At 36.9% G+C, this 144,179-nt stretch overlaps 8 protein-coding genes, 2 non-coding genes and 2 pseudogenes across 10 annotated transcripts; 5 read left to right on the plus strand and 7 right to left on the minus strand.

Annotated features, from left to right (window-relative positions):
• Positions 1 to 29,935: 29,935 nt before the first annotated feature.
• LOC102951235 (olfactory receptor 13C7-like) lies at positions 29,936 to 30,889 on the plus strand. The gene has a single exon (XM_015543000.2). The coding sequence runs from the start codon at positions 29,951 to 29,953 to the stop codon at positions 30,887 to 30,889; it is 939 nt and encodes a 312-aa protein (XP_015398486.2). The 5' UTR covers positions 29,936 to 29,950.
• A 5,501-nt stretch (positions 30,890 to 36,390) lies between these two features.
• LOC102951537 lies at positions 36,391 to 37,350 on the minus strand (annotated as a pseudogene).
• A 2,886-nt stretch (positions 37,351 to 40,236) lies between these two features.
• On the plus strand, positions 40,237 to 40,424 carry LOC122233351. The gene has a single exon (XR_006210904.1). It is a non-coding gene; the product is annotated as a U2 spliceosomal RNA (small nuclear RNA).
• Positions 40,425 to 48,515: 8,091 nt separating this feature from the next.
• On the minus strand, positions 48,516 to 63,444 carry LOC102959059 (olfactory receptor 13C2-like). Its single transcript, XM_007094256.2, has 2 exons — positions 63,376 to 63,444; positions 48,516 to 49,554 (listed from the first exon to the last, which is right to left on the minus strand). The coding sequence occupies exon 2, from the start codon at positions 49,533 to 49,535 to the stop codon at positions 48,579 to 48,581; it is 957 nt and encodes a 318-aa protein (XP_007094318.1). The 5' UTR covers positions 49,536 to 49,554; positions 63,376 to 63,444; the 3' UTR covers positions 48,516 to 48,578.
• Positions 58,190 to 63,457, minus strand: LOC102951819 (olfactory receptor 13C9). Its single transcript, XM_007094474.2, has 2 exons — positions 63,376 to 63,457; positions 58,190 to 59,350 (listed from the first exon to the last, which is right to left on the minus strand). Exon 2 carries the CDS (start codon positions 59,333 to 59,335, stop codon positions 58,379 to 58,381), a length of 957 nt encoding a protein of 318 aa, XP_007094536.1. The 5' UTR covers positions 59,336 to 59,350; positions 63,376 to 63,457; the 3' UTR covers positions 58,190 to 58,378.
• A 13,047-nt stretch (positions 63,458 to 76,504) lies between these two features.
• On the plus strand, positions 76,505 to 77,458 carry LOC102959332 (olfactory receptor 13C7-like). Its single transcript, XM_007094257.2, has one exon. It carries the CDS (start codon positions 76,520 to 76,522, stop codon positions 77,456 to 77,458), a length of 939 nt encoding a protein of 312 aa, XP_007094319.2. The 5' UTR covers positions 76,505 to 76,519.
• A 5,280-nt stretch (positions 77,459 to 82,738) lies between these two features.
• Positions 82,739 to 83,701, minus strand: LOC102952121 (olfactory receptor 13F1-like). Its single transcript, XM_015543001.2, has one exon. The coding sequence runs from the start codon at positions 83,699 to 83,701 to the stop codon at positions 82,739 to 82,741; it is 963 nt and encodes a 320-aa protein (XP_015398487.2).
• Positions 83,702 to 86,593: 2,892 nt separating this feature from the next.
• On the plus strand, positions 86,594 to 86,781 carry LOC122233352. Its single transcript, XR_006210905.1, has one exon. It is a non-coding gene; the product is annotated as a U2 spliceosomal RNA (small nuclear RNA).
• A 6,927-nt stretch (positions 86,782 to 93,708) lies between these two features.
• On the minus strand, positions 93,709 to 94,566 carry LOC102959627 (olfactory receptor 13C2). Its single transcript, XM_007094258.2, has one exon. It carries the CDS (start codon positions 94,564 to 94,566, stop codon positions 93,709 to 93,711), a length of 858 nt encoding a protein of 285 aa, XP_007094320.2.
• Positions 94,567 to 102,815: 8,249 nt separating this feature from the next.
• LOC107180754 lies at positions 102,816 to 117,175 on the minus strand (annotated as a pseudogene).
• A 13,028-nt stretch (positions 117,176 to 130,203) lies between these two features.
• LOC102972897 (olfactory receptor 13C3-like) lies at positions 130,204 to 131,157 on the plus strand. The gene has a single exon (XM_007094467.2). It carries the CDS (start codon positions 130,219 to 130,221, stop codon positions 131,155 to 131,157), a length of 939 nt encoding a protein of 312 aa, XP_007094529.1. The 5' UTR covers positions 130,204 to 130,218.
• Positions 131,158 to 131,516: 359 nt separating this feature from the next.
• On the minus strand, positions 131,517 to 137,679 carry LOC102959907 (olfactory receptor 13F1-like). The gene is made up of 2 exons (XM_015543002.1): positions 136,764 to 137,679; positions 131,517 to 131,560 (listed from the first exon to the last, which is right to left on the minus strand). Exons 1-2 carry the CDS (start codon positions 137,677 to 137,679, stop codon positions 131,517 to 131,519), a joined length of 960 nt encoding a protein of 319 aa, XP_015398488.1.
• Between the last annotated feature and the right edge of the window lie 6,500 nt (positions 137,680 to 144,179).

Genomic DNA, 144,179 nt, shown 5'->3' on the forward strand with positions numbered 1-144,179 from the left:
CCAATTTGGATGCCATTTATTTCATTTTGTTATCTGATTGCTGAGGCTATGACATCCAACACCATGTTAAACAACAGTGGTGAGAGTGGGCATCCCTGTTATGTTCCTAATCTCAGGGGAAATCTCTTAGTTTTTCACCACTGAGGATGATTTTAGCTATGGGCTTTTCATATATATCTTATATGATGCTAAGGTATGTTCCTTCTATCCCAACTTTCTTGAGGGTTTTTATTAAGAAAGGATATGTATTTTGTCAAATACTTTTTCTGCACATGGTTCTTATCCTTTCTTCTTTTAATGTGATGTATCACACTGATTAATTTGCAAGTACTGAGCCAGCCTTGCAGCCCAGGAATGAATCCCACTTGATCATGGTGAATAATTATTTTAATATACTGTTGAATTCGATTTGCTAGTATCTTATTGAGAATTTCTGGGGGCGCCTGGGTGGCGCAGTCGGTTAAGCGTCCGACTTCAGCCAGGTCACGATCTCGCGGTCCGTGAGTTCGAGCCCCGCGTCAGGCTCTGGGCTGATGGCTCGGAGCCTGGAGCCTGTTTCCGATTCTGTGTCTCCCTCTCTCTCTGACCCTCCCCCGTTCATGCTCTGTCTCTCTCTGTCCCAAAAATAAATAAAAAAAAAAAAAAAATAAAAAATAAAAAAAAATAAAAAAAAAAAAAAAAAAAAAAAAAAAAAAAAAAAGAGAATTTCTGCATCCATGTTCATCAGGGATATTGGCCTGTAATTCTCCTTTTACTGCGGTCTCTGTCTGGTTTGGTAATCAAGGTAATTCTGGCTTTATAGAATGAGTCTGGAAGCTTTCCTTCTGTTTATATTTTTTGGAACAGCTTGAGAAGAATAGGTATGGCCAACTAAACTTTTACAAAGCAGGAAAGAGTGTCCAATGGAAAAAAGATAGTCTCTTTAGCAAATGGGGCTGGGAGAACTGGACAGTAACATGTAGAAGAAGGAAACTAGACCACTTTCTTACACCATACACAAAAATAAACACAAAATGGATGAAAGACCTAAAAGTGAGACAGGAAACCATCAAAACCCTAGAGGAGAAAACAGGCAACAACCTCTTTGACTTCAGCCGTGGCAACTTCTTACTCGACATGTCTCCAAAGGCAAGGGAAATAAAAGCAAAAATGAACTACTGGGACTTCATCAAGATAAAAAGCTTCTGCATGTCAAAGGAAACAATCAAAAAATGAATAAGACAACTGACAGAAAGGGAAAAGATATTTGCAAATGACATATCCAATAAAGGGTTAGAGTCCAAAATCTATAAAGAACTTATCAAACTTAACATCTGAAAAACAAATAATCCAGTGAAGAAATGGGCAGAAGATATGAATAGACACTTTTCCAGGGAAGATATCCAGATGGCCAACAGGCACATGAAAAGATGTTCAACATTACTCATCATCAGGGAAATACAAATCAAAACCACACTGAGATACCACCTCACACCAGTCAGAGTGGCTAAAATAAACAACTCAGGGAACAACAGATGTTGGCAAGGATATGGAGAAACTGTTACACTGTTGGTGGGAATGCAAACTGGTGCAGCTACTCTGGAGAACACCAGAGTAGCTTTGTGGAGGTTCCTCAAAAAATTAAAAACAGGTTTACCCTATGACCCAGCAATAGAATTACTAGGAATTTATCCAAAGGATATAGAAATATTGATTCGTAGGAGAACATGTACTCCAGTGTTTATAGCAGTGCTTTCAACAATAGCCAAATTATGGAATAAGCCAAAATGTCCATCAATTGATGAATGGATAAAGAAGATGTGGGAGGAGCCAAGATGTCGGAACAGCATGGAAGCTTTTTGTATGTCTCACATCGATGAAATACAGCCAGAGCAACACTAAACTATCCCACACACTTAGAAAACTGATTGGAAGATTAACACAACAACCTGCACAACCTGAACCACAGAATTCAGCAGGTACATGACACGAAGAACTGAACTTGGGGAGCAAGAAGCCCCAAAAGGTAGGGAACCCCTTTTGCGGGTGGAGAGAGGATGGAGACTGGGGAGCGGGGAGCATATGGGAAAAGCACCCCTCCCCAAAAGCAGCTGGAGAGAAAGTGGAAAATTGGAAACAGCCTCAGGGACTATACTAAAAAGGGAGAAAGGATAAAGGAGAGATAAATTCCATTAAGACTAAACAAGGGGAGTGCAAAGGCTGCAGTTCTGCAGCTTGATACCTGGCAGTGCTCTGGTGGGCAAGGATAATCCCCAGGAACAGAGTGGGGTCCAGAAGATTCTCAGTCCACATGGGGAAAAGTGGTTCCACTGCTGAAAGGACATTTGGTAGAGAATATTGAAGCCACCTGGTCCCAGCAGACCCCAGAAGTCAGCCATATTCGCTGGTGCTGGGGCAAGGTTGTTGAGGGTGAAGACTGGTGCCAGATGTGTGTTATGATTTTCCATGGTCTCTGAAACACTGAGGCTACACTGTCTTGCGATCTTTTGTGGGGGAGGGCTAGCACCTGGCTGCAGTCTTGGGGCACTGGCAACAGCAGGGTCCAGCAGGCGTTCCTGGGTACAGCCGACATTCGGCCATTGCTCATTTGGCTATTGCTCAGTGAGACCCTCCCACAGAGGGGCGGGGCAGGTCAAAGCAGAGTCCTTCGGAAGTAGGGGGCCAGGGAAAACAGCCGCATCTGAGACAAAACTTGGGAGAGAGGTACTGCCTAGGGCCTGGTCACGGAGAGTGGAAAGGCAGGGAGTGCATGAGAGCTGAAGACAGAGGACTGGTGCGCAATTGCTGATCCAGGAGAATAGACTGGGTGGCTGGTGGCACCATTTTTCACAGCTCCCTTGCATGCACATGCTCACCGACAAGCACCTCAACAATCCACCCCAGTAGGCTAGCAGCACCATCTAGTGGAGAGAGAAGCTGTTACACCGAGCCCTGCCCAACTGGGCCAACTTTGCTCTTCAAACACAAACCTCACCACCGGCTTAATTCAAGGACTATAAAGAGCTACAAGGAGTGACCTCTAGGGGAAAACAAAGCAATTTCAGTCCTACTTCAATATGTTGGCAGGTTCATCTGTTCATTTTTTTTCTCTCTCTTTTTCCTTTTTCTCTTTTACAATTCTTTTCTTTTTCTCGAATACAGAAAGAGAAAAACCTCATTTTTATTTTCAATTTTTATTAAAAATATTTTTCTTTAATTTTTACTACTATATTTTTTACTTTTGTGTAAATTTTTCAAATTCTACTTTACTTCCATCATTTTATTTGTCTACTTCAGTGTACAAACCTTTTCAAATTTTCAAACAATTTCCATTTTTATGTTTTTCCTTTTTCTCTTTTTCATTTCTTTTCTTTTTCTTGAATGCAGAAAGAAAAACCTCATTTTTACTTTCAATTTCTTTTAAAAATATTTTTATTTAATTTTTATTACTATATTTTTTACTTTTATGTAAATTTTTTCAAATTCTATCTTACTCCCATCATTTTATTTGTCAACTATAGTGTATTCACTTTTTCAAATTTTTAAAAGATTTCTTTTTTTGTCTTTTCTTTTCTTTTTTCTTTTTTTATCATTTTTCTCATTTTCTGTCTTTTTCTTAAATACATAAAGGAAATTAATATTTCCTTTTTAATTATTATTAAAAATATTTTTCTATAATTTTTTTCTACTATATTCTCTATTTTGTGTATTTTAGTCTACTTTAGTGTATTCATTTTTTCAAATTCTCAAACAATTTCCTTTTTTTTCTCTTCCCACCTTTATTTTTTGTTTCTCTAATCTGTCAAACCACTTTCTACACCCAGACCAAAACACACCTAGGATCTAGCATCATCTATTCAATTTGTGTGTGTGTGTGTGTGTGTGTTCAAATTTTAATTTTAATATTTTTTAATTTTAATTTTTTTAATTTCAATTTTTCGACCTCATTAATTCCTTTTCTCCCTTCAAAATGACAAAACGAAGGAATTCACCCCAAAAGAAAGAGCGCGAAGAAACGACAACCAAGGATTTAACCAACACAGACACAAGCAAGATGTCTGAACCAGAATTATAATCACGATAATAAGGATACTAGCTGGAGTCGAAAATAGATTAGAAACACTCTCTGTGGAGAAAAAAGAAGTAAAAGCTAGTCAGGATGAAATAAAAAATGCTAAAAGTGAGCTGCAATCTTGAATGGTTGCCATAGTGGCAAGAATAGATGAGGCAGAGCAGCGAATCAGCAATATGAAGGACAAACTTATGGAGAATAATGAAGTAGAAAAAAAGAGGGGGATTAAGGCAAAAGAGCACAACTTAAGAATTAGGGAAATCAGTGACTCACTAAAAAGGAACAACATCAGAATCATAGGGGGAGAGAGAAATAGGGGTAGAAGGATACGTAAGCTAATCATAGCGGAAAACTTTGCTAACCTGGGGAAAGATACAGACATCAAAATCCACGAAGCACAGAGGACCCCCATTAGATTCAACAAAAACCAGCCATCAACAGGGCATATTATAGTCAAATTCACATAATACTCAAGCAAGGAAAGAATCATGAAAGCAGCAAGGGAAAAAAAGTCCCTAACCTACAAGAGAAGACAGATCAGGTTTGCAGCAGACCTATCCACAGAAACTTGGCAGGCAAGAAAGGAGTGGCAGGATATATTCAGTGTGCTGAATCAGAAAAACATGTAGCCAAGAATTCTTTATCCAGCAAGGCTGTCATTCAAAATAGAAGGAGAGATTAAAAACTTTCCCAGACAAACAAGAATTAAGGAGTTTGTGACCACTAAACCAGCCCTGCAAGAAATTTTAAGGGCAACTCTCTGAGGGGAGAAAAGATGAAAATATATATATACCAAAAGCAACAAAAGATTAGAAAGGACCAGAGAACACCACCAGAAACTCCAACCCTACAAGCATCATAATGGCAATAAATTCATATCTTTCAGTACTCACTCTAAAAGTCAATGGACTCAATGCACCAATCAAAAGACATAGGGTAACATAATGGATAAGAAAACAAGACCCATGTATATGCTGTTTACAAGAGACCCACTTTAGACCGAAAGACACTTACAGGTTGAAAATAAGGGGATGGAGAACCATCTGTCATGCTAATGGTCAACAAAAGAAAGCCAGAATACCCATACTTATATCAGACAATCTAGACTTTAAAATAAAGACCATATCAAGAGATGCAGAAGGGCATTATATCATAATCAAGGGGTCTATAGACCAAGAAGACATAACAATTGTAAATATTTAGGCGCCAAATGTGGAAGCACCCAAATATATAGATCAATTAATCACAGACATAAAGAAACTCATCAATAGTAATACCATAATAGTAGGAGACTTCAACACCCCACTCACGGTAATGGACAGATCATCTAATCAAAAAATCAACAAGGAAACAATGGCTTTGAATGACACACTGGACCAGATGGACTTAACAGATATACTCAGAACATTTCACCCTAAAACAGCAGAATATATATTCTTCTCCAGTGTACACGGAACATTCTCCAGAATAGACCATATACTCAGACACAAAGGAGCCCTAAGTGAGTACAAAAGGATTGAGATCATACTGTGCGTATTTTCAGACCACAACGCTATGAAACTCGAAATCAACCTCAAGAAAAAATTTGGAAAGGTAACAAATACTTGAAGACTGAAGAACATCCTACTAAAGAATGAATGGGCTAACCAAGAAGTTAAAGAGGAAATTGAAAAGTATATGGAAGTCAATGAAAATGATAACACCACAACCCAAAACCTCTGGGATGCAGCAAAAGCAGTCATAAGAGGAAAGTATATAGCAACTCAGGCCTTCCTAAAGAAGGAAGAAGGATCTCAGACACACAACCTAACGTTACGCCTTAAGGAGCTGGAAAAAGAACAGCAAATAAAACCCAAAACCAGCAGAAGACAGGAAATAATAAAGATTAGAGCAGAAATTAATGCTATCGAAACAACAACAACAAAAAAAAACAGTAGAACAGATCAATTAAACTAGAAGCTGTTTCTTTGAAAGAATTAACAAAATATAAGCCACTAGCCAGTTTGATCAAGAAGAAAAAGGAAAGGACCCAAATAAGTAAAATCAAGAATGAAAGAGGAGAAATCACAACCAACACAACAGAAATAAAAACAATAATAAGAGAATATTTAGAGCAATTATATGCCAATAAAATGGGCAATCTGGAAGAAATGGACAAATTCCTAGAAACATATACACTACCAAAACTGAAACAGGAAGAAATAGAAAATTTGAACAGACCCATAACCAGTAAGGAAATCGAATTAGTAATCAAAAAGCTGCCAAAAAACAAGAGTCCAGGGCCAGATGGCTTTCCAGGGGAATTCTACCAAACATTTAAGGAAGAGTTAACGAAGATGGTGGCGTAGGAGGACGCTGGGCTCACCACATCCTGCTGATCACTTAGATTCCACCTACACCTGCCTAAATAACCCAGAAAACCACCAGAAGACTAGCAGAACGGAGTCTCCGGAGCCAAGCGCAGATGAGAGACCCACGGAAGAGGGTAGGAAGGGCGAGGAGGTGGTGTGCGCTCCACAGACTGGTGGGAGGGGGCTGGGGTGGAGGGGCGGCCCACCGGCAAAGCAGAGCCCCCGAGTATGGCTGGCAAAAGCAGAGGGGCCGGACAGAGTGTGTTCTCACAGCAAGCGGGACTTAAAATCTGGAAGGTTATAAGCTAACAGCACTGCATGGAGAAGGGGAGGTCTGGAGGATGATGGGAGGGAGAGTTGTTGAGCCCCGGAAGACAGAGCGCAGCTTGGCGGGGAACAAAGGCGCTCGCCAGTGCCATCTCCCTCGCCCATGCCCCAACCAAAATCCCAAAGGGAACGAGTTGCTGCCAAGGAACTTGCTTGCACCGTGCAAACACCCAAAGCTATGCTTCTGCAGATCCATCCTCCAGCGGGTATGACTCCCTCCCGGTGCTGCAGGGCCCCTCCCGAAGCGGATCTCCGAAGGAAAAGCAAGCTGAGCCTGCACCTCCCACCCCTGTGCACCTTGCCGATCCACCCCAGCTAATACGCCAGATGCCCTGTACCACAAGCCTGGCAGTGTGCAAGTAGCCCAGATGGGCCATGCCACCCCAGAGTGAATCCTGCTCCTAGGAGAGGGGAAGAGAAGATACACACCAGTCTGACTGTGGCCCCAGCGGTGGGATGGGGGCAGACACCAGGTCTGACTGTGGCCCCGCCCACCAACACAAGTTATTCAAGACAGCACAGTGGAAGTGCCCCACAGTCCCGCACCACTCCAGGGACTATCCAAAATGACGAAACGGGAGAATTCCCCTCAGAAAAACGTCCAGGAAATAACAACAGCTAACAAACTGATCAAAAACGATTTAAACAATATAACAGAAAGTGAATTTAGAATAATAGTCATAAAATTAATCGCTGGGCTTGAACACAGTATAAAGGACAGCAGAGAATCTACTGCTACAGAGATCAAGGGACTAAGGAACAGCCAGGAGGAGCTAACAAATGCTATTAATGAGCTGCAAAATAAAATGGAGACAACCACGGCTCGGATTGAAGAGGCAGAGGAGAAAGGTGAACTAGAAGATAAAATTATGGAAAAAGAAGAAGCTGAGAAAAAGAGAGATAAAAAAATCCAGGAGTATGAGGGGAAAATTAGAGAACTAAGTGATGCACTAAAGAGAAATAATCTACGCATAATTGGTATTCCAGATGAGGAAGACAGAGGGAAAGGTGCTGAAGGTGTACTGGAAGAAATCATAGCTGAGAATTCCCTGATCTGGGGAAGGAAAAAGACATTGAAATCCAAGAGGCACAGAGAACTCCCTTCAGATGTAACTTGAATCGATCTTCTGCACAACATATCATAGTGAAACTGGCAAAATACAAGGATAAAGAGAAAATACTGAAAGCGGCTAGAGATAAACGTGCTCTAACATATAAAGGGAGACTTATAAGGCTCATGACCAATCTCTCTACTGAAACTTGGCAGGCCAGAAAGGGATGGCAGGAGATCTTCAATGTGATGACCAGAAAAAATATGCAGCTGAGAATCCTTTATCCAGCAAGTGTGTCATTTAGAATAGAAGGAGAGATAAAGGTCTTCCCAAACAAACAAAAACTGAAGGAATTTGTCACCACCAAACCAGCCCTACAAGAGATCCTAAGGGGGATCCTGTGAGACAAAGTACCAGAGACATCGCTACAAGCATGAAACCTACATACGTCACAAACTCTAAACCTGTATCTTTCTATAATAACACTGAATGTAAATGGACTAAATGTGCCAACCAAAAGACATAGGGTATCAGAATGGATAAAAAAACAAGACCCATCTATTTGCTGTCTACAAGAGACTCATTTTAGACCTGAGGACACCTTCAGATTGAGAGTGAGGGGATGGAGAACTATTTATCATGCTACTGGAAGCCAAAAGAAAGCTGGAGTAGCCATACTTACATCAGACAAACTAGACTTTAAATTAAAGGCTGTAACAAGAGATGAAGAAGGGCATTATATAATAATTACAGGGTCTATCCATCAGGAAGAGCTACAATTATAAATGTCTATGCGCCGAATACCGGAGCCGCCAAATATATAAAACAATCACAAACATAAGCAACCTTTTTTTTTTTTCATTTTTTATTTTATTTATTTATTTTTTAATATATGAAATTTATTGTCACATTGGTTTCCATACTACACCCAGTGCTCATCCCAAAAGGTGCCCTCCTCAATACCCATCACCCACCCTCCCCTCCCTCCCACCCCCCATCAACCCTCAGTTTGTTCTCAGTTTTTAACAGTCTCTTATGCTTTGGCTCTCTCCCACTCTAACCTCTTTTTTTTTTCTTTCCTTCCCCTCCCCCATGGGAGATTTCTATTAAGTTTCTCAGGATCCACATAAGAGTGAAACCATATGGTATCTGTCTTTCTCTGTATGGCTTATTTCACTTAGCATCACACTCTCCAGTTCCATCCACGTTGCTACAAAGGGCCATATTTCATTCTTTCTAATTGCCACGTAGTATTCCATTGTGTATATAAACCACAATTTCTTTATCCATTCATCAGTTGATGGACATTTAGGCTCTTTCCACAATTTGGCTATTGTTGAGAGTGCTGCTATAAACATTGGGGTACAAGTGCCCCTATACATCAGTACTCCTGTATCCCTTGGATAAATTCCTAGCAGTGCTATTGCTGGGTCATAGGGTAGGTCTATTTTTAATTTTCTGAGGAACCTCCACACTATAAGCAACCTTATTGATAAGAATGTGGTAATTGCAGGGGACTTTAACACCCCACTTACAGAAATGGATAGATCATCTAGACACACGGTCAATAAAGAAACAAGGGCCCTGAATGATACATTGGATCAGATGGACTTGACAGATATATTTAGAACTCTGCATCCCAAAGCAACAGAATATACTTTCTTCTTGAGTGCACATGGAACATTCTCCAAGATAGATCACATACTGGGTCACAAAACAGCCCTTCATAAGTATACAAGAATTGAAATCACACCATGCATACTTTCAGACCACAATGCTATGAAGCTTGAAATCAACCACAAGAAAAAGTCTGGAAAACCTCCAAAAGCATGGAGGTTAAAGAACACCCTACTAAAGAATGAATGGGTCAACCAGGCAATTAGAGAAGAAATTTAAAAATATATGGAAACAAACGAAAATGAAAATACAACAATCCAAACGCTTTGGGATGCAGCGGAAGCAGTCCTGAGAGGAAAATACATTGTAATCCAGGCCTATCTCAAGAAACAAGAAAAATCCCAAATACAAAATCTAACGGCACACCTGAAGGAAATAGAAGCAGAACAGCAAAGACAGCCTAAACCTAGCAAAAGAAGAGAAATAATAAAGATCAGAGCAGAAATAAACAATATAGAATCTAAAAAAACTGTAGAGCAGATCAATGAAACCAAGAGGTGGTTTTTTGAAAAAATAAACAAAATTCATAAACCTCTAGTTAAGCTTCTCAAAAAGAAAAGGGAGATGACCCAAATAGATAAAAACATGAATGAAAATGGAATTATTACAACCAATCCCTCACAGATACAAGCAATTATCAGGGAATACTATGAAAAATTATATGCCAACAAATTGGACAACCTGGAACAAATGGACAAATTCCTAAACACCCACACACTTCCAAAACTCAATCAGGAGGAAATAGAAAGCTTGAACAGACCCATAACCAGCAAAGAAATTGAATCAGTCATCAAAAATATCCCAAGAAATAAGAGTCCAGGACCAGATGGCTTCCCAGGGGAGTTCTACCAGACGTTTAAAGCAGAGATAATACCTATCCTTCTCAAGCTATTCCAAGAAATAGAAAGGGAAGGAAAACTTCCAGACTCATTCTATGAAGCCAGTATTACTTTGATTCCTAAACCAGACAGAGACCCAGTAAAAAAAAAGAGAACTACAGACCAATATCCCTGATGAATATGGATGCAAAAATTCTCAATAAGATACTAGCAAATCAAATTCAACGGCATATAAAAAGAATTATTCACCATGATCAAGTGGAATTCATTCCTGGGATGCAGGGCTGGTTCAACATTCGCAAATCAATCAACGTGATACATCACATTAATTAAAGAAAATATAAGAACCATATGATCCTATCAATCTATGCAGAAAAGGCATTTGACAAAATTCAGCAATGTTTCTTAATAAAAACCCTGGAGAAAGTCGGGATAGAAGGAACATACTTAAAGATCATAAAAGCCATTTATAAAAAGTCCACAGCTAATATCATCCTCAATGGGGAAAAACTGAGAGCTTTTTCCCTGAGATCAGGAATACGACAGGGATGTCCACTCTCACCGCTGTTGTTTAACATAGTGTTGGAAGTTCTAGAATCAGCAATCAGACAACGAAAGGAAATCAAAGGCATCAAAATTGGCAAAGATGAAGTTAATCTTTCACTTTTTGCAGATGACATGATATTATACATGGAAAATCCAATAGACTCCACCAAAAGCTTGCTAGAACTGATACATGAATTCAGCAAAGTGGCAGGATACAAAATCAATGTACAGAAATCAGTTGCATTCTTATACACTAATAATGAAGCAACAGAAAGACAAATAAAGAAACTGATCCCATTCACAATTGCACCAAGAAGCATAAAATACCTAGGAATAAATCTAACCAAAGATGTAAAAGATCTGTATGCTGAAAACTATAGAAAGCTTATGAAGGAAATTGAAGAAGATACAAAGAAATGGAAAAACATTCCGTGCTCATGGATTGGAAGAATAAATATTGTTACAATGTCAATACTACCCAAAGCTATCTACACATTCAATGCAATCCCAATCAAAATTGCACCAGAATTCTTCTTGAAACTAGAACAAGCAATCCTAAAATCCATATGGAACCACAAAAGGCCCCAAATAGCCAAAGTAATTTTGAAGAAGAAGACCAAAGCTGGAGGCATCACAATCCCAGACTTTAGCCTCTACTACAAAGCTGTCATCATCAAGACAGCATGGTATTGGCACAAAAACAGACACATAGAGCAATGGAATAGAATAGAAACCCCAGAACTAGACCCATAAACGTATGGCCAACTAATCTGTGACAAAGCAGGAAAGAATATCCAATGGAAAAAAGACAGTCTCTTTAACAAATGGTGCTGGGAGAACTGGACAGCAACATGCAGAAGATGAAACTAGACCACTTTCTCACACCATTCACAAAAATAAACTCAAAATGGATAAAGGACCTGAATGTGAGACAGGAAACCATCAAAACCCTAGAGGAGAAAGCAGGAAAAGACCTCTGTCACCTCAGCTGTAGCAATTTCTTACTTGACACATCCCCAAAGGGAAGGGAATTAAAAGCAAAAAATGAACTACTGGGACCTTATGAAGATAAAAAGCTTCTGCACAGCAAAGGAAACAACCAACAAAACTAAAAGGCAACCAACGGAATGGGAAAAGATATTTGCAAATGATATATCGGACAAAGGGCTAGTATCCAAAATCTATAAAGAGCTCACCAAACTCCACACCTGAAAAACAAATAACCCAGTGAAGAAATGGGCAGAAAACATGAATAGACACTTCTCTAAAGAAGACATCCGGATGGCCAACAGGCACATGAAAAGATGCTCAATGTCACTCCTCATCAGGGAAATACAAATCAAAACCACACTCAGATATCACCTCACACCAGTCAGAGTGGCCAAAATGAAGAAATCAGGAGACTATAGATGCTGGAGAGGATGTGGAGAAACGGGAACCCTCTTGCACTGTTGGTGGGAATGCAAATTGGTGCATCCTCTCTGGAAAACAGTGTGGAGATTCCTCAGAAAATTAAAAATAGACCTACCCTATGACCCAGCAATAGCACTGCTAGGAATTTACCCAAGGGATACAGGAGTACTGATGTATAGGGGCACTTGTACCCCAATGTTTATAGCAGCACTCTCAACAATAGCCAAATTATGGAAAGAACCTAAATGTCCATCAACTGATGAATGGATAAAGAAATTGTGGTTTATATACACGACGGAGTACTACGTGGCAATGAGAAAGAATGAAATATGGCCCTTTGTAGCAATATGGATGGAACTGGAGAGTGTGATGCTAAGTGAAATAAGCCATACAGAGAAAGACAGATACCATATGGTTTCACTCTTATGTGGATCCTGAGAAACTTAACAGAAACCCATGGGGGAGGGGAAGGAAAGAAAAAAAAAAGAGGTTAGAGTGGGAGAGAGCCAAAGCATAAGAGACTGTTAAAAACTGAGAACAAACTGAGGGTTGATGGGGGGTGGGAGGGAGGGGAGGGTGGGTGATGGGTATTGAGGAGGGCACCTTTTGGGATGAGCACTGGGTGTTGTATGGAAACCAATTTGACAATAAATTTCATATATTGAATAAAATAAAATAAAATAAAATGCAAAAAAAAATAATAAGGAAGAGTTAACACCTATTCTCTTGAAACTGTTCCAAAAAATAGAAATGGAAGGAAAACTTCCAAACTCTTTCTATGAAGCCAGCATTACCCTGATTCCAAAACCAAACAGAGACCCCACTAAAAAGGAGAACTATAGACCAATTTCCCTGATGAACATGGATGCAAAAATCCTCAACAAGATATTAGCCACCAGACCCAACAATACATTAAAAAAATTATTCACCACGACCAAGTGGGACTTATACCTAGGATGCAGGGCTGGTTCAATATCTGCAAAACAATTAATGTGATTCATCACATCAAAAAAGAAAGGACAAGAACCATATGATCCTCTCAATAGATGCAGAGAAAGCATTTGACAAAATACAGCATCCTTTCTTGATAAAAACTCTCAAGAGGGTAGAGAGAGAAGGATCATACCTCAAGATAATAAAAGCCATAACGATGGGGAAAAACTGAGAGCTTTCCGCTAAGGTCAGGAACAAGACAGGGATGTCCACTCTTACCACTGTTATTCAACAGAGTATTGGAAGTCTTAGCCTCTGCAATCAGACAACACAAAGAAATAAAAGGCATCCTAATTGTCCAGGAGGAGGTCAAACTTTCACTCTTCACAGATGACATGATACTCTGTATGGAAAACCCAAAAGATTCCACCAAAAAACTGCTAGAAGTGATTCATGAATTCAGCAAAGTTGCAGGATATAAAATCAATGCACAGAAATCGGTTGCATTCCTATACACCAACAATGAAGCAACAGAAAGAGAAATCAAGGAATCAATACCATTTACAGTTGCACAAAAAAACATAAAATACCTAGGAATAAATCTAACCAAAGAGATGAAAAAATCTATACACTGAAAACTATAGAGAGCTTGAAAGAAACTGAAGAAGACAGAAAGAAATGGAAAAAGATTCCATGCTCCTGGATAGGAATAACAGATATTGTTAAAATGTTGATACTACCCAAAGCAGTCTACATATTCAATGAAATCGCTATCAAAGTAACACCAGCATTCTTCACAGAGCTAGAACAAATAATCCTAAAATTTGTATGGAACCAGAAAAGACCCCGAATAGCCAAAGCGATCTTGAAAAAGAAAACCAAAGCAGGAGGCATAACAATTCCAGACTTCAAGCTATACTACAAAGGTGTAATCATCAAGACAGTATGGTACTGGCACAAAAACAGACACTCAGATCAATGGAACAGAATAGAGAACCCAGAAATGGACCCACAAATGTATGGTGAACTAATCTTTCACAAAGCAGGAAAGAATATCCAATGGAATAAAGACAGTCGCTTCAGCAAGTAGTGCTGGGAAAACTGGACAGCAACATGCAGAAGAATGAACCTGGACCACTTTCTTACACCATGCACAAAAATAAACTCAAAATGGATGAAAGACCTCAATGTAAGACAGGAAGCCATCAAAATCCTTGAGGAGAAAGAAGGCAAAAACCTCTTTGATCTTGGCCACAGCAACTTCTTACTCAACACGTCTCTGGAGGCAAGGGAAACAAAAGCAAAAATGAACTACTGGGACCTCATCAAAATAAAGAGCTTCTGCACAGCAAAGGAAACAATCAGCAAAACTAAAAGGCAACCGACAGAATGGGAGAAGATATTTGCAAATGACATATCAGATAAAGGGTTAGTATCCAAGATCTATAAAGAACTTATCAAACTCAACACCCAAAAAACAAATAATCCAGTGAAGAAATGGGCAAAAGACATGAATAGACACTTCTCCAAAGAAGACATCCAGATGGTGAAAAGACACATTAAAAAAATGCTCCACATCACTCATCATCAGGGAAATACAAATCAAAACCACACTGAGATACCACCTTACACCTGTCAGAATGGCTAACATTAGCAACTCAAGCAACAACAGATGTTGGCGAGGATGCGGAGAAAGAGGATCTCTTTTGCATTGTTGGTGGGAATGCAAGATGGTGCAGCCACTCTGGAAAACAGCGTGGAGGTTTCTCAAAAAACTAAAAACAGAACTACCCTACAACCCAGCAATTGCACTACTAGTCATTTATCCAAGGGATACAGATATGCTGTTTCGAAGGGACACATGCACCCCCATGTTTATAGCAGCACTATCAACAATAGCCAAAGTATGTAAAGAGCCCAAATGTCCATCAATGGATAAATGGATAAAGAAGATGTGGTATATATATACAATGGAGTATTACTCGGCAATCAAAAAGAATGAAATCTTTCCATGTGCAACTACATGGATGGAACTGGAGGGTATTATGCTAAGTGAAAGTAGTCAGTCAGAGAAAGACAAAACTCAAATGACTTCACTCATATGAGCACTTTAAGAGACAAAACAGATGAACATAAATGAATGGAAACAAAAATAATATAAAAACAGGGAGGAGGACAAAACAGAAGAGACTCATAAATATGGAGAACAAACTGAGGGTTGCTGGAGGAGTTGTGGGAGGGGGGATGGGCTAAATGGGTAAGGAGCATTAAGGAATCTACTCCAGAAATCATTGCTTCACTATATACTAACTAATTTGGATGTAAATTTTAAAAAATAAAAAATAAAAAAAGATGTGGTTTATATACACACAATGGAATACTACTTGGCAATGAGAAAGAATGAAATCTTACTATGTGCACCAATGTGGATGAAACTGGTGGGTATGATGCTACGTGAAATAAGTTAGAGAAAGACAGATATCCCATGTTTTCAGTCATATGTGGAACTTGAGAAACTTAACAGAAGACCGTGGGGGAAAGGAAGGGGAAAAAATAGTTCCAAACAGAGAGGGAGCCAAATCATAAGAGACTCTTAAATACAGAGAACAAACTGAGGGTTGATGGGGGAGGAGGGGAGAAAAATGGGTGATGGACATTGAGGAGGAGGAGGGCACTTGGGATGAGCACTGGGTGTTATATGCAAGCGATGAATCATGGGAATCTACTCCCAAAATTAAAAGCACACTGTATACACTGTATGTTAGGTAACTTGATGAGAAATTATATTTTTAAAAAATGATACAATTCTAAAAAGAGACACAATGAACCCTATTAAAATACCAGGAGACCAGAGACTAAGGAGAGAGTTAGATGATAAGGAATCTTTTTTTTTTTTTTCCAACATTTTTTATTTTATTTTTATTTTTGGGACAGAGAGAGACAGAGCATGAACGGGGGAGGGGCAGAGAGAGAGGGAGACACAGAATCGGAAACAGGCTCCAGGCTCCGAGCCATCAGCCCAGAGCCTGACGCAGGGCTCGAACCCACGGACTGTGAGATCGTGACCTGGCTGAAGTCGGACGCTTAACCGACTGCGCCACCCAGGCGCCCCGATGATAAGGAATCTTTATGAAAGCTCATGGTGGAAGTTAGGAAGAGTGAGATCTGAAATCTAATCAGGGTTTTTCTTTTTTCCTTTGCTACATTATCATTCCTTTATTTCTTCCTCAAATCTTCAGTTAATAGAGGCCCAGAGGCTAGGTATAGTTCAAGGAATGAAGGGAATGTTAATCCATGCAAAAGATGAAATAAACTGGACCAGGAACTGCATCAGCATTGATGATATTGAAGAACAGGCAGAAATAACTGGCCTGAAGCCTAAATAGTGGTATGGAACAAGAGATCAGCCACAACCAGTAGTCTCTAAACACTCTCATTCATTCACCCCTCAGTTATTCTATCTTTTTCTGAAAGGCACATTATTCTCTCCCAAGAAATCCAATTAAAGTTCAAAAATTGCTAGACTCAGGGTGCCTTGGTGACTCAGTGGGTTAAGTGTCCAACTTCGGCTCAGGTCATCATCTTGCTCGAACTTTGTGAGTTCGAGCCCCATGTCGGGCTCTGTGCTTATAGCTCAGAGCCTGGTGCCTGCCTCGGATTCTGTCTCCCTCTCTCTCTCTCTCAAAAATAAATATTAAAAAAAAAATTGGTAGACTCGCTGTTCCCTAAGTATTTTTCAAAGAAGGGCCAATCTGTAACGTCGTGGTTCCACTTTTCTGGACAACCGCAGAATGAACAAGTCTAAACTCAAATCATGAAACCATGAATCAGTGAAACAACTCTGATCCCATTTTTTTTAATCTTAGTTTAGATAAATGGGGTTCTAGCCAGCTTCTCACTGACCATCATGATGAAAGAAAGTAATGCAAAAGAGTGACACAAAAAATATTTCCGGAAGACATTCCTAACCATCTTGGGAATAAATATATTTGATGTAAATCAGGCTGTGAACCTGTTATACAAAACCTCTACTGTGGTTTGTCAATCAAATCTTCATGACCTCCTTGAGTATGCTGACAGCTTGTGGTTTGAGACAAATGTTGGCTCAGTATATCCTAACAGCTTTATGTATTTGAGAAATTTAAAGATTTTATCCCCCATTTAGTTTCAGAAAGTACACCATTCCAAGAATAAGTCACTTAGGTCTTACTTAGGTCTTTTTGTTGGTGGTGGTGGTGGTTAGTTAGATATAGGATCTTGGAAGGATCTAGAACTTGTGGTTCTCTAAAATTTCTTGATGGAAATTCTCAAAAAATAATTATTTTCCACTATTATTACTAAGAAAGCTAAAAGATTTACAGAGACAGAGATAGAAGTAGAATGACAATGAAATAAAGGAGCCATTTCTTTTTGTGTTGTGGTGTCCTATTTAATGCTCACTGCTGCCTCTTTCTGAACTGTAAGGGGGAAATGAATCTCTATAATTAAAAATAAACACAAGATTTTAAAAAATTAGAAGGATAAAATAGATAACCAAGAATATTTTAAAATCTAAAAAATTAACAGTTAAATAATGTAGGATTTTAAGCAGTGTTTAAAAAGCTAAAGCAATCAAAATAATAAAACCAAATAACTTTTATCTTAAAGTTCCTTTAAATTTTAAAAGAAGCATAAGCTATTCTTTCAAAACACCAGCTCAGGGGCACCTGGGTGGCTCAGTCGGTTGGGCGTTCGACTTCGGCTCAGGTCATGATCTTGAGTTTTGTGAGTTCGAGCCCTGCATTGGGCTCTGTGCTGACAGCTCAGAGCCTGGAGCCTCCTTCGGATTCTGTGTCTCCCCCTCTCTCTGCCCCTCCCCTGTTTTTGCTTTCTCTCTGTCTCTCAAAAAAAAATCAATAAATGTTAAAAAAAATTTTTTTAAATAGCTCAATTTCATTGATCTGTTCTACTGTTGTTTGGATTCTAAATTGTTTATTGTCTCTAATCTTTATTATTTCACTTCTTCTGTTGACTTTGGGCTTTATTTGCTGCTCCTTTTCTTTCCCCTTCGGGTAAAATGTTAGGTTGTTCGTTTGGAACCTTTCTTGCTTCTTGAGATAGGAACAACAGATGTTGGCAAGGATGCAGGGAAAGGGAAATTCTTTTCCACTGTTGATGGGAATGCATACTGGTGTAGCCACTCTGGAAAACAGTATGGAGGTTCCTCAAAAATTAAAAATAGAACTAACCTATGGCCCAGCAATTGCACTACTAGGAATTTAACCCAAGAATACAAAAATGCCAATTTGAAGGGGCACATGTACCCCAACGTTTATAGCAGCACTAACAACAATAGTCAAATTTTGGAAAGAGCCCAAATGTCCATTGACTGCAGAATGGATAAAGAAAATGTGGTATATATGTGCAATGGAATACTACTGAGTGATTAAAATCAACTACTGCCATTTGCAACATCCATGTTGTTGGATGGGACAACAGAGAGGGACAGAAACCATAAAAGACTCTAAATACAGAGAACAAACTGAGGGTTGCTGGAGGGGAGGTGGGTAGGGAGATGGGCTAAATGGGTGATGGGCATTAAGGAGGGTCCTTGTTGGAATGAGCACTGGGTGTCATATGTAAGAAATGAATCACTAGGTTCTACTCCTGAAGGCAAGACTACACTGTTTGTTAACTGACGAATGGATAAAGAAGATGTGGTTTAAATATACAATGGCATACTACTTGGCAATGAGAAAGAATGAAATCTGACCATTTGCAGCAACATGGATGGAACTGAAGGGTATTATGCTAAGTGAAATAAGTCAGGCAGAGAAAGACAGATACCATATATTTTCACTCATATGTGGATCCTGAGAAACTTAACAGAAGACCACGGGGGAGGGAAGGGGGAAAAAAGTTACAGAGATGGAGGGAGGCAAACCATAAGAGACTCTTAAATAATGAGAACAAACTGAGGGTTTATGGTGGGGTGGGGGAAAGGTTAAAGTGGATGATGGGCAGTGAGGAAAGCACCTGTTGGGATGAGCACTGGGTGTTGTATGGAAACCAATATGACAATAAATTATATTTAATATAAAAAAATTTTAAAAATATATAGGATATTATTTTTAAAAAAAGAAACATAAGATAGATAATTTAATTTTTTAAATAAAAAATCTGAGAATAATATGATAGGAGAGAAGAAAAAAGAGATATAATATTAATCATTAAAATCTCATATGAATGATAAACTGTGAAATTCAGATCAAGAATAAATAAAATGATTAAATGTTTTTAAAGCCGAAGGTTACCTTAACAGAGGAAAGAAATATAAATCCTAGAAAAAAATCAAATGTAAAAACCATCTAAAGGTAGATCCACCATTCCATAATAACAGATTCCTTCTGGATGAGCAATGTACTTCACGGATAGAAAGCCAGGAGGACAAAGGAAAAGATATAGCTCTACTTTTATCCATGGATGTTTCACTCAGTAGTTATTTACTTTTAATTTCCAAATGGCTTTAAAAATCAGTTAGTTAATTCCAAGTCCGAAGCAGGATGATACCATGTATCAGAAGGTCTTTGGGGAAAAAAAGACTGTCAAAATAGGTATGCTGAAAGTAGAAAAGAATGATACTTTAATACCTCATAGGTAGAGATGAGCAAACAGTTATAAAAATAATATTATACTAGAACCAAAAAGTTTATTATGCGGCTACCTAGAGGACAATCGCCATTACATATTTAAATAGACTCCAAGTAAACTATTCTTAAGTAATATTTTTTCTTATTCATCTCACAAGGCGTTTTCCTATATTACAGATCTCTCAAAAACTGAAAGAAGGCTTTTGGATAGACTTATCCTTTCCACTTTTTTTCCCTGTTTTATGAACTTTAGTTTTGCTGGTAAATTTTTTCAAGCTCATTTGGGTTTTCTAATTTCATGAAATAAGACTTAATTCCTTAATATTTCACCTTTTTCTCTATTGCTAGCTCTAATTAATGCTCTTAAAATACTTTGTTTCCTAAAAACTTAGATTTTGATATGAAATGTTCTTTTCATTGCCTTCTAAGTAATTATTTTGCCTTTTCCCCTTTAAACCATGAGTTTCCCAGGTGTATACTTCTTGAGTAACTAATCATTAGATATATGTAGTAGAATGCTGTTATTTCCAATTTTATTTTATTATGATACAAGAACATACCTATAATTCTCTAGTTATGGAGACTTTGGCAGCCAATTACTTGATCCATCTTGTAAATGTTAACAAAAAAAAACCCATAAAATCTCTTTGAGAGAGACATATAGATTTATACAGATATAATTATATAGTTTTATATAAATACACAATACATGCACACATGTATACATATAATCAAGTTTATTTAATATATTATTCAAACCTTTGAAATAATTATATCCTGTCATCCATAATTAATTCTATATAAATAATTGTAAGCATGTTCTGCCTATATATGTAAGATTTTTATATACTTAACTTTTGAGGGAGAGAGTAGGGAAGGAGTGAAGGGAAAGGGAGATAGAGAAGCTCAAGCAGGTCCCATGCCCAGCACAGAGCCACCAAGCACCCCTAAACTACCTAGGTTACGATGCATGGCAGATTGTTTTGCCTAATCTTCTGTTTGCAGCCAATTGTACAAAATTTTCCATGAGGTTGATGAGTATCTGAAGGTATCACCACTGAGGAGCAATAATGTCACAGGCCTTGTGGTCTGGAAAACATTGATGGCAAAGGTACTATTTCAAATGGTTTCAAAAACTTCTATACAGTACAGACAAATATGACTGATTACCAAGGGAATGTATTTTGTATGTGCTAGTTCAAAAGAAAGATAAAAATAAATATTTGAGACCATGGAAGATTTCATTTGCCCTTCAAGCCAAGGTGAAAACACTGCCCTAAGATGAAGACCCAGGAAATTATCTAAAGAATTTTCGCCAGGCTCAGGAAGGCAATTTAAATATTTCTTGCTCTAAGGGACTTATACACTTTTCTAAGCCATAGCTTTAAATTGCTTCAGGGGAAAGACATTCAAAACTTTTGAAAACTTCAAGAATAATCCCCTAAAGGCTTAATTATATTACATTTATACTGTATTACAAATAGCCAATCCAGAGTCTTGAGGATGTGTCTTATCCCATTCTTTTTATCATATACTGATGAAATGCTTAATCCAAATATACCCCAGGGGCCTTGTCCATACCTCTGTTCAACCTACCATATCTTACTGATAATATAGTAGAAAGACCTCTTGGTAATGTATAGCTACATTACCTCTTGGTTATTAACAGTAAGAGTAAAAACTTATAAATTTCTAGGCACTGTTAAAAGAATTGTGTATGTATTAATTCGCATTTATTAAATCAGTGAGAGAAGAGAAAAAGTGTTTATTGTACAAAATAATCTAAAACTTACTGAAGCTGAAAATCAGAATTTACTCATACATATGTGAATATGAATGGCATTTTGAAATTCACATGAAATGCAGAAATTCTGCAAGCATACAGTGAAACCTGGAAGCCATCAACCTATTCAGTTTTCTTACTGTAACCCTACCATCTAATTTGTAACTCAATCCCACTCTGTACTGTAAGCATCTCCAAAGAATTCACCTGAACAGATATACCTATTCCCCAACTAATTGGCATAAAACCACCACCTATCTAACTTAAACAATTAGGAGGTAATGGTGAAAATATGTATAGAATTCCAGGTGCTCTCAGCCAACTTCTACTTCTGAAGACACTGCTCTCCTTTCCTCGAACTGCTTCACCCAAACAATGAATACAATTTGTTCACCACAAAACCACTAGCCCAGGTAAAACAGACTTTGACTACAGTTGTAATCACAAGGGGGAAAATCACAGAACTGAACAGTAAAAAAGTTAAAACTGAGAATCCAACATCATTGTTTCTGAAGTTCATTGACCTGACCACAAGGAATTCTTGGACGTATCTTCATATTTGTCTGCCACCGTGTGACTGAGCTTCCTTCCCTAAAAGCTGAGCTCTTGACCCATTTTTTCCTTTCTTCTCAAATCATAATGGATCCTCACAATCCCATATCCAACATTACTTAATTGAAGCACCAAAGTAAGTCATCTCAGAACAATGTTTCAAGCAAACAGTGTTGTTCTTTTACATTTTGTAACAGAAAGGGTTATTTACTATCTTTTTAATCTATCTCATTAAAGCTAGGACATGGGTCATAATTTTATAAACCCAAATGGCTCAATAAAGTGCCACCCACAAAAAATATTTAAAAAAATAAAACTATACTTATCTTTTCTGTCATCACCTAGAAGGTACAAAACTTCCTAATGAGTGGGCTTGCAGGGCAACTCAGCCTCAATGTGTAATCTCCATTCCTAAAGAAATTGCTTTAATTATTTAAATAGAGATTTTATTTTTTACTATCCATTAAATTTTCTAACATAATTTTAAGCATACCTCAATTTTTTCCTCTTTTTAAAATTATATTTTCAGTTTTACATATGTATCCATAGTTATTTGAGAAACTAGAACAATTAGGAAAAAGTACCTTGGTTAATTTTTCAAATATATCTTTCCAGAGTCTATCACACATAAGTTTTCCTAGTTAGGTTTTGGCTTTGCAATGAAAAAAACTAGTTTTTGTTTTTCTTTCATGTAACAATGTTAACATAACGATTTTTGCACTAATACAAATTCTTCAAAAATATTATTTAATGGTTGTACAATAGTCCATCAAATGATGTACTATGATGACTTCATAATTCCCCCTCATCAAAATAGAAAAGTATGGAAAACTACTACAAAAGGTAGCAGGCAGGAAGATGGCAGTATAGTAGGAGGACACTAGACCCATCTCATCCCACAAACACAACTAGATAACTATCAAATCATCCTAAATAACCCAGAATCAACCTAAACACTGCCAGAACAATCTCCACAACTAAAAGGAGAGAAGAGGCCACCTCAAAGAAGGTAGCAAGTAGAGAGAGTTTGAAGGTCAGCAGGCTTGGCTAGGATAGAGCCCAGAGGGTACTGCAATGCTCCTGGAGAGAAGGCAGGAAAACAATCCAGGAACAGATGGCATGGAAACAGCAATCTGAACAAAGTCTGGCACACACAGTGAGGAGATTATTCACTCTTCTAGGAGTGTGTCCCTGAGTGGCTGTGTTCATGATAATACCTGCTTTTCAGAAGAAGGAAAAGCAGATTAGTTAGCCTAATACATAGATACCAATGGTCATTATACCAAAATCTCATGAATTTGAGACAAATTAAACTATCCAATACTATTAAAATTATAGGCTAGATTACACTAATTCCACTTGATTAAAGACTCTTCAAATGTTAAAAAGGAATATTATAAAGACTAAAAAAATCACAAAAACATTGCTATAAAGTGGCAAATACTAATTAAACATATACTATGATTATACTGGTATAAAGAAAAAATGTGTAGTGCATGGTCTAGAACTAACAAAAATATGAAAGAGGTGGAATGACTATTTAGGAGTATTTTAGGATTGACCTGGTATTATCTGTGGAATAAAAAAAATTTTTTTGGTGAAAGGTTAACTCTTCTGAGACCTTTTGGACATATTCTGATTCCAACCCCAGCTTCTGTAGAAGCCATCAAATACAGTCATATTCAATGAATACTCCAAGAAATGTATGGCTGGGGAAGATTCTCTTTAAGTGAAGATAATTGGGTCTTTAGAATGTGCGGGAGTCAGGGATTTTGATCTCTAGAGAATCCTGTTTCTGATTCACAACCATAGGGATTGAAGAAGTTTGTAAAAATAAGTGCTAAATTAACTTCCAAGTGAAACTGAATCTCTCGAGTAAGCATCAACTTTAGCACAAATACTGGGAAACCAGAGTTGCATCATGGGTCCTTATTTTTAATATGTTTTCTTTCCTTGACACGTTCTTGGGAAAATTCATGTGCAGACCAATTGCCTGCTTGTAGCAATTCTTTCTCACATTTCTTTTTAGGAAGGAGAACAAACATCTTTTAAAGTGTGAATACTCTGCTCTCATCTGAAATGCAAATGGAATTCAAATCCCTGGAAATGTTTTCTATTACTTAATAGAATGGAATGGTGAGAATGACTTTTAAACACAGTCAGAAGGTAAGATAAAGAGAAAAGCTTTACTAAAATCATTTCCAAATGAAAACATCGATAAATGTGAGGATTTTTTTTGTTATTGAGGTGATCATTGCTGTTGGGATTTTGAAAATATTTTAAGAGCAGGATATTATTTAAATTTCTCTAAAAATCCCAAAATAACACACAGAAGAGATGGGTGAGGAAGAAAAAGTTTCCTGTAATACAATAGACCCTCATAAATAATGGGTGAAAAGCTACTGTATTCAGGTATATAGTTCACTAAAATCTTAAGTAAAAATTATATGGAGAAAGAGCCCACAATAATTTATATATTAATCATAAACTATGCTCAATAACGGTTTGAAGAAACTGGTAATTAAAGGTGTTTATAGTAAAAACAGGTTTACAAACAAAACATGTATAACAGGGGGCTGAAGTAATTATAGGTGTTAATTTGGCTATAGGGGTCCAAGGCAAAAGAAGAAATATTAATTCTTTTTATTTCCCATTTATGTAACAAATCAATTCTACCACCCTACATCTTAATTGTCCACACTAGACCATTAGAAAGGATTTTTGGCTATTTTTTTTTAAATTTTAATTCATTTTTGTGGATAGTGTCTTCATAAGTGGAAGACAATAAATTCCTTCAATGCTTTCCAAGGATTTCGATATATTTTATGTGTATTTTTATCATTTGGATGCTTGAAAGTTAAGTATGTCATATTAAACAGTGATTTTATAAGAAGAAATTTTATCAATAAGTAAATGTACTATAGTGCTAAAAATGGGCTTGGGAATCATGAAGATAAGGATTTAAATCATACTTCTGGTATTTAACAACTATAAGATATTGAAAACAGGGTGCTGTATGGAAGTATTGAATACCTAAATTGCACAGCCAAAACTAGTATTATACTATATGTTAACTCACTAGAATTTAAATAAGAACTTTATTTTTTTTTTTAATTTTTTTTTTTCAATGTTTTTTTTTTATTTATTTTTGGGACAGAGAGAGACAGAGCATGAACGGGGGAGGGGCAGAGAGAGAGGGAGACACAGAATCGGAAACAGGCTCCAGGCTCCGAGCCATCAGCCCAGAGCCTGAAGCGGGGCTCGAACTCACGGACCGTGAGATCGTGACCTGGGTGAAGTTGGACGCTTAACCGACTGCGCCACCCAGGCGCCCCTAAATAAGAACTTTAAAAGAAGACAATGATCATGGTACTTAACCTTTGAAATTTCAAACTAATTTCCTCATTGGTAAAATCCATAATAACATTTGGCTTATTTTGAAGATTAAATGATAAAAATTATATGAAGGGCCTCATACTAGGACATCACAGGCAACTTCTCTTCTCTTTGTAAGCTAAAATAATATATCTTTCATGTGGCATATTAGTTGAATATTAGAGTTTATAAAATCTATATTGAGAGTTAGCAGGTCCATTCATTTTTGCACAGTATCAGTTGTCTTAGTTGATATCTTTAGAAGAGCTGGAGAGGATGATGGGATTGTTTCCTCTAATGAGAATTTAGAGTACAGATAGTATGTGTTTTTCATTGAAAAATCTTAGTACTTTAACTATTAGGTCTTCAAGTAGCTAAGTCAATAAAACAAAATGAAAAAAAATTATAGAAAGTTAAAAAGTTTCCTTCTAGAAAGTTAGAGGGCTTGACTCTGGCTTGGATAAAAAGTCACAGACTTTCCTTAGGTCTCTTACAACACTAAAATAGTGCCCAGATGAAGTCCAAGGGCATTGAACCACAGAGTGGTTAATTCTTATAAAACACCAGGAGCTGGGAGAGGGGGATTAGAGGTTGGCTAGGATCCAGGCCAGTTCAGATCCTTTTCAAATAGGAATGTCATCTTCTAAACAGTAATTCTGTGCTAGGCATCAACAGCCTGCACTCTCCTTTGATAACACATGATTAAGTCAAGAACTCAAGTCCCTTATCTTGGTGTAGCTCCTAAAAACACAAAACACTCTTCTTTGGAAGCTTTTGAGAGTAGGGATTATAAATGCTCTCTGTCTACCAGTAACAGTGGGTTCCTTCTAATAATCTGATAGGACACACCAGTACAGCTCAGCCTCAATGTGTAGTTTCTAGGCACTTGAGGCAATAATTGTACTACTTAAATTATTTTAACATTCTTTATTCTGAGTTAGTCTTCCTAAAATAACTGGACACTTGCTTTAGTGTTTTTCTCTTTTTTAATAATATGCCTTCTTTATCTTTATCTATTTTAAAAACTGGGGTAATTCAGAAGAATATGAGAAAGGTCTCTAAGGTAACCATTAATGTTTTTGGTATTCCTTTCCAATCTTTCTATGCTGTCTAGGCTATCTTGGTTTAGGTTTTAGTTTTACAAAAAAGAAGAAAAATGCTGTAGTTTTGTTTCTGTTTCCAACTTAAACATTTGCACATAATTTAAACATCCTTTTTGTTGTAATACAAAGTTGTCACATTGTCATATTAATAAGTGCATAATGGACCATCAAATTAGTGCGCCATGATTATTTAACAATTCCCCTGCCATGAGCTAAGAATGAAAAACTGTTTCAAAAATAATATACAGTAATGGCAAAGATTTAGTAAAAAAGGAATTATTTATTATACATTTAGCATGGAAAGTGATTTATTAAAAACTATCCAGAATCTGGGGCACCTGGGTGGCTCAGTCGGTTAAGCGGCCGACTTCAGCTCAGGTCATGATCTCGCGGTCTGTGAGTTCGAGCCCCGCATCGGGCTCTGGGCTGATGGCTCAGAGCCTGCAGCCTGCTTCCAATTCTGTGTCTCCCTCTCTCTCTGCCCCTCCCCCGTTCATGCTCTGTCTCACTCTGTCTCAAAAATAAAAATAAAACGTTAAAAAAATTAAAAAAAAAAACTATCCAGAATCTTAAAAGTTTTCATTCACTTATTCCCAGGAAACTATTTTAGTGAAGTAAGCTAAAATGAAGAAAAGATTTGTCACAATGCTATTAAACAAGAGTGTTTGTCGATTGCTTCCTAAAAGTTACACTAGCATTACAAGAGTAATGAAAGTAATTCCTCTATACAGTCCATTATCCTCCTCCCCCGACCATTTGAAAGCATTAAAGCACAGTGTTGGTTTCTCTTATGTTTGTAAGTGAAAATTTTTTTACAGCAACCATCTCTGAACTGTCAGGATACCAGATGTATACCATCATTATTTGCTACAAGTAATTTCCAAATAGAAATCAACTTTTAGGAGATGTTCCTAGAAAAGAAAGGAGAGGGTATTTGATGTGATTCACATGTCCCCTGAAGTAACAGATCCCAGACAACTGATACTCCTTCAAAGCCTCTATCAAAATTTTATTTTCAGATTAAGAGTAGGGTGATATATGCATCTACAATCATATTCCAGTCTTAATACCAAATAGAAGTATATCCTATCTTACCCAACCCTTCCTACCCTCTTTGTAATGTATGCCTGCAAAGCCTGGTCAGCTTGAAATGGATGAGAACCCTCTTTTCCATAGCTAATAGATGTATAAACATCGTATTATGCTGATGAATATGTTTCACCATTGTATACTGGAGTTGTCATAGAAAGCAACATAACCTGTTGTCAAATGACTATCACAGAGAGAAATGCCAAAACCAATATCAGAAACAAAACCTTGTTTAATTTTTTAATGTTTATTTATTTTGAGAGAGAAAGAATGGGGGGGGGGAAGGGAAGAGAGAGAGGAGAGAGAGAATCCCAAACAGGCTCTCTGCTAACAGTGCAGATGGACGCAGGGCTCAATCCCAGGAACTGTAAGATCATGACCAGAGCCAAAAGCAAGAGGAAGGCGCTTGACCAACCGAGACACTCAGGTGCCCCATACAGGCTTGTTTAAAGATATTAACTAGAAGAGCACCTAGGTGGCTCAGCTGGTTGAGCCTCCAACTCTTGATTTCGGCTCATTATCTCACAGGTCATGAGATCGAGCCCCTGATCATGCACTGCGCTCTCTCTCTCTCACCCAAAATAAATAAAAAAAACATTAAAAAAAAAAAACTAACTACAAACTCATCCATTGGATCAGTCTTTTTCTTTTCCTCAGGGTGTTTTTAAGTTAGGTAAAACCCTTGAGAATGAAAAGGTGTTTTCAAAATTATGTTCTTTGATTTAATAACTATAAAAAGGTCAGCTACTAATATCTACTCTTTAAATTTTTTCAAATTAAAGTTATTTGCCCCATGCTCTATGATGCACAACTCAGATGCTTGAGCTGATCTCAAATTCCTTTTTTGGAAAATATTGGCCCTAATCGTAAATTCCACAAATGGAAGAGAAAGGACTTTAATATGGACAGAAACAAACAACAGGCTCTTCTGTATGTAGTTTGACTGCTTGTATATCTAAAATCTAAAGAACACAAAACTGAGTGCAATACACTCACACAGATGTCTCAACTCCAAGTGTCACAGAATGTTCAGTTTTGCATTGTCTACTATTCGATTACAGTCCTACATACAAGGGAAGCAGTAGTGGCATTCTGCAATAGCATTGGAGAGAAATGGTCTAAAAGGCCTTGCTATTCATGTGAGTTCTACAGACAGCAACAGCAGCAGCATCTGAGAACAAGTTAATAAATTCAGATCTTAGAATCAATTCAGACCCACTGAGTTAGAATCCTTTACAAATTTCCCCCATGTGATTTGTCTGTATACTAAAATTTGGAGGTACTCCACTAGACAGGCGGTTTTCTTCCACATTGAACATAAGCATCATCTGGAGAACATTATTTAAAAAGATGTCTGATCACCACTCCTTAGACAATTTACATAATTCTGAGAGGGCAAGAGCATGTTGTTTAAAAAGGGCAGGTGAGTGGTGCCATGGTGACTCAGTCTTTAAGCATCTGACTTCGGCTCTGGTCATCATCTCCTGGTTCCTGGATTCAAGACCCACATCTGACTCTCTGCTGTCAGCACAGAGCTGCTTTGGATCCTCCAAATCCCTCTCTCTCTCTGCCCCTCCCCACAAGTGCTGTCTCTCAAAAATAAATAAAATTTTAAGAAATTAAAAATAAACAAAAAGGGCGGGTGAAATACAGTCAGTAAATGCAGACTGAATAGTGGCTCACCACTGTGTTTTTGTATACATTTTACCTCTATGAATTTCACTTTCCTCAGAGAATTATAGTGATGATAAAATGAGTAATATGTGTAAATATATGTAAATTATAAAACCATAAACCAATGGGATTGTTAATGACTGCCATGAAATAAAATCAAATAGACAGTTATTTTTAACAGATTAAGCATAAGCTTTCCAAAATGATGATATGCCAAGTGGGTCCAAAGAACAGGAAATAATAGATGTTTGTTAAAGATGCAAATAGTTCTTCCCTGCCTCAGAACTGTGTATCACAAATTCAGGAAATGGAATACAAAAGCCTATATTTTTAAAGAGCTGTCAATGTAATTATTACACATCTTCAATCCCTTCCCTTATGAGCCAGAAGAGAAATTCAAACAGCTAACCTCAGAGCTCTTAGCACCACTCCAGCTATTGTGGGCACACACTTGGTGCCCCTCCTCCAGTGATATCTGCACATGGTAATATGCACTGACGCATAATGCTCACATGGAGTTTTCTCTTCTGGATTACTCCAGGTATAAAAAAGTAAAATGGACAGGACGAACTGGACAGAGATTGAATTCATTCTGCAGGGACTTTCTGAGTACCCCAAAGTGGAAAAACTCCTTTTCGTCATGTGCTTGATGATGTACCTGGTGATCCTGCTGGGGAACAGCCCTTTGATCATACTAACTCTCCTGGACTCCCACCTCCATACGCCCATGTACTTCTTCCTTGGTAATCTTTCCTTCCTAGATATTTGTTACACATCCTCCTTTATCCCCTCAATGTTGATTCACTTCCTATCACAGAAAAAAACCATCTCCTTCCTTAGATGTGTTGTTCAGATGTCTGTCTCCTACACTATGGGGTCCACTGAGTGCGTGCTTCTAGCAGTGATGGCATATGACCGTTACGTGGCCATCTGTAACCCTCTGAGATACCCCATCATCATGAGCAAGGCACTTTGCATTCAGATGGCAGCCCTCTCCTGGGGACTGGGCTTTCTCAATTCACTGACAGAAACTATACTTGCAATACAGTTGCCCTTCTGTGGAAAAAATGTCATTAACCACTTTGTTTGTGAAATATTGGCCTTTGTCAAACTGGCTTGCGCAGATATTTCCTTGAATGAGATTGCTATAATGTTGGGCAATGTAATATTTTTGTTTTCTCCATTATTGTTAATTTGTATCTCCTACATTTTCATCCTTTCTACTGTACTAAGAATCAATTCAGCAGAAGGAAGAAAAAAGGCCTTTTCTACCTGTTCAGCCCACTTAACAGTAGTGACTGTGTTTTATGGGACAATCCTCTTCATGTATATGAAGCCAAAGTCCAAAGACTCTGCTGTTGACAAACTGATTGCTCTGTTCTATGGAGTAGTCACTCCCATGCTCAATCCTATCATCTATAGCCTGAGGAATACAGAGGTGCTTGGAGCTATGAGAAAATTGATGAGGAGACACTGGTTCTGGAGAAAAGGATGAAAAACTTATACCTTTGAGTTCATGCACAAAATAAGCTCAAAGATTTGAGACAAAAGTTTTTCATATAAAGAGAACAATAAAGATTGTATGTCAAATTACAGAATTTAGGAGTTGGAAGAAATTTGAAGACAATAACTTCACCTTTTATGAAAATGACTGTTATAAAAATGTAGACACTACTGGCATAAGAAGTGAGTAAACTTTAAGAAATAAGAAAAAAATGAAATTAAGCTTTTCCAAGAAAATCCAGTATGTCTTCTTCAACTGATGGGGTTATATCCAGATAAACCCATTGAAAGTTGAAAATATCATAAGTCAAAAATGCCTGTAGGGGTGCCTGGGTGTTTCCATTAATTGAGCGTCTGATTCGGCTCAGGTCATGATCTCATGGCTCGTGAGTCTGAGCCTTGCATCGGATTCCATGCTGATAGCTCAGACCCAGAAGCCTGCTTCAGATTCTTTGTCTCCCTCTCTCTCTGCCCCTTCCCCACTCATGTTCTCTCTCTCTCTCTGTGTCTCTCTCTGTGGCTTTCTCTCCTCTTCCTTCTCTCTCTCTCTCAAAAACATTTAAAAAATTAGAAAAAGAAATGCATTTAATTTACTAATCTACTGGACATCAGAGCTTATCCTAGCTTAACTTGAACATGCTCAGAACACTTACATTACCCTATAATTGGTCAAAACTATCTCATACAAATCCTGTTTACAATAAAACGTTGAATGTTTCATTTAATTTATTGAGTACTGTACTGTATGCAACTGAGAAACAGAACTCTTAACGATCATGTTGCTCAGACGGGAAGCTGAGCCACTGCTTACCACAGAAGAATATCATACCACATCTTACTAGCCCAGGAAAAGATCACAATTCAAATTTTAAAGTATGGTTTCTACTAATGCATATCATTTTCACATCATTGCAAAGTCAACATATCCTAAGTCAAACCATTTTAATGTATGACCATCTGTATGTATGTCTATTGAACAAGTAAAACACGTATTTTTCAGTTCCCTTTCAAGAGAACTACTTGAGTTTTTCTGTTTGTCTGTTTGTTTATTCCTGATTTTTGTTTTACCCAAGGACTTGACCTGGCCCCAACCTAACCTGGCCCCTACGTATTTCCCCTTCTTCCCTCCCTCCTCATATTTCTCCCATGTTTGAACAAGCTGTGCTACATTCACTGTTACTTCTTCAATTATATATCATGTTGTTTACACCTAAAGACAACAGCATATGCCACTTCATCTCCAGCATCACATTTCTCTTTCTATGGTAACAGCTTGCAATCTCATTAAACACAATTCAAGTGTTAGATCTTCTACAAATCCTTTGAAACTTTACTGGGTTAGTTATTCCCTCCTGTATGCTGTCCTGAATTTTATCTCTGTTACGGCTATTTTCCTTTTATACTATAATCATTTGTTCGTTTCTGAAATTTACCCAATGGCAGAACTCACTGTTCTCTGTATGAAGTCTAATGTAAAATAAATTCTAATAGTAGGCAGTAATTAATTACTGAATTAACATTTTTAAAGAATAGTAAAATGTAGTCCAAGTAGTTGATATAATACAGGGAGATAAGAGAACTTGAATTTATGTATTATTTCATTGAACTAAACAACATATCCAAAAGCTTTGGGTAAAATAGCAGCTAATATTAAATGTATGGACATACAAGGGCAGATAAAAGAATGATAAATATACTGAAGAGGTCATTTTGGCTGGGTAAGGCAGAAATAATATCAGTGTATAATTATTCTGTAATAAGCAATTGCTGGGAAAAATATATCAATTGGATAAACCCTTCTTAAGGAATACTGACAATTTCACTCTTTCAGAAGCAATAGTCATTTTAAATATTTCCTTTCAAAGAAATCCCCTTGAAATTGCTAGCAAATAATAATTGTACTTTTATTTTTTATGTGATTACCTAACATCTATTTGTACGTAATACAGGTGAGCTGCCTGGTACAGTCCCACAGCCTGAGATGGATGAGGAGAGTGGCTCTGCTCAAGGGCCACCCACTTCAACAACCCAAAAGAGTTCAGAAAGGAATCCCTGCTTGCTCTGCCCAGCAGGATGTTTGGGGGTCTGATGGAATAAGTAAAAGGTCAACATGAAAGGGAGGCCCAGTTCAGGTAGTCAGAACCCAGTAGAATCAAGAGGACACCCATACAGGGAATGATTCAGCTCAGACTGTCAGAGAAAAAGTGAAAGGCAGAAAAAGAGATAACTTGGGGTATTTTATGCTTATATCCCTAGATATAATGATATATATGGTTATAGCCCTAGATATCCCTAGATACCACCAAAGTGATAGGCTAGACTTGTAACAACTCATAGATGTTTCTCAAACATTGAAATCACAGAAAAATTCAAAAAAATTTTAATGTTTACTTATCTCATACAAAGAGAGAGAGAGAGAAGAAAGAGAAGAGAGGGAGCAAGTAGGGGAGGAGCAGAGAGAAAGAGGGAGACACAGAATCCAAAGCAGGCTCAAGGCTCTGAGCTGTCAGCACAAAGCCTGACACAGGGCTCGAACTCACAAACCAGAGATCATGACCTGAGCCAAAGTTGGGTGTTTCACTGTCTGAGTCACCCAGGTACACCAAAATCACAGCAAATTCAAACTACCTGGAGCTAGAATCTACCCAGAAAAAAAAAAAAAAGATCAAAAACTGACTCTATCAAAGGATAGAGTCCATCATCCTAGCTGATTGACAAGTGGTCTTTTGGAATTAGCCAATATGAACTTTTAAATAATTATTATAAGTATATCAAATAAACTATTCCCATTTCATAGACAAGGAAATTAGATTCGATGTTTAAGAAATTGCCTAAATTCAGGATGCCTGGATGGCTCCATTGGCTAAACGTCCAACTTCTGATTTCAGCTCAGGTTCATGGGTCAATCCCCACACATCCTGGCCTGGGCGGGGTGGCGGGGGCGGGGAGACTGTCAGTACAAAGTCTGCTTGTGATTCTCTCTCTCTCCCTGGCTCTTTGCTCCTCACCTGATCACGCGGTGTTCACACACACTCTCAAAATAAATAAACATTAAACAAAAATGAAATTGGCTAAGATCACTAAGTTTATATACAAACCAAAAAAAAATGTAATTCTTTTTTTTAATTTAAATTAAGTTAGTTAACATATAGTATAGTATTGGTTTCATGGATAGAATTTAGTGATTCATCACTTACATATAACATCCTGTGCTCATCCCAACAAGTGCCCTCCTTAATGCCCATCACCCATTGAGCCCATCCCCTTACCTACCTCCCTGCTAGCAACCCTCAGTTTGTTCTCTGTGTTTAAGAGTCTTTTATGATTTGTGTCCCTCTCTGTTTTTATCTTATTTTGCCTTCCTTCCCCTCTGTTCATCTGTTCGGTTTCTTAAATTCCACATGAATGAAATCATATATCTGCCTTTCTTCCCCTGACTTATTTTGCTTTTAACACACACCAGTTCCATCCATGTTGTTGCAAATGGTAAGATTTCATTCTTTCTGATCGAGTAATATTTCATTATATGTATTGTGTGTGTGTGTGTGTGTGTGTGTGTATATATATATACATGCCACATCTTCTTTATCCATTCAATTCATCAGTTGGTGGACATTTGGGATCTTTTCATAATTTATTGTTGATAGTGCTGCTATAAACATTGGGGTGCATGTGCCCCCTTGAATCAGCATTTCTGTATACTTTGGATAATTTACTCTATATCCCAAGTGTACTATTCTTTCACCTTTACCACAGCTCTGACCAATAACAGGAAAATATAACCAACCATTTTATACACAGTTGTCCTAAATTATTCCCTAGAGAGTCCAACCATCAGTGCACAGTCAATTAGTCAACCAACTTACGTCCCTATCTTTGTGAAGTCATCATTCTTAGGCTTCTCCTCTCATCCAATCAATGGCTGCATCAGAGTTCTTTACTTAGACCAATGGACCAATTATCCTGATGAATGTTTATTCATATCTGAGATCAAATCCAGCCCTACAACCCTGTAATTCCCATATTCATCCTATCTTCTTCATCCCATTGCTCTCTGGATTAAAGGGATCACAACAATTTCATTGACTTTGGTGAGAGCTTCATGATAAAGAGCAAATGAGTTTTGCACACTGACCTCACATTTAGTCATCTGGTCCAGAAAGGACATACAAATGTCACAAATACGGATGAGTGTACATTTTTTAATTCCTTGTATATTGTGGTTTATATAATAAGATATATTCATGTATTTCCAAATTGCACATGATTTTAGTGGGTTTGGAGTACTGTATACTTTATAATATAAATATAAATATTTATAATATAAATATAATATAATCATGTATAAAATAAATATAAATTATGTCATGTATTTTGTTTCTAAATGCTTATGGCTTCATTTATACCCATGGATTTATGCATCAAGGTGTCAGCAGAAACACAATCAAAAAGGGAAGGTCCTTGTAGTTTCACTGAAACATCCTGCAGCTTCTTTGAATTTACAAAATAATGTCAACACTCGAAGACCAACAACAAACTGCTAAACTGTCTGTTATTTTTTCCAGACAGGCACTCCTCTACCCCATTTCTATTCAGTATGTATTTGTGCAGACCTTCTCCATTTGTATATAGACATTCAAATCACACACATCTATCTGCATGCACAAATATTTCCACACACACATGTAAAACATAGTCACACTTTGTAGAATATGCAATCACTTCCAAAAAATTTAGCAATGCTGAAAAAGAGGTTGTACTAGTTTCCTAACGCTACCATAACAAAATAGCAGAGACTTGATTGCCTCAACAACAGAAATTGACTTGCTCATAGTTCTGGAGGATAGAAGACCAAGATTAAAGTGTTGGCAGATTTTATTTCTTCTGAGGCCACTCCCTGGCTTTCAGATAGCCGCTTTCTTGCTATGTCCTTGCTTCTGTGTGTGAGCAACCCTCTGTACCCATGTGTGTCTAAATTTCTTATTTTCTCAAAATGACACAACTCCAATTGTATGAGGGCCCACACTGACAGCCCTCATTTTAACTTAATCACCTCTATAAAGGCCATATCTCCAAATGTAGATACATTCTGAGGTACTGGGGATTAGAGCTTCAACATAAGTTTTGCAGAGACACAACTCAGCCTAAAACAGAGGTTAATAATAAACTATCTAAAAAGTCTACTATAGTTTTTACATTTGTATATTACATGCACATAATTTTGAATACTAACAATACACCAACTTAATGTTTAAAGCTATACTTACATTCTATCACCCAAAACAAAATATTGAAATTTGTCACCATGAGCCCTTTTTATGTAAGATTTCAGATATGCTTATGTAACATATGTCTATATTATCTTAGAGCTTCAGCAGTCAGTCAAGGAGGAAACTTAGGAAATCACACATCTTATTTAAAATGAGTGTCTTCCCCTCTTAGTCCAATGTTCTGGTGCGTATTGAACACATCAATACATCCCTTAGATTAATGTTATGATTTTCTATGGGGGATTAAAAAAGCACACAGAGGGTTCCTAATCAGCAATTTTTTCACAGCTGCTTTTACCTCTTTGTTCCGTAAACTATAAATGATAGGATTCAACATGGGGGTTAATCCAGCATATACTGAAGCCATAAATTTGTCTATTTCCTGTGAATCTACAGCGGAGGGCTTCAGGTACATGGAGAGAGCTGTCCCATAGAACAAAACCACCACAGTCAGGTGGGCTGCGCATGTTGAAAAGGCTTTGCTTCCACCATCCACTGAGCTGATTCTCAGAATGTTGGAGAGAATGAATGCGTAAGAGACACAAATGAGGAGCATCGGCATAGGAAGAAGAAGTACGCTGATCACCAGCATGATTAACTGCACCCTGGGAGTATCCACACAAACTAGTTTCAAGACAGCCAGAATTTCACAAGTGAAGTGATTGATGATGCTACTTCCACAGAGAGACAGCTGCAGCACAGATACTGTTTCCACCAGGGCGGTGAGGCAGCCTGTCATCCAGGAGCCAGCGGCAATCTGCACACAAGCCCTCTTGTTCATGATGATGGGGTATCTCAGAGGGTTGCAGATGGCCACATACCGGTCATACGCCATCGTGGACAGGAGCACACACTCAGTGGAGCCCATGGCAAGAGAAAAGTACATCTAAGTGGCACATCCTGAGAATGAGATGGTGTTTTTCCCTGAAACAAAGTTTGTCAGCATTGGAGTGAGAGCAGAAGAGGTATACCAGATGTCTAAAAGGAGAGGTTGCTGAGGAAGAATACATGGGTTTGTGTAGGTGGGAATCCAGGATGGTGATGGAGATCAGAATGATATTACCCAGCAAGGTGATCAGGTACATCAGCAAACACAGCACAAATGTGATGACTTACCTTTGGGGTAAGGAGTAAACCCCAGGAAAATAAAATTGGAAATGACTGTCAAGTTTGCCTTGACCATTTTATGCCTCTTTGTTTATCTGTAGTAGTGAATAAAAATATACATTGTACATATATGAAAATTAAATTCTACCATCTTTCAAGGGGATTAGTACTTTAAAAGGATCATTATTCTGGCAATACCATGCTAATTATTCACTCATTCACTCATTTGTTGAATATACTACAAGTCACTGAAGATCTCTTTGAATTACCTAAAAAGCTACTCTTGGGCAACTCAGAATAAAATATCACACAGTCAAGTAAAGAAATAAATACAATTAACATCATATAAATACACCCTCGGGTACCATGAGAACACAGAGGGTAAGAATCTGAGCTCTGTGTTAGGAACACTGGTCAGTGAGACATTGTGACACTTAGTTTAATCAAAAAAGGCATTAGACCTGGGGCGCATGGGTGGCTCAGTGGTTGAGCATCAAACCTGGATTTGGCTCAGGTCATGATCCCATGGTCAAGCCCCGCACAGGTTCAGTTCAAGCCCCATGTCAGGTTCCACACTGGCAGTGTGGAGACTGCTTGGGATTCTCTCTCATTCCCTCACTCTCTCATCTCTCATCTGCTCACATTCTCTCTCTCTCAAAATGAATAAACAAACTTTAGAAAAAATGTGTTATACCTAATCGAGTTAAGGACCACTGGAGGCTTGCTGGGGAAAGAAAAAAAAATTTTGTAAAATGTTACATGGAGAAAGGATTTAGTTGCATTTCATAAACCTGCTAATTATGTGTTGTAACACATGGATATGCTGTACACTATAAATAGGAGATAAACCTGTGTCCAATCACTATCGCACTACCTGATTTCCACTTCCAAGAAGGCATTTTTGAATATGGAATCACCCTGAGCCCACGCTTTCTTAGAAACAAACTGATTTTCAAAGTTCAGGATTTTATAATGCAATTCTAATTACTTGTGATGTATCTCACAATTAGTCGCATATGGGAACATGTTTAAAAATCACTGTCCTATAAGTAGAGCTCAAATGCAATCAATCACACACACTCAAGCCTCCCATCCTCATCATTGCCTACTTCTCCAACCTCATCTTCCAACACTCCAGCTCCAGACTCTGGTCTGAAACAACAACCAGCTTGTAATTTCTCATACTTATCATGCCATTTTATATTTTTACGTCTATAACCAACAGTTCATCTACATGCTGTTACCTTTCTCACCAACTCCAATCTTGTTTTTCATGAATATTTATCCAGTCATCAAAACTGTAGGCCACTGTCTCAAGTACAGCTTCGTTCTTTATGTGTACCCGCATTACTCAAGTATATTACACTGAACAATAGCCATATGTGCACATCCCATTGGCTCCCACCCCTGGTACAACTGAGCTTCTCCAGATCTTGTTCCCCATAATACTAGCAAAGAATAACTTACATTCAAGATTTTTAATAACACACCACTCCCTTGAACATGGACAATGTTTGGTACATATTCAAATAAGAACATTTTCACTATTGGTCTCTGTACCAACATAAAAGCCTAAGATTTCTCAACTGCTCATTTAGATCTGCACCCTTATCTGTAACATTAAAGAAACTAGTTCATTTAAGAAACAAAGACGATGAGCTCTTAGCTTTAAATATTTGACATAGAGTGAGGTGGGGAAGGCAATGACCATTTGTACTCTTAGGAGAGGTTGAGGTATTCCCCAATCATCTTCTGTAGGGTTTTAGACCACTGTCCTCTGAGTGTAAGAATTGGACTCTAAATCCAACCATGCTACTTACTGGTGTGCATAATCAGGCAAATCACTTGGCCTCTTTGAAATCAGTTTGTTTGGGGTTTTTTTTTTTTTTTTTTTTTTTTTGTAATCTATACAGGAAGATGACAACTCCTAGATTAACTTATTTTAAAATTATTTTTCCACCACCCAATTCCATGGCCTCTCTAATATTTCAGAACATCACAAAACGTTTATGATTTCATCATCTCCCTGCTTTTCTTTCAGAGCTATACCTGCCTATGCTAACCCAGTGCTGGTTCACACTGGCTCAGATAAACTTAGTACTTCTTCATAATCTATTAAAATTTCAACCTCCAATCCATAGGTGAATAGGAAACACCTGACTGATTATTTCCAGAAAGGTGACTGTTAAAGGTTTCTGCTCTTTAAAGTTCATTTGGGTCAGCACACACCATGCTTCTACTGAGGGCTTCTCTAGTGGTCTTTCCCCACTCAGCACCCAGTTTTCCTACTCTAGCTCTTGCTCTTCTTGCTTTCTCTTCTTTCTTCACTACTGTCTGGTCTTTTCTTATAAACAAAATAATGATGTCTTTTTCTCATGCAGATTGGGTCCCTAGTCTTTCCCTTATCCTTCCTTTACAATGCTTGTAAGAGTCTCACCTATCCTAAGTCATTTTATTGAGATACTTTCCCTAAAATGACTTCAGATGCCAGGGCTAAGACAACCAAATGTTTTCCAACAATCTCTTCCCTTTTCCTTCCCAAATGTCAGAGCCAGAACAAATCAGAGTTCTACCCCAACATTTGTATTTTAAAGTTGATGGATGCTTGAAGGAGTTTAATGACTTGTCTGAGATAAATGAGAAAATCAAAAGCAAATCGAAAACTTCCGTCCCACATTTTGGGCTCATTTCAACTCAATATTTTCCTTATCAACAAGTACTTCTTTTAAAAGTAAATATCTGGTCTCCTTTTCTGGTCTCCTGGCCTGGCTGAGACCCGTGAATCAGTTTTATAAATCGGAGGATACAGAAAGAGATGGATAAGGTCTGCTCTCATTTACCTCAGCACATGTGATCAGTATCTTCCTCTTTGACTAATGTATGCTTCACTATTTAAAGTTGATCTCCAGCATGGTCTTGCTTGTGAATCTTTGTGCAGTGCTCAGAAAAGTAAAAGAATCTAATCGCTTCTCGGCCTTTTGGCTAAGATCAAGTGTAGAAAAGTAAAAGAATCTGACTTTGTAATTATGGTAATTCTCCATGAAAACTGTATTAGAGTGGGTTATGCAGAGGTATTTTTATTCAGAAATTGCAATGAAAAAGGATATGGATGCTCTTGGTTTGCAAAAAATCAAGCCAGATCTTTCCTCATTCACAAATTCTCAACATACAGAGCTTTTGGTAAAAATATAAAAATAACTGCCTAAGAAAAATAATGACAAAGATTTTTTTCTGCCAAAATCACCACCTATGCTCTGCTCTCTAAAACTTCCAAAGGGTTATCCCTGGATCTAAGACTACTAAAGTCTCTTGTTGCTATTAGGGACTTTCCAACTCCCTTAACAATTTAATGCTGTGATTCTGGAACATAAAGAAGTTAAACTTTCTAGTTCTCCAGGGTTTGATTCTCCAAGTTCCATGTACTAATTGGGAACCAAAAAAATGAGGTGAAAAAACTTTTAATTAATTCAAGTTATCTGGGCCAATAAGAGACCTGATTGCTGAGCAGCCTTTGTGCAAGTAGAATTGTAGGAGACTATTTGTGTATTGGAAAGTATCCTGATAAGTGCAAGTATGTGGCAAGGTCAAGATTTATTTTTTACTATGTGCACACTATTTGACTCAACATGAGTACTGCAAAGCTCCCTTCCCCACTGGATTGCATTGTTACTTTTGACATAAACTAATTGATATCTTGTTCTGTTCCACTAGTCTATTCTTCTTATCCTTGAACCAATACTACATTGTCTTTTTAGCTATAGCTCTATACATCTTGATTTTGGTCCTCTAAATTATTTCTTCTTTATGGGTGGTTGGTTGGTGTTGGTATTTGTATATATATTTGGCTTATCAATTTTCACAATATACCTGCTGGAATTTTGATTGAGATAGCCTTGAACCTTCTAAATTTCAATTTAGAGAGAACTGACATCTTTATACTATTGTATCTTCTAATTCATTAACTAGGTATTTTTAAATTTCTCTCAATGTTGGGGCACCTGGGTGGCTCAGTCAGTTGAGCGTCCAACTTTGGCTTAGGTCATTATCTCGGTCTGTGAGTTCGAGCCCCGCGTCCGGCGCTGTGCTGACAGCTCAGAGCCTGGAGCCTGCTTGGGATTCTGTGTCTCCCTTTCTCTCTGCCCCTCCTCCGCTCATGCTCTGTCTCTCTCTCTCTCTGTCAAAAATAAATAAGTTAAATTTTTTTTTAATTCCTCTTAATGTTTTATTGATTTTTCTTGCACAAATGTCTTGTACATATTATACATTTATTCATATATTTTTTGTTTTTTGATGCTATTATAAATTGTGCTTTAATTCTATTTTCTACTTTCTTGTTATTGTTATGTAATGATTTTTCTATGCTAAAGTTATATTTAGCAATCTTGGTAAATTCACTTTTTTTGTAATAATTTCTTAAATTTTTAATAAAAATATAGTTGACATTAAATTCACTTATTAATTCCAATATTTTTAAACCATTTTAGTGTTCTACATACATATAGTATCATTCATAAATAGTGACAGATTTGTGTTCATTATTTATATCATTTATCATTATTTTTAGTACTGATTATTAATTCTGGTACTATTATAGTAGTATATTCGGGAGCTGAAACAAATAAGGTAAAATGAAACAATTCTGATTGAAAATGTACTGGTGCTTTAAAATGGCTATGAACTATTTAAAACTAGATTTTAGATATCTTAAAAATTAATATTCCTCTTGTATCACAAACGAGCAGATTGTAGAAGAAAAAACATTTCTATTTCCAAAATACTATAGCAAATATAAAGTCCATTTTCTTAGTCAGGTACAAATGAGCTTGCAGGAATCCTGTAAAATGTATTTCTAATGATTTCAGTAAACAGAACTGAAGAGAATAAAAATAAATTAAAAAGGGGCACCTTGGTGGCTCACTTGGTTAAGTGTCCAACTTCAGCTCAGGTCATGATCTCACAAGTTCATGAGTTGAGCCCTGCGTCAGGCTCTATGCTGACAGCTCAGAGCTTGAAGCCTACTTTGGTTTCTGTGTGTCCCTCTCTCTGCCCCTCCCTCGTTTATGCTTTGTCTCTGTCTCTCAAAAAGTGAATAAATGTTAGAAAATATTTAAAAATAAATAAATTAATTAATTAATTAAAATAAAAAACATCTGTCACTCTCTGATGTCTAATAAATGTAAATCAAATTAAGAAACTTCAGAGTAGATTGTAGAAAACATCATTATAATAGAATATCTGGATAGATCTTATCTGGCCACTAGATCTGCAATATGGGCAAATTCTCAGACAGAATTACTTATGACTAGGTGATGGAGGCCCAAGACCTCAGTAGAAAGCTTCACATATTTTAGCTCAGACCAAGGTCAATTGTCCTGATGATTTTATATCCCAAGTTACTTTCTGCCTGAGGTCCAATTAATGGGCCTTCACATGTCATATTCCTTATTTAAAAACTTAAAAGTGGAAAAAAAGGCACTTGAGGATAAAACTATTTCCAGAAAAGATGAGAAACTGCTCTGAACTATATTGAATCAGTGTTGTTTATGATAGGATGGCATGCCTTCTAACTAGATCTAAACATTTAAAACTAAGCATACCTATACTTCTCAATAAGTATGGGTATTAATTTATTAAACATTCTACCAAAATTTCAATGGCAATTTTCAATTGCAATTGGCAACTGCAATAGCAGCTAAATGCTTGACATATTTTATATTTCAGACCAATATTTTCTATGAGTATCAGGCAAGATATAGATACAAATCTGTCTAGAGTAATCCTTTTATTGACACATAGGGAAATTTGGCCAAAAAAAATTATTTACTTGTAGCCTTAGCTGATCTTTCCTCAGGATTCATTTCATGTGGAGGACATAGTTTCCACAGAGTTTCCCCAGAGTCACAAGGTAACCTAAAAAAGGCAGTTAACAGCCCATTCATAGGCCTTTACAAACTTCTGAAGTCAAGATATTTCATGGATGTGATAACACAAGATTATATTAAATAAGTACATTTTTCCCTGGCTTATTAAATCCCAGAAATTAAATTTCCCCAATCTAGTGGAGAGTAGAAAGTATGGCTTTAATGTCAGTCTTTTCAGTCATGGTAAACACATCCTGACATTTTCAAGCTACCTCAGAATTCATGGAATCACAAATGATATCTCGTTTTTGAAGATTTCTAATATTTATCCTTTAAAATAATAGGAAAGTCTATCATGGCCTTAAAATGTCATTAGCAAGGAGAATATCAAGGATGTTTTATAAAAGAATGTCTCTAAGCAATGAAAGGTACAAATAGAACAAATGAAAATCTATGTGCAAATTTATCTTAAGAGAACTGTTGAATCTGTAAGCAATGATAGTGAATAGGAAAGAATTTGAAATTGTTCCTATTTGCCTGTAGATATTACTTCATTATATTTTAATATTTAATGTTAAAGGCAAGTACGAGACTAAAGTTTCCAAGGTTTGGAAGAATTCTCTTTACATCTTCCTCATCTCATTCGAGGCAAAGCCAATAAAAGTGATCTTCTGATGAAAAAGCTAGTATTCCAATGGGAAAACCAGAATTGCTTTGTTTTGGACCCTCATTCCTTTGTTATTCAAAGATCACATATCATTTTACATAAATTGCTTGCTAGTCCCTCCATAATAAAAAAGGACAATTTTTATAAACAGATTATACAGTTTTACTATCCTAACAAGGAACTATCAGAAATAAGAAAAACTCTAGTGAATTTTTGCCTGATAGGAAGTCCACAGATCCATATAAAGTTACCATTATGGGTGTATATTAAGCAATTTTTCAGTGACAACTGAAATCTAATGGAGTGTCTCCAAACTCGATGGAAGAACCACCCATTTAATTTGATGACTACTTGAAAGCATTTCACTTGCACTGATAGGATGTGTCCATGCTGTCCACCTCAGGACACTGCCATCACAATGCTATGATCTGCTATTCCCATCACTTCCCTGAAATCTGATGCTCTTCCTGCTTCTAATAGGTGCTGCTATTTAAGGTGCCTATACAGTAGGTCATCCACGCTAGGACACTTGACATTGAAAGAGTAAACTGTTACTAATTACACCAGGGAAACTGATGTTAAGTAGACTAGTTCTGAGCAAAGGACACATATGGTCACCATTCCAAGGTTGGTTCTATTAGGGCCAACATGTTCCAAAGACATAAGATGTTTCACTAAAAAAAAACCCAACCAACCAAACAAAAAAACAAAACAAAAAACAGGCATTGTTTTCTTTGTTTCCTGGCTGACAGCAAGTACTTAAGCTTTGGTCTGAACCTGAAGTCTCCCAAGGTCCAGATATAAATTCATGGGGTCAGGCTGGGGAAATAATCTCTGGGAAGATACCATGCTACTCTGGGACTCAGGGTGGTAACAAATTTAAGATATAATGCTTTTTTTAATTTTTTTTATGTTTCTTTATTTTTGAGAGAGACGGAGACAGAATGCGAGTGGGTTAGGGGCAGAGAGAGAGGGAGACACAGAATCCAAAACAGGCTTCAGGCTCCAAGCTGTCAGCACAGAGCCCCATACTGGGCTCGAATGACCTGAGCTGAAGTTGGACGCTCAACCGACTGAGCCACCCAGGCGGCACCCCTTAAAATATAATTCTTAAATAAGAAACAGTGAACCCTATTAACATAACAGGTGACCAGAGCCTAGGGGAGAGACGGATGATAAGGAATCTTTATGAAAGCTCATGGTGGAGGTTAGGAAGTGTGAGATCTGAAGTCTAATTAGGGTTATTCTTTTTTCCTTTTCTGCATTGTCATTCCTTTGTATCTTCCTCAAATCTTCAGTTAGTAAATAGAAGCCCAGAGCTAGCTATAGTTCAGAGAATGAAGGGAATGTAAATCCATGCATGGGATGACACAAACTGGATCAAAATGACATCAGCATTGATGACATTGAAGAACAGGCAGAAATGACTGGTCCTGAAGCCTAAATAGTGGTATGAAACAAGAGATCAGCCACAACCAGTAGTCTCTAAACACTTTCATTTAGTCACCCTTCCGTTATTCTGTCCCCCCTCTGAATAGCACATCATTCTCTCCTAAGAAAGCCAACTAAAGTTTACAAATTGCTAGTCTGTCTGCCCCCTAAGCATTTTCCAAAGAAGGGCCAATCTGCAATATGGTCATTCCACTTTCTGGGCAGCTGCACAATGACCAAGTCTAAATCCAACAAAGTCAGGAAACCATGAATCAGTGAAACGACTCTGGTGCCATTTTTTAAAATCTTACTTTGTATAAACTGGGTTCTAGCCAGCTTCTCACTGATCATGATGATGAAAGAAAGTAATGCAAAGGAGTGACAAACAGTGTGTGTGTGTGTGTGTGTGTGTGTGTGTGTGTGTGTGTGTATATACACAAACAGTATATATATGATATACATATATGACTGTTCTGGAAAGAAATTCCCAAGAACTCCATCTTGGGAATAAATATATTTGATGTAAATCAGGATGTGAACGTGTTATACAAAACCTCTATTGTGGTTTGTCAATCAAATATTTCATGACCTCCTTGAGTATGCTGACAGCTTGTGGTCTTAGACAAATGTTGGCTCAGTATATCCTAACAGCTTTGCATATTGGAGAAATTTAAAATATTTTATTCCCAATGTAGTTTCAGAAAATACACCATTCCAAGAAGTCACTTAGGTCTTAGGTCTTTTTGTTGTTGTTGTCATTAGTTACTTAGTTAGTTAGTTAGTTAGTTAGTTAGTTAGATATAGGATCTTGGAAGGATATAGAACTTGTGGTTCTCTCAAATTTCTTGAGGGATATTCACAGAAAATAATTACTTCCTACTATCATTACTAAGAAAGCTAAAAGATTCAAGAAGACAGAGAGAAGTAGAATGACAATGAAATAAAGGAGCCATTTCTTTTTGTGATGTGGTGTGCTATAAAATGCTCACTGCTGCCTCTTTCTGAACTGTAAGGGGAAAATGAATCTCTATTTTACAATTAAAAGTAAACATAAGATTAAAAAAATTAAAAGATTAAAATAGAAAAACAATAATATTTTAAAATCTAAATAAAAAGTAACAAGTAATGTAGGATTTTAAGGCAGTGTTTAAAAAGATAAAGCAATCAAACAAAAGAATAAAACCAAGTAACTTAATGTCTTAAAATTTTTTTTAATTCTAAAGAAAACATAAGCTAAATTACTTAAATTTAAATAAAAAATTCTGGGAATAATATGTCAGGTTAAGAAAAAAAGAGATGTAATATTAAACATTAAAATCTAATATTAATATTTAAAGTGTGAAATTTAGATAAGAAGAAATAAAATGATAAAAGTAAATGTTTTTAAAGCTTAACATTCCCATAACAGAGGAATGAAATATAAATCCCAGATAAGGATCAAATGTAAAAACCATCTAAAGGTATATCCACCATTCCATAATAACAGATTCCTCCTGGATCAGCAACATATCATGGATAGAGAGTCAGTGGTACAAAGGAAAAGATACAGTTCTACCTTTATCCGTGGTTATTTACTTTTAATTTTCAAACAGCTTCAAAAGTCAGTTATTTAACTCCAAGTCTAAAGCAGTTAGATCCCATATATCATAAGGTGTTTGGAAAAAAAGACTGTCAAAGTAGATATGTTGAAATTAAAAATATTAATAATTTAATGCCTCATAGGTGGAGATGAACAAAAAGTTAAAAAAACAATTATTATACTAGAACCAAAAGGTTTAATATTATACAGCTACCCAGACAGAGGATAATCAGCATTACATATTTAAATAGATTCCAAGTAAATCAGATTCTTTTAGTAATTACAGTATTGTAAATTCATAATTTTAGCTGAGTTTAAAAATCTGATGCCAGTTTTAATTGTGCCTTGTAGGGATACAGGAGTACTGATGCAAAGGGGCACTTGTACCCCAATGTTTATAGCAGCACTTTCAACAACAGCCAAATTATGGACAGAGCCTAAATGTCCATCAACTGATGAATGGATAAAGAAATTGTGGTTTATATACACAATGGAGTACTACGTGACAATGAGAAAGAATGAAATATGGTCCCTTGTAGCAACATGGATGGAACTGGAGAGTGTGATGCTAAGTGAAATAAGCCATACAGAGAAAGACAGATACCATATGTTTTCACTCTTATGTGGATCCTGAGAAACTTAACAGAAACCCATGGGGGAGGGGAAGAAAAAAAAAAAAGAGGTTAGAGTGGGAGAGAGCCAAAGCATAAGAGACTCTTAAAAACTGAGAACAAACTGAGGGTTGATGGGGGGTGGACGGAGGGGAGGGTGGGTGATGGGTATTGAAGAGGGCATCTTTTGGAATGAGCACTGGGTGTTGTATGGAAACCAATTTGACAATAAATTTCATTAAAAAATTAAAAAAAAATAAAATAAAATAAATTTTGCCTTGTAAAGAAAGTAAGAAAATATGAAATTGGTTTTGAAAATAATCTTATCAAAAAACATTTTATTTTTTTAATATGAAATTTATTGTTGGAGTACTGATGCATAGGGGCACTTGTACCCCAATGTTTATAGCAGCACTTTCAACAATAGCTAAATTATGGAAAGAGCCTAAATGTCCACCAACAGATGAATGGATAAAGAAATTGTGGTTTAGGGGCGCCTGGGTGGCTCAGTCGGTTAAGCGACCGACTTCGGCTCAGGTCATGATCTCGCGGTCTGTGGGTTCAAGCCCCGCATCGGGCTCTGTGCTGACAGCTCAGAACCTGGAGTCTGTTTCAGATTCTATGTCTCCCTCTTCCTCTGACCCTCCCCTGTTCATGCTCTGTCTCTCCTTGTCTCAAAAATAAATAAATGTTAAAAAAAAAAAGAAATTGTGGTTTATATAACAATGTAATACTGCGTGGCAATGAGAAAGAATGAAATATGGCCTTTTGCAGCAGCATGGATGGAACTGGAGAGTGTTACGCTAAGTGAAATAAGTAATACAGAGAAAGATAGATACCATATGTTTTCAAAAAACATTTTAAAGGTTTTAATACAAGTGTAACATTCTCCTGTCTGGAAATCTCTCTCACTATTACACTACCCCTCTACTTGCCCTCTTAATCAAGCTCTTCAACAATAAAAACAATCGCTGACTCCTAAAACATAGGCATTTATTTACTTATTTTCATTATACACTGCACCAAAAAATATTAGAGCTTGAGAGATTTGAGAGATGAATTTGACACAGCAGTAAGAACCTATCTGTTTAGCCCTTTAGTTTGTCTAATTGATTTCCACAATGTGATTACAAAAATTATGTGTCCCTTTCCCATTTACTTGTTAAACATACTTCTTCTCAGTAAGTGTTTTACTGCCTCCTTAACATCTTTGTTCCTAAGACTGTATATTAAAGGATTCATCATAGGAGTTACAATCCCATAGAACAGGGATATAAGTTTGTCAGTAGCATCCAAGTCCTCTGAATTAAGTGTCTCTTTAGACTTGGGCTTCATGTACATAAAGAGAATGGTTCCATAGAATATTATCACCACAGTCAGATGGGCTGAGCACGTGGAGAAAACTTTGCTTCTCCCCTCAGAAGAGCGAATTTTGAGGATGCTGACAATGATTAATGTGTAAGAGATAATGATTAATAACAGTGGTGTCAATATAAACAGTGTTGTGGCCACGAGCATGATGAACTCGTTGCCTGAGATGTCAGCACAGGCCAGTTTCATGATAGCCAGAATTTCACAGGAGAGATGATTGATGACATTATTCCCACAGAAAGGCAACTGTACTACAAATGCGGTTTGTACTGCAGAGTTGATGACTCCTATGATCCAGGACCCAGCTGCCATGGGCACATAGGAATCCTTGCTCATGATGACAGGATATCTTAGAGGGTTGCAGATAGCCACATACCGGTCAAAGGCCATCATGCCCAGGAGCACACACTCTGTTGTCCCCATGGCCAAGCCGAGGAACATCTGTATTGCACAGCCAGAGAAGGATATGGTCTTTCTTTCTGAGAGGAAGCTCACCAGAATGGAGGGAATGGAGGTAGTGGTGTAGCAGATGTCCAAGAAGGAGAGGTTCCCCAGGAAGAAGTACATAGGGGTGTGAAGGTGGGAGTCCCAGATGCTGATTAAAATAAGGGTGCCATTGCCCAGAAGGATGACAACATACATTATTAAGATTAGTGCAAAAAAGAGTAGCTCAAGCCTTGGGTAATCAGAAAGCCCCTTTAGAAAGAATTCCACCAGAATGGTTTGATTTTCCCATTCCATTCTACTGTTTCTCTTTTACCTGTAAGACATTAAAATTTGTTAAAACAAAATGTGTATCTTATTATGATTACTTTCAAATGTGTACCGATTTACAAGTACCCCTCTTCTCAGAGGGGAAAAATTTTTTTAAGGAAAAGACTAAAGAAAAAAAGAAGTAAACCATGTGAACCAAAGCATGGCAAGTTATGAAGAAAGAGGGGGAAGGGAAGAGGAAACTAACATGTTTTATGTTACATGAAATATGTCATATAATTTACTTAATTTCATCACAGTGCTAAGTGACAGAGATATTATTATCCACAATTTAGATAAAGTGTAAATATTAAGTGAACTTGACCAAAGGTAAATATATATCAGAGCTAAGTAAGATTCAAACCTAAGTCTTCTTTCCTGAAGCCTGGGATTTTTGTTGTATTTATCATCACATATGTAAACTTGAGGTTATAATAAAAACTTAGCATTGTATTTCATGTGTAACTGAACAATAAACCATTTTTATTGGCTACACACCACCACACAATAAATCAATGATCTTGTCACTCCTTGAAATTATAATGTTATGTTTACTATCTGTTTTAACCATAGCATGTAAACTTTATAAAGATAGATACTTTTCTTATTTACTTCCACAGTCCAGTATCTATAGTGAAGTGGACACAGAGATAGATGTTCAAAAATATTTGTTTAGTTAAGGAATAAAATGAAAGACAAAATATTTCTCACTCTGTGTCAATCCTCTACTAATTGCTTGCTTTATGCATTACCTAATTCAGTCTGAATAACAACCCTATTAGTCAGTTACTGTTACTAGCATCATCATCTTTATTTATAAACAGAGGAGGAAAATAAAGCACAGAAAAATTAAGTAATTTGCTTAAGATCAAAGTCATGTAGCTAAAAAAATGGTAGAACGAAGAGTTAATCCCAAGCCATATGGTTGCAGAGTATAAATTCTTAATTATTCAATTTCTAGAGAACTTGGCTTATAGACTAGAATACTAATTGACAATACTAATGTTTCAAGAGAACTATCAGACCAAAACAGGGATTATTCAGAAAGAAGCAATATTTCAAAATGGAGATTTGAGAGTTCATTTGATACTTTATGTTTCACTACAAATGTGTTGTCATACAACATTTAACCCTTCCAATCTGTGATTTCCCTTGTGAGAAATTCTTTCTCCTTTCTCCTTTTTCCTTACTATTCTTACGTAATATTTTTTCTTATTCATCTCACAAGGCATTTTCCTATAATACAGGTATTCTCAAAAAAGCTGGGGGGTGGGGGCTTTTGGATAGATTTATCCTTCTCACTTTTTTTCCCCTGTTTTATTAACTTAAGTTTTGTTTGTAAATATTTTAAACTTACTTGGAATTTTCTATTTCCAGGATATAAGAACTAAATTCATTGAAGTTTCCTCTTTCTTCTCTATTGCTACCTCTAATTAATGTCCTTAAAATACTTTCATGAGATTGTTCATGAGATGTTCTCTTCATTGGCTTCTAGGTAATTTTTCCCTTTCCTTCTTTAAACCAAGAGTTACCCAAATGTGTGTTTCTTGCATAACTAGTCATTAGATATTTGTGTTTGACTTTGTTATTTATTTCCAACTTTATTTAATTATGAAAAGAGAACATGACCTATGGAGACTTGGGCAGCCAATTACTTGATCCATGTTGTAAATTGTATGAATTCTCTTGGAGAAAGACATATGGTTTTATATGGATACACAATACATGCATACATCTATACATATAATCAAGTTTACTTAATATATTATTCAAATATTTCAAATAATTATTTTCTGACATCTATATTTAATAAATTCTATTCAAAAATTTTAAGTACATGTATTTTAAGTATATGTATCCTATATATGTAGGATTTTTATATGTTTAGCTTCTGTATTGGTTATGGCTGATAATCTTTACAAATTGTGAATGTTATTAATTGACCGTTCTCATGTTTTGTGCTTTAAATTCCACTTTTAGCATATTGCTATTACACTCCTGCTTTCTTTTAGTTTGCTTTTGCCTGCTCTTTGTGCATTCCTTTATTTTCAATTCTTCCATTTCGTTTTGTTAAGTACACTACTTATAAGTAACGCATATCTGGGTTTAAATTTTAATCTCTTTTTATAGTGTCTTTTATGAGAATATCAAGTCCAATCACTTTAAAATATAAATATTAATGTATTTTATTTTTTTCTTTCCATATACTTTATTTTTGTTACTTACTTATTTTGCATTTTTGCATTTTCTTTTTTTCCCACTTCCTTATTTTGCTGGCTAGTTGTCATTCACTATTTATCTTCATTAACTTGAACACTCTACTCAATTTTACCAATCCATAAGTGGATATGTTCTCAAGTCTTTTGCCCATCTAACGTTATGAATTACTTTGCTCTGAGGCTAGGGTCCATCTTCTCATTTTCAGGCCATAATTAGTCTCCTTGGGATCACCCAAAACCCAACTTGATTTTCCTATTCTAAACTCCTCTTTGCCCTAGCTTTTAAAATTATTTAATTTTTTAGAAGATTTCCATCTTATAGAATTTGTCATACTTTTCTGGGTTAGGTCTCAAACCACTTGAGACCCCCAAGGGTATTATGCACACAGGGGTCCTTTGAATAGTGAAGATTATATGCACACCTGTAAAAAAATCATCTGTCAAAGTCATTGTTCCATTAGCTATCCCCATGCTACATGATATTCTAACAAACACTTTCCATACCACTGTCAAGCACACAGACTTTGGAGGCAAACTTAGGTCAAACACTATCTCTGCCTCTTAACTAGATGGCCTGGGCAGGTTTTTGATCATCACCATCCCTCACTACAGGATGAAGATAAAAACACCTATATCATATTATTTGTTGATATGACTACATGAGCTGGTGCATATAACCAATTAGCACAACAGTGGTTCCCATTGTCAGTGGTTTCCTTCATGCTTCTCCGTTCATTTCTTCCTTCTGTTAGAGTCATCTGCATCTCTTTATCTCTTTATCATTTCTTTATCAAGTACATGTAGCTTAAAAGCAAATCAGATCACACACAATGTTCTGACAAATGGTATTATTTCATCCTACATACAGATCCTAATACACTTTATCACAGTCAGCCCAATCTTCTGGACACCAGAAAACTAGGTGCCAAAATGGCAAAAATCATCTCAAGTTCTGCCTTATATCAAATTCAATTCCCTCTATAAAAAGATAGGGTTGTAGTAAGGTACCAGTGTGTTCCTTGTCTTAAAACACATGACTAACTTTTTTGACTAAGACTATTTTAACATTTTTAGCAAGCCTCTTGACATAAAAAGGAAAAGGAAAAGGAAAAGCTACTCACTTTTACAATTATAACCTAATGATCGAAAAGCAGATGTTCAAAATAGTCCCCAATACTGCATGCAAACATACTAGAATAATGCCCAAGCAGGTGTCTTTCTGGCTATGCATTGCTTTGGTAAATTTTCTTTTTCAGTTCACAAAATGATAATGTTCAGTTTCTTTAAAAAAATCCAAATTGGTCATAGGATCCTCTTCGTATGTTATCTCTGTATAAAGAGGCCCTGGAACACAGTTCACCTGGTTCTTAAGTGACTGAACCAAATGGAACTGAGCTGTTGCTAGAGGACCAGCGATGACTTGTTTCCCAAAGAACACATAGTCTACTGTACACCCTATAGTAAGCCTCAATTCGCTCAAGTAAATAACAGTGTCCAAATACTATGTAACACACTAAAAAGCTGAACGTTAATAAAAAGTAACTCATCCTGCTGGGCAAATTCCTTCCAGTTGGTTGTGCAGTGGTCTCTGCATACAGAACTGCTCTTTTGGTCTCATAGCTCTTTTCTCCCCACCACATCGCAGTCACTAGACCCTTAAATTCCCTTTCTAACACTCAATCTCTCAATGAGAAAAACATCTCATGTTCAAAATTGACACTTTTAAACCATCAGTCCAACTCCTACTTATCGATGATAAGTTTGTTTCCTGTCTTTGCAGTAACTTACCTTCAAACCAGAGACTGCCTGTCTCTCTAGGTTGCAGCAACAGATGATTTTGTCCTGCTTTTCTACTTGCAGCCAATCTTCATGACTCCACATTAGTAGCTGAGCCTCCAAAGACGCAGCTACTAGTGAGTAATCATTTGGCCATAGAAACTCACTGAGTGTTTGACATTTATAGACACGTGACTGTTACAGGTGTGAATACAAAGATAAATTCTGCTAGTTCAGACAAAGCACCATTAGATTCCTCTAGTTCGAAATAGGAAGGAAATTGATACTTAACCATACATTTTAGGAATGGGGCAATTTCCCCATAAAGCCCAGGCTAAAACACTGCCCCATTGTGGACCCACAAATATCTAAAGAATCTGCTCCATGCTTTAGGACACAATTTAAGTGTTCTTAAAGACCTCTCTAAACCTCTATGGACAACTTTAAATTGCCTCATAAATGAAATATGTATAAAACATGAGACTTCAGAAATAAAGCCCTAAAGACCTAATTACAAGAGGCCCATTACTCTGTTTCACACAAAAATCATAAAGAGGCTCATGTACAGTCATCAAAATTTCCCCAACTGAATTCTCTCTCAATCTTTCAATCTCTTTTTCTCTCTCTCACACACATACAAACATACACACATGAAACCATTTGGGAAGTATAGATTATTAACCATACAATTTTATGTTTACTTTATGATTTAGTTTATAATAAAAGTTGACTTTCTGAATGAACATATTACATTGTAAATATTCAAAAAGTAATACACAGGTTTTGTATACAGGAAATTTTTTTTGGAAGTAGGAAGAAGGTAAAAAGAAGGTTAGACAAGGAAAGAAAAGATATATTCAGGTAATATATAAAGGCTTAAAAAACAAAGCTGAAAATAAATTATAATTAAACAACCTAGTGATAACCATAGTTCAGAAAGGAGCCTGATCTTCATTATAAAACAATAAAATAACTCAAGACAAAATCATTTCCTCCTGTGAGGAGCCAATGAGGCACCTTAAGGCTGGATACTTTCGAATGATCTTTTTCCTTTTTATTTTTTAATTTATTTTTAACAAAATAAGTTCAAATTCCTATGTTAAGGTAGAATTCTAGAAGTGAACTGATGGGTCAAAATCAATGAGTATTTTTATGAAGCTAAAAGATAATATTAATTTATGCTCCCACTATTAATACAGCGATTTTCTCTTATTCTTATCATCACTGGATGTTGTCAATAGTTTAGAGGTTTTTTCATCATCTAAATGGCTTAAAATAGTATCTCATCATGGCTTTAAATGGAATCTTTAACTACTAGAAATATTTAACTTTTGTGTGTGTGTCTTAAATAGGTGCATTTTCTTTTATATGTGTTAAGTACTCATAGCTTCTACCCTTATTTCTATTGGTGTTTTATATTTTCTAATAACCTCTGTTTACATGGCATTTGTTGCATACCTACTCAATGAAGTTGGTTGTAAGAATCTCTGTGAATATAAAAATGTTCAAGGTGCAGTCTCTACCTGTCCTACAGGTAATGAGAAAATATCCATGTAATCAGATGATTTCAATAAGAGGGGGTAATGCTGCAATTAAAATGATAGTTAGGCGTGCCTCAGTGGCTCAGTCAGTTAAGTGTCCAACTCTTGATTTGTACTCAAGTCATGCATGATCTCACAGTCATGAGCCCCAGGGGCTGAGCCCCAGGTAGGGCTTTGCACTGGGAGCGGGGCCTGCTTGAGATTCTCTATCTCTCTCTCCCTTCACTCCTTCCCTACTCTTTCCCTCAAAATAAATATTAATTAATTAATTAATTAAAATGATTGTTTAGTGTGCTATGGAGGTGTAAGTGACAAGTAACTCAGGATCAAGTCATACTTGCCAGGAGAGGTGATACATGAACTGATTCTTAATTTGTGAGTGAGATTTTGAGAGGTAAAAAATACGAGGAAGGACATCCGGGAAGAAGAAACAATAACACCACGGTATAAGACAAGAAATGCATGATGAAGGCAGGAAAATAAAAATAACACAGCATCATAAGAATATAAATAGAGAGGCATATGGGGGCTGGTGGAAGATGAAACCAAACAGACCAAAGCAAAGAGAACCTCATATACCATATGTAGCAATCAGGGATTTAGTTACAAATGGTAGAATACACACTGGATGGAAAGAAATTATTTCATTTACTATTATTAAATAATAGTATGGGAGTGTTTCCATACAGTAATTTCTTCACAGAATTGTTAGGAAATTTATGTTTTCCAAGTCACAAAATTCTGATTAACTGAGAATTGGAAAAATGGGAATATCTTTCAAAATAAATTTCCTAAATGGAAAACCCTGCAGAAGCTCAAGTATTAAGGAAAGAATTATCAGTATTATAGTGATAAGGTATGTAACCAGCAAATGTGAGCATATGGGTACATCAAGAAAGGTGACTGACCTTTCTTTTCTTCAGAAATTTATTCTACAACCCTAAGAAGGGAAAAACCATCTTCCTCTTCTCGTATGAGGACAAAATGCATATTAAAATTTCTACTTTCAGGCACCTGGGTGGCTCAGTCAGTTAAGCCTCTGACTTCGGCTCAGGTCATGATCTCACGGTCAGTGAGTTCGAGTCCCACATCAGGTTCTGTGCTGACAGCTCAGAGCCTGGAGCCTGCTTCAGATTCTGTGTCTCCCTCTCTCTGCCCCTCCCCTGTTTGCACTCTCTCTCTCTCAAAAATAAAATAAAAACATAAAAAAAATTGTTTTAATTAAAAAAAGTTTCTACTTTCGGGGCACCTGGGTGGCTCAGTTGGTTGAGCATCCAATTCAACTCACGTCATGATCCCACAGTTCATGAATTTGAGCCTTACACCGGGCACACTGCTGTCAGCACAGAGCCCACTTCAAATCCTCTGTCCCCTTCTCTCTCTCTGCTCCTCCCCCACTTGTGCTCATTCTTTCTCTCTCTCAAAATTTAATAAAATATTTGAAAAAAATAAAATAAAATGTCTGCTTCTTTAATTAAGTTTCTATCAAACATTTGTAAGTCTAATATAAGACTAGGCCCTAGGTTAGTCATCCTCCAGAGCTTGTGGAAACAGCTGGATTTAAGCTTTGAGAAAAAAACGAAAGTAGAGTTGGATATCGAACACGGCCTGTGAGGCAAACACAAAATCTTTAACTCTAAAGGTTTTCCACCTACCTGGAATTCTTCAGGAAATAAAAGTCCTTTGAGTCTGTGTATGGAAACTAATAAGTTTTTAAGTTTGTTTGTTTATTTATTTTGAGAGAGAGAGAGAGTACCCAAGCTGGGGAGGGGCAGAGAGAGAGGGAGAGAGAGAATTGCAAGCACACTTTGTGCTGTCAGCACACAGCCCATTGCAGGGCTCCAGCTCAGGAAGTAGGAGAGGAGACCTGAGCTGAAATCAAGAGTCTGATGCTTAACCAAGTGAGCCACCCAAACACCCCACTAATAGGTTTTTACAGCCTATTTCACTAGGGTGTGATTCTAATACATCAATAGTCTCAACCTTTGCTATCAGATTTAATCTGTGAATATCTATGATGGAAGCTAAAGGGACTTAAATAGAGTTCATGACTGTTTGATATTCCTGCCATTAAAATTAAAAACTGAACTTGGAAAAGTGACATTAATACACCCCAAAATACCACAAGCATTTAACTCTTATTTGCCTATGTAAAATATGTTAATCCCCAACATCCTCTAACTTTACTGTTCCATCAATATAAAATTTATCCAGCCTAATGGATTTCCTAGAATGTGGCTTACTCGTGAACATACTTTCTCATTCCTGTTGGCTTGTAAATTAGAAATGTTCTTCAGATAGAGTAAAAATTTGAGGAGGAAGCCAAGCAAAATCAAGATAATATCATATCCTGTGTGACATCCCCCCAAATCTACTTAGATCACTAAGGTGATAAAGCTATTAGTAACAGAGACAAGACATCAATGCAGGTCCACACTAAAAATCAAGAACTTAGATATTCTTCTAAGTTTTGGAAAAGCATTGGAATGATCTCAGGGTATCAAAGAAATCAGCTTTCTTCTAAATGGGCATGGATATGATGCCATCTCACCCAACACTTGTCCACATTACTTTCTAGACCAGTGGACTGATTTTCCAACCCAGTTTTAATTTTGCAAAATTTTCTTTATGCTAGAGCTAACATGTAAGCTGAAACAAAAAAAGAAGATAAAATAAGGACTTTCTGATTGATTGCATAGGCTCCATCCTTAAGGCATTTACCCGTTTCCCTCAATAGTCCCAAATGCTCGCATGCTTAGTTCCACAGGAAACATTCTAAATACTGAACAAGAAAATAGTATCCAAAAGTCTTCGGAGGATTTTGAGATTAATGTGAAACTATGTCACAAGGCTCTCCACTGGAGAACGTGGGTGCAGTTTGGGGGATTTTCTGTTTTGTTTTTCTCACAACAGAGAACTTACTTATTTTGAAAGATTTGATGAAATAATGTGTATGAAATAGGACTATGTATAAAGGTGAACATAAAAAGACATATAATACCCAATTCCAATATTGAGGTATGTACAGAACACAAAATATATTGTTAAATACTTGAAAGCCATCTCCTAGAGTTAGAGTAATAAGTGATGTCTTTATTTTCTTCATCCTATGTCCTGTATCTTGCAAATTCTCTATAGTGAGCATGACATAATATTGAAATGCTGTATGTCATCATAAAAATTGTTGAGTAATATGTGAAAGTTCAAAACAAGAAAAAGTAACCAAAATTCCAACATAATTCTAAACCTTTAACAATGCCCAATGTATTCACAATTCAATCATCTTTTCCATTCACTAAAGAATGCTAAAGAAACTTCTGTTAAATAGATGTTTCACTGTCTCCTTTACATCCTTGTTTCTGAGACTGTAGATTAAAGGATTCATCATGGGAGTCATCACTCCATAGAACATGGATATCAATTTGTCAGTGGCATCCAAGTCCTCTGAATTAAGTGTCTCTTTAGACTTGGGCTTCATGTACATGAAGAGAATGGTTCCATAGAATATTATCACCACAATCAGGTGGGCTGAGCAGGTGGAGAAAGCTTTGCTTCTCCCCTCAGAAGTACGGATCTTCAGGATGCTAGAGATGATTAATGAGTAAGATATGACAATCAAAAGCAGGGGCATCAGTGTGAACAATGTCGTGGCCACAACCATGATGAACTCGTTGCCTGAGATGTCAGCACAGGCCAGTTTCATGACAGCCAGAATTTCACAAGAGAAATGATTGATGTTATTCCTACAGAAGTTCAATTGTATCACAAATGCAGTTTGCACTGCAGAGTTGATAACCCCAGCAAACCAGGACCCAGCTGCCATGGACACATAGGAATCCTTGCTCATGATGACAGGGTATCTTAGAGGGTTGCAGATAGCCACATACCGGTCAAAGGCCATCATGCCCAGGAGCACACACTCTGTTGTCCCCATGGCCAAGCCGAGGAACATCTGTATTGCACAGCCAGAGAAGGATATGGTCTTTCTTTCTGAGAGGAAGCTCACCAGTGTGGAGGGAATGGAGGTAGTGGTGTAGCAGATGTCCAAGAAGGAGAGGTTCCCCAGGAAGAAGTACATAGGGGTGTGAAGGTGGGGGTCCCAGATGCTGATTAAAATAAGGGTGCCATTGCCCAGAAGGATGACAACATACATTATTAAGATCAGTGCAAAAAAGAGTAGCTCAAGCCTTGGGTAGCCAGAAAGTCCCTTTAAAAAGAATTCCACCAGAATGGTTTGATTTTCCCATTCCATTGTACTTTTTCTTACCTGTAAGAATTCAAAGAATTTTTTTAACATAATGATTTATTTATTATGGTAAGTCCAAGTTCACCAATGCACATATATAAAAATTTGCCATGAACCCAATGAGAAGAAGGAAGAAAGAAAACAGAGAAGGGGAAGAAGGGAGAAAAGGTAAAGAAGTGAAATAAACAACATCAGAAGAGAAGTATGAAGGAGAATCTGTTGTATCGACCACTCTGGGCCAGGAATTTGTGAGGTTTATTCACACATTACCTCACTGAAACTCCACAATATGACCATTTCAGAAATAAGAAATTTAAGTTAACCAAACAGAATTTAAGCCTAAAGTCATATAATTAATATGTACCAAATCCTAGGCCCAAATTCAACTCTGCTTGTGGTCCCTAATTATCTGAAATATTTTATGAACTCTAAAAGCAGTATGGAATGCATTATATCAGAGATTTGATTAGTTAACTTGCAAAGGCAGTCTAGCTCCTTGTCGGGAATATTTAATAATAACCCACTTCATACCAAAACATTGAATGAAGTGTGCTAATGTGATGGGACAAAAGTCAACAATAAACCCAATCAGTGTTTCTTGACTGCCTGATTGCCCAAAAAACAAGTACAACTCATGCAAAACCCAATTATCTGAAGTCTTCTTGTTCCAATGCAAATATCTTTTTTTATGGGAGATAGAACAAAATTTTAGTAATTATCAATAGTAAAATATATAGTAAAAGTGATTTTCTCTCTTTTAGTGTATAGTTCTATGAATTTTAAAATATGTATGGATTCATGTAACTATCCCTATAATAAGAACACAGAACTTGTCTTTCACCCTAAAAATTCCCTTGTGTCCCTTTTTAGTCACCCCTTTTACCACTCATATCCTGCAAAGATTAATATGCTTTTCATCCTATAGTTTTATCTCTTCCAGAAAGTCATACAAAAAAGGAATCATAAGAGCCATTGGTCTCTGGCTTCTTTCTCTTAGCATAAAGCCTCTGAGCTTGAAGCTTCATCCAACTTGTTATTTCTGAGTATTCCATGGTATGGATACACTAGAGTTTGTTTAATTATATGCTGAAAGACATTTGAGTTGTTTCCAGTTCTTGACAATTATGAATAGAGCTGTTAAAAAAATTATACCCAGATTTTTATGTGAACATAAGTTTTCATTTTCCTAGGGTAAATATCAGATTGGCATAGTGGATAATGAATCATGCATTTTTAAGTTTATAAGAAACTGCCAGCTCTCCAGAGTAGCTGTATCATTTTTGCATTCCCACCAGAAATGTATGTGAGTTATAGTTGCTTCTCATCCTCATCAACACTTAGTAGTGTGTGTGTGTGTGTGTGTGTGTGTGTGTGTGTGTGTTGTTTTACACATTCTAATAGGTATGTAGTGATATTTCATCATGCTTTTAATTTGCATTCCCTAATGACTAATATTTGGGGGTTTTTTTGGCCATCCTTACATTCTCTTTAGTAAAGTGTCATTCACATCTTTTGCCCATTTTTAATTGGATTGTTCATTTTCACATTATTGAGTTTTGAGAGTTCTTTGTACACTTTGGCTACAAATAATTTATTGGATAGATGACTTGCATATATTGTCAACAAGTCTGTGACTTGTCTTCTCATTTTATTAATGCAAAAAACTCTTCATTGCCACCTTAACCAGGTGATTTCTCAGGGAAATATTCCCTGCCATTCAGCCAGGGATCAGACACAGTCTTTGTATCCAAAGAGCTGGTGTCATAAAGTCTCAGGCTATTTCCTTTCATTTTTCTTCATAAATAGCACCCCCCCCACACACACACACACAAATTTTCTTTTTCATGGAAACAGAATCCATTGAAAAGGCTCTAATTCACTCAAACAAAAAGTACCTAACATGTAGAACATTGCTCCTTATTCAGGAATCTTGGCATGAGTTTTGGGTCTGAATCCTCTGAATCTATTTCAACTGGCATCTAATTACATGTATTTGCTTTTGGTCATCATTGGGGTACGACTTTCTTCCTATTTTTGCCCTGTCCTCAATCAACTTCATCTTTTATGGATTCTTTTATACCTGAAAGATGCATGTGTCTTTTATTTAGTCCCAGATTCACCTTTTTATTGCTAGCCAGCAAAATCCCAATTCCTTGGTAAATGATTACTAAGAAGCAATTTCACTCTGAAAGGTCACTTTGTCTATTGAAATAAACATGTCTTTTTTTAATGAAACTGAGATTTTTACTGACATGCAGATGTGCATTAGAGTTAGTGTTTCTACAAAAAAGTTCCATGAACAATAGAAAACTTCCAATATGAAGTCACAGGATGTTAAAAATATTACAACACAAGAAAAACAACTACACCCTCGAAGCCCCAACCACAGAACAGAGTAAGCAGCTACCAAGTTTGAAGGGAAACATGCTCTGAGATGGCATTCACCATAGACAGGAAGGGGCTCAAAACACCACCTAAGAAGAGGGTGAGGGACAAGGCTGTGCTGCAGAAATACCTACAGGGAATCCGTCTACGGCTTCCCCAGATTTGCCTCTTCCCAACCCTACCCTACTTTGGTAAAAGCTGTAGATTCAGTCCACATTACTCCACTCAGTCCTCACTGAAAAGTTCTTGTCAGTGCCCTGGATCAGTAAGAGGCCTGAGTCTTTGTGCAGAACACATAGACAGAGATTTTATATGTTTTCTGTATGCATTAAGCCTGTCTATGGCCAGCAATGACCTCAGGGCTAGCATCCCACATCTATGTCCCTTCTGCTTACAAGGTCAGTTACTAGCTATCTGACCTTGGGCAATTAACTTCTGTGTCTCGATATCCTCACCTTTAATTAATAGTCTCATTGTGGTGTTCTTGGGAGAATAAATAAAATAGCGCATATAAGGCACCTCGCATATAGTAAACACTATTTTGGTTTTCTTCATATTTCTTGACTTACTCTTTTTTCCAATTCTTTTACATGCCAATCCCAAGTTTCATGCTCCTACAAGAGTCACTTCAAATTTTTATCAATGAGACCTATTCAGGTATCTGGTCTCTCAACCTAACAACATACTAATTTTCATCACATACATGAAAATTTTCATGACATGGATGCATGTTACACCAATCTCTAGTCACTTTGTAACAGAGTGTTATGCCACTATAGCAAAGGCCAGCACCATTTAGAACCAGACACTCAGGTTGACATTTTTAAAGAAAGCCTATTTTAGTTCATTCATATGAAAGTTAAATGTGTGTGTGTGTGTGTGTGTGTGTGTGTGTGTGTGTCAAGTATCATGTATAAAGTTACCATAGGAATATACCATCAACAATAACAAAAACTTACAACTATTTAAAACGATTCCCAAGATATTCATATAAACATAACAATGAAATTCAAAATGCTTTCCCCTTAGCTAAGGGCTCATTGCTCCTTTTCATTTACTTTTTACACAAATTTAATATGTATTTAGAACGAATAATAAGATTTTCCAAATAACACCTCCAGTGAGAGACTTCAGGAAAGGAATTGTCAGTCTTTTCATGATTAGCACCGGATAAACATTTGCTAAACAGAATCAAATTGGTGCTATGAGAAAAAAAGGAAAACTGTTACATAATCAGAACTTCGGTGACACAAGCTTAGTTTATATTCTATATCAAGAATGCAAATCTGCTTCCTGTTGTATAGTACCTCACTGGACCAGTGGGAAATGATACCATTAGACAGGTAAGCACTACTAAAACCATGAACCCAGAAACTATATTCTGGCTAAATGAATTTTTATTCCCAGTAAGATAAATTCTACATCTAAATATCCATCTTTTTTATGGATATTCAAATTGTTATTTGAACATGTGTTTTAATTTTGTCTCCATTTTTCCATTATATCAAAGAAAATCCTCTTGGAACTTTTTCATTCCTATTCTGTAAAGACTCTTTATAGTAAGAAATATTCTGTCCCCCAAACACATGGCTTATTTCAACTCAGTTCATTCGACAGACATCCCCTTAGATTTGTGTTATTAGTATGTTTTCAGCAATTACCTCTAAATGGAAGATTGATTCACCTCCTAGGTTGCAATGCACAGCAGATTATTTTGCTTGATCTTCTATTTGCAGCCAATTGTACAAAATTTTCCATGAGGTTGATGAATATCTGAAGGTATCACCACTGAGGAACCATAATGTCACAGGCCTTGTGGTCTGGAAAACATTGATGGCAAAGGTACTATTTCAAATGGTTGTAAAAACTTCTATACATTACAGCCAAATATGATTGATTACAAAGGGAATGTATTTTGGATGTGCTAGTTCAAAAGTAAGATAAAAATAAATATTTGAGACATGGAAGATTTCATTTGCCCTTCAAGCCAAGGTGAAAACACTGCCCTAAGATGAAGACTCAGGAAATTATCTAAAGAATTTTCTCCAGGCTCAGGAAGGCAACTTAAATATTTCTTGCTCTAAGGGACTTATACACTTTTCTAAGCCATAGCTTTAAATTGCTTCAGGGGAAAGACATTCAAAACTTTTGAAAACTTCAAGAATAATCCCCTAAAGGCTTAATTATATTACATTTATACTGTATTACAAATAGCCAATCCAGAGTCTTGAGGATGTGTCTTATCCCATTCTTTTTATCATATACTGCTGAAATGCTTAATCCAAATATACCCCAGGGTTCTTGTCCATACCGCTGTTCAACCTACCATATCTTACTGATAATATAGTAGAAAGACCTCTTGGTAATGTATAGCTACATTACCTCTTGGTTATTAACAGTAAGAGTAAAAACTTATAAATTTCTAGGCACTGTTAAAAGAATTGTGTATGTATTAATTCGCATTTATTAAATCAGTGAGAGAAGAGAAAAAGTGTTTATTGTACAAAATAATCTAAAACTTACTGAAGCTGAAAATCAGAATTTACTCATACATATGTGAATATGAATGGCATTTTGAAATTCACAAGAAATGCAGAAATTCTGCAAGCATACAATGAAACCTGGAAGCCATCAAGCTATTCAGGTTTCTTATTGTAAGTCTACCAACTAATTTATAACTTAATCCCACTCTGTACTGTAACCATCTCCAAAGAATTCGCCTAAATATATATATACCTATCCCCCACGCTAATTGGCATAAAATCACCACCTATCTAAATTAAACAATTAGGAGGTAATGGTGAAAATATGTATAGAATCCCAGGTACTCTCAGCCATCTTCTACTTCTGAGGACAGTGCTCTCCTTTCCTTGAACGGCTTCACCAAAAAAATGAATACAATTTGTTCACCACAAAACCACTAGCCCAGGTAAAACAGACTTTGACTACAGGTGTAATGACAGGGGGGGAAATCACAGAACTGAACATTAAATGAATTAAAACAGTACCCAACATCATTGCTTCCAAAGTTCACTGAGCTGACTACACGAAATTGCTTCCTGGACTTATCTTCTTAGGTCCTGGTCTACCACCATGTGAGTAAGCTTCTTTCCTAAGAGCAGAGCTCTTGACCCATTATTTTTCCTTTCTTCTCCTCAAATCATAATGGATCCTCAAAATCCCATATCCAACATTACTTAATTGAAGTATCCAAGTAAGTCATCTCAGAACAATGTTTCAAGCAAAGAGAATTGTTCTTTTACATTTTGTAACAGAAAAGGGTTAGTTACTATTTTTTTAACCTATCTCATTAAAGCTAGGACATGGGAACTAGCCAAAATGATGAAATGGAAGAATTCTCCTCAAAAGAAATTCCAGGAAGAAATGAAAGCTAAAGAATTGATCAAAACAGATATAAATAATATAACTGAACAATAATTTAGAATAATAGTCATAAGATTATTTGCTGGGCTTGAAAAAAGCACAGAAGACAGCTGAGAATCTACTGCTCCAGAGATCAAGGAACTAAAAAATAGTCATGATGAAATTTAAAAATGTTGTAAATGAGGCACAAAATAAACTACAGTCAGTGAGAGCGAGGATTGAAGAGGCAGAGGGGTGAATAAGTGAAATAGAAGATAAAATTATGGAAAAAGATGAAGCTAATAAAAAGAGAGAGAAAAAAATTTTGGACCACAAGGGAGAATTAAAGAACTAAGTGATTCAATGAAATGTAATAATATCTGTATCATAGGAGTTCCAGAAAAAGAAGAGAGAGAAACAAATCATAGCTGAGAACTCCCCCAATCTGGGGAAGGAAACAGACATTGAAATCCAGGAGGCACAGAGAACTCCCTTCAGACATAATCTCAATTGATCTTCTGCATGACATATCATAGTAAAACTGGCAAAATACAAAGATAAAGAGAGAATTCTGAAAGCAGCTAGGGATAAACAGGTCTTAAACCACAAGGGTAGACACATAAGGGTAGCAACATAATTTTCTACTGAAACTTGGAAGGCCAGAAAGGAGTATCAGGAAGTTTTCAATGTGCTGAATAGGAAAAATATGCAGCCAAGAATCCTTTACCCAGCAAGGAAGGATACAGAAAAGTTTTCACAGACAAACAAAAACTGAAGGAGTTCATCACTACTAAACCAGCCCTATAAGAGATCCTAAGGGGGACTCTGTGAGTGGAATGTTGCAAAGACCACAAAGGACCGGAGACATTACTACAAGCATGAAACCTACAGATAACACAATGACTCTAAATTCACATCTTTCAATAATAACACTGAATGTAAATGGACTAAATGCTCCAATCAAAAGACATAGGGTAACAGAATGGATTAAAAAAAACAAGACCCATCTATTTGTTGTCTACAAGAGACCCATTTTAGACCTGAGGACACATTCAGAATGAAAGTGAGGGGATGGAAAACTGTCTATCATGCTACTGGAAATCAAAAGAAAGCTAGAGTAGCAATACTTAGACATACAATAGACATACTTAGACAAACAATACTTTAAGCTAAAGGCAATAACAAAAGATGAAGAAGGGCATTATATGATAATTATGGGATCTATCCACCAAGAAGAACTAACAATTATAAATGTCTATGCACCCAGCCACTCTGGAAAACAGTATGGAGGTTCCTCAAAAAATTAAAAATAGAACTACCCTATGACCCAGAAATTGCACTACTAGGTATTTATCCAAAGGATACAGGTACGCTGTTTCAAAGGGGCACATGTGCCCCAATGTTTATAGCAGCACTATCAACAAAGCCAAAGAATGGAAAGAGCCCAAATGTCCATCATTGGATGAATGTTAAAAGAAGATGTGGTTTCTTATTACTTGGCAATCAAAAAGAATGAAACCTTGCCATTTGCAACTACATGGATGGAACTAGAGGGTATTATGCTAAGCAGTGTTAGTGACAGAAAGGCCAATATCATATGACTTCACTTATATGACGACTTTAAGACACAGAACAGATGAACACAAGGAAAAGGAAGCAAAAATAATATAAAAACAGGAGGGGGACAAAAAATAAGACACTCTTAAATATAGAGAATAGAGGGTTACTGGGGGGCTGTGGGAGGGGCATGGGCTAAATGGGTAAATCATTGTTGAACTATATGCTAACTAACTTGGATGTAAATTAAAAAACAAATACATAATAAATAAATAAATAAATAAATAAATAAATAAATAAATGTCTATGCACCGATTTGAGGGCACTCAAATATATAAGACAATTGCAAACATAAGCAATTTTATTGGTAAGAATGTGATAATTGCAGGGGACTTTAATACTCCACTGACAACAATGGACAGATCATGTAGACAGAAAACCAATAAAGAAACAATGGCCCTGAATGATACACTGGACCAGATAGATCTGACAGATATATTCGGAACTTTTTATCCTCAAGCAACAGAATATGCATTCTTCTCGAGTGCACATGGAACATACCCCAAGATAGACCACATACTGGGTCACAAAACAGCCCTCAATAAATACAAAAGAATTGAGATCATACCATGCACATTTTCAGACCACGATGCTATGAAACTTGAAATCAACCACTGGAAAAAGTTTGGAAAACCTCCAAATGCATGGAAGTTAAAGAACATCCTACTAAACAATGAATGGGTCAATCAGGAAATTAAAGAAGGAATTTAAAAATATATGGAAACAAATGAAAAGGAAAACACAAGAGTCCAAACACTTTGGGAGGCAGCAAAGGCAGTCCTAAGAGGAAAATACATTGAAATCCAGGCCTACCTCAAGAAACAAGAAAAATCCCAAATACAAAATCTAAGAGCATACCTAAAGGAACTAGAATCAGAACAACAAAGAAACCCCAACGCCAGCAGAAGAAGAGAAATAATAAAGATCGGAGCAGAAATAAACAATACAGAATCCCCCCCCCAAAAAAAAACAAAAAAACAAAACACTAAAACAGATTAACGAAACTAAGAGCTTATTTTTTGAAAAAATAAACAAAATTGGTAAACACCTAGCTGGACTTCTCAAAAAAAAAGAAAAAAAAAAAAAAGAAAAAGAGAGAGGACCCAAATAGATAAAATCACAAATGAAAATGGATTTATCATAACCAATCACTCAGAAATACAAGCAATTATCAGAGAATACTACGAAAAATTATTTGCCAACAAATGGGACAACCTGGAAGAAATGGACAAACTCCTAGACACACACACACTACCAAAACTCAAATGGGAAGAAACAGAAAATTTGAACAGACCCATAACTAGTGAAGAAATTGAATCAGTTATCAAAAATCTCCCAACAAATAAGAGTCCTGGAACAGATGGCTTCCTGGGGGAATTCTACCAGACTTTTAAAGCAGAGTTAATACCTACCCTTCTCAAGCTGTCCCAAAAAATATAAACGGAAGGAAAACTTCCAGACTCATTCTATGAAGCCAGCATTGCCTTGATTCCCAAACCAGGCAGAGACCCCCACAAAAAAAGAGAATTACAGGCCAATATCCCTAATGAACATGGATGCAAAAATTCTCAATAAGATACTAGCAAATCGAACAAAACAGCATATAAAAAGAATTATTCACCATGATCAAGTGGGATTCATTCCTGGCCTGTGGGGCTGGTATAATATTCCCAAATCAATCAATGCTATACATAACATCAACAAAGAAAGGATAAGAACCATATGATCCCGTCAATAGATGCAGAAAAAGCATTTGACAAATACAGCACCCTTTCTTAATAAAAACTCTCAAAATTTGGGATAGAAGGAACATAACTAAAGATCATAAAAGCCATATATGAAAAGCCCACAGCTAATATAATCCTCAATGGGGAAAAACTGAGAGCTTTCCCTCTGAGATCAGGAACACAGCAGGGATGTCCACTCTCACCACTGTTGTTTAACATTGTGCTGGAAGTCCTAGCATCAGCAATCAGACAACAAAATGAAATAAGAGGCATCAAAATTGGCAAAGAAGAATTTAAACATTAACTTTTCACAGATAAGATGATACTCTACATGGAAAACCTGAAAGACTCCACCAAAAAGCTGCTAGAACCAATATATGAATTCAGCAAAGTCACAGGGTACAAAATCAATGTACAGAAATCAGTTGCATTTCTATACACCGATAATGAATCAACAGAAAGAGAAATCAAGAAACTGATCCCATTTACAATTGCACAAAGAACCATAAAATACCTAGGAATAAATCTAACCAAGGAGGTAAAAAATCTATACACTGAAAACTATAGAAAGCTTATGAAAGAAATTGAAGAAGACACAAAAAAATGAAAAACATTCCATGTTCATGGATTGGAAGAACAAATATTGTTACAATGTCAATACTACCCAAAGCTATCTACACATTCAATGCTATCCCAATCAAAATTGCACTGGCATTCTTCTCAAAGCTAGAACAAACAATCCTAAAAATTGTATGGAATCACAAGACCCCAAAGAGCCAAAGTATTATTGAAAAATAAAACCAAAGCAGGAGGCATTACAAATCCCAGACTGTGGCCTCTACTACAAGGCTGTAAAACCATCAAGACAGTATGGTATTGGCACAAAAACAGACACATAGACCAGTGGACTAAAATAGAGAACCCAGAATTGGACCCACAAATGTATGGCCAACTAATCTTTGACAAAGCAGGAAAGAGTATCCAATGGAAAAAAGTCTCTTTAGTAAATGGTGCTAGGAGAACTGGACAGGAACATGCAGAAGAATGAAACCAGACCACTTTCTTACACCATACACAAAAATAAACACAAGATGGATGAAAGACCTAAAAGTGAGCAGGAAACCATCAAAACCCTAGAGGAGAAAACAGGCAACAACCTCTGTGACCTCAGCTGCAGCAACTTCTTGCTCAACACATCTCCAAAGGCAAGGGAACTAAAAGCAAAGATGAATTATTGGGACCTCATCAAGATAAAAAGCTTCTGCACTGCAAAGGAAGTAATCAACAAAACTAAAAGGCAAACCTACAGAATGGGGAAAGATGACATATTGGATAAAGGGTTAGTATCCAAAATCTATAAAGAACTTACCAAACTCAACACCCATAAAACAAATACTCCAGAAAATAAATGGGCAGAAGATGTGAATAGACACACTTTTCCAAAGAAGACATCCATATGGCCAACAGACTAATGAAAAGATGATCGACATCACTCATCATCAGGGAAATACAAATCAAAACCACACTGAGATACCACCTCACACCGGTCAGAGTGGCTAAAAATAACAACTCAGGAAACAATAGATGCTGACGAGGATGTGGAGAAAGAGGAACCCTCTTGCACTGTTGGTAGGAATGCAAAATGGTGCAGCCGCTCTGGAAAAGTGTGGAGTTTCCTCAAAAAATTAAAAATAGAACTACCCCATGACCCGGCCATAGCCCTACTAGGAATTTATGCAAAGGATACAGAAGTGCTGATTCATAGGGGCACATGTACCCCCCAATGTTTATAGCAGTGCTTTTAACAATAGCCAAATTATGGAATGAGCCTAAATGTTCATCAACTGATGAATGAATAAAGAAGATGTGGTTTATATATACACTGGAATACTACTTGTCAATGAGAAAGAATGAAATCATGCCATTTGCAGCAATGTAGATGGAACTGGAAGGTATTATGCTAAGTGAAATAAGTCAGTCAGAGAAAGACAGATATCATATGTTTTCACTCATATGTGGATGTTAAGATACTTAACAGAAGACCATGGGGGAAGGAAGGGGGAAAAATAATTACAGAGAGGGAGGGAGGCAAACCATAAGAGACCCTCAAATATAAAGTACTAACTGAGGGTTGATGGGGGGTGGGGGAGAGGGGAAAATGGGTGATGGGCATTGAAGACAGCACTTGTGATGAGCACTGGGTGTTGTGTGTAATGATGAACCATTGGAATCTAGCCCAAAAACCAAGAGCACACTTTACACACTGTATGTTAGCCAATTTGACAATAAATTGTATTAAAAAATAACAATAAATAAAAATAAATAAAGCTAGGATATGGGTCATAATTTTATAAAACCTAATGGCTCAATAAAGTGGCACCCATCAAAAATATTGTTTAAAAAAACTATACTTAGCTTTTCTGTCATCACCTAGAAGGTACAAAATGTCCTAATGCGCATGCAGGGCAACTCAGCCTCAGTGTGTAATCTCCAGACTTAAAGAAATTGCTTTAATTATTTAAATAGAGATTTTACTTTTTTACTGTCAATTAAACTTTCTAACACAATAAGGCACATACCTCAATTTTTACCTCTCTTTTAAAATTACATTTTCTGTTTTTCATATGTATCCATATTTATTTGAGAAACTAAAACAATTAGGAAAAAGTACCCTGGTTAATTTTTCAAATAGATCTTTCCAGCGTCTATCACACATAAGTTTTCCTAGTTAGGTTTTGGCTTTGCAAACAATGAAAAAACTAGTTTTTGTTTTTTCTTCATGTAACAATGTTAACATAAGTATTAACATTATTTTTATTTTTATAACATTATTTATTATTTTTACACAAATTCTTCAAAAATATTATTTAATGGTTGTACAATAGTCTATCAAATGATGTACTATGATGACTTCATAATTCCCCCTCATCAAAATAGAAAAGTATGGAAAACTACTACAAAAGGTAGCAGGCAGGAAGATGGCAGTATAGTAGGAGGACACTAGACCCATCTCATCCCACAAACACAATTAGATAACTATCAAATCATCCTAAATAACCCAGAATCAACCTAAACACTGCCAGAACAATCTCCACAACTAAAAGGAGAGAAGAGGCCACCTCAAAGAAGGTAGCAAGTAGAGAGACCTGGTTTGGGGGAGAAAAGGATCCAGGGTGTTGCAGAGGGGAGGGAGCCATCCTCATGGAGAAAGGCTAGAGAGAGAAAAGCACACAGGGAAACACATAAGGAGAAAGTTTCCCCAAAGACATTGGCTGGGAAAACTAGAGGGGCCGAATTTCATGAGTTCTTACATCCAATGGGCCTTAAAGCCTAGAGTTTTGAAGGTCAGCAGGCTTGGCTAGGATAGAGCCCAGAGGGTACTGCAATGCTCCTGGAGAGAAGGCAGGAAAACAATCCAGGAACAGATGGCATGGAAACAGCAATCTGAACAAAGTCTGGCGCACACAGTGAGGAGATTATTCACTCTTCTAGGAATGTGTCCCTGAGTGGCTGTGTTCATGATGATACCTGCTTTTCAGAAGAAGGAAAAGCAGATTAGTTAGCCTAATACATAGATACCAATGGTCATTATACCAAAATCTCATGAATTTGAGACAAATTAAACTATCCAATACTATTAAAATTATAGGCTAGATTACACTAATTCCACTTGATTAAAGACTCTTCAAATGTTAAAAAGGAATATTATAAAGACTAAAAAAATCACAAAAACATTGCTATAAAGTGGCAAATACTAATTAAACATATACTATGATTATACTGGTATAAAGAAAAAATGTGTAGTGCATGGTCTAGAACTAACAAAAATATGAAAGATAAAAAGACTTTAAAGAGGTGGAATGACTATTTAGGAGTATTTTAGGATTGACCTGGTATTATCTGTGGAATAAAAAAAATTTTTTTGGTGAAAGGTTAACTCTTCTGAGACCTTTTGGACATATTCTGATTCCAACCCCAGCTTCTGTAGAAGCCATCAAATACAGTCATATTCAATGAATACTCCAAGAAATGTATGGCTGGGGAAGATTCTCTTTAAGTGAAGATAATTGGGTCTTTAGAATGTGCGGGAGTCAGGGATTTTGATCTCTAGAGAATCCTGTTTCTGATTCACAACCATAGGGATTGAAGAAGTTTGTAAAAATAAGTGCTAAATTAATTTCCAAGTGAAACTGAATCTCTCGAGTAAGCATCAACTTTAGCACAAATACTGGGAAACCAGAGTTGCATCATGGGTCCTTATTTTTAATATGTTTTCTTTCCTTGACACGTTCTTGGGAAAATTCATGTGCAGACCAATTGCCTGCTTGTAGCAATTCTTTCTCACATTTCTTTTTGGGAAGGAGAACAAACATCTTTCAAAGTGAGAATCTTCTGGTTTCATCTGAAAAATGCAAAAGGAATTCAAATCCCTGGAAATGTTTTCTATTACTTAATAGAATGGAATGGTGAGAATGACTTTAAAACATAGTCAGGAGGTAAGATAAAGAGAAAAGTTTTACTAATATCATTTCCAATGGAAAACATCCTGTCAATAAATATAACGAATTTATTTTGTTGAGGTGATCATTGCTGGTGGGACAACATCAAGAGTAGGATATTATTTAAATTTCTTTAAAAATCCCAAAATAGCACAAAGAGGGTAGTTAAGAAGAGAAAGCTGCCTGTAATACAACAGACCCTTATAAATAATAGGTGAAAAGCTACTGTATTCAAGTATATAGTTCACTAAAATCTTAAATAAAAATTATCTCGAGAAAGAGCCCACAATAATTTATATATTAATCACACATAAATATGCTCAGTAAGGGTTTGAGGAAACTTGTAATTAAAAGTGTTTATGGTAAAAACAGGATTACAAACAAAACATGTGTAACAGGGGGCTAAAGTAATTATAGGTGTTAATTTGGCTATAGGGATCCAAGGCAAAAGAAGAAATATTAATTCTTTTACTTCTCATTTATGTAACAAATCAATTCTACCACCCTAATCTTAACTGTCCACACTAGACCATTAGAAAGGATCTTTGGCTATTTTTTTAATTTTAATTCATTTTTGTGGATAGTGTCTTCATAAGTGGAAGACAATAAATGCCTTCAATGCTTTCCAGAGATTTCGATATATTTTATGTGTATTTTTATCATTTGGATGCTTGAAAGTTAAGTATGTCATATTAAACAGTGGTTTTATAAGAAGAAATTTTATCAATAAGTAAATGTACTATAGTGCTAAAAATGGGCTTGGGAATCATAAAGATAAGGATTTAAATCATACTTCTGGTATTTAACAACTATAAGATATTGAAAACAGGGTGTTGTATGGAAGTATTGAATTCCTAAATTGCACAGCCAAAACTAGTATTACACTATATGTTAACTCACTAGAATTTAAATAAGAACTTTAAAAGAAGACAGTGATCATGGTACTTAACCCTTGAAATTTCAAACTAATTTCCTCATTGGTAAAATCCATAATAACATTTGGCTTATTTTGAAGATTAAATGATAAAAATTATATGAAGCGCCTCATACTAGGACATCACAGGCAACTTTCTCTTCTCTTTGTAAGCTAAAATATCTTTCATGTGGCATATTAGTTGAATATTAGAGTTTATAAAATCTATATTGAGAGTTAGCAGGTCCATTCATTTTTGTACAGTAACAGTTGTCTTAATTGATATCTTTAGAAGACCTGGAGAGGATGATAGGACTGTTTCCTCTAATGATTTAGAGTACAGATAGTATGTGTTTTACATTGAAAAATCTTAGTACTTTAACTATTAGGTCTTCAAGTAGCTAAGTCAATAAAACAAAATGAAAAAATTATAGAAATTTAAAAAGTTTCCTTCTAGAAAGTTAGAGGGCTTGACTTCTGGCTTGGATAAAAAGTCACAGACTTTCCTTAGGTCTCTTACAACACTAAAATAGTGCCCAGATGAAGTCCAAGGGCATTGAACCACAGAGTGGTTAATTCTTATAAAACACCAGGAGTTGGGAGAAGGGGATTAGAGGTTGGCTAGGATCCAGGCCAGTTCAGATCCTTTTCAAATAGGAATGTCATCTTCTAAACAATAATTCTGTGCTAGGCATTAACAGCCCCAGCTCATGCTCTGCACTAACAGCGCAGATGGTGCCTTGAATTCTCTATCTCCCTCTCTCATTCCCTGTCTCTCCCTCTCTCTCACTCAAAATAAATAAATAAACATTAAAAAAAAAAAAACACTAACTAGAAACTCATCTATAGGATCAGTCTTTTTTTTCCCCCTCAGGGTGTTTTTTAGTTAGGTAGAAAACCTTGAGAATGAAAAGGTGTTTTCAAAATTATGTTCTTTGATTTATTTACTGTCAGCTACTAACATCTACTCTTCAAATTTTTTCAAATTAAAGTTATTTGCTCCATGCTCTATGATGCACAACTCAGATGCTTGAGCTGATCTCAAATTCCTTTTTTGGAAACTATTGGCCCTAATCGCAAATTCAACAAATGGAAGAGAAAGGACTTTAATATGGACAGAAACAAACAACAGGCTCTTCTGTATGTAGTTTGACTGCTTGTATATCTAAAATCTAAAGAATACAAAACTGAGTGCAATACACTCACACAGATGTCTCAACTCCAAGTGTCACAGAATGTTCAGTTTTGCATTGTCTACTATTCAATTACAGTCCTACATACAAGGGAAGCAGTAGTGGCATTTTCTGCAATAGCATTGGGGAGAAATGGTCTAAAAGGCCTTGCTATTCATGTGAGTTCTGCAGACAGCAACAGCAGCAGCATCTGAGAACATGTTAACAAATCAATTAGATTTGAATCAGTTAGAATCAATTAGAATCAATTCAGACCTACTAATTTAGAATCCTTTAGAGGGGTGCCTGGGTGGCTCAGTCAGTTAAGTGTCCAACTTCAGCTCAGGTCATGATCTCATGGCTTGTGGGTTTGAGCCCCGCGTCCGGCTCTGTGCTCACATCTCAGCCTGGAGCCTGCTTCAGATTCTGTGTCTCCCTCTCTCTATGCCCCTCCCCTGCTTGTGTTCTGTCTCTCTCTCTCTCAAAAATAAATAAACATTAAAAGAAATTTTAGAACCCTTCACAAATTTCCCTCATGTGATTAGTCTGTATACTAAAATTTGGAGGCACTCCACTAGACAGGTGGATTTTTTCCACATTGAACTTTAGGATCATCTGGAGAACATTATTTAAAAGATGTCTGATTCCCACTCCTTAGACAATTCACATAATTTGGAGAGGGCAATAGCATGTTGGTCAAAAGAGCAGGTGCTTATGTGGCTCAGGCTCTTAAGCATCCGACTTTGGCTCAAGTCATGATTTCCTCATTCCTGGGTTCAAGCCCCGCATCTGGTTCTCTGCTGTCAGCATAGGGCCCGGTGTGCAAGCTCCAACTCCCTCTCTCTCTGCCATTCCTCCATTAGCAATCTCTCTAAACACTGAATAAACTAAAAATAAATAAAAGGGCAGGTGATATAAAGTCAGAAAATGCAGACTGGAAGAGTGGATCACTCACTGTGTTTTTATATACATTTTACCTCTGTGAATTTCACTCGCCTCAGAGAATTATAGTGATGATAAAATGAGTAATATGTGTGAATATATTAGTAAGTTATAAAACCCTGAACTAATAATATTGTTAATGACTTCCATGAAATAAAATCAAATACATAGTTATTTTTAACAGATTAAGCATAAGCTTTCCAAAATGATGATATTCAAAGTGGAGTCTGTGGGTCCAAAGAACAGGAAATAATAGATGTTTGTTCAGATGCAAATAGTTCTTCCCTGCCTCAGAACTGTGTATCACAAATTCAGGAAATGGAATACAAGAGCCTATATTTTTAAAGAGCTGGTCAATGTAATTATTACACGTCTTCAATCCCTTCCTATATGTACCAGAAGAGAAATTCAAAACGCTAAACTCAGAGCTCTTAGCACCACTCCAGCTAGTGTGGACACACTTGGTGCCCCTCCCCCAGTGATCTCTCACTGCACATGGTAATATGCACTGACGCGCGTTATGCTCACATGCAGTTTTCTCTTCTGGATTACTCCAGGTATAGAAAAATAAAATGGACAGGACGAACTGGACAGAGATTGAGTTCATTCTGCAGGGACTTTCTGAGTACCCCAAAGTGGAAAAACTCCTTTTCGTCATGTGCTTGATGATGTACCTGGTGATCCTGCTGGGGAACAGCACCTTGATCATACTAATTCTCCTGGATTCCCGCCTCCATACGCCCATGTACTTCTTCCTTGGTAATCTTTCCCTCCTAGACATTTGTTACACGTCCTCCTTTACCCCCTCAGTGTTGATTCACTTCCTATCACAGAAAAAAACCATCTCCTTCACTAGGTGTGTTGTTCAGATGTCTGTCTCCTACACTATGGGGTCCACCGAGTGCGTGCTTCTAGCAGTGATGGCATATGACCGTTACGTGGCCATCTGTAACCCTCTGAGATACCCCATCATCATGAGCAAGGCACTTTGCATTCAGATGGCAGCCCTCTCCTGGGGACTGGGCTTTCTCAATTCACTGACAGAAACTATACTTGCAATACGGTTGCCCTTTTGTGGAAAAAATGTCATTAACCAATTTGTTTGTGAAATATTGGCCTTTGTCAAGCTGGCTTGCGCAGATATTTCCTTGAATGAGATTGCTATAATGTTGGGCAATGTAATATTTTTGTTTTCTCCATTATTGTTAATTTGTATCTCCTACATTTTCATCCTTTCTACTGTACTAAGAATCAATTCAGCAGAAGGAAGAAAAAAGGCCTTTTCTACCTGTTCAGCCCACTTAACAGTAGTGACTGTGTTTTATGGGACAATCCTCTTCACATATATGAAGCCAAAGTCCAAAGACTCTGCTTTTGACAAACTGATTACTCTATTCTATGGAGTAGTCACTCCCATGCTCAATCCTATCATCTATAGCCTGAGGAACATAGAGGTGCTTGGAGCTATGAGAAAATTGATGAGGAGACACTGGTTCTGGAGAAAAGGATGAAAAACTTACACCTTTGAGTTCATGCACAAAATAAGCTCATAGATTTGAGACAAAAGCTTTTCATATAAAGAGAACAATAAAGATTGTATGTCAAATTACAGAATTTAGGAGTTGGAAGAAATTTGAAGACAATAACTTCACCTTTTATGAAAATGACTGTTATAAAAATGGAGACACTACTGGTATAAGAAGTGAGCAAACCTTAAGAAATAAGAAAAAATGAAATTAAGCTTTTCCAAGAAAATCCAGTACAGATCTTCAACTGATAGGGTTATATTCTGATAAACCCATTGAAAGTTGAAAATATCATTAAGTCAAAAATGTCTTCAATATACCTAATTCACTGAACATCAGAGTTTAGCCTAGCCTACACTGAACATGCTCAGAACACTTACATTAGCCTATAATTGGTCAAAACCATCTCATACAAAGAATGTTGCAATAAAGTGTTGAATATTTCATATAACTTATTTGAGTACTGTACTGAAACTTAAAAACAGAATGGTTGTATGGGTATGGGACGGTTGTGAGTGAATCAGCTGTTTACTCTCATGATCATGTGGCTCAGACTAGAAGTTGGGACCACTGCCACTGCTTAGCGCAACAAGAAATTATCATACCACATGTTACTAGCCCAGGAAAAGACCACATTTCAAATTTTAAAGTATGGTTTCTACTGAATGCATATCATTTTCATATCATCATGAAGACAAAATATCGTAATTCAAACCATTTTAACGTATGACCATCTGTATGTAGGTCTACTGAACAAGTAATCAGTTCCCTTTCGAGAGAACTACTTGAGTTTTTCTGCTTGTTTGTCTGTTTGTTTATTACTGGTTTTTGTTTTACCCAAGGATTTGACCTGACTCCAACCTAATTTTTCAGGTACATATTTCCCCTTCTTCTTCCCTTCCTCATGTTTCTCCCATGTTTGCACATGCTGTGCTACATTCACTATTACTTCTCCAATTACATCATGTTCTTTACACCTAAAGACAATAGCATATGCCACTTCATCCCCATCATCACATTTCTCTTTCGATGGTAACAGCCTAGCAATCTCATTAAACACAATTCAAGTGTGAGATCTTCTACAAATCCTTTGAAACTCTACTGGGTTAGTTATTCCCTCCTCTATGCTGCCCTGAACTTTATCTCTGTTATGGCTATTTTCCTTTTATACTATAATCATTTGTTTATTTCTGAAATCTACCCAATGGCAGAACTCAATGTTCTCTGTATGAAGTCTAATGTAAAATAAATTTATTTTAGGCAGTAGGCAGTAATTAACTATTGAATAAACATTTTTAAAGAATAGTAAAATATAATCCAAGTGCAATATAATACAGGGAAATATGAGAACTTGAATTTATGTATTATTTCACTGACTAAAGAACATATCCAAAAGCTTTGGGTAAAATACCAGCTAATTTTAAATGCAGACTGATACATTTGATTGATAAATATACTGAAGAGGTCATTTGGGCTGGGTAAACCAAAAATCGTACCAGTGTATAATTGTTCTGTAATAAGCAATTGCTGGGAAAAATACATCAGTTGGATAAATCCTTAGGAATACTGACAATTTTACTCCTTCAGAAGCAATAGTCTCATTTTAAATATTTCCTTTCAAAAAAATCCCCTTGAAATTGCTAGTAAGTAGTAATTGTTTTATTTTTTATGTGATATCATAACATGTATTTATACATAATACAGGTGAGCTGCCTGGTACAGTGCCACAACCTGAGCTGGATAGGGGAGAGCGGCTCTGCTCAAGAGCCACCCAGCAAAGGTTTCAACAACCCAACAGAGTTCAGGAGGGAATCCCTGCTTGTTTTGTTCAGCAGGATGTTTGGACCTGATGGAATAAGTAAAATGTCAACATGAAAGGGAGGCCCAGTGCAGGTTGTCAGAACCCAGTAGAATCAAGAGGACACCACACAGGGAATGATTCAGCTCAGACAATCAGAGAAAGGGTGAAAGAGAGAGAAAGAGATAGCTTGAGGTATTTATGCTTATATCCCTAAAAACTACCAGAATGTCAGTTCTAGGTGTATAACACATTCATAGATATTGCTCAATACATGTGAAATCATAGGTAAATTGAAACTAACTGGAGCTAGAGTCTAGTCCAAAAAAAATATCAAAAAATTGACTCTCAAAGTGATAAGGCTATCATCATAGCTAATTGTCAGGTGGTCTTTGGGAATTAGCAAATACGAATTTTTAAATAATTATTATAAATATATTAAATTATTCCCAGAGCACCTGGGTGGCTTGAGCGCCCGGCTTCAGTTCAGGTCATGATCTCACGGTTCATGGATACCAGTCCCGTCAGGCTCTGTGCTGACAGCTCAGAGCCTGGAGCCTGCTTCAGATTCCGTGTCTCCCTCTCTATCTGCCCTTCTCCCACTCACACTCTGTTTCTCTCTTTCTCTCAAAAATAAATATTAAAATTTTTTAAATAAATTATTCCCATTTCATAAACAAGGAAATTAGATTCGGATATTCAAAAAATTGCCTAAGATCAGGGAGCCTGTGTAATTCATTGATTTAAAGGTCCAGCTCTTGATTTTGGCTCAGGACATGATCTCACGGTTTATGGGATCAAGTCCCACAGTGTGTGTGTGTGTGTGTGTGTGTGTGTGTGTGTGTGTGTGTGTGTGTACTGGGGGAGGGGGAGGTGATCAGGGCAAAGCCTGTTTGGGATTCTCTCTTTCCCTGTCTCTCTGCCCCTCCCCTGCTTGAGGGCATGTGCACACATTCTCCCTCTCTCAAAATAAATGAACATTAAAAAAAAAAAGAAATCTCCTAAAATCACTAATATTATACAGAAACAAAAAAATGTAAATTTTTAAAATTTAAATTCTAGTTAACTAACATATAGTGTAGTATTGGTTTCAGGAGTAGAATTTAGTGATTCTACTAATTATATACAACACCTGGTGCTCATTCCAACAAGAGCCCTCCTTAATACCCATCACCCATTGAGTCCATCCCCCATCCACCTCCCTTCCAGCAACCCTCAATTTCTTCTATGTATTTCAGAGTCTCTTATGGTTTGTCTCTCTCTCTGTTTTATCTCATTTTTTTTTCTTCTCTTCCCCTATGTTCATCTGTTTTGTTTCTTAAATTCCACATATAGGTGAAATCATATGATATTTATGTTTCTCAGTCTGACTTATTTCCCTTATAATAACATACTTTAGTTCCAAACACATTGTTGCAAAAGGCAAGAATTCATACTTTCTGATCACCGAGTAGTATTCCATTGTGTGTGTGTGTGTGTGTGTGTGTGTGTGTACCATTCTCTTCTTTATCCATTCATCAGTCAGTGGACATTTGGGATTTTCCATAATTTGGCTATTGTTGATAGTGTTGGTAAAAACATTGGGATGCATGTGTTCATCAAATCAGCATTTTGTATCCTTTGGAAAACTTACTCTAGATCCCAAGTGTACTATACTTTCATTTTTACCACAGCTGTGATCAATAACAGGAAAATATAGCCAACTATTTTATAGGCAATTGTCCTAAATTTCTCACTAGACAACATCATCCACACCAAGGGCTCAATTTCCATCTCTGTGCAAAAGATTTCCCAACATATGTATAGCTTTAGACCTGATTTCTTGCCCAGATTTCACAAATCTGTCTTCACCTGTATGTCTAACCATCAATGCACAGCCAACCAGTCAACCAATTTACATCCCTAACTTTGTGAAGTCATCATCCTTAGGCATCTCCTCTCATCCAATCAATGGCTGCATCAGAGTTCTTAACTTACACCAATGGACCAATCATCTTTGATGACTGTTCATTCATATCTGAGAAATCAAATCCAGCCCTGCAGCCCTGTAATCCCATATTCATCCTATCTTCTTCATCCGACTGCTTTCAGGATCCAAGGCATCACATCAATTTTATAGACTCTGGTGACAGCTTCATGATAAAAAGCAGTTTTGCACACTGTCCTCACATTTAGTCATCTGGTCCAGAAAGGACATACAAATGTTACAAATACGGATGAGTGTACATTTTTTAATTCCTTGTATATTGTGGTTTATATTATAAGATATATTCATGTATTTCACTACTTCACACCATTTTAGTGGGTTTGGGGTACTGTATATTTTATAATACAAATATATTATGTACTTTGTTTCTAAATGCTTATGGATTCATTTACATCCTTGAATTAAAGGATACAGGTCTTAGCAGATATCACAATAAAAAAGGGAAGGGCCTTCATAGTTTCACTGAAACATCCTGCAGCTTCTTTGAATTTACTAAATAACATCAACACTCGAAGACCAACAACAAACTGCTAAACTCTCTCATATTTTTTCCAGACTAGCATTCCTCTACCCCATTTCTATTCAGTATACATTTGTGCAGACCTTATCCATTTGTACATAGACATTCACATCACACATCCATCTGCATGCACAAATATTTCCACACATGTAAAACATAGTCACACTTTATAGAATATGCAATTACTCCCATTAAATTTAGCAATGCTGAAAAAGAGGTTGTACTAGTTTCCTAACGCTACCATAACAAAATAGCAGAGACTTGATTGCCTCAACAACAGAAATTGACTTGCTCATAGTTCTAGAGGATAGAAGACCAAGATTAAAGTGTTGGCAGATTTGATTTCTTCTGAGGCCTCTCCCTGGCTTTCAGATAGCCGCTTTCTTGCTATGTCCTTGCTTCTGTGTGTGAGCAACACTCATGTACTCATGTGTGTCTAAATTTCTTAAATATTTTCTCATAATGACACAACTCGAATTGTATGAGGGCCCACACTGATAGCCTCGCTTTAACTTAATCACCACTTTAAGGCCTTATCTCCAAAAGTAGATACATACTGAGGTACTGGGGATTAGAGCTTCAACATAAGTTTTGCAGGGACACAACTCAGCCTAAAACAGAGGTTAATAATAAACTATCTAAAAAGTCTACTATAGTTTTTACATTTGTATATTACATGCACATAATTTTGAATACTAACAATACACCAACTTAATGTTTAAAGCTATACTTACATTCTATCACCCAAAACAAAATATTGAAATTTGTCACCATGAGCCCTTTTTATGTAAGATTTCAGATATGCTTATGTAACATATGTCTATATTATCTTAGAGCTTCAGCAGTCAGTCAAGGAGGAAACTTAGGAAATCACACATCTTATTTAAAATGAGTGTCTTCCCCTCTTAGTCCAATGTTCTGGTGCGTATTGAACACATCAATACATCCCTTAGATTAATGTTATGATTTGCTATGGGGGATTAACAAAGCACACAGAGGGTTCCTAATCAGCAATTTTTTCACAGCTGCTTTTACCTCTTTGTTCCGTAAACTATAAATGATAGGATTCAACATGGGGGTTAATCCAGCATATACCAAAGCCATAAATTTGTCTATTTCCTGTGAATCTACAGCGGAGGGCTTCAGGTACATGGAGAGAGCTGTCCCATAGAACAAAACCACCACAGTCAGGTGGGCTGCGCATGTTGAAAAGGCTTTGCTTCCACCATCCACTGAGCTGATTCTCAGGATGTTGGAGAGAATGAATGCGTAAGAGACACAAATGAGGAGCATCGGCATAGGAAGAAGAAGTACGCTGATCACCAGCATGATTAACTGCACCCTGGAAGTATCCACACAAACTAGTTTCAAGACAGCCAGAATTTCACAAGTGAAGTGATTGATGATGCTACTTCCACAGAGAGACAGCTGCAGCACAGATACTGTTTCCACCAGGGCGGTGAGGCAGCCTGTCATCCAGGAGCCAGCGGCAATCTGCACACAAACCCTCTTGTTCATGATGATGGGGTATCTCAGAGGGTTGCAGATGGCCACATACCGGTCATACGCCATCGTGGACAGGAGCACACACTCAGTGGAGCCCATGGCAAGAGAAAAGTACATCTGAGTGGCACATCCTGAGAATGAGATGGTGTTTTTCCCTGAAACAAAGTTTGTCAGCATTGGAGTGAGAGCAGAAGAGGTGTACCAGATGTCTAAAAAGGAGAGGTTGCTGAGGAAGAAGTACATGGGTTTGTGTAGGTGGGAATCCAGGATGGTGATGGAGATCAGAATGATATTACCCAGCAGGGTGATCAGGTACATCAGCAAACACAGCACAAATATGATGACCTCAACTTTGGGGTAAGGAGTAAACCCCAGGAAAATAAAATTGGAAATGACTGTCAAGTTTGCCTTGACCATTTTATGCCTCTTTGTTTATCTGTAGTAGTGAATAAAAATATACATTGTACATATATGAAAATTAAATTCTACCATCTTTCAAGGGGATTAGTTAGGGGTACTTTAAAAGGATCATTATTCTGGCAATACCATGCTAATTATTCACTCATTCACTCATTTGTTGAATATACTACAAGTCACTGAAGATCTCTTTGAATTACCTAAAAAGCTACTCTTGGGCAGCTCAGAATAAAATATCACACAGTCAAGTAAAGAAATAAATACAATTAACATCATATAAATACACCCTCGGGTACCATGAGAACACAGAGGGTAAGAATCTGAGCTCTGTGTTAGGAACACTGGTCAGTGAGACATTGTGACACTTAGTTTAATCAAAAAAGGCATTAGACCTGGGGCACATGGGTGGCTCAGTGGTTGAGCATCAAACCTGGATTTGGCTCAGGTCATGATCCCATGGTCAAGCCCCGCACAGGTTCAGTTCAAGCCCCATGTCAGGCTCCACACTGGCAGTGTGGAAACTGCTTGGGATTCTCTCTCATTCCCTCACTCTCTCATCTCTCATCTGCTCACATTCTCTCTCTCTCAAAATGAATAAACAAACTTTAGAAAAAATGCGTTATACCTAATCGAGTTAAGGACGACAGGAGGTTTGCTGGGGAAAGAAAAAAAAATTGTAAAACGTTACAGGGAGAAAGGATTTAGTTGCATTTCATAAACCTGCTAATTATGTGTTGTAACACGTGGATATGCAGTACACTATAAATAGAAGATAAACCTGTGTCCAATCACTATCGCACTACCTGATTTCCATTTCCAAGAAGGCATTTTTGAATATGGAATCACCCTGAGCCCACGCTTTCTTAGAAACAAACCGATTTTCAAAGTTCAGGATTTTATAATGCAATTCTAATTACTTGTGATGTATCTCACAATTAGTCGCATATGGGAACATGTTTAAAAACCACTGTCCTATAAGTAGAGCTCAAATGCAATCAATCACACACACTCAAGCCTCCCATCCTCATCATTGCCTACTTCTCCAACCTCATCTTCCAACACTCCAGCTCCAGACTCTGGTCTGAAACAACAACCAGCTTGTAATTTCTCATACTTATCATGCCATTTTATATTTTTACGTCTATAACCAACAGTTCATCTACATGCTGTTACCTTTCTCACCAACTCTAATCTTGTTTTTCATGAATATTTATCCAGTCATCAAAACTGTAGGCCACTGTCTCAAGTACAGCTTCGTTCTTTATATACCTACATTACTCAAGTATATTACACTGAACAATAGCCATATGTGCACATCCCATTGGCTCCCACCCCTGGTACAACTGAGCTTCTCCAGATCTTGTTCCCCATAATACTAGCAAAGAATAACTTACATTCAAGATTTTTAATAACACACCACTCCCTTGAACATGGGCAATGTTTGGTACATATTCAAATAAGAACATTTTCACTATTGGTCTCTGTACCAACATAAAAGCCTAAGATTTCTCAACTGCTCATTTAGATCTGCACCCTTATCTGTAACATTAAAGAAACTAGTTCATTTAAGAAACAAAGACGATGAGCTCTTAGCTTTAAATATTTGACATAGAGTGAGGTGGGGAAGGCAATGACCATTTGTACTCTTAGGAGAGGTTGAGGTATTCCCCAATCATCTTCTGTAGGGTTTTAGACCACTGTCCTCTGAGTGTAAGAATTGGACTCTAAATCCAACCATGCTACTTACTGGTGTGCATAATCAGGCAAATCACTTGGCCTCTTTGAAATCAGTTTGTTTGGGGTTTTTTTTTTTTTTTTTTTTTTTTTGTAATCTATACAGGAAGATGACAACTCCTAGATTAACTTATTTTAAAATTATTTTTCCACCACCCAATTCCATGGCCTCTCTAATATTTCAGAACATCACAAAACGTTTATGATTTCATCATCTCCCTGCTTTTCTTTCAGAGCTATACCTGCCTATGCTAACCCAGTGCTGGTTCACACTGGCTCAGATAAAAAACTTAGTACTTCTTCATAATCTATTAAAATTTCAACCTCCAATCCATAGGTGAATAGGAAACACCTGACTGATTATTTCCAGAAAGGTGACTGTTAAAGGTTTCTGCTCTTTAAAGTTCACTTGGGTCAGCACACACCATGCTTCTACTGAGGGCTTCTCTAGTGGTCTTTCCCCACTCAGCACCCAGTTTTCCTACTCTAGCTCTTGCTCTTCTTGCTTTCTCTTCTTTCTTCACTACTGTCTGGTCTTTTCTTATAAACAAAATAATGATGTCTTTTTCTCATGCAGATTGGGTCCCTAGTCTTTCCCTTATCCTTCCTTTACAATGCTTGTAAGAGTCTCACCTATCCTAAGTCATTTTATTGAGATACTTTCCCTAAAATGACTTCAGATGCCAGGGCTAAGACAACCAAATGTTTTCCAACAATCTCTTCCCTTTTCCTTCCCAAATGTCAGAGCCAGAACAAATCAGAGTTCTACCCCAACATTTGTATTTTAAAGTTGATGGATGCTTGAAGGAGTTTAATGACTTGTCTGAGATAAATGAGAAAATCAAAAGCAAATCGAAAACTTCCGTCCCACATTTTGGGCTCATTTCAACTCAATATTTTCCTTATCAACAAGTACTTCTTTTAAAAGTAAATATCTGGTCTCCTATTCTGGTCTCCTGGCCTAGCTGAGACCCGTGAATCAGTTTTATAAATCGGAGGATACAGAAAGAGATGGATAAGGTCTGCTCTCATTTACCTCAGCACATGTGATCAGTATCTTCCTCTTTGACTAATGTATGCTTCACTATTTAAAGTTGATCTCCAGCATGGTCTTGCTTGTGAATCTTTGTGCAGTGCTCAGAAAAGTAAAAGAATCTAATCGCTTCTCGGCCTTTTGGCTAAGATCAAGTGTAGAAAAGTAAAAGAATCTGACTTTGTAATTATGGTAATTCTCCATGAAAACTGTATTAGAGTGGGTTATGCAGAGGTATTTTTATTCAGAAATTGCAATGAAAAAGGATATGGATGCTCTTGGTTTGCAAAAAATCAAGCCAGATCTTTCCTCATTCACAAATGCTCAACATACAGAGCTTTTGGTAAAAATATAAAAATAACTGCCTAAGAAAAATAATGACAAAGATTTTTTTTCTGCCAAAATCACCACCTATGCTCTGCTCTCTAAAACTTCCAAAGGGTTATCCCTGGATCTAAGACTACTAAAGTCTCTTGTTGCTATTAGGGACTTTCCAACTCCCTTAACAATTTAATGCTGTGATTCTGGAACATAAAGAAGTTAAGAAACTTTCTAGTTCTCCAGGGTTTGATTCTCCAATTCCATGTACTAATTGGGAACCAAAAAATGAGGTGAAAAAAACTTTTAATTAATTCAAGTTATCTGGGCCCATAAAACACTTGATTGCTGAGCAGCCTTTGTGCAAGTAGAATTGTAGGAGACTATTTGCCTCCTTCATTCCTTCTGCAGATTGCCCTCGAATTACATAGCAAACACTGCAATTAAAAACTATAGAAATGCCTTCCTACAGGGCCTCTGAGCTTGTAAAGTAACTGAATTATTTTCAGAAATCTCTCCAAATATTTCAGTTATATTAGAAACAGAAGACAAAACATCCCTACTGAGCTTTTAAATGGCCACAGAGTAAAGGGAGAACATTGATCAATCAGATAACTGACTACTATCAAATGTCCCTTGAAGACCCTGAGTTTTTAGCACAATGATTGTGATTTTATAAAGATTATATAACAGTCTTTGAAGGAATAGTGCATTGGAATGAGTACCAGACGTAAAGAGTTGTGAATTAAACCTCAGCTCGACTATTGGTGAGCTAAGTGATCTTATACAATTGTGGTATATTAATTATATTAATGACCCCAATTCTTCACTCTTTCCTAGGCTTGCCTACTCTGATTTGGTCCTACACATGTGGCTTGATTTGATCACTGGAGCATTAAGAAATATAATGCAAGAACAGACTAGTAAAGCACTTTCACTTAGGTTAGTCCTCTCTTTTCCATCTCTGCTATTATCATGAAAATATGTCCAAGTTATCCAACTGGAGGATAAAATGCACATTAAGCAGAACTGAGGTGCCTCAGTTGCCTACAGCCAAGGACACTTTACATGGGTCAGTCAATCCCCAACAAATGAGTGAGTCCACAATCAGCAAGCCAACTCACAGCTGATTTGAGATATAAAAATAATATAGTTGAGGTCACATGGATCCAGGTGTCTCATAGACTTGAATAAATGTTTATTTTGGTGTACCACTGAGATTTTATGATTGTTTATTATGCTGTTTCATTGTAACAATGTAACACTGATGTAGCAATAAATGGTTTCATCGCCTATCCAACACTGACTCACCTGGTCTTTATCCCTCTTAAAAGAGTCATAATTTTATTCATTTGTCTCTCCTATTTTTATCCATAGGGAAAATATCCTGATGAGTTCAAGCTTCCTACCTTACTTTCTAGAACTTTTACATTTTTGCCTTTCATACTGAGATATACAATCCATCTGGAATTAATTTTTGTGTATGGTACCAGGCAAGGTCAAGATTTATTTTTTACTATGTGTACACTATTTGACTCAATATGATTTTATTGAAAGCTCTCTTCCCCACTGCAGTACAGTATCACTTTTGATATAAACTAATTGACCATATATGTTTGGATCTCTTTTTGGCCTCTTGTTCTGTTCCATTAGTCTATTATTCTTATCCTTGCACAAATACTACATTGTCTTTTTAGCTATAGCTCTATATAATAAGATTTGATTTTGGCCCTCTAAATTATTTATTCTTTATGGGTGGGTTAGCTAGTGTTGGCCTTTGTATATTTTGGTATCTGTGTATAAATTTTCACAATAATCTGCTGGAATTTTGATTGAGATAGCCTTGAACCTATATTTCAATTTAGAGAGAATGACATCTTTATACTATTGAATCTTCTAATCCATTAATTTAGGTATTTTTCAATTTCTCTCAATAATGTTTTATTGATTTTTCTTATATAAATGTCTTGTCATATATTTTTATATTTTTGATGCTATTATAAATTTTGCTTTAAATGCTATTTTCTACTTTCTTGTTATTGGTATGTAATGATTTTTCTATGCTAAACTGATATTTAGCAATCTTGGTAAATTCACTTTTTTGCAATTTTTTAAAATTTTTAATTGAAGTATAGTTGACATTAATTCACTTTTTAAGTAGATCATTTGAGTATCCTACATCATAGAGCATTATTCATAAATAGTGACAGATTTGTTTTCATTATTTATATCATTTATCATTACTTTTAGTACTGGTTACGAATTCTGGTACTTAGAGTAACATATTCAGGAGTTGAGACATATAAGGTAAAATGAGAGAATTTTATTTGAAAAATGTATTGGTGCCTGAAAATGGCTAAGGACTATTTAAAACTAGGTTTTAGGTTCCTTAAAAATTAAGATTCCTCTTATAATACAAACAAGCAGATTGTAGACGACACAAAATATTTCTAGTTCCAAAATAAAATTACAAATATAAAGTCCATTTTCTTAGTACTGGATGTAAATGAGCTCCCAGAAATCCTATAAAATGTATTTCTAATGATTTTAGTGAGACAAAACAGAAGAGAATAAAAATAAGTAAAAATATATTACTCTGATGTCTAATAAATGTAAAGCAAATTAACAAATTTCCAAGTAAATTGTGGAAAACAATTTAGGACACCCTAAACAGCATGGCATGATCTGCCCAGAGGTTGTTAATTAATCAATTCCAGATGGGTTGTGTATCTCAGTATGAAAGGTAAAAATATAAAGCTTCTAGAAAGTAAGGTAAGGAGGCTTGGACTACCAGGATATTTTGTTACTTTCTTTACAAGACAGAATGAAAACTGGTTTCAGATTTTTAAAACTCAGTTAAAATCATGAATTTATAATATTGTAATTACTAAAAGAATCTGATTTATTTGGAGTCTATTCAAATATGAAATGCTGATTATCCTTGCTGTATGTAGCTATATAATATTAAACTTTTTCATTCTAGTATAGTATTATTTTTATAACTTTTTGTTCATCTCCACTTATAAGGCACTACATAATTTTTCTTCTCATCCATGCTAGGACACTTGACAATGAAAGTGAACTATTACTAATTACACCAGGGAAACTCTGCTAAGTAGACTCGTTCTGAGCAAATAAGACATATGGTCACCATTCCAAGGTTGATTCTACTAGGGCCATCATGTTCCAAAGACACAAGATGTTTGACTAGAAAAACAAAAACCAAAACAAAACAAACAAAACAAACAAAACAAACAAAAACTGGCATTATGCGTTGTTTGTACCCCAGCTGACAGCAACTACTTAAGTTTTGGTCTGAACCTGATGTCTTCCAAGGTCCAGAAGCAAGTACATGGAGTCATGCTTCTCTGGGACTAAGGATGATAACAAATGTAAGATGTAATTCTTAAATGAGAAACAGTGAACCCTATTAACATTAACAGGTGACCAGAGCCTAGGGGAGAGATGGATGATAAGGAATCTTTATGAAAGCTCATGGTGGAGGTTAGATAGAGTGAGATCTGAAGTCTAATTAGGGTTATTCTTTTTTCCTTTTCTGCATTGTCATTCCTTTGTATCTTCCTCAAATCTTCAGTTAGTAAATAGAAGCCCAGAGCTAGCTATAGTTCAGAGAATGAAGGGAATGTAAATCCATGCATGGGATGACACAAACTGGATCAAAATGACATCAGCATTGATGACATTGAAGAACAGGCAGAAATGACTGGTCCTGAAGCCTAAATAGTGGTATGAAACAAGAGATCAGCCACAACCAGTAGTCTCTAAACACTTTCATTTAGTCACCCTTCCGTTATTCTGTCCCCCTCTGAATAGCACATCATTCTCTCCTAAGAAAGCCAACTAAAGTTTACAAATTGCTAGTCTATCTGCCCCCTAAGCATTTTCCAAAGAAGGGCCAATCTGCAATATGGTCATTCCACTTTCTGGGCAGCTGCACAATGACCAAGTCTAAATCCAACAAAGTCAGGAAACCATGAATCAGTGAAACGACTCTGGTGCCATTTTTTAAAATCTTACTTTGTATAAACTGGGTTCTAGCCAGCTTCTCACTGATCATGATGATGAAAGAAAGTAATGCAAAGGAGTGACAAACAGTATATATATATATATATATATATATATATATATATATATATATATATGAACAGTATATATATGATATACTGATATACATATATGACTGTTCTGGAAAGAAATTCCCAAGAACTCCATCTTGGGAATAAATATGTTTGATGTAAATCAGGCTGTGAACCTGTTATACAAAACCTCTATTGTGGTTTGTCAGTCAAATCTTTCACTACCTCCTTGAGTATGCTGACAGCTCGTGGTTTTAGACAAATGTTGGCTCAGTATATCCTAACAGCTTTGCATATTGGAGAAATTTAAAACATTTTATCCCCCTTATAGTTTCAGAAAGTACACCAATACAAGAAGTCACTCAGGTCTTAGGTCTTTTTGTTGTTACTGTCGTTCGTTCGTTCGTTCGTTAGATAGATATAGGATCTTGGAAGGATCATGAACTTGTGGTTCTCTCAAATTTCTTGAAGGACATTCCCAGAAAATAATTATTTACTACTATTATTACTAAGAAAAATAAAAGATTCAAGGAGACAGAGATGGAAGTAGAATGACAATGGAATAAAGGAGGCCTTTCTTTTGTGATGTAGTATCCTATAAAATGCTCACTGCTGCCTCTTTCTGAACTATAAGGGGAAAATGAATCTCTATTTTACAATTAAAAGTAAACACAAGATTTTTAAAAAATTAAAAGGTTAAAAAAATAAAAATTTAAAATCTAAATAAAAATTAGCAATTAAATAATGTAGAATTTTAAGCAGTGTTTAAAAAGCTGAAGCAATCAAACAAGAGTAAAACCAAGTAACGTAATATCTTAAAGTTTTCTAAAATTCTAAAAGAATCATAAGCTATTATTTCAAAAAAACAGCTCTTAGTTTCATTTATCTGTTTTGGTTTCTTTGGATTCTATATCATTTAGTTCCTCTAATGTTTATTATTTCCCTTATGCTGGCTTTGGGCTTTATTTCCTGTTCCTTTTCTAGCTTCTTTCTTTCTAGTTATAAGATTAGGTTATGTACTGGGGACATTTCTTGCTTCTCAAGATAGGAACAACAGATGATGGCAAGGATGTGGAGACAGGGAAGACCTTTTGCACTGTTGGCGGGAATGCAAACTGATACAGCCACTCTGGAAAACAGTATGGAATTTCCTCAAAAAATTAATAATAAAACTAGTAATCGCACTACTACACATTTAACCAAAGGACACAAAAATGCTGATTCGAAGGGGCATATGCACCCCAATGTTCATAGCAGCACTATCAACTATAGCCAAATTATGGAAAGAGCCCAAATGTCCACCCAACTGACAAACTGATAAAGAAGATGTGGTATACATGTACAATGGAATACTACTTGGCGATTAAAAAGAATGAAGTCCTGCCATTTGCAACAAAATGGATAGAACTACAGGGTATTATAAATTAGTCAGAGAAAGATATCATATGATTTCACTCACATGTGGAATTTGAGAAACTCAACAAATGAACATAGGGGCTCAGAAGGAAAAATAAGATAAGAACAGAGCAGGAGGCAAGCCATAAGAGACTCTTAAAGACAGAAAATAAACTGAGGGTTGTTGGAGTGGAGGTGAGTGGAGGAATGGATTAAATGGGTGATGGGCATTAAGGAGAGCACTTTTCAGGATGAGCACTGGGTGTCATATATAAGTGATGCATCACTGGGTTCTACTCCTGAAGCCAAGACTACACTGTTTGTTAATTAACTTCAATTTAATTTTTTTAAAAATATAGGATATTATTTTAAAAAAGAAACATAACCTAAATTACTTAAATTTTTAAATAAAAAACTCTGATAATAATATGATAGAGGAAGAAAAAATATATAATATTAATCATTCAAATCTAATATGAATATTTAAAGTATGAAATTCAGATGAAGAAATAAAATGATAAAAGTAAATGTTTTTAAAGCTGAACATTACCATAACATAGAAAAGAAATGGAAATCCCAGATAAAAACCAAATGTAAAAACCATCTAAAGGTAGATCCACCATTCCATAATAACAGATTCCTCCTGGATTAGCAACATACTTCATGGATAGAAAGTCAGTGGTACAAAGGAAAAGATATAGCTCTACTTTTATCCATGGATATTTCACTAAGTAGTTATTTTCTTTTAATTTTCAAAAGGCTTTAAAAATCAGTCATTTAATTCCACATCCAAAGCAGTTAGATCTCATGTATCAGAAGGCCTTCAGAAAAAAAGACTGTCAAAGTAGATATGTTGAAAGTAGAAAAGAATAATAACTTAATACCTCATAGGTGGATATGAACAAAAAGTTATAAAAAATTATTATACTAGAACCAAAAAGTTTAATATTGTACAGCTACCTAGACAGAGGACAATCAACATTACATATATGAACAGGCTCCAAGTAAATTATATTTTTTAGTAAATACAATATTGTAAGTTCATGATTTTAACAGTTTTAAAAATCTGAAACAAGTTTTTATTCTGTCTTATAAAGTAAGAAAATATTAAATTGGTTTTGAAAATAATCTTATCAAAAAGCATTTAAAGGGTAACATTGTCCTGTCTGGAATCTCTCTCACTATTACATTACCCCTCTACTTGCCCTCACGTTCAAGCTCTTGAACAATAAGAAAAAAACATAATCGCTGACTCCTAAAACATAGGCATTTACTTATTTTCATTATGCACTGCACCAAAAAAATTTTTAAAGCTTGAGAGATTTGAGAGATGAATTTGACACAGCAACAAGAACTGACCTATTAGGCTCTTTGGTTTCCCTAATTGATTTTCATATTGTGATTATAAAAATAACCTGTCCCTTTCCCATTTACTTATTAAAAACATTTCTTCTCAATAGGTGTTTTACTGCCTCCTTAACATCTTTGTTCCTAAGACTGTAGATTAAAGGATTAATCATAGGAGTAATAACCCCATAAAACAAGGATATAAGTTTGTCAGTAGCATCCAAGTCCTCTGAATTAAGTGTGTCTTTAGACTTGGGCTTCATGTACATGAAGAGAATGGTTCCATAGAATATTATCACCACAGTCAGATGGGCTGAGCACGTGGAGAAAACTTTGCTTCTCCCCTCAGAAGAGCGAATTTTGAGGATGCTGACAATGATTAATGTGTAAGAGATAATGATTAATAACAGTGGTGTCAATATAAACAGTGTTGTGGCCACGAGCATGATGAACTCGTTGCCTGAGATGTCAGCACAGGCCAGTTTCATGATAGCCAGAATTTCACAGGAGAAATGATTGATGACGTTATTCCCACAGAAAGGCAATTGTACTACAAATGCGGTTTGTACTGCAGAGTTGATGACTCCTATGATCCAGGACCCAGCTGCCATGGGCACATAGGAATCCTTGCTCATGATGACAGGATATCTTAGAGGGTTGCAGATAGCCACATACCGGTCAAAGGCCATCATGCCCAGGAGCACACACTCTGTTGTCCCCATGGCCAAGCCGAGGAACATCTGTATTGCACAGCCAGAGAAGGATATGGTCTTTCTTTCTGAGAGGAAGCTCACCAGTGTGGAGGGAATGGAGGTAGTGGTGTAGCAGATGTCCAAGAAGGAGAGGTTCCCCAGGAAGAAGTACATAGGGGTGTGAAGGTGGGGGTCCCAGATGCTGATTAAAATAAGGGTGCCATTGCCCAGAAGGATGACAACATACATTATTAAGATCAGTGCAAAAAAGAGTAGCTCAAGCCTTGGGTAGCCAGAAAGTCCCTTTAAAAAGAATTCCACCAGAATGGTTTGATTTTCCCATTCCATTCTACTGTTTCTCTTTTACCTGTAAAACATGAAAATTTGTTAAAACAAAATGTGTATCTTACGATTACTTTCAAATGTGTACTAGTTTACAAGTACCATATTCTTCCAGAAGGGAAAAATATTTCTAAAGGAGAAGACTAAAGAAAAAAAAGAAGTATACAAAAACGAACCAAAGCAAGGAAGAGGAAACTAACATGTTTTATGCTACATGCAATGTGTCATGTAATTTAGTTAATCTCATCATAGTGCTAAAATAGAGGTATTGTAATCCACATTTTACAGATAAACTAAAGTATAAATATTAAGTAAACTTGACTAAAGGTAAATATATATCAGAGCTAAGTCAGATTCAAACCTAAGTCTTCCTTGCTGAAGCCTGGCCTTTTTATCATATTTATCATCACATATGTAAACTAGAGGTTATAATAAAAACGTAGCATTGTATTTTATGTGTAACTGAACAATAAACCATTTTTACTGGCTACACACCACCACACAATAAATCAATGATCTTGTCACTCCTTGAAATTATAATGTTATGTTTACTATCTGTCTTGACCAGAAGCATGTAAACTTTACAAAGGTAGGTACTTTTGTTGTTTACTTCCACAGTCCAGTACCTATAGTGAAGTGGACACAGAAATAGATGTTCAAAAATATATGTTGAATAAAGGAATAAAATGAAAGACAAAATAATGGCTACTATTTGTCACTCTGTGTCAATCCACTACTAATTGCTTACTTTATGCATTACCTCATTTAGTCTGAATGGCATCCCTATTAGGCAATTACTGTTGTTAGCATCATCATCTTTATTAACAGAGGAAGAAAATAAAGCACATAAAAGTGAAGTAATTTGCCTAAGGTCAAGATCATATAGCTAAATAATGGTATAACTAAGATTAACCCCAAGCCATATGGCTGCAGAGTATAAATTCTTAATTATTCAATTTGCAGAGAACTTGGCTCATAGACTAGATTACCTTGTAATCTAATTTACTAATATTTTCTAATACTAATGTTTCAAAAGAAATATCAAACCAAAATAGATGATTGTTCAGAAAGAAGTAAGATTTCAACATGGAGATTTGAGAGAAGTTCATTTTAATACTTTATATTTTGCTACAAATGTGTTGTCATAGGGTTGCATTTAATCCTTATAATCTGTGCTCTCCCTTGTGAGACGTTCTATCTCCTTTTTCCTTACTATCTTAAGTGATATTTTTTCTGTATTAGTCTCACAAGGCATTTCCCTATATTACAGATCTTCTCAAAAAAGGAAAGGAGGCTTTTGGATAGATTTATCCTTTCCAATCTTTTTTTCCCTGTCTTATGAACTTAAGAAGTTTGTTTGTAAATTTTTTCAAGCTTATTTGGATTTTCTAATTTCATGAAATAAGAACTAAATTCGTTAATATTTCCCTTCTTCCCTATTGCTAACTGTAATTCATGCTCTTAAAATACGTTGTTTCCTAAAAACTTAGATTTTGATATGAAATGTTCTTTTCATTAACTTCTAGATAATTATTTTTCCTCTTCCTCTTTAAACCAGGAGTTACCCAAGTGTGTGTTTCTTGAACTCTAGTCATTAGATATTTGTGTTCGATTTTTGTTATTTCCAATTTTATGATATGAGAAATGACCTATAATTATCTAGTTATGGAGACTTTGGCAGCCAATTACTTGATCCATGTTGTAAATGTTAACAAAAGATATGAATTCTCTTTGAGAGAGACATATGATTTTATATAGATACACAATACATGCATACATGTATACATATAATCAAGTTTATTTAATGTATTATTCAAACCTTTGAAATAATTAACTTCTGTCATCTATAATTAATAAATTATATATAAATATTGGTAAGCATGTTCTGCCTATATAAGTAGGATTTTTTTATATGCTTACTTCTGTGTTGTTAATGGCTGATAATCTTTATAAACTATGAATGTTCTTAATTGGCCTTTCTCCTGTTTTGTGCTTTATTTTCCACTTTTAGGATATTTCTATTACACTCCTGTTTCCTCTTAGTTTGGGAGCTTTTGCCTACTCTTAGTGCATCCCATTATTTTCAACTTTTCTTTCTCTTTCTTGCTTTAAGTATACTACTTATAAGTAACATATATCTGGTTTAAATTTTTAATCTCCTTTTACAGTCTCTGTCTTATATGAAAGTATTTAGTCCATTCACTTTATTTTTTTTCACTCTCCCATGATTGGTTTATTTATTTATTTATTTATTTATTTATTTATTTATTTATTTATTTTTAAATATATGAAATTTATTGTCAAATTGGTTTCCATACAACACCCAGTGCTCATCCCAAAAGGTGCCCTCCTCAATACCCATCACCCACCCACCCCTCCCTCCCACCCCCCATCAACCCTCAGTTTGTTCTCAGTTTTTAACAGTCTCTTATGCTTTGGCTCTCTCCCACTCTAACCTCTTTTTTTTTTTCCTTCCACTCCCCCATGGGTTTCTGTTAAGTTTCTCAGGATCCACATAAGAGTGAAACCATATGGTATCTGTCTTTCTCTGTATGACTTATTTCACTTAGCATCACACTCTCCAGTTCCATCCACGTTGTTACAAAGGCCATATTTCATTCTTTCTCATTGCCACGTAGTCCATTCACTTTAAAATATAGTTATTAATCTATTTAATTTTCTTCTTTGCATATACTTTATTTTTATAACTTATTTACTTTACATTAGTGCATTCTCTTTTTTTCCCACTTCCTTATTTTTGCTGGTTAAGTTGTCACTCTTATTTGTTTTCATTAACTTGAACACTCTACTCAATGTTACCATTCCATAACTGGATATCTTCTCTTTCTCTACTCTCAAAATTTGACTTACAGGACCCAACCATTTGCTCATAATGATTATTTTTTTTCTACTAGAGTGCTGCCTAACTCCTAAACTATCCCTCAAACATTAAATGAAGACAGAACTACAAGAATACTTTAATTCCCCCATTTCTATCCTCAAATTGCTAAATGTCAGTCAGTGAAATAATGTAGAAGTATTTATAATTTCCTTACAATGAGCCTTTTTGAGAGTTCTTTCTCAGCCCTTACACTATACGTATTGGATATTCTTCATCAATGTATTTACCACTCTATATTTACTCATTGTTCACTATTGGTTCCTCTCTCTTCTGTTTCTCTTTTATTCTCTTCAGGACCACATGTTAATTTATATTTTGGTTTGGTTAGAGTATATTTGCAGAATTTTCCTCAGATTATAATGTAATAGATTATCTAAATTTCCATAAATTATCAAATATCTTTCTTTTTTAAAATCGCAGATAAAAATGCATGACTTTTCTACCAAATTCTACATTTCAGAATATACCCTAAGGATATAATATACATAATTATGCATAATATACAATATATAGTTATATATCATATACAACAAATATACGTATAACATGTAATATATAAGTATATATTAAAATATATATTGGTAATATACATACATATGTATATATAAGTTGTGCCTGCTGTTAATTGACATCGTTATTTTATTTGGTACATTAAAGTTTATATATAATTATACATATAAGTATGAATATACAAACACTACACACACACACACACACACATATATTAAAAAAAGTTTTCAAGAAACTGAGTGACCAACATCACAGGGAGCTACAGAGAATTTTCCTACATCTCTCACCATGACTCATTCTTTAGATGTCTATGCACTGATCTCATAAGGACAAGGCATGGTTTCACCTCTAATGGCTTGCCTCCTAAGGGCAAGGAGACAGGAACTCCTATATTCTCAATGTACACTCTAATTGGTACATCCTCTATGGAGGACAATTTGGAAGTATATGTCAAAATCATAAAAGCATACATATAATCATTGACCAAGATTTACTTGTAAATAATTATCACTAGTTATGCTAGCACATGTGTAAAGTGATTTACATACAAATGGATTCATTAACATATTGTCTGTATTAGCAGATGTGGAAACAGTTTCGATTTCCAGGAAAAGGGGACATAGAAATAATGGAATACTATTCTGCTGTCAAAAAGAATATGGGCCTTTTTGTGCATTGATGTGGAAATATCTTTAAGAAATATTAACTAGAAAAGTAATGCTCAGAATAGTATATATGACACACTAACATTTGTGAAAAAATATTATATATGTATTATGATACACATACATACATGCATTTTTGCTCATATATAGAATATCTCTAGAAAAAGAAACAAGAATAGTTATCGCCAGAAAATGAAATGGATAGCTGATTAACAGGAATGGAAAGTTGGCTATTTACAGTATATCTTTTACTACTTTTTGAAATTTTGGCACTCTATGAATAGATTGCTTATTATTTAAAAAGCAACATTAAAGCTCTTGAGATTCACTGCCTGCCTCTCTCTCTCCTTTCACTTACATCACTACATGACATATACTACATCAAACCATCCATTGTCATAGGACACAAGGCTGTATGTTTGAAAATTGTTCTAACTTGTTCAGTATTACACACTACATGAGACTTGGAGACTAATAGGTACTCTAAATATAGTCAAATTTTCAATACTCAATATACTTAAATAGCATCATTAGGATTTTCAGGCCCATAACTATCTCCTGTCCCACCATCAAGCTGTAAACTATTCTTTGACCAGGTTAAGGGTCTATCCTTATATCCTATGTCATTTCCTTTCCATTAAATGCATTATTGCTTTTATGAGTAGTAAAATTCCCCAAACAAAATAATAGCTCAATAAATGCTAGCTATTATTCTTGTTCCATTCTCAATTCCTTTGTCCACCTAATGTTATGAGGCACTTTGCTCTGAAATAAGGATCCATCTTCTCATTTTCAGACCATAACTAGTCTTCGTGGGATCACCCAAAGCCAAATCTGACTTTCCTGTTTTAAAATCCTCTTTGCCCGAGCTTTTAAAATTATTTAATTTTTTAGAAGATTTCCATCTTATAGAATTTGTCATACTTTTCTGGGTTAGGTCTCAAACCACTTGAGACCCCCAAGGGTATTATGTACAGAGGGGTCCTTTGAATAGTGAAGATTATATGCACACCTGTAAAAAAATCATCTGTCAAAGTCATTGTTCCATTAGCTATCCCCATGCTACATGATATTCTAACAAACACTTTCCATACCACTGTCAAGCACACAGACTTTGGAGGCAAACTTAGGTCAAACACTATCTCTGCCTCTTAACTAGATGGCCTGGGCAGGTTTTTGATCATCACCATCCCTCACTACAGGATGAAGATAAAAACACCTATATCATATTATTTGTTGATATGACTACATGAGCTGGTGCATATAACCAATTAGCACAACAGTGGTTCCCATTGTCAGTGGTTTCCTTCATGCTTCTCCGTTCATTTCTTCCTTCTGTTAGAGTCATCTGCATCTCTTTATCTCTTTATCATTTCTTTATCAAGTACATGTAGCTTAAAAGCAAATCAGATCACACACAATGTTCTGACAAATGGTATTATTTCATCCTACATACAGATCCTAATACACTTTATCACAGTCAGCCCAATCTTCTGGACACCAGAAAACTAGGTGCCAAAATGGCAAAAATCATCTCAAGTTCTGCCTTATATCAAATTCAATTCCCTCTATAAAAAGATAGGGTTGTAGTAAGGTACCAGTGTGTTCCTTGTCTTAAAACACATGACTAACTTTTTTGACTAAGACTATTTTAACATTTTTAGCAAGCCTCTTGACATAAAAAGGAAAAGGAAAAGGAAAAGGAAAAGGAAAAGCTACTCACTTTTACAATTATAACCTAATGATCGAAAAGCAGATGTTCAAAATAGTCCCCAATACTGCATGCAAACATACTAGAATAATGCCCAAGCAGGTGTCTTTCTGGCTATGCATTGCTTTGGTAAATTTTCTTTTTCAGTTCACAAAATGATAATGTTCAGTTTCTTTAAAAAAATCCAAATTGGTCATAGGATCCTCTTCGTATGTTATCTCTGTATAAAGAGGCCCTGGAACACAGTTCACCTGGTTCTTAAGTGACTGAACCAAATGGAACTGAGCTGTTGCTAGAGGACCAGCGATGACTTGTTTCCCAAAGAACACATAGTCTACTGTACACCCTATAGTAAGCCTCAATTCGCTCAAGTAAATAACAGTGTCCAAATACTATGTAACACACTAAAAAGCTGAACGTTAATAAAAAGTAACTCATCCTGCTGGGCAAATTCCTTCCAGTTGGTTGTGCAGTGGTCTCTGCATACAGAACTGCTCTTTTGGTCTCATAGCTCTTTTCTCCCCACCACATCGCAGTCACTAGACCCTTAAATTCCCTTTCTAACACTCAATCTCTCAATGAGAAAAACATCTCATGTTCAAAATTGACACTTTTAAACCATCAGTCCAACTCCTACTTATCGATGATAAGTTTGTTTCCTGTCTTTGCAGTAACTTACCTTCAAACCAGAGACTGCCTGTCTCTCTAGGTTGCAGCAACAGATGATTTTGTCCTGCTTTTCTACTTGCAGCCAATCTTCATGACTCCACATTAGTAGCTGAGCCTCCAAAGACGCAGCTACTAGTGAGTAATCATTTGGCCATAGAAACTCACTGAGTGTTTGACATTTATAGACACGTGACTGTTACAGGTGTGAATACAAAGATAAATTCTGCTAGTTCAGACAAAGCACCATTAGATTCCTCTAGTTCGAAATAGGAAGGAAATTGATACTTAACCATACATTTTAGGAATGGGGCAATTTCCCCATAAAGCCCAGGCTAAAACACTGCCCCATTGTGGACCCACAAATATCTAAAGAATCTGCTCCATGCTTTAGGACACAATTTAAGTGTTCTTAAGGACCTCTCTAAACCTCTATGGACAACTTTAAATTGCTTCATAAATGAAATATGTATAAAACATGAGACTTCAGAAATAAAGCCCTAAAGACCTAATTACAAGAGGCCCATTACACTGTTTCACACAAAAATCATAAAGAGGCTCATGTACAGTCATCAAAATTTCCCCAACTGAATTCTCTCTCAATTTTTCAATCTCTTTTTCTCCCTGTCTTACACACATGCAAACAGACACACACACACACACACACACACACACACACACACACACACAACCTTTTTGGAAGTATAGATTATTTACTGTACAATTTTATATTCACTTTATAAATTATAATAAAAGTTGACTTTTTGAATGAACACATTCACATTGTAGATATTCTAAAAGTAATACACAGTCTTTGTACAGGAAAGGAAAATGTTTTTTTGAAGGAAGAAAGGAGAAGGGAAAAGAAAGGCAAGGAAAGAAAAGATATCCTCAGATAATATATAAAGGTTTAAGAAACAAAGCTGAAAACAACCATAGTTCAGAAAGGAGCCTGATCTTCATTATAAAACAACATAATAAATCAAGCTAAAATCATTTGCCCCTCTAAAGATCCAAAAACGAACGTTAAGGCTGTTTACTTTTGAATGATATTTTTTTCTTTTTCTTTTTAAATCATTTTTAACAAAATTAGTTCAAATCACTTTGTTAAAATTGAATTCAAGAAGTGAAATGATGTGGCCAAAAACAGTGAAGATTTTTATGAATCTAAAAGATAATACTAGTTTATGCTCCCACCAGTATTACAGTACTGCTGATTTTTCTCTTGCTCTTGTCATCAATGATGCTTTCAATAGTTTGGGATTTTTTTTTTTTTTTGGTAATCTAAAGGGCTTAAAATAGTATCTCATCATGCCTTTTAATGGAATTTTTAACTACTATAATATTTAACTTTTGTTGTGTCTTAAATAGCTGGATTGTCTTGTATATGTGTTGTATACTCATGTCTTCTACCCATATTTCTATTAAGTGTTTTATATTTTCTAAAATCACTGTTTATATGATATTTATTATATACATACTCAATTACTCAATGAAGCCGATAGTAAGAATTTCTATGAATATAAAAATGCCCAAGATGCAGTCTCTACCTGTCCTATAGGTAGTAATAAAAATATCCATGTAATCAGATGATTTCAATAAAAGGTCGTAATGCTGCAATTAAAATGATGGTTTATGGGCACCTGAGTGGCTCAGTGGTTAAGTGTCTGACTATTGATTTCAGCTCATGTCCTGAATGATCCTACAGTCCTAAGATCGAGCTGCAGATAGGACTCTGTGTTGGGAGTAGAGCCTGCTTGAGATTCTCTATCTCCCTCTCCCTCTGCTTTTCCTCCACTCTCTTTCTCTCAAAAATAGAAAATAAAATAAAATGATGGTTCAATGTGCTATGGAAGTATAAGTGACAAGTAACTCAGAATCAAGACACACTTGCCAGGAGAGGTGATACCTGAACTTTTTGAGTGGGATTTTTAGAGGTAAATAATATGAGGAAGGACATCCAGGAAGAAGAAACAATAACACCATGGTATAAGACAAGAAATGGCATGATGAAGGCAGGGAAATAAAAATAACGCAGCATCACAAGAATATAAACAGAGAGGCATATGGGGGTTGGTGGAAGATGAAACTAAACAGACCAAAGCAAAGATGACCTCATATGCCATACGTATCAATCAGGGATTAGTTACAAATGATAGAATACACTCTGAATGGGAAAAAAAATATTTCATTTATTATTATTAAATAATAGTATGGAAGTGTTTCTATGCAATAATTCCTTCCCAGAATTGTCAGGAAATTTAAGTTTTCCAAGTCACAAAATCCTAATTAAATGAGAATTGGAAAAACAGAAAAGTCTTTTAAAATAAATTTCCTGAATGGAAAAACCCTGTAGAGGCTGAAGTATTAAATAAAGCATATCGGTATTATAGTGATAACATGTATGCCTAGCAATTTGAACATATGGATACATCAAAACAGATGACTTGTTTTTCTTTTCTTCAGAATTTATTCTGCAACACTGACAGGGAAAAAACTATCTTCATCTTCTCTTCTGAGGAGAAATATGCATACTAAAATTTCTACTTTCAGGGCATCTAGGTGGCTCAGTTTGGTTGAGCATCTGATTTGCTCAGGTCATGATCTCACCGTTTGTGAGTTAAAGCCCCACACCAGGTTGACTGCTGTCAGTGCAGAGCCTGTTTTGGATTTTCTGTTCCTCTCTCTCTCTCTCTCTGCCCCTCCCCCACTTGTTCATTTTCTCTCTCTCTCTCTCAAAATTAAATAAGACATTAGTAAAGATACAATAAAATTTCTACTTTCTTTAATTAAGTAGATTCAAAAATTTAAAGTCTGATAGAAGACTAGGCCCTAGGTCAGTCATCCCAGAGAGCTTATGGAAGCAGTTTGATTTAAGCTCAAACAAACAAACAAACAAAAACAAAAACAAAAAGTAGAGTCTGAGTATCCAAAATGGCCTGTGGGTCAAACACAATATGCTTGACTCTAGAGGTTTTCTACATACCAGGAATTCTTCAGGAAATAAAAGTCTGTTGAGTGTGTTTATGGAAACTAATAGATTTTTATGTTTGTTTGTTTGTTTGTTTGTTTGTTTGTTTGTTTTGAGAGAGAGAGAGAGCACCCAAGCTGGGGAGGGGCAGAGAGAGAGGGAGAGAGAGAATTGCAAGCACACTCTGTGCTGTCAGCACACAGCTCATTGCAGGGCTCCAGCTCAGGAAGTGGGAGAGCAGACTTGAGCTGAAATCAAGAGTCTGATGCTTAACCAAGTGAGCCACCCAAACACCCCACTAATAGGTTTTTACAGCCTATTTCACTAGGGTGTGATTCTAATACATCAATAGTCTCAACCTTTGCCATCAGATTTAATCTGTGCATATCTAGGATGGAAGTTAAAGGGACTTAAATAGAGTTCATGACTGTTTGATATTCCTGCCATTAAAATTAAAAACTGAACTTGGAAAAGTGACATTAATATACCCAAATACCACAAGCATTTAACTCTTATTTGCCTATGTAAAATATGTTAATCTCTAACATCTTCTAACTTTACTGTTCCATCAATATAAAATTTATCCAGCATAATGGATTTCCTAGAATGTGGCTTACTCTTGAACACACTTTCTCATTCCTGTTGGCCTGTAAATTAGAAATGTTCTTCAGATAGAGTAAAAATTTGAGGAGGAAGCCAAGCAAAATCAAGATAATATCACATCCTGTGTGACATCCCCCCAAATCTACCTTCTCAGATCACTAAGGTGACAAAGCTATTAGTAAGAGAGACAAGACATCAATGCAGGTCCACACTAGAAATCAAGAACTTAGATACTCTTCTAAGTTTTGGAAAAGTATTGGAATGATCTCAGGATATCAAAAAGCCTGGCTTCTCCTAAATGGGCATGGATATGACGCCATCTAACCCAACACTTGTCCACATTACTGTCTAGACCAATAGACTGATTTTTCCAACCCAGTTTTAATTTTGCAAAATTTTCTTTATGCTAGAGCTAACATGTAAGCTGAAACAAAGAAAGAAGATAAAATAAGGACGTTCTGATTGATTGCATAGGCTCCATCCTTAAGGCATTTACCCGTTTCCCTCAATAGTCCCAAATGCTCGCACACTTAGTTCCACAGGAAACATATTCTCCAAGAAAATAGTATCTCCAAATAACTTAGGAGGATTTTGAGATTAATGTGAAACTACAACACAAGGCTCTCCACTGGAGAATGTGGGTGCAGTTTTGAGGATTTTTCTGTTTTGCTTTTCTCACAACAGAGAACTTATTTATTTTGAAGCATTTGATGAAGTGATGCATATGAAATAGGACTATGTATGAAGGTGAACATAAAAAGACATATAATACCCAATTCCAACATTGCAGTATATACAGAACACAAAAGATATTGTTCAAAACGCTTGAAACCCATCTCCTAGTGTTAGAGTAATAGGTGACCTCTTTATTTCCCTCACCCTACTGTCTGTATCTTGCAAATTCTCTATAGTGAGCATGCCATAATATTGAAATGCTATATGTCATTATGAAAAATTGCTAAATAATATACAAAAGTGCAAAAAAAAGTAAAAGTAACCAAACTTCCAACATAATTCTAAAGTTTCAACAAAGTCCAATGTGTTCACAGTCCAATCACCTTTTCCTTTAACTTGCTAAATAAGCTGCCTTGAAGCTGCCTCCTTCACATCCTTGTTTCTGAGACTGTAGATTAAAGGATTCATCATTGGAGTCATCGCCCCATAGAACATGGATATCAGTTTGTCAGTAGCACTGAAATCATCTGAATTAAGTGTGTCTTTAGACTTGGGCTTCATGTACATGAAGAGAATGGTTCTGTAGAATATTATTACCATAGTCAGATGGGCTGAGCAGGTGTAGAATACTTTGTTTCTCCCCTTAGAAAAGCAAATATGAGGATGCTGACAATGATTAATGTGTAAAAGATAACGATTATTAACAGTCAATATACAGTGTTGTGACCATGAGCCTGATGAACTCACTGCCTGAGATGTCAGCACAGGCCAGTTTCATGATAGCAAGAAGTTCACAGGAGAAATGATTGATGACATTATTCCTACAGAAGGTCAATTGTACCACAAATGCAGTTTGTACTGCAGAGTTGATAACCCCAGCAAACCAGGACCCAGCTGCCATGGACACATATGAATCCTTGCTCATAATGAGAGGCTATCTTATAGGGTTGCAGGTAGCCACATACTAGTCTGTGCTGCAGAAAGAGATATGGGGACTCTACCTATAGTTTCCCCAGATTTTCCTCTTCCCAGCCCTACCCTGCTTTGGTAAAACCGTAGATTCGGTCCACATTACTTCACTCAGTCCTCACTGGAACCCTCTTGTCAGTGCCCTGGATAATTAAGAGGTTCTTTATGCAGAACACATAGACACAGATTTCTCATGTTTTCTGTCTGGATTAAGCCTGTCTATGGCCAGCAATGACCTCAGGGCTAGCATCCCACATCTATGACCGTTATGCTTACAAGGCCAGTTACTAGCAATCTGACCTTGGGCAATTAACTTTTATGTCTCAGAATGCTCACCTATAATTAACAGTCTCATTGTGGTGTTCTTGGGAGAATAAATAAAATAGTGCATATAAGGCACCCAGCATATAATAAGCACTATTTTGGCTTCCTTCATCTTTCTTGACTTATTTTTTCAAATTCTTTTACATATCCATCCCAAGTTTCATGCTCCTACAAGAGTCACTTTAAATTTTTATCAATCAGGAGAACCTGGGTGGCACAGTCAGTAAAGCGACCACCTCTTGATTTTGGCTCAGGTCATTTCTCATGCTTCAGGAGTTTGAGCCCCACATCAGGCTCTGCATTGACAGTGCAGAGCCTGCTAGAGATTTTTCCTCTCTCTCTGCCTCTCCCCTGCTTGAAGTCTCCCTGTCTCTCTCAAAATAAATAAATAAGTAAACTTTTTTAAAAAATACATTTTGGGGGTGCATGGGTGGCTCAGTCAGTTAAACGTCCGACTTTGGCTCAGGTCATGATCTCGCAGTTTGTGAGTTCAAGCCCTGCGTCAGGCTCTGTGCTGACAGCTCGGAGCCTGGAGCCTGCTTCAGATTCTGTGTCTCCCTCTCTCTCTGTCCCTCCCCCACTTGTGCTCTGTCTCTATCAAAAATAAATAAAATGTAAAAACAAAAAATTTTTAAATACATTTTTATCAGAGAGGAGCCAAGATGGCAGAACAGCTTGGAAGTATTTTGTGTGTCTTGTGTGCATGAATACAGCCAGACCAACACTAAATCATCCTGCACAGCTAGAAAACTAATCTGAGGATTACACAACACTATGAACAACCTGAACCACACAATTCAGCAGGTACACAACTCAGAGAGGTGAACTGGGGGAGAGAGAAGCTGCAGAGGGCAGGGAGTCTCTTTTACATGTGGAGAGAGGACAGAGATGGTGGGGGGGAGCATACGGGCAAAGCACTCTCCCCAAAAGCAGCTGGAGAGAAAGTGGAAAAATGGAAACAGTTTTTTTTCCACTAAACTAAAAAGGGAGAAAGGAGAAAGGAGAAAGGAGAGGGTTTAAATTCCCTCCTTTAAGACTCTATAAACAGGGGGAGTGCAGAGTCTGAAACTCCACAGCTCCATACCTGGCGGTGCTCTGGTGGGAAGGGCGAATCCGCAGGAGCAGAGTGGAGTCTGGGGTTCTTCAGGCCACACAGGGAGAGGTGGTTCCCCTGCTAGGAGGACACCTGGTAGAGGCTATGTGGGTCCCCAAAGACAAGGCCCCAGTGGACCCAGGAGAACAACCATGTTTTCTGGTGCTGGAACAGTTTTGTTAAGAGTGAAGCCTAGTGCCAGACACGTGTTGTGTTTTTCCATAATCCCTGAAACGCTGCTGCTACACTATCTTGTGAACTTTTTCTGGGGCTCGCTGGCACCCAGCACAGTCTCTGGGCATTGGCAGCAGCACAGTCTCGCAAATGTTCCTGGGTGAGGCCAGCACCTGGCCGTTGCTCAGTGAGACCCTCCTGCAGAGGGGCAGAACGGGTCAAAGCCACAGTCCCTCAGAAGTAAGGAATCAGGAAAAACAGCCGCGTCTGAGACAAAACTCAGGACGGCGGTGCTGCTTGGGGCTTGGTCACAGACTGTGTAAAAGTGGGGAGTGGATGGAAGCCAAAGACAAAGGATGGGTGCGCTATTGCTGATGGGGGAGAACAGAGTTCCAATACTAGAGACTGGGTAGCTGGGTGATGCCATTTTCACCGCTCCCACGCATGCACATACACACCTACAAGCACCACAACAATCCACCCTACTAAGCTAAGCAGCACCATCTAGTGGAGAACGGAGCAGTTACATTAAGCCCCACCTAACTAGGCCAACCTCGCTCGTAAGGAATACAAGTCTCTTCGCCTGCTTAGTTTACGGACTATAAAGCACTTCATAGTTTGACTTGCAGGGGAAAATGAAGTATTTTCAGTCACATTTCAGTCTATTCGCCGGTCCATCTATTTAATTTTCTTTTTCTTTGTTGTTTTTTTCTTTCTTTTTTCTCTTTTTCTTGAATACAGAAAGACAAAAAATTCATTTTTATTTTCAATTTTTATTAAAAATATTTTAAATGTTTTTCTACTATCTTTTTTACTTTTGTGTAAATTTTTTCAAATTCTATTTTACTTCCATCATTTCATTTAAGTCTACTTCAGTGTATTCATTTTTTTCAAATTTTCAAACGGTTTTCTTTTTTTTTCTTTCCCCTTTTTTATCTATCAAGCCCCTTTCAACACCCAGACCAAAACACACCTAGAATCTAACATCACTTATTTGATTTTGTGTGGTTTTTTTTAATTTTTAAAATTATAATTTTTTTTCAATTTTAATTTTAATTTTTTTGCACATTAAGTCCTTTTCTCCCTTCAAAATTACGAAATGAGGTATTCACCCCGAAAGGAAGAGCAGGAAGAAACGACAGCCAGGGACTTACCCAATACAGATACAACCAAGATGTCTGAATCAGAATTTAGATCGTGATAATAAGAATACTAGCTGGAGTTGAAAATAGATTAGAATCCCTTTCTGCAGAGATAAAAGAAGTAAAAGATAGTCTGGATGAAATAAAAAATGCTATAACTGAGCTGCAATCTCGGATGGATGCTGTGGCGGCAAGGATAGATGAGGCAGAACAGAGAATCAGCAACATAGAGAACAAACTTATGGAGAATAATGAAGCAGAAAAGAAAAGAGAGGGAAATTAAGGCAAAAGAGGACAATTTAACAATTAGAGAAATCCATGACTCATTAAAAAAGAACAACGTCAGGGGCCCCTGGGTAGCTCAGTCAGTTAAGCATCCGACTTCAGCTCAGGTCATGATCTCACAGTTCATGGGTTAGAGCTCTTCATCCAGCTCTGTGCTGACAGCTTAGAGACTGGAGCCTGCTTCTGATTCTCTATCTCCCTCTCTCTCTGCCCCTCCCCTGCTCACACTGTCTCTCTCAAATAAATAAATGCAAAAAAAAATTAAAACAACAACAACAAAAAAAAACAGGAACAACGTCAGAATCATAGGGGGTCCCAGAAGAGGAAGAGAGAGAAATAGGGGTAGAAGGGTTATGTGAGCAAATCATAGTGGAAAACTTTCCTAACCTGGGAAAAGATACAGACGTCAAAATCCAGGAAGCACAAAGGACCCCCATTAGATTCAACAAAAACTGACCATCAACAAGGCATATCACAGTCAAATTCACAAAATACTCATGCAAGGAAAGAATCATGAAAGCAGCAAGGGAAAAAAAATTCCTTAACCTACAAGGGAAGACAGATCAGGTTTGCAGCAGACCTATCCACAGAAACTTGGCAGGCCAGAAAGGAGTGGCAGGATATATTCAATGTGCTGAATCAGAAAAAAATGCAGCCAAGAATTCTTTATACAGCAAGGCTCTCATTCAAAATAGAAGGAGAGATAAAACGTTTCACAGACAAACAAAAATTAAAGGAGTTTGTGACCACTAAACTGGCCCTGCATGAAATTTTAAGGGGGACTTTCAGAGGGGAGAAAAGATGAAAAGATAGATAGATAGATAGATAGATAGATACCCAAAGCAACAAAAACTAGAAAGAACCAGAGAACACCACCAGAAACCCCAACTCTAAAACAACATAATGGCAATAAATTCATCTTTCAGTACTCACTCTAAATGTCAATGGACTCAATGCTCCAATCAAAAGACATAGGGTAGGGGCGTCTGGGTGGCTCAGTGGCTTGGGCGTCCAACTTTGGCTCAGGTCATGATCTCATGGTCTGTGCATTCAAGTCCCGCATCAGGCTCTGTGCTGACAGCTCAGAGCCCGGAGCCTGCTTTGGATTCTGTGTCTCCCACTCTCCCTATCTATCAAAAATAAATAAGCCTTGAAAAAAAATTTTTAATAAGTAAATAAAGACATAGGGTAACAGAATGAATAAGAAAACAAGATCCATCTATATGCTGTTTACAACAGACTGACTTTAAACCTAAAGACACCTTCAGATTGAAAGTAAGGGGATGGAGAACCATCTATCACGCTAATGGTCAACAAAAGAAAGCCAGAGTAGCCACACTTATATCAGACAATCTAGACTTTAAAATAAAGACTGTATCAAGAGATGCAGAAGGGCATTATTATATCATAATCAAGGGGTCTATCCACCAAGAAGACCTAACAATTGTAAATATTTATGCACCAAATGTGGCACCCCCAATTATATAAATCAATCACAAACATAAAGAAACTCATTGATAGTAATAATAGTAGGGTATTTCAACACCCCACTCACAGCAATGGACAGATCACCTAATCAAAAAAACTAACAAGGTAACAATGGCTTTGAATGACACACTGGACTTAACAGATGGACTTAATAGATATATTCAGAACATTTCATCCTAAAGCAGCAGAATATACATTCTTCTCCAGTGCACATGGAACATTCTACAGAATAGACCATATCCTGGGACACAAATCAGCCCTAAGTAAGTACAAAAAGATTGAGATTGTACCGTGCATATTTTCAGACCACAATGCTATGAAACTCGAAATCAACCACAAGAAAAAATTTGGAAAGGTAACAAATACTGGAGACTGAAGAACATCCTAGTAAAGAATGAATGGGCTAACCAAGAAGTTAAAGAAGAAATTTAAAAAGTATATGGAAGTCAATGAAAATGATAGCACCACAACCCAAAACCTCTGGGATGCAGCAAAGGCAGTCATAAGAGGAAAGTATATAGCAATCCAGGCCTTCCTAAAGAAGGAAGAAAGATCTCAGATACACAACCTAACCTTATGCCTTAATGAGCTGGAAAAAGAACAGCAAATAAAACCTCAAACCACCAGAAGACCAGAAATAAAGATTAGAGCAGAAATTGATGCTATCGAAACCAAAAAAAACAGTAGAACAGATCAATGAAACCAGAAGCTGGTTCATTGAAAGAATTAATAAAATTGACAAACCACTGTCCACTTTGATCAAAAAGAAAAAGAAAAGGACCCAAATAAATAAAATCAAGAATAAAAGAAGAGAGATCACAACCAACACAGCAGAAATAAAAACAATAATAAGAGACTATTATGAGCAATTATACTCCAATAAAACGGGCAATCTGGAAGAAATGGACAAATTCCTAGAAACATATACACTATCAAAACAAAAACAGGAAGAAATAGAAAATTTGAGCAGACCCATAACCAGTAAAGAAATCGAATTAGTAATCAAAAAACTCCCAAAAAACAAGAGTCCGGGCCAGATGGCTTTCCAGGGGAATTCTACCAAACATTTAAGGAAGAGTTAACACCTACTTTCTTGAAGGTGTTCTGAAAAATAGAAATGGAAGGAAAACTTCCAAACTCTTTCTATGAAGCCAGCATTACCTTGATTCCAAAACCAGACAGAGACCCCACTAAAAAGGAGAACTATAGACCAATTTCCCTGATGAACATGGATGCAAAAGTCCTAAAGAAGATACTAGCCAACCAGATCCAACAATACATTAAAAAAAATATTCACGGGGCACCTGGGTGGCTCAGTCGGTTAAGCGTCCAACTTCGGCTCAGGTCATGATCTCACAGTCCGTGAGTTCGAGCCCTGCGTCGGGCTCTGTGTTGACAGCTCAGAGCCTGGAGCCTGCTTCGGATTCTGTGTCTCCCTCTCTCTCTGACCCTCCCCCTTCATGCTCTGTCTCTCTCTGTCTCAAAAATAAATAAACATTAAAAAAAATTTAAAAAAATATTCACCACAACGAAGTGGGATTTATACCTGGGATGCAGGGCTGGTTCAATATCCACAAAACAATCAATGTGAATCATCACATCAATAAAAGAAAGGGCAAAAACCATATGATCCTCTCAATTGATGCACAAAAAACATTTGACAAAATAAAGCATTCTTTCTTGATAAAAACCCTCAGAAAAGTAGAGATAGAAAGATCATACCCCAAGATCAAAAAAGCCGTATATGAATGACCCAACACTAATGTCATCCTCAGTGGGGAAAAACTGAGAGCCTTCCCCTATTGGCTCTGCAATCAGACAACACATGGAAATAAAAGGATCCAAACAGGCCAGGAGGAGGTCAAACTTTCACTCTTCGCAGATGACATGATACTCTAATGTAAAACCCAAAAGATTACATGCAGATGACATGATACTCTACATGTAAAACCCAAAAGAACTGATCCATGAATTCAGCAAAGTTTCAGGATATAAAATCAATGCACAGAAATCAGTTGCATTCCTATATACCAACAATGAAGCAACAGAAAGAGAAATCAAGGAATCAATCCCATTTAAAATTGTGCCAAAAACCATAAAATACCTAGGAATAAGTCCAACCAAAGTGGTGAAAAATCTATACACTGAAAACAATAGAGAGCTTATGAAAGAAATTGAAGAAGACACAAAAAAATGGAAAAAGATTCCATGCTCCTGGATAGGAAGAACAAATATTGTTAAAATGTCGATACTACCCAAAGCAGTCTACATATTCAGTGCAATCCCTATCAAAATAACACCAGCATTCTTCACAGAGCTAGAACAAATAATCCTAAAATTTGTATGGAACCAGAAAAGACCCCAAATAGCCAAAGCAATCTTGAAAAAGAAAACCAAAGCAGGAGGCATCACAATCTCGGACTTCAAGCTATACTACAAAGCTGTAACCATCAAGACAGTATGGTACTGGCACAAGAACAGACACTCAGATCAATGGAACAGAATAGAGAACCCAGAAATGGACCCACAAACGTATGGCCAACTAATGTTTGACAAAGCAGGGAAGAATATCCAATGGAATAAAGACAGTCTCTTCAGCAAGTGGTGCTGGGAAAACGGGACAGCAACATGCAGAAGAATGAACCTGGACCACTTTCTTACACCATACACAAAAATAAACTCAAAGTGGATGAAAGACCTCAATTTAAGACAGGAAGCCATCAAAATCCTCAAGGAGACAGCAGGCAAAAACCTCTTTGATCTTTCCCACAGCAACTTCTTACTCAACACGTCTCTGGAGGCAAAGGGAACAAAAGCAAAAATGAACTATGGGACCTTATCAAAATAAAAATCTTTTGCACAGCAAAGGAAACAATCAGCAAAACTAAAAGGCAACTGACAGAATGGGGGAAGATATTTGCAAATGACATATCAGATAAAGAGTTAGTATCCAAAACCTACAAAGAACTTATCAAACTCAACACCCAAAAAAACAAATAATCCAGTGAAGAAACGGGCAAAAGACATGAATAGATACTTCTCCAAGGAAGACATCCAGATGGCCAACTGACACATGAAAAAAATGCTCAACATCACTCATCATCATGGAAATACAAATCAAAACCACAATGAGATACCACCTCATACCTGTCAGAATGGCTAACATTAACAACTCATGCAACAACAGATGCTGGCAGGGATGCAGAGAAAGAGGATCTCTTTTGCATTGCTGGTGGGAATGCAAGCTGGTGCAGCCATTCTGGAAAACAGTATGGAGGTTCCTCAAAAAACTAAATATAGAATTACCCTAAGACCTAGCAATTGCACTACTAGGCATTTATCCACGGGATACAGGTATGCTGTTTCGAAGAGACACATGCAACCCCATGTTTATAGCAGCACTATCAACAATAGCCAAAGTATGGAAAGAGCCCAAATGTCCATCGATGGATGAATGGATAAAGAAGATTGATATATACATACAATGGAGTATTACTCAGCAATCAAAAAGAATGAAATCTTGCCATGTGCAACTACGTGGATGGACCTGGAGGGTATTTTGCTAAGTGAAATTAGTCAGTCAGAGAAAGACAAAAATCATATGACATCACTCATATGAGGACTTTAAGAAACAAAACAGATGAACATAAGGGAAGGGAACCAAAAATAATATAAAAACAGGGAGGGGGACAAAACAGAAGAGACTCATAAATATGGAGAACAAACTGAGGGTTGCTGGAGGGATTGCGGGAGGGGGGATGGGCTAAATGGGTAAGGGGCATTAAGGAATCTATTCCTGAAATCATTGTTTCACTATATGCTAGATAATTTGGATGTAATTTTTAAAAACTAAAAAATAAAATTTAAAAAAAAAGAAAAAAATTAATAAACTTAAAATACCTGCCTGTGACAACTGGACTTGTCACTTTCTTTTTTTTTTTTAAGTTTATTTATTTATTTTGAGAGAGAGAGAGAGAGAGCAGAGGAGGGCCAGAGAGAGAAGGAGAAAGAGAGAGAGTGAGAGAGAGACAGAGAGAGAAGAAGCCCAAGTGTGGGTCTCGAATCCATGAACCATGAGAACATGACCTGAGCTGAAATCAGGAGTCAGACATTCAAGCAGACACTCTGGAGGAGTTGTGGGAGGGGGGATTGGCTAAATAGGTAAGGGGCATTAAAGAATCTACTCCTGAAATCATTGTTTCACTATATGCTAACTAATTTGGATGTAAATTTTTAAAAATAAAAAATTAAATAAATAAATAGTATTAATATTAATAGTACTACTAAGGATAATACCATCCTAACAAACATCATTGATGGTATTTTACTTTGGGGATCTACTATAATTAAAATTTTAAATAAATTAATTTCTTTTAGGCTAACATTTCTTAAAATAAAATGTTCTTATGCTTGAAAAAAAAAAAGAAAAAGAATGTTCTCCAAGCTCAGGAAGGCAATTTAAATATTTCTTTCTCTTATGGATTTATGCACTTTTATAAGCCATAGCTTTAAATTGATTCAGGAGAACGACTTTCAAAACTTTTGAAAAGTTCAAGAATAATCCCTTAACGACTTAATTATATTACATCCATACTGTATTACAAATAGCCAGTCAGGAATCTTGAGGATGTGTCTTATACCATTCTCTATAATCATATACTGTTGAAATCCTTAATCCAAATATATTCCAGTTGCTGGTCCATACCTTTGTTCATCCTACCATGTCTTATTGATAATATAGTAGAAAGACCTCACTTAGCTACGTTAGCTCTTAGTTATTAATAGCAAGAGTAAAAACTTACAAATTCCTAGGCACTGTTATAAGAATTTATATATATTAAGTTAATTTGTTAAATTAATGAGTGAAGAGAAAACGTGTTTCATTGTACAAAATAATCTAAAAATTATTAAGTTGAAAATCAGAATTTACTGGTGCTTATGCATGGCATTTTGAAATTCACAAGAAATTCAGAAAATTTGCAACCATACAGTGAAAACCTAGAAGCCATCAAGCTATTCAGTTTTCTTATTGTAAGTCTACCACCTAATTTGTAACTGAATCCCACTCCATACTGTAAGCATCTCCAAAGAATTTGCCTAAATAGATATATACCTATCCCCCACACTAATTGGCATAAAATCACCACCTATCTAATTTTTTTTAATGTTTATTTATTTTTGAGAGAGATAGAGACAGAATGCAAGTAGGTTAGGGGCAGAGAGAGAGAGAGGGAGACACAGAATCTGAAGCAAGCTCCAGGCTCTGAGCTGTCAGCACAGAGCCCGACGTGGGGCTTGAACTCACGAACCATGAGACCATGACCTGAGCCGAAGTCGGACACCAACCGACTGAGCCACCCAGGTGCCCCACCACCTATCTAATGTAAACAATTAGGAGGTAATGGTGAAAATATGTATAAAATCCCAGGTACTCTCAGCCATCTTCTACTTTTGAAGGGGGTGCTCTCCTTTCCTTGAAATGCTTCACCCAAATGATGAATACAATTTGTTCACCACAAAACCACTATCCCAGGTAAAAAAGACTTTGACTACAAGTATAATGACAGAGGGGAAAAATAACAGAAATGAACAGTAAACAAGTTAAAACTGAGTACCCAACATCAATGTTTCTGAAGTTCATTGGGCTGACCACAAGGAATTGCTTCCTGGACATACCTTCTTAGGTACTGGTCTGCCACCACGTGACTAAGCTTCCTTCCCAAGAGCAGAGCTCTTTACCCAATCTTTCCTTTCTTACACTGAAATTGTGGCAGAGGTAGCGTCCCTCCCTAAGGAATGTGGTAGAGGCATCCTCAGAACAAGGGAAAGTAGCATGATGCAATCAACTCCTGTACTGTGTATGCACAGGTCTGTCACGAGTTTGTAACTTGGACTGTGTCTGATCAGACTCTATGTGTCACCATATATGGGAGACAAAGAAGTATGAATTGCATAAAAAGCTATACTCCACTGCACTTGGGGCTCAGTTTTTCATTTCGAACCCACTGAGCCCAAGCTGGCACAATGAATAAAGTTGCTTCCTGGACAAAGGAACCCTCGGTGTCCCGTCTCTCTATGCGAGAATCCTGCTGTATCTCTTGGGGGCTCCCGTCTGGGATTTGGAGATGGTGCGTTCCCACCTCCTTTGTCACCGGGGTGCGAACCTCCGAGCACGGGGAGAAGCAACCTCGCCTGGCACCAGTGCACTGCTTGATCCATAGGAGACTAGCCCCTCCCAGTGCGATGGGGCAAGGGTCTGGAAGCACACTGGAACTTAGTAAGGCCCAGGAACAGCTCAGGGAGCACCGCCCCAAAAACTGGTAAGAACCCAGGTTCATTTTGGTAGACCTGCCCCTAAGAGGCAGAAGAGGAACCTGATCACTTCCCAGAGTTGCCCTGAGTATTTCTATAAGAAGTAAGGAACGAAAGGGGCACCTGGGTGGCTCAGTCGGTTAAGCGGCCGACTTTGGCTCAGGTCATGATCTCGCGGTCCGTGAGTTCAAGCCCCGCGTCGGGCTCTGTGCTGACAGCTCAGAGCCTGGAGCCTGTTTCAGATTCTGTGTCTCCCTCTCTCTGACCCTCCCCCGTTTATGCTCTGTCTCTCTCTGTCTCAAAAATAAATAAACGTTGAAAAAAATTAAAAAAAAAAAAAAGAAGAAGTAAGGAATGAAACCTTAAGGAGCTGGGCATTGGGTGGCAGGTTGGAGTCACTATGTGACCATGTGTGAATGAAATGGACAGCAGAAAGGCTCCGACCTGACCAAGGAGTCAAAGCCAGTGCTGAGTCCCGATCAGTGGTTCCATGGCGACCTCATATGGCTTAAGGTGGCATCAGACTTCCTTGGGAGTCTGATTTGGGTCAGGGCTTAATACTGAACCTACCAATGCTAAGAGGTGCCTGAAGTATCTCCTGGAAGATGGAGAGTCTTGGCTTCCTGAAGGAGGTGTTCAGTACAGTACTGTCTTAAAGTTAGATCTATATTATAAAAGAAAAGCTCCTTATGTAAGAGTTGTAAGGTGTCAACCTCCTGGCCCCTTTAAGGGACCGAGAAAGTCAAGAACTTGCAGACTTGCCCCCCTGATGCCTCTTCTCAAGAAAAGCCACCTGTTAGACCCTCAAGCCCTCCTTATCCAGGACTGTGAGGGATGAAAAATCTTCCCCCTAAAAGGAAGGCACATTCAATGTATCTATTGACTAAAATGCCTCATGGTGAGTTTGGCCCCAAGAAGGTTCCATCTTCCTTGCAAGATTCTAAGCAAATAAAAAGGACCTGGGCAAATTTTCAGAAAACCCTGATCAATATGTAGAAGTATTCCAAAACCTAACCCAGGTTGCTGGAAAAAAAAAAGGATATTTAAATCTGTTTTAAAAAACATGATTTATTCATAATAGATTCATAAGTTTGCCATCTAAAAAAAAATTCTGATGTAACAGATAAGTTCACAATTGGTTACTACTTAGTTTTCACTGGAGACTAAGGTTTCTCAGAGTTAAAATTCTGCTAAATGTAATTAGACTGATAAAAAGAAGGAAAGTAACTCTATACGTAGAAAAGTAGGAGATACGTAAAAAAGATACAAGGAATGGGAATACATTTTTGTTGAAAGAAAAAGAAAGTAATTTTGTCCTAAATGAGACTAGTTGTTTGGAGTAAAAAGGGGGTTAGGTTCAAAATCTGAAAGCAAAGAAAAGGTGTAGAAAGTTTGTGAAGGGAAATCTTTGGAAAGAAATTTTATATGTGGTCAGAATGGACTAAGTTTAAAATAAATGGATTTTAAAAGTACACTGGTATATAGAGTGGGAGAGAGCCAAAGCATAAGAGACTCTTAAAAACTGAGAACAAACTGAGGGTTGATGGGGGGGTGGGAGGGAGGGGAGGGTGGGTGATGGGTATTGAGGAGGGCACCTTTTGGGATGAGCACTGGGTGTTGTATGGAAACCAATTTGACAATAAATTTCATATATTGAAAAAAAAGTACACTGGTATCAGATTAAAATTCTTCCTTACTCTCTATTAAAAAGGCAAAGTTTACTTGGATTGTTGGTATGCTTTTGATTTAAAAAAAAGAAGAGGTAAACAAAGGTTTTTACCCCTTTTGTCTGCCCAAAAAGATGGAAAAAAATATTTTAACCAAAGGGCAGGACAGCAGGACAGCATGCCCTTTTGAATTGTTTTACTCAAGCCTTGGTTGAAATTTCTCCTCCTCTGATCCAAAGGCTGGGGAGATGGTGACAATGTCCTTGATGCCAGTCTCCAAATGTTCCACATTTGTGTTCTTTCTATTTAGCAAAGGAATGGATGCCTGTGCCATGTAAGGGATATATGACTATAATATATAAAGGGCTTTTACTGAAATACATAGGAGCCATTTTGCTAAGCTTAGCCCAATGTATGCCAATTCATGACAACCTAGATACTCTAAAATGGGCATCCACATGGTTGCAACATATTTATGTGGGCACTGTTGAAAAAGGCAAGGGAATAGACCTTGACTTTGGCCCTTTTAGCCCGCTTGATGACCAATTCTATCCTCACACACACACACAAAATTGGTTTTCACCAGCCTTTTAACATATATTTGTAAAAGAGGATTACTTTTGTGCCAAAATAAAATTAGTGCACCTTCCTACAATCAGGGAAGTCCTGCTTGGTCACAATCAATACCCCCAAAGTCCCACAAGCAGAAAATTGAGGGATAGAAGAAATCAAGGAAGACAAGGTCAGCTCTCAGAGACAGGGTCAAGCCTGGATAATAGTGACTGCTCCCAGCATCTCACAAAACTGACAAAGCTTTTGGCTGCCAGTCTCATAGCCAGCCAAAATGTAGGGCCAGGAGATGAGGCTTCTCCTGGCCAAGTATGGAAAATTAAGTGATGCCTCTTCTTCCTTTTTCCTATAGATGTACAATTCCCTAACCAAGGCCAATGTCTCCTTTGGGAGGCATTCTGAATAATTGGGATGATTTTTGATCCATAAACACTGAAGAAAAAAGAAAGGCAACTCATTAATTATTATGGGGCTGGAGGTCCTTTAGGGCACTTCTAGTTTTCTACTGGGGCCCAGGTAATTCCATACCAAGATCCTAATTGGGATTATGACCATCCCATTAAGAAATGGTATTGTCACCACTTCCGAGTTTGTGCTTTAGAGAAATAAAGGAGCTCTAAATTGAAGTCCTTAAATTATGCTAAATTAGCCACTATTTTACAAACATAGAATGAGAGCCCAAAGGCCTTCCTGGAGAAGTTGAGAGAGGCTCTTCTCTCTCAATATATGGCTATCTTCACTGACACCCCTAAGGCTGAGACAATTTTAAAGGACAAATTTGTCACTCAGTTGGCCCCAGATATTCAGAGAAAGCTGTAAAAATTGGCTGTTGTCCTAGAAGGGACCCTGGAGGAGCTCTTACAAGCTGCCAGTCGAGTATATTACAACTGAGATCAAAATCAAAAAAACAAAAAACAGGAAAGGAGGCTTAAGAAAAATCTAAGGCCTTAGTTGTGGCCTTGCACACTATGTCAGAGCAGACTTCCAGAGGTCCTGGCACCAAATGCCACTTATGTGGTCAGGCAGTGCACCAGAAACAAGACTGCCCTCAGAAGGGACAATAGAAGTCAAAGCCCTGCAAGCCATGCCCCTTATGTGGAGACCATCACTGGAAGTCTGAATGCCCTCAGTGACCTCTATCTGTGAAGGCTCAGATAACCAATGTCCCTAGAATGGACTGATGGGACCTGGGGCACTTCAGGGTGCTCCAACTGTCTATTGGAAGCCCGGAACTCAGGTAACTCTGGAAAACTCAGTAACTAAAAACCCGGTTCATCTCCTTCTTGATACTGGAATCACCTTCTGTCCTCCTTTCCACTCCAGGTCAACTACCCAAATGCAGCCTGACGATTAGAGGCATCTCTGGAAAACTTATAACTAAATTTTTCTCTCAGCCCCTGGACTGAATATGGGGAAAACTAATTTCTTCTCATTCTTTCTTGATAATACCAGAGAGCCTTGCTAGGAAGGGACAATTATAACTGAATTAGAGACTATAGTGCTACTAACTCCAGGACAATAAACAATTGTGTGAGTTTTGGAGAATTACTGGATATTGTAGGCTGTAGATACTGGGATTCAGGAAAATAGCTTGCCCACTATATCAGTTATTAAAGGAGGCTCAATCCCACCTACTCTCCCAAGGCAAGGAACTGGGGTCTGACTCATGGACACTGTCTCCAGCCCTTGGAATGGTTACAAACAGAACAGGGGCAATTACTATTACCTAGCTCACGGAGCTAAAAGATCAGTAGAGCACTGCATCAGGCCTTTAATTTAGGGAGGGATAAAACTTATCAAATGGCCCAAAATATGTTTACTGGGAAGAATTTGTCAAGGAAAGTTCAGCAAGTAGTATCAGCCTGTGTAGAAATAATCCTTTCAGCCACAAACTTGTTTGCCCAGCCAATCAAGGAACTGGAGACTATTCAGGGAAGACTGATAATTAGGTTTCACTCACATGCCAAGGTCAAAGGAATTTCAACATCTGTTGGTATGGGTTGATACTTTTACTAATTGGGTAGAGGCCTTCCCCTAAAAAAAATGGAAAAAGCACAAGAAGTAATAAAAGTTCTGCTTTATAAAATAAAGGTTCAGCTTACCTACAAATGTGCCAATTAATAAGGGTAAACAGCTGCCTCGACTCTTTCTCTGATAGGACTCCCAGCTCTTAAAAAAAAAAAAGTTTTACACCTCGAAATAAAGCGAACTGTCTGCTTGAACTCAGCAAAACCCTAAATAAAACCACACAAGCATTAGATGCTTAAATAAAGTTAGGGCCGGACTCTTGGAGAATACCATTGATGCACTATTGATTACTTATGGCTCCTCCACCACCTGGGTTATGTGAGATTCCCTGACATGTTATTTCAATATAACTGATAATTCTCACAGAGTTTTATAACTGATAGATGACATGTGGGCATTACTGGACAAAGTTAGGGTCTCTCCTGGATTGTTTGACTGGTTTGGGAACTGGGGACATTATCTTTAAGATGCCATCTTGTTGGTCAGTATAATCTTTACATTGTGCTTTTCTCTTTGTGTCTGCCAATGTGTGTGCTGCCTCATGCCTGCCAGCCTTCCTGTAGAACCACATCGTGGGCCACTCAGCTGAACAACTCTAACTGCTGTACTCCCACACTGTCCCTTATCATCTTGAAGAAGCCAGAATGGTCATTGTCACTGTCCTAACTGCTGTTAAGGAGCCCTATTCCAGGGGATGAATGAAAAGGGAAAGTGTTAACATTAGGCAGGGAGAGATAAGGAACCTACAGGGAGGCAGACTACAGATGCAAGTGGGAGGCTGAAGAAGCAGATGGGGTTCTGCCCTCATGAAATCCTTTATGGGTGCCCTCCCCCCATTATTAAAGGCATAAGGGTGATCTAAATGAGATAGGCAATTTAACCCTAAGGCAACAGATGCGAGCCCTTGGCTCTACCCTAACCACCTTACACCACTGGGTTAGGTTTTGGCTTTGCAAACAATGATGAAAACTAGTTTTTTTTTCTTTCATATAACCATGTTAACATAAATATTTTTGCATTAATGCAAATTCTTCAAAAATATTATTTAATAGTTGTAAAATAGTCCATCAAATGATATACTATGATGATTTCATAATTCCCCCTCATCAAAATAGAAAAGTATGGAAAACTACAAAGGTAGCAGGCAGGAAGATGGCAGTATAGTAGGAGGACACTAGACCTATCTCATCCCACAAACACAGCTAGATAACTATCAAATCATCCTAAATAACCCAGAATCAACCTAAACACTGCCAGAACAAATTCCACAACTAAAAGGAGAGAATAAGAAGGTAAGAAGAAGAGAGAGCTGGTTTGGGGTGAAAAGGATCTGAGATGCTGCAGAGGGGAGGGAGCCTTGATCATGGAGGAATGCAAGAGAGAGAGGAACACACAGGGAAACACACAAGGAGAATGTTTCCCCAAAGCCATTGGCTGAGAAAATCAAAGGGCCTGAATTTAATAAGTTCTTGCAACCAGTGTGGCCTAAAGCCTAGAGTTTTAAAGGTCAGCAGGCTTGGCTGGGATAGAGCCCAAAGGGTACTGCACTGCTCCTGGAGAGAAGGCAAGAAAACTATCCAGGGACAGATGGCATGGAAACAGCAATCTGAACAAAATCTGGCACACACAGTGAGATTATTCACTCTTCTAGGAGTGCGTCCCTGAGTGGCTGTGTTCATGGTGACACCTGCTTTTCAGAAGAAGGAAAAGCAGATTAGTTATCCTAATACATAGATATCAATGGTCATTATATCAAAATCTCATACTGAGACAAATTAAAAGATCCAATTATATTAAAATTGTAGGTAGGCTAGATTATACTAATTCCACTTAATATTCCTCACATGTTAAAAAGGAATATTACAAAAACTGTGAAAAATCACAAAAATATTGCAATAAAGTAGCAAATACTAATCAAATTTATACTATGATTATACTGGTATAAAGAAAAAATAGTGTGTGGTCTAGAATAAAATATAAAAATAAAAACAGCTCAAAGAGATGGGATGACTAGGATTCTATTAGGATTGATCTAGTATTATTTGTGTAACAAAATGAAAAACAAATTCTTGGGAAAAGTTTAACTCTTCTGCGACCTTTTGGACATATTCTGATTCCAATCCCAGCTTCTGTAGAAGCCATCAAAGACAGCCATACTCAATGAATACTCCAATAAATGTATGGCTGGGGAAGATTCTCTTTAAGTGAAGATAATTGGGTCTTTAGAATCTGCAGAAGTCAGGGATTTTGATCTCTAGAGAATCCTAAGTTTCTGATTCACAACCTTAGGGATTGAGGAAGTTTGTAAAAAAATGGGTGCTAAATTAATTCCAAGAGAAGCTGAATCTCTCGAGTAAGCATCAACATTAGAACAAGTCCTGGGAAACCAGAGTTGCATCATGGATCCTTATTTTTAATATGTTTTCTTTCCTTGACACCTTCTTAGGAAAATTCATATTCAAACCAATTGCCTGGTTGTAGCAATTCTTCCTCACATTTCTTTTTAGGAAGAACAACCATCTTTCAAATTGAAAATCTTCTGGTCTCATCTGAAAAATTCAAATGGAATTCAAATTCCTGGAAATGTTTTCTATTACTTAATAGAATGGAATGGTGAGAATGGCTTTAAAACACAGACAGAAGGTAAGATAAAGAGAAAAGTTTTACTCAAAACATTTCCAAAGGAAAACATCCTATCAATAAATATAAAGATTTGTTTTTGTTGAGGTGATCACAGCTGGTGGGATTTTGAAAATATGTATATATGTGTAAAGGAAAAAAATACAAAATTCCAAGCACCAACTTCAAGAGCAGGATATTATTTAAATTTCTTTAAAGATCCCAAACTACTACATGGAAGAGACTACTGAGGAAGGGAATTTGCCCGTAATGCAAACAGGTCTAATAATAGACCCTTAATAATAAGTGAAAAGCTACTGTATTCAAGTATAAAGTTCAATAAATCTTATGTAAAAATCATCTAGAGAAAGGGTCCATAATAATTTATATATTAATCACACATAAACTGTGCTCAGTAGGGGTTTGAGGAAACTTGTAATTAAAGGTGTTGATTGTAAAAACAGGATTAGAAACCAAATATATGTAACAGGGTGCTGAAGTAATTATAAGTGTTAATTTGAGCTGTAGGTGTCCAAGGCAAAAGAAGAAATACTATTTTTTTTAATCTCCCGCATATGTAACAAATCAGTTCTACCACTCTATACTTTAATTGTCCACACTGGACCTGAAAGGAATTTTTGGCCTTTTTCACAATTTATTTCATTATTGTGGATAGTGTCTTCATAAGTGGAAGACAATAAATGCCTTCAATGCTTTCCAGAGATTTCAATATATTTTTATGTATATTTTTATCATTTGGATGCTTGAAAGTTAAGTGCATCATATTAAATAGTGGTTTTATAAGAATAAATGTTATCAATAAGTAAATATAGTGCTAAAACTGGGTTTTGGAAGCATAAGGTTTTAATTTGTAACGTTTATTTATTTTTTGAGAGAGAGAGAGAGAGAGACAGAGCATGAGTGGGGGAGGGGCAGAGAGAGAGAGGGAGACAGAGAATCCAAAACAGGCTCCAGGCTCTGAGTTGTCAGTACAGAGCCTGATGCGGAGCTCTAACTCACGAACCGTGAGATCATGACCTGAGCCGAAGTCAGACGCTTAACTGACTGAGCCACCCAGACACCCCAATATAAGTTTTTAAATCATACTTCTGGTATTTACCAACTATAAGACATAAAAAACCAGGTGTTGTATGGAAGTACTGAATCACTAAACTGTACACCTGAAACTAATATTACACTGTAAGTTAACTAACTAGAATTTAAATAAATACTTTTTAAAAAGATAGTGATCATTGTACTTAACCTTTGAAATTTCAAAGTAATTTCCTCATTGGTAAAATTCATAATAATATTTGGCTTATTTGGAAGATTACATGATAAAAATGATATGAAGTGCCTCATACTAGGACATCACATGAAAATTTCTCTTCTCTTTGTAAGCTAAAATAATACATCTTTCCTTGTGGTATATTAATTAAAGAGTAGAGTCTATAAAATCTATAAATTGAGACAGGATATCCATTCATTTTTGTACAGTATCCATTGTCTTAATTGATATCTTTAGAAGAGCTGGAGAGGATGATAGGATTACTTCCTTTAGTGAGAATTTAGAGTGCAGATAGTATGTGTTTCTCAGTGAAAACTCTTAGTACTTTAACTATTAGATCTTCAAGTAGCTAAGTCAATAAAACAAAATAAAAATTTATAGAAAGTTAGAAAGTTCCTTCTAAAAAGTTAGACAGCTTGACTTCTGGCTTGAATAAAATGTCACAGACTTCCTTAGGACTGTTACAACACTAAAACAGTGCCCAGATAAAGTCCCAGCACATTGAACCACAGAGATGTTAATTCTTATAAAACACCAGGGGTTGGGAGAGGGGGATTAGAGGTTGGCTAGGATCCAGGTGTTCAGATCCTTTACAAATAGGAATGTCGTCTTCTAAATGATATCTCCATGCTAGGCATCAACAGACCACAATCTCTTTTGATAAAATATGATTAAGTGAAGAACTCAAGTCCCTCATCTTGGCATACCTCCAAAAAACAAAAAACACTGTTTATTGGAAGATTTTTGAGAGTAGGGATTATAAATGCTCTCTGGAAATCGGAAATACTGGGTTCCTCCCAATAACTAGATAGGACACACCAGTACAGCTTAGCCTCAATGTGTATGTAGTTTCTAGAAAATTAAGATAATCACTGTACAACTTAAATTATTTTAGCATACTTTGTTCTGCTTCCTCCTTTTAAATAATATTCTTTCTTTATGAATATCAATTTTAAGTTTTGGGTAATTCAGAAAAGTAGAAGAAAGGTCTCTAGGTAACCATTAATGTTTTAGGTATTTCTAGTCTTTCTACACTGTCTAGGCTATCTTGGTTTAGGTTTCAGTTTTGCAGAAAAGAAAAAAAAATGACTGTTTTTTTGTTTGTTTCCAACTTAATCATTCTAATATAATTTAAACATCTTTGTTTTAATACAAAGTTGTCACAAATGTCATATAAGAAGTGCATAATGGCCCATCAAATTAGTGTGCCATGATTATTTAACAATTCCCTTGCCATTAGTTAAAAATGAAAAACTATTTCAAAAGATAATATCCAATAATGGCAAGGATTTAGTAAAGAATTATCCAATATACATTTTGCATGGAAAGTGATTTATTAGAAACTATCAAGAATCTTAAAATTTTCCATTCTCTTGTCCCCAGGAAACTATTTTAGTGAAGTAAGCTAAAATGAAGAAATCATTTGTCACAATGCTATTAAACAAGAGTGTTTGTCCATTGCTTCTTAAAAGTTTCACTAATATTACACGAGTAATGAAAGTAATTTCCTCTCACTGTCCACTATTCCTCCCCCATCACCACCACCATTTGAAACCACTAAAGCACACTGGTGGTTTCTCTTATAAATGTTTGCAAGTGATTTTTTTTTTTTTTGCAGCAACTGTCTCTGAACTATCAGTATACCAGATGTACACCATCATTATTTGCTACAAGTCATTTCCAAATAGGAATCACCTTCTTGGTGATGTTCCTAGGAAAGAAAGGAGAGGGAATCTGACATGATTCACATTTTCCCTGAAACAACAGATCCAAGACAACTGATGCTCCTTCAAAGACTCTATCAAAATTTTATTTTCAGGTTCAGAGTAGGTTGATATATATATCTACAGTCAATCAAATTCCAAACTTAATACCAAATAGAAGTATATCCTGCCCTACCCAGCCCTTCCTACCCTCTTTGTAATGTATGCCTGCAAAGCCTGGTACAGCTTGAATTGCATGAGAACCCTTCTTTCCATAGCCAATAGGCGTATAAATATTGTATTATGCTGATTAACATGATTTGCCATTGTAAACTGGAGTTGTCATAGAAAGGAGCATAACCTGTTGGCAAAAGGTGATCACAGAAAGAAATGGCCAAGCCTATATCAGAAACAGGGCCTTCTTTAATTTTTTCAATGTTTATTTGACAGAGAGAGAGAGTGTGGGGGAAGGGGCAGAGAGGGAGAGACAGGATCCCAAGCAGGCTCTTCTATGTCAGCACAAAGGCTGACACAGGGCTCGATGCCACCAACTGTAAGATCATGACTGGAGCTGAAACCAAGAGAAGGATGCTTAACTGGGACACTCAGACGCACCACATAGCCTTGTTTAAAAATACTAACTAGAGGGGCACCTGTTGGTTCAGTCAGTCGAGACTCAGACTCTTAATTTTGGCTCAGGTCATTATCTCATGGTTCATGAGATGGAGCCCCACTTCAGGCTCTGTGCTAATAGTGTAGAGGGTGCTTCGGATTCTCTCTTTCTCTCTCTGCCCCTACCTCACTCACACCCCCTCTCCATCTCACTCAAAATAAATAAACATTTTTTAAAAAGCACTAGTAAGAAAATTATCGATTGGATCAAATTTTTTTTTTCCTCTAGGGATTGTTTTAAGTTAGGTAGAATACCTTGAGAATGAAAAGTGTTTTCAAAATTATGTTCTTTGATTTATTTACTGTAAAAAGGTCATCTACTAATATCTACTCTTTAAATTTTTTCAAATTAAAGTTATTTGCTCCATGCTCTATGATGCACAATTCAGATGCTTGAGCTGACCTCAAATTCCTCTTTTGGAAAATATTCACCATAATTGCAAGTTCAACAAATGGAAGAGAAAGGACTTTAATATGGACAGAAACAACAGACTCTATTGTATGTAGTTTGCTTGTATATCTAAAATCTAAAGAACACAAAACTGAGTGTAATACACTCACACAGATGTCTCAACTCCAAGTGTCACAGAATGTTCAGTTTTGCATTGTCTACTATTTGATTACAGTCCTACATACAAGGGAAGCAGTAGTGGCATTCTGCAATAGCTTTGGAGAGAAATGGTCTAAAAGGCCTTGCTATTCATGTGAGTTCTGCAGACATAAACAGCATCTGGAAACATGTTAATAAATTCAGATCTTATAATCCAATTCAGACCCACTGATTCAGAATCCTTTACAAAGATTCTCCTATCCGAATTGTGTGTGTACTAAAATTTGGAGGCACTTGACTAGACAGGTGGTTTTTTTTCACAAGGCACATTAGAATCATCTGGAGAACATTATCTAGAAAGATGTCTGATTCCCACTCCTTAGATAATTCACATAATTCTGAGAGGGCAAGAGCATGTTGTTTAAAAAAGGCAGGTGAGGGGCACCTGGGTGGCGCAGTCGGTTAAGCGTCCGACTTCAGCTCAGGTCACGATCTTGCGGTCCGTGAGTTCGAGCCCCGTGTCGGGCTCTGGCCTGATGGCTCAGAGCCTGGAGCCTGCTTCTGATTCTGTGTCTCCCTCTCTCTCTGCCCCTGCCCCGTTCATGCTCTGTCTCTCTCTGTCTCAAAAATAAATAAAACGTTAAAAAAAATTTTTTTTAAATAAAATAAAAAAGGCAGGTGAGGGGCACCTGGATAGCTCAATTGGATAAACTTCTGACTTCAGCTCAGGTAAGGATCTTGGCAACTTGTTTGAGCCCCAAATCTGGCTTTCTGCTGTCACCCCTGAGCCCACTTTGGATCCTGTTTCCTTCCCCTTCTGCTCCTCCTCCACTAGTGCTCTCTCTCAAAAATAAACATTAAAAAAAATAAAAATACAGGGTGCCTGGGTGGTTCAGCTGGTTAAGCACCCGACTTCAGCTCAGTCATGATCTCACAGTTCGTGGGATCCAGCCCCATGTCGGGTTCTGTGTTGACAGCTCAGAGCCTGAAGACTGTTTCAGATTCTGTGTCTCCCTCCTTTTCTGCCCCTCCCCCATTCACCCTCTATCTCTATCTCTATCTCTCTCTCTCTCTCAAAAATAAACATTAAAAAAATTTAATATATAGATAAAATAAAATAAGTAAAACTGGCAGGTGTTGGGGTGCCTGGGTGGCTCAGTCAGTTAAGCGTCTGACTTCAGCTCAGGTCATGATCTCACGGTTTGAGAGTTCAAGCCCCGCGTCGGGCTCTGTACTGACAGCTCAGAGCCTGAAGCCTGATTCACATTCTGTGTCTCCCTCTGTTTCTCTGACCCTCCCCAACTCATGTGCATGCGCTCTCCCTCTCTCTCTCAAAAATAAACATTAAAAAATGTTTTTTTAAACTGGCAGGTGCTATACAGTTAGAAAATAAATTGGAATAGTGGATCACACTCTGTTTTTATATACATTTTACCTCTATGAATTTCACTTTCCTCAGAGAATTATAGTGATGATAAAATGAGTAATATGTGTGAATATATTAGTAAATTATAAAACCCTTAACTAATAATATTGTTTACGACTTCCATGAAATAAAATCAAATACATAGTTATTTACAACAGATGAAGCATACTCTCTCCAAAATGATGATATTCAAAGTGGAGTCTGTGGGTTCAAAGAACAGGAAATAATAGATGTTTGTTCAGATGCAAATAGTTCTTCCCTGCCTCAGAACTGTGTATCACAAATTCAGGAAATGGAATACAAGAGCCTATATTTTTAAAGAGCTGGTCAATGTAATTATTACACGTCTTCAATCCCTTCCTATATGTACCAGAAGAGAAATTCAAAACGCTAAACTCAGAGCTCTTAGCACCACTCCAGCTAGTGTGGACACACTTGGTGCCCCTCCCCCAGTGATCTCTCACTGCACATGGTAATATGCACTGACGCGCGTTATGCTCACATGCAGTTTTCTCTTCTGGATTACTCCAGGTATAGAAAAATAAAATGGACAGGACGAACTGGACAGAGATTGAGTTCATTCTGCAGGGACTTTCTGAGTACCCCAAAGTGGAAAAACTCCTTTTCGTCATGTGCTTGATGATGTACCTGGTGATCCTGCTGGGGAACAGCACCTTGATCATACTAATTCTCCTGGATTCCCGCCTCCATACGCCCATGTACTTCTTCCTTGGTAATCTTTCCCTCCTAGACATTTGTTACACGTCCTCCTTTACCCCCTCAGTGTTGATTCACTTCCTATCACAGAAAAAAACCATCTCCTTCCTTAGATGTGTTGTTCAGATGTCTGTCTCCTACACTATGGCATGCACAGAATGCGTGCTCTTAGCAGTGATGGCATATGACCGTTACGTGGCCATCTGTAACCCTCTGAGATACCCCATCATCATGAGCAAGGCACTTTGTATTCAGATGGCAACCCTCTCCTGGGGAATGGGCTTTCTCAATTCACTGATAAAAACTATACTTGCAATACGGTTGCCCTTTTGTGGAAAAAATGTCATTAACCACTTTGTTTGTGAAATAATGGCTTTTGTCAAGCTGGCTTGTGCAGATATTTCCTTGAATGAGATTGCTATAATGTTGGGCAATGTAATATTTTTGTATATTCCATTATTGTTAATTTGCATCTCCTACATTTTCATCCTATCTACTGTACTAAAAATGAATTCAGCAGAAGGAAGAAAAAAAGCTTTTTCTACCTGTTCAGCCCACTTAACAGTAGTGACCATGTTTTATGGGACAATCCTCTCCATATATATGAAGCCAAAGTCCAAAGACTCTGCTATTGACAAATTGATTGCTCTGTTCTATGGAGTAGTCACTCCCATGCTCAATCCTATCATCTATAGCCTGAGGAACACAGAGGTGCTTGGAGCTTTGAGAAAATTGATGAGTAGACACTGGTTCTGGAGAAAAGGATGAAAAACTTACATCTTCGAGTTCATGCACCAAATAAACTCATATATTTGAGGAAAAGGCTTTTATTTAAAACATAGCAAAAGAAATAAAGATTGTAGGTAGGATCACAGAATTTAAGAGTTGGAAAGAAATTTCAAGATAATTATCTAGCTTTCCCTTTTTATGAAAATGACTGTTACAAAAATGTAGACACAACTAGTATAAGTACTAAGAGTAAAATTTAAGGAATAAGAAAAAAGATGTAATTAAATGTTTCCAGGAAAATCCAGTACAGATTCTCTTCAACTGATGGAGTTATGTCCTGATAAACCCATCAAAATTTGAAAATATCATCAGTCAAAAATGCCTTTAATACACCTAATCTACTGAACATCATAGCTTACCTTGAAAATGTGCAAATGCTTACATTAGCCTATAGTTGGTCAAAACCATCTCATACAAAGCCTATTTGCAATAGAGTGTTGAATATTTCCTATAACGTATTGAGCACTGTACTGAAATTGAAAAACAGAATGGTTGTATGGGTATGAAACAGTTGAGTGTATCAGTTGTTTATTCTTGTGATCATGTGGCTCAGACTGGAAGCTGGGGCCACTGCCACTGCCTAGCGCAACAAGAATATCATACCACATGTTACTAGCCCAGGAAAAGACCACAATTTAAATTTTAAAGTGTGGTTTCTACTGAATGCATATCACTTTCACATCATCATGAAGTTGAAATATCCTATGTCAAACCATTTTAATGTATGGACCATCTGCATGTATGTCTGCTGAACAAGTAAAATATGTATTTTTCAGTTCCCTTTTGAGAGAACTACTTGAATTTTTGTGTTTGTTTGTCTGTTTGTTTGTTACTGCTTTTTATTTTACCCAAGGACTTGACCTGACTCCAACCTAATTTTTCAGGTACATATTTCCCCTTCTTTCCCTCCTCATGTTTCTCCCATGTTTGAACAAGCTGTGCTACATTCACTATTACTTCTCCAATTATATCATGTTCTTTACACCTAAAGACAACAGCATATGCCACTGCATCTCCATCCTCACATTTCTCTTTCTATGGTAACAGCCTAGCAATCTTATTAAGCACAATTCAAGTGTGAGATCTTCTACAAATCCTTCCAAAGTTTGCCCGCTTACTTATTCCCTCCTTTATGCTGTCCTGAACTTTATCTGTTATGGCTATTTTCCTTTTATACTATAATCATTTGTTCATTTCTGAAATCCACCCAATGGCAGAACTCACTGTTCTCTGTATGAAGTCTAATGTCAAATAAAGTTAAACAGTAGGCAGTAACTAATTACTTATTTAACATTTTGAAATAATAGTAAAATATAGTCTAAGTACTTGATTTAATACAGGGATATAAGAGAACTTGAATTTATGTATTATTTCATTGACTAAATAACACATCAAAAAGTTATGGATAAAATATCAGCTAATATTAAATGTACAGAAATGTAAGGGAAGATAAAAGAAAGATAAATATACTCAAGAGGTCACTTGTGGGGTGCCTGGGTGGCTCAGTTGGTTGGGTGTCCAACTTCAGCTCAGGTCATGATCTCACAGCTCCTGGGTTCAAGCCCTGCGCTGGGCTCTGTGCTGACAGCTCAGAGCCTGGAGCCTGCTTCGGATTCTGTGTCTCCCTCTCTCTCTGCCCCTCCCCTGCTCACACTCTGTCTCTCTCTCTCTCTCTCTCAAAAATAAATAAACATTAAAAAAGAAGTCATTTGGTCTGGGTAAGGCAAAAATCCTATCAGTGTATACTTATTCTGTAATGAGCAACTGCTGAAAAAAATATCTATCAATTGTATAAACACTTCTTAAGGAATACTGAGAATTTCACTCTATCAAAAGCAATAATCTTATTTTAAATATTTCCTTTCAAAGAAATGCCCTTGAAATTGCTAGCAAATAATAATTGTACTTTTATTTTTTATGTGATTACCTAACATCTATTTGTATGTAATACAGGTGAGTTGCCTGGTACAGTCCCACAGCCTGAGCTGGATGAGGAGAGTGGCTCTGCTCAAGGGCCACCCAGCAAAGGTTTCAACAACCCAACAGAGTTCAGAAAGGAATCCCTGCTTGTTCTGCCCAGCAGGATGTTTGGGGCCTGATGGAATAAGTAAAAGGTCAACATGAAAGGGAGGCCCAGTTCAGGTAGTCAGAACCCAGTAGAATCAAAAGGACACCCATATATGGAATGACTCAGCTCAGACTGTCAGAGAAAGAGGGAAAGACAGAGAGAGAAAGAGATAACTTGGGGTATTTTATGCTTATAAACACTACCAGAGTGATAGGCTAGACTTGTAACACACTCATAGATGTTTCTCAATACATTGAAATCATAGGTAGATTCAAATATTTTTTAATTTTTATTTATCTGAGGGAGAGAGACAGAAAAAGAGAGAGGGAGAGAGACTGTCAGTAGGGGAGGGACAGAGCGAAAGGGAGACACAGAATCTAAAGCAGGCTCCAGGCTCTGAGCTGTCAGCATAGAACCTAACACGGGCTCGAACTCACAAACCAGAGATCATGACCTAAGCCGAAGTTGGATGCTTAACTGACTGAGCCACACAGGCACCCTGAAATCACAGGTAAATTCAAACTAACTGAAACTAGAGTCTAGCAAGAAAAAAAAAAAAAAAAAGATCAAAATCTGACTCTGTCAAAATGATACACCTATCATCCTAGCTAATTCACAGGTGGTCTTTTGGAATTAGCATATTTGCTAACTTGTAAATAATTTTAAATAATTATTATAAATATATTGATAGATTAAATAAACTTCCCATTTTATAGACAAAGAAATTGGATTAGGATGTTTAAGAAATTGCTTAAGATTGGGGTGCCTGGGTGGCTCAGTTGGTTAAAAGTCCTACTCTTGATTTCAGCTCAGGTCATGATCTCATGGTTCATGGGACAGAGCCATGCATTGCATTGCAGGGGATAGTCAGCATGAAGCCTGCTTGGGATTCTCTTTTTCTCCCTCTCTCTCTACCATCCCCCTGGTTATGTGCGTGTTCACACACTATCTCTCTCAAAATAAATAAATAAACATTAAAAAAAAAGAAATTGCCTAAGATCACTAAGCTTATATAGACACCCCAAAAAATTGTAATTCTTTTTATTTAATTTAAATTCAGGTTATTTAACATATAGTGTAGTATTGGCTTCCGGGGTAGAATTTAGTGATTTATCATTTACACATAACAGTCATATGTAACACTCATCCCAAGAAGTGTCCGCCTTAATGTCCATCACCCATTTAGCCCATCCCCCCCACCTCCCTCCCAGCAACCCTCAGTTTGTTCTCTGTATTTAAGAGTCTCTCATGGTTTGCCTACCTCTCTGTTTTTATCTAATTTTTCTTCCCTTCCTTTATGTTCATCTCTTTTGTTTCTTTTTTTTTTTTTAACGTTTATTCATCATTGAGAGACAGAGTGAGACACAGCAAGAGCATGGAAGGGGCAGAGAGAGGAGACACAGAATCTGAAGCAGGCTCCAGGCTCTGAGCTGTCAACACAGAGCCTGACACAGGGCTTGAACTCACAAACCACAAGATCATGACCCAAGGAGAAGTCGGACGCCCAACCGACCAAGCCACCCTGGGCCCCATTATCTGTTTTGTTTCTTAAATTACACGTATGAGTGAAATCATATGATATTTGTATTTCTCTGCCTGACTTACTTTGCTTAGCATAATACACACCAGTTGCATCCATTTCACAAATGTCAAGATATCATTCTTTCTGATCACCAAGTAATATTCCATTGTATATACATAACATTTTCTTTTTATCCATTCATCAGTCAATGGATATTTGGGCTCTTTCAATAATTTAGCTATTGTTGATAGTGCTGCTATAAACACTGGGGTGTATGTGCCCCTTTGAATCAGCATTTCTGTATACTTTGGATAATTTACTCTAGATCCCATGTGTACTATTCTTTCACCTTTACCACAGTTCTGACCAATAACAGGAAAACATAACCAAAATTGTATAGATAATTGCCCTAAATTACCCTAGAAAACATCATCCACACCTAGTACTCAATTTACATCTCTTTGCAAAAGATTTCGCAACATATATATAGCTTTAGACCTAATTTTTTGCCTAGATTTCACAAATCTGTCTTCTCCTGTAAGTCTAACCATCAATGCACAGCCAACCAGTCAACCGACTTACATCCCATCCTATCTTTGTGAAGTCATCATCCTTACGCTACTCATGTCATCCAATCAACGACTGCATCAGAGTTCTTTACTTACACCAATGGACCAATCATCTTTGATGACTGTTTATTCATATCTGAGAAATCAAATCCAGCCCTACAACCTGGTAATTCCCATATTCATCCTATCTTCTCCATACCATTGCTTTCTGGATCCAAGCCATCACAATTTTATTGACTCTTGTGACAACTTCATGATAAAGAGCAAATAAGTTTGCACACTGACTTCACATTTAGTCATCTAGTCCAGAAAGGACATACAAATGTTACAAATACTGACGAGTGTACATTTTTAAGTTCTTTGTATATTATGGCTTATACAATAAGATATGTCATATATTTCAGCATTTCTCACCATTTTAGTGGGTTTGGGATACTGTATATTTTATAATATAAATATATCATGTATTTTGTTTCTAAATGCTTATAGCTTCATTTATACCCTTGGATCTAAGCATCTAGGTGTCAGGGGAAAGCACAATAAAAAAGGGAAGGGTGCTTGTAGTTGCACTGAAACATCCTGCAGCTTCTTTGAATTTACGAAATTAATGTCAGCACTCGAAGACCAACAACAAACTGCTAAACTCTCTGATATTTTTGCAGACTAGCATCCCTCTACCCCATCTCTATTCAGTATATATTTGTGCAGGCCTTCTCCATTTGTACATAGACATTCACATCACACACATCTATCTGCATCCACAAATATTTCCACACATGTAAAACACAGTTATACTTTGTAGAATATGCAATTACTCCCATTAAATTTAGCAATGCTGAAAAGAGGTTGTAGAGTACCCATGTGTGTCTAAATTTCTTAAATTTTTTCTTATAATGACATAAGTCCAATTGTATGAGGGCCCACACTGATAGCCTCAATTTAACTTAATCCCACTTTAAAGGCCTTATCTCCAAATGTAAATACATTCTGAAGTACTGGTGGGTTAGAGCTTCAACATAAGTTTTGCAGGGACACAATTCAGCCTAAAACAAAGGTTAATAATAAATTATCTAAAAAGTCTACTATAGTTATTACATTTGTATATTACATGCACATAATTTTGAATACTAACAATACACTAGCTTAATGTTTAAAGCTATACTTACACTCTATAACCCAAAATAAAATTGAAGTTTGTCATCAAAAGTCTATTTATGTAAGATTTCAGATATGCTTATGTAAGATATGTCTATATTACCTTAGAGTTTCAGCAGTCAGTCAAGGAGGGAACTTAGGAAATCTTTAAAATGAGTGTCTTCCCCTATTATCCCAGTTTTCTGGTGTGTATTGACCACATCAATACACCCCTTAGATTAATGTTATGATTTTCTATGGGGGATTAAAAAAGCACACAGAGGGTTCCTAATCAGCAATTTTTTCACAGCTGCTTTTACCTCTTTGTTCCGTAAACTATAAATGATAGGATTCAACATGGGGGTTAATCCAGCATATACCAACGCCATAAATTTGTCTATTTCCTGTGAATCTACAGCGGAGGGCTTCAGGTACATGGAGAGAGCTGTCCCATAGAACAAAACCACCACAGTCAAGTGGGCTGCGCATGTTGAAAAGGCTTTGCTTCCACCATCCACTGAGCTGATTCTCAGGATGTTGGAGAGAATGAATGCGTAAGAGACACAAATGAGGAGCATCGGCATAGGAAGAAGTAGTACGCTGATCACCAGCATGATTAACTGCACCCTGGAAGTATCCACACAAACTAGTTTCAAGACAGCCAGAATTTCACAAGTGAAGTGATTGATGATGCTACTTCCACAGAGAGACAGCTGCAGCACAGATACTGTTTCCACCAGGGCGGTGAGGCAGCCTGTCATCCAGGAGCCAGCGGCAATCTGCACACAAACCCTCTTGTTCATGATGATGGGGTATCTCAGAGGGTTGCAGATGGCCACATACCGGTCATACGCCATCGTGGACAGGAGCACACACTCAGTGGAGCCCATGGCAAGAGAAAAGTACATCTGAGTGGCACATCCTGAGAATGAGATGGTGTTTTTCCCTGAAACAAAGTTTGTCAGCATTGGAGTGAGAGCAGAAGAGGTGTACCAGATGTCTAAAAAGGAGAGGTTGCTGAGGAAGAAGTACATGGGTTTGTGTAGGTGGGAATCCAGGATGGTGATGGAGATCAGAATGATATTACCCAGCAGGGTGATCAGGTACATCAGCAAGCACAGCACAAATATGATGACCTCAACTTTGGGGTAAGGAGTAAACCCCAGGAAAATAAAATCGGAAATGACTGTCAAGTTTGCCTTGACCATTTTATGCCTCTTTGTTTATCTGTAGTAGTGAATAAAAATATACATTGTACATATATGAAAATTAAATTCTACCATCTTTCAAGGGGATTAGTTAGGGGTACTTTAAAAGGATCATTATTCTGGCAATACCATGCTAATTATTCACTCATTCATTCATTTGTTGATTATACTACAAGTCACTGAAGATCTCTTTGAATTACCTAAAAAGCTACTCTTGGGCAGCTCAGAATAAAATATCACACAGTCAAGTAAAGAAATAAATACAATTAACATCATATAAATACACCCTCAGGTACCATGAGAACACAGAGGGTAAGAATCTGAGCTCTGTGTTAGGAACACTGGTCAGTGAGACATTGTGACACTTAGTTTAATCAAAAAAGGCATTAGACCTGGGGCACCTGGGTAGCTCAGTTGGTTGAGCTTCAGAATTTTGGTTTTGTCTCAGGTCATGATCTCATGGTTCATGAGTTCAAGCCCCACATGGGTTCAGTTTGAGCCCAGTGTCGGCTCCATGCTGGCAGCATGGAGACTGCTTGGGATTCTCTCATTCCCTCTCTGCCCCTCATCTGCTTGCACTGTCTCTCTCAAAATGAATAAACAAACCTTTTTTAAAAATGCATTAGTCTTAATCGAGTTAAAGACCACAGGAGGTTTGCTGGGAAAAGAAAAAAAAAATTTGCAAAAGTTAAATCCCAAAAGGATTTAGTTGCATTTCATATACCTACTAATTATGTAATATAACAGACGGATATCTGTAAACTAAGGAATATAAATAGAAGATAAACATGCATCCAATCACTATAGCATGTATTTGTGGTCTTCCCAAATTTTTTCTTGTGGTTGACTTCGCGTTTCATAGTGTTGTGGTCTGAAAATATGCAAGGTATGATCTTGATCGTTTTGTACTTGTTGAGAGCTGATTTGTGTCCTGGTATGTGATCTATTCTGGAGAATGTTCCATGTGCACTCAAAAAGAATGTGTATTCTCCTGCTTTAAGTGAATTGTCCTGAATATATCTATTAAGTCCATCAGGTCCAATATGTCATTAAAAGCCATTGTTTCCTTGTTGGTTTTCTGTTTAGATCATCTGTCCATTGTTGTAAGTGGGGCATTGAAGTCCCCTACCATTATGGTATTATTATCAATGAGTTTCTTTGTTTGTGATTAACTGATTTATAAATTTGCATTCCCACATGTTAGGGGTATAAATGTTTACAATTGTTAGATCTTCTTGGTGGATAGATGCATTAATTATGATATAACACCCTTCTTCATCTCTTGTTACCATCTTTATTTTAAAATCCAGTTTGTCTGATACAAGTATGGCTACTCCAGCTTTCTTTTGGTGAGCATTAGCATGATAGATGGTTCTCCATACCCTTATTTTCAATCTGAATGTATCTTTAGGGTGTAAATGGGTCTCTTGTAAGCAGCATATAGATGGGTCTCATTTTCTTATCCATTCTGATACCCTATGTCATTTGATTGGAGTGTTTAATCCATTGAGCTTAGGTGAGTACTGAAAGATATGAATTTAGTGCTATTGTGTTGCCTGTAGAGTTGGAGTTTCTGGTGATGTTCTCAGGTCCTTTCTAGTCTTTGTTGTTTTTGGTCTTTTTTTGTTTGTTTGTTTCATCTTTTCTCCACTCAGAGAAATCCCCTTAAAATTTCTTGCAGGGCTGTTTAGTGGTCACAAAATCCTTGAGTTTTTGTTTGGGAAACTCTTTATCACTCCTATTTTGAATGACTACCTTGCTGGATAAAGAATTCTTGACCACATAGTTTTTCTGATTCAGCACATTGAATATATCTTGCTACTCTTTTCTGGCCTGCCAAGTGTCTGTGAATAGGTCTGCTGTGAACCTGATCTGTCTTCCCTTATAGGTTAAGGACTTTTTCCCCTTGCTGCTTTCATAATTCTTTCCTTGTCTGTGTATTTTGTGAATTTGACTATGATATGCCTTGGTGTTAAGTTTTTGTTGAATCTAATGGGAGTTCTCTGTGCTTCTTGGATTTTGATATCTGTGTCTTTCCCCAGATTAGGAAAGTTTTCTGCTATAATTTGCTCACATAAACCTTCTACCCTTTTTTCTCTCTCTTCATCTTCTGGGACTCCTATGATTCTTATGTTATTCCTTTTTAATAAGTCACTGATATCTCTAATTCTTGTATCGTGCTCTTTTCCCTTAGTTTCCCTTTTTTTCCTGCTTCATTATTCTCTACAATTTTGTCTTCTATATCACTGAGTTGCTGCTCTGCTTCATCCGTCCTTGCTGCCATGGCATCCATTTGAGATTGCATCTCGGTTATAGCAATTTTAATTTCGTCCTGACTAGATTTTACTTCTTTTATCTCCACAGAAAGGGATTCTATGCTTGTTTTAACCCCAGCTAGTATTCTTATTATCATGGTTCTAAATTCTAGTTCAGACGTCTTGCTTATATCTGTGTTGATTAAGCCACTGGCTGTCATTTATTCCTATTCTTTGTTTTGGGGTGAATTCCTTCATTTTGTCGTTTTGGAGGAAGAAAGTGAATTAATAAAATTTAAATTTAAATTTAAAAAATTAAAAACACAGAAAAACTCAAATAAAGAAAGCTATATCCTAAGTATGTTTTGGTCTGGTTGTTGAAAGAAGCTTTATAGAATAGAGAAACAAATTGAAAGATTAGAAAAGAAAAAAAAGTAAGAAAAAATTTAAAAATTAAAAAAATGTATATAATTAAATATAATAAAATGAAATGAAGAAAGTTAAATAGAATTTAAAAATTATGAAAAAGTAAAAAAACAGTAAAAAGAATTTTTTAAAATGTTTTCATACAGAAAATAAAAATAAAATTTTCTTTCTGTATCCAAGAAAAAGACAAGAAAGGAGAAAAAATAAAACAATTTAAACAAAGAAGAAGAAAAATAGATGAATCAGCAAACATAATGAAACCCGAATTAAGTTACATCCAGTTTCCCCTAGAACTCAAACTATGAAGTCCTCCATAGTCTGTACACCAAGCAGGTGGAGAGACTTGTGCTCTTCTAGGGGATGTGCTTGGAAGGCGCAGTTGGGCATGACTTGGTGTAACAGCTCCATTCTCCACTAGGTGGCGCTGCTTAGCTTATTGGGGTGAATCTGTGGCGTGCATGCCCTTGTGCCGGAGAGGTGGAAATGGCTTCACCCAGCTCTGATACAGGAACTTTGCACTCTCACCGACCCACAATCAAGCACCCCTCCTTTGTCTCAGGCTTTTATCCATTCCCCCACTTCTACCTTGTCTGTGTCCAAGCCATCAGCCTGCCAGGTGGTACCTCCCCCACAGTTTTAACTCAGGTGGGGCTGTGCTTCCAAGCCCCTCACTTCAGAGAACCCTGTGGTGTGGATCCGCTCTAACACTCTGGAGGAGGGTCTCGCTGAGCAATGGCTGAATGTCAGCTTGCCCTAGAAAACATTTGTGGGCCTGTGCTGTGGCAGAAGTCCAAAGATTATGGCCAGGTGCTGGCTTGCCCCAGATAACAATTGTTCGATCACACAGCAGCAAAGGTTCAGAGATTATGGCAAATCACAACACACAGCGAGAGTCAGGTTTCACTGCATTCTGGTATCCTTGTCCCAATACCAGCAAATGTGGCTATTCTCTGGGGTCCACTAGGACATTTACCTGTGGGGAGGCTGTATGGCACTACCAATGCCCTCCAAGCAGGGGAACCGCTTCTCCCTGTGTGACCCACAGACCCCTTGGACCCCATTGCCCACTCATTGGGAATCACCCTGCTTCCTCACCAGAGCATGGCCAGATATTAAGCTCTGGAATTTCTGACTCTACACTCCACAGTTTGTAGAATACTAATGGCATTGAAACCTTCTTCTTTCTCCCCGTCATTGGTTTTGAGGTACAGATTTCTTGTTCAGTCCCTTGTGAGAGTTTCCATTCTTTCTCTTTCTCTCCAGCTACTTTCAGGGAGAGCGCTTTTCCTGCACTCTTCTGCGCACCACCTTCTCTCCAATTTTCTCTGTCCTCTCTCTGCAAAAACAGCTCCCTACCTTCTGCAGCTTTTCTCTCCCCTAGTTTACCTCTCTGCACCGCGTACCTGCAGAGTTCTGTGGCTCAAGTTATGCAAATTGTTGTGTTAATCCTCAGACCAATTTCCTAGGTATGCAAAACGGTTTGGTGCTGATCTAGCTGCATTTCAGGAATGAGACAAGCTGAGAATTTCTATGCTGCTCTGCCATCTTGAAAGAAAAACAACATCTATTCTTTTGAAACTTCCAAAAAATAGAAATGGAAGGAAAATTTCCATATCCATTCTATGAGGCCAGCATTACCTTGATTCCAAAACCAGACAAAGACCCCACTAAAAAGGAAATTAGAGACCAATATCCTTAATGACATGGACGCAAAAATTCTCAAAAGATATTAGCAAATAGAATCTAACAGTACATTAAAAGAACTATTCACCATGATCAAGTGGTATTTATTCCTGGGATGCAGGGGTGGTTCAATATCCACAAATCAATTAACATGATGTATCACATTAATAAAAGAAGGGATAAGAACCATATGATCCTTTCAATAGATTCAGAAAAAAACATTGACAAAATACAGCACCCTTTCTTGATAAAACCCTCAAGAAAGTAGGGATAGAAGGAACATACCTTAACATCATAAAAGCCATATATGAAAGACCTTTAGCTAATATCATCCTCAGTGGGGAAAAACTGAGAGCTTTCCCCCAAAGATCAGGAACACGACAGGGATATCCATTCTCACAGTGTTGTTCAACACAGTAGTGTAAGTCTTAGCCTCAGCAATCAACAACAGAAAGAAACAAAAGTCATCCAAATTGGGAAGAAAGAAGTCAAACTTTCACTCTCTGAAAATTACATGATACTTTACAGGGAAAACCCGAAAGCCTCTACTAAAAAAATTACTAGAACTGATCCATGATTTCAGGAAAGTCACAGGATATAAAATCAATGTATAAAAACTGAAGCATCAGAAAGAGAAATCAAAGTTTTGATCCCATTTACAATTGCATCAAAAAACAAAATACCTAGGAATAAACCTAATAAAAGAGGTAAAAGATATGTACTCTGAAAGTAGAATACATAGGAAAGAAATTTAAGAAGATACAAAAAAATGGAAAAACATTCCATGCTTATGGATTGAATGAACAAATATTGTTAAAATGTCTATACTACCCAAAGCAATCTACACATTCCATGCAATCCCTATCAAAATAACACCAGAATTTTTCAAAAAGCTAGAAAAAACAATCCTAAAATTTATACGGAACTACAAAAGACCCCAAAAGGACAAAGCAATCTTGAAAAAGAAAAGCAAAGCTGAAGGCATCACAATTCCAGATTTCAAGTTATATTACAAAGCTGTAGTCATCAAGACGGCATGGTACTGACACAAAAACAAACACATGGATCAATAGAACAGAACAGAAAACTCAGAAATGCACTCCCAACTATATGGTCAATCATTTTTGACAAAGCAAGAAAGAATATGCAATGGAAAAAAGATAGTCTCTTCAACAAATGATGTTGGGAACACTGGACAGCAACATGCAGAAGGATAAAACTGAACCACTTTCATACACCGTACACACAAATAAACTCAAAATAGATTAAAGATCTAAATGTGAGACCTAAAGCCATAAAAATCCTACAGGAGAACACAGGCAGTACCCTCTTTGACATCAGCTATAGAAACTTCCTTCTAGATATGTCTCCTGAGGTTAAGCAAAAGTTAACTATTGGGACTTCATCAAAATAAAAAGCTTCTGCACAGAAAGGAAACAATCAACAAAACTAAAAGGTAACCTACAGAATGGAGAAGATACTTTGAAATGACATGTCTAATTAAAGGATTAATTTCCAAAATATATAAAGAACTTATAAAACTCAATACTCAAAAAATGAGTAATCCTATTAAAAAGTGGGCAGAAGACATGAACAGACATTTTTCCAAAGAAGGCATCCAAGATGGCTAACAAACACATGAAAAGATGCTCAACATCACTCACCATCAGGAAAATACATACCAAAACTACAATGAGATACCACCTCACACCTGTTAGAATAGCTAAAATCAACAACACAAGAAGCAAGTGTTGGTGAGGATGTGGAGAAATGGAAACCCTCTTGCACTTTTGGTGGGAATCAAACTGTTGCAGCCGAAGTATGGAAGTTCTTCAAAAAGTGAAAAATATAACTACCCTGTGATCCAGCAATTACACTACTAAGAATTTACCCAAAGAATACAAAAATACTAATTCAAAGGGACACATCCATCTCAATGTTTATAGCGGCATTATCTGCAATAGCCAAACTATGGAAACAGCCCAGTATGCATCCATGAATAAATGGATAAAGAAGATATGTGTGTATGCACGTGCACACACACACACACACACACACACACACACACACACAATGCAATATTACTCAGTCATAAAAAAATAACAAAATCTTGCCATTTGCAACAATATAGATGGA

The sequence above is a fragment of the Panthera tigris genome, chromosome D4 (assembly GCF_018350195.1).
Source record: "Panthera tigris isolate Pti1 chromosome D4, P.tigris_Pti1_mat1.1, whole genome shotgun sequence".
In the NCBI taxonomy this organism is placed as follows: Eukaryota; Metazoa; Chordata; class Mammalia; order Carnivora; family Felidae; genus Panthera; species Panthera tigris.

Excerpts from the sequence above, each read along its gene's own strand:
- LOC102959907 (XM_015543002.1), bottom strand. The coding sequence starts at position 137,679 with ATGGTCAAGGCAAACTTGACAGTCATTTCCGATTTTATTTTCCTGGGG. Across the intron at positions 131,561-136,763 it reads AGCTGTGAAAAAATTGCTGA|GTAAGCATTTGCACATTTTC; the intron begins TTAGGAACCCTC and ends CTATAGGCTAAT.
- LOC102959627 (XM_007094258.2), bottom strand. The coding sequence starts at position 94,566 with ATGTATGTTGTCATCCTTCTGGGCAATGGCACCCTTATTTTAATCAGC.
- LOC102959059 (XM_007094256.2), bottom strand. The coding sequence starts at position 49,535 with ATGGAATGGGAAAATCAAACCATTCTGGTGGAATTCTTTCTAAAGGGG.
- LOC102959332 (XM_007094257.2), top strand. The coding sequence starts at position 76,520 with ATGGACAGGACGAACTGGACAGAGATTGAGTTCATTCTGCAGGGACTT.
- LOC102952121 (XM_015543001.2), bottom strand. The coding sequence starts at position 83,701 with ATGGTCAAGGCAAACTTGACAGTCATTTCCAATTTTATTTTCCTGGGG.
- LOC102951819 (XM_007094474.2), bottom strand. The coding sequence starts at position 59,335 with ATGGAATGGGAAAATCAAACCATTCTGGTGGAATTCTTTTTAAAGGGA.
- LOC102972897 (XM_007094467.2), top strand. The coding sequence starts at position 130,219 with ATGGACAGGACGAACTGGACAGAGATTGAGTTCATTCTGCAGGGACTT.
- LOC102951235 (XM_015543000.2), top strand. The coding sequence starts at position 29,951 with ATGGACAGGACGAACTGGACAGAGATTGAATTCATTCTGCAGGGACTT.